Here is a 115,358-nt window from a genome sequence, read left to right on the forward strand (position 1 = left end):
TGCATGCAAGTATGGGGGAGAAGTGGCTATCTCTAGGATTGGTGTTGCAAGCTTTGAGCAAATCTCACTTCTTTCTCCAAACTAGACATTTTAAATGTAGGTAAGATTACAATAATTGTAAATTTAGTCTTGAAATTTTAATTTAGTGCTAAAATTGTAATTTTAAGTCTTGAAAGAGAAAATTAATCAGAAGAGGACAATAAGGCAGATATTTTAGTGGAGAAAGGGTGTATTCATGAGTGTCGTATCTAAATGAATGAGTTTGGGGCTGTGTTAGGCTGGTTGTTTTCTACAGGAGCCTTCTGTGAGTTTGCAGCCCTAGCTGGCTGACCAGAGCAACCTCCTTGTCCACTTCTCAGCCTCATTGAGTTTGATGAATTGTTGTCTCCCAGTGAGTCCCTATAGGTTGGGTGAAGGAGAGAAGGTTATTACTTAGGGGTACTTTATTCATTTAGAGGGCTTAGGAAATGGGGATAGAGTTTAATTAGCTTCAGTCCAATTGTATCTCATTTGTCAATTCTTAGAAGAAAGGGTTATGGTTGCCTAAAGAAAATTTTGCTTTTTCTTTTCAGTTCTGTCCCTGCGTGCCAAAAGACAGCATCCCTCAATCCGTAGATTACTTTCTGGATGAATTGAAAAGAGTAGCTGCAATATCCGCTTCATCTAAATCTGTTTTTTAGAAAATGGGATTGCAACCCTGAGCTCCGCGTTGAGATGTCAGGAATACTTACAGATTACAGGACAGTCTTAGCAGCACTGGACTGAGCGCCAGTGGTTTCACCCTTACGCCTCTGTATTCTGGAGCTTATACGAACCTTTTCCCAAATATCTGGAGTTCATTAGACGATACGATTCTTCAGCAAATTTTTTTGCCAAGCACGTTCGAGGCGTCACTCTTTTCCAACCAAAACATTCTGAAAGTTCCAGTATTTCTGAGGAGCTTTTTGGTGTGTTTAGCCCGGAGCTGAGCTGTGTGCACTCGGCTGCAGTTTTTGCAGCCCTATCCTACTGAAGCTCGCAGGCTATCTCCTAGACACAAGTGATGCCCCTGAAACAAGTACAAAATGGTACAAGACAGCATATGATCAAGTGTTAAAATGTGCTCAAGGAACATCTCGCCTGACCCAAAGCAGTAATGTGAAAAGACTAAAGGAAGGACACAGCGGTCCCTGTGCCACTCATCCTCTGGGCGCCGAGGCGTGGTCAGGACTGCGCGGCTGGGTCCAAGGCCGCCGGGCGCGGACGCGGGCGGGCGGGGCGGGGCAGGGAAGGGCCGGCGTGATCTCTCCCCGGGCTGCGCCCTCGCCGGGTAGCTGCCTCTTTAAGAATCCCAGCCGCAGACCCGACCGGCTGGCGCTCACGTGACTCTGCTCCGCGCAATCGCTCGCGGAAGCGGTCCAGCTTCTGAGAGCGGTGTGGGGTCTCCGAGAGCCCCGCCGGGCGGGCAGGCCGGAGCGGGCCCAGTGGGCGGCCCGCAGCCAGTTGCGGGGATGGTGCGGTTGTACAACCTGCACCCGTTCGGGTCGCAGCAGGTGGTGCCCTGCAAGCTGGAGCCCGAGCGGTTCTGCGGTGGAGGACGCGATGCGCTGTTCGTGGCGGCGGGCTGCAAGGTGGAGGCGTTCGCCGTCTCGGGCCAGGAGCTGTGCCAGCAGAGGTGCGCCTTTTCCACGCTGGGCAGGGTGCTGCGCCTGGCCTACAGTGAGGCCGGTGAGTAGCAGCGGTGTCAGGGGGCGCGTGGGCCCGGGTTTGGGGCCTCCTTCCTAGAGCGAGCGACGCCGACACCTCTGGGTGGGAAAGGGACTTCGTGCTTGCCCTATGGTCTCTCCCGGTCAGGCGGCTGACGGAAGGTAAGGTGAGCTGAGCTGTGCGGTTGTGGTGGCAACCACAGGTGGGAGCCTGCTTCTGGTGGGCGGGGGACGCTGATTGTTCCCCCTCTTCTGGAGCACTTGCCGGAAAGGCCCTTGATTGGGGGGGGGGGGGGCTGGATTCCACTCAACCCAGACACTTAACCAGACCAAATAAACGTTTTTTTAGTATAGAAAACGACACACACAAAAGTAGAGAATAGTCTCCTGAATCTCCCAGGTTCCCATCTTCAACAATTACGACAACTCATAGTCCCTTTAAATCTATACTTTTATCCATTTCCTACAGATTTTTGACCCACATTATATGCTGATTTTTAAATCTCTATGAAGTAGAACTCGGGTCTTAGACCCCTTTCCCCCTAAACAGAGTAACAGCATCCACTAGTCTTTTTTTTTTTCACCAGAAATGTGAAACAGTACCTAGGGATACTGTGTGGGTGTATCCTTATTTTAGAAAAACCCAACATTTAAAAATAGGTACGTCTTCAGGTTACAGAAGGATTCACCATAGGAGTCTCTTAACTAATAATACACGTGAAATTTGAGTCCAGCTTTTCAAGAGGGGTGTAAAGGTGTAAATTGCAGCATTTAAGGTGGAAAAGCCTGTAGCTGAGTACTTACTAATAAAAGTGGAGAGCGTGAACCTGGGGGATTTGAGATCTCTGTCTAATCTTTACTCTGTTTGCAACTGGTCGGGTGTGAGTTTATGGAAATGTTTGGGTCTCAGTTTCAGTTTGTTGTTGTTGTTGTTGTTGTTGTTTTAAAGTAAACTGAATACTAGATCAGTGATTTCCAGACATTGGAATTCTGTGGATCAGCACAAAAAAATAGGGCTGTCATACACAGTATCTGTTCATTTTACCAAGTAAAACTATATATTAAAAAAAATGAAAAGCCATACTATTCACTGACACCATTATTTATAAAAAGAAAAACAGCCCCAAACATTGGATGTTGTTGCTTTATGAACAACTTACTGTGCTGTTATTATTTTATCTTTTTGACTAGTGAAGACATCAACAGGGGCCAGCAGGTCCACAGACCTGTGTGAAAGCCACTTACTAGATCTGTAAGTTCTCCTTCAGCATGAGATTCTGATTTTGGTATTTATTATGGTATCATTCTCCTAATCATTTCACAATATTGGTAGTTCTCCCCACTGACTTTTTAGACCTAAGAGTCCTGTTCTTCAAGAGCTGTATTGAGTGGTAAACTCACCAGTTGCAACATTAGTATGTTTACATGATTTGCCGCATTCTTCCTAACAGACATTTAATCTAGAATTAGAAGTGGCAGGCTTTATGTAAACCTCTAGCTTTCTTGCCTGTTGGTAGTGGTGATTCCGGGGAATCCTTGAATGCCACTACTTGTGTATAAGAATCGCCTGGGGAGCTTTTAAAAGTACTGATTCCTGGGCCTGACAGCCTCAGAGAGTGTCAGTTTTCCCCGGGGTGTGGCCCAGCATTGTCTCCTGTTTGGTCGAGATTGAGAATCACTGACCTAGAGCCATACTGGCTGCTGTACGCAGCCCAGTAGCGTGGTACTGAAGCCTTGAAAAACAAAGATGGTTTTGTAATTCAGTTGGCTGTCTTAGAGTTCAGGAGTCATGTGGGTATGGCATTAGTCATATAGCTCAAGGGTAACTTTCAGTCCTGGAGACAGCTTCTATCAAGCCACTGGTAGCAACTCTTAACTATGCTGATACCCAGATAACACATCTTCCACTTCTCAGTTTTTTTCCTTTGGGTCTCTTTCCACCCGCTCACAGTCACATGGACATGGAGATTCCTGCTGTGAGCCCAGTGTCTCCCCTACCTTTTGCACCTCATTAAAAAAAAAAGAAAAATTTTATATCAGCAATTTATATTTACTGTAAATGCTTTGCAGTTCTCTTACCGAAGCAGAAAACATTTTCAGTTTTTTTTCTTTTAAATCTTTAATTAGCAGGGTATCAGTCTCCTTTTATAAAATTTGGGGGAGTTAGGGAGAAAGTGGTAGAAATTTTGAAGGATTGGGGTTTCTAACATCCTCATCAATAATGGAAACTTAATTTAGGTTTTGTGTGTGAAGGGAGGAAGGGGAGACATGGGAACTCCTTGCTCTGGAGGGAGAGAGACCTGGTGGCCAGGGCTGAGTGCTTTGTGGGGAACTCTGGTGTTGGACACTTGTTTATAAAGGGGTGTCTGCAGGTGGTGGGGCAGGGAGGACGAGACCACGTGGCCCCCATCACCAGTCGTTTAGAACAAGTGTATTAAAAAGCCCATCTTTCTGTTTTCTCCCTCCAAGCCCTACCCTCCCTAAACTTTTCTAAAGTTACAAAGCAGTTTGCTGCATCATATGCTATTTCTGCCTTCTAATATCAATTTTGTCATAGGAGTGCAGCCTTTTCCGAAGTCTGCTATTAGTGTTAACCAGGTTTATGATCTTTCTATATAAAAGGAAAAGTTTACTTATTTTTTTTTAAATCAATGACTCACAGCTTAAGGGTAAATATAAGAATAATTTTATAATATATAATATTAATTTTAATTAATATAATAATAATTTTCAGGTTTACTTAATGAAGACAGAAGCTGTTATAAAATAAGTAAAATAAAGCCCTGGGCACATAATGTTTTAAAAAGGTTGATTCCTTTCTTTTATAAAGGGTTATAAGCTCCACAGAATCCTCTAGACTTATACCTCCTTTCTAACATTTTTTGTTTTCCTTTCTAACATTTTGAGAGACAGCATTATTGGGGAGTGAGCATTGACCTTTGAGCTAACCACATCCAGGTTTAAGTCCCAGCTCCATCATTTATTGGCTGTGTTGCCTTATGCAAATTACTTCGCTTATCTGAGCCTCAGATTTGTGATCTGTAAAATGGAGAAGGGAATAATGTCCTGAAGGGCTGTTGTGAGGATTAACTGAAAAAAATGCTAATCTAAAGCTCTTCTTGGTCATTTGGCTTGTTAGGTGGACATACTTAGCAAGTTCTAGTTCATCCTTTGTAAAGTTATTAATTTGAAAACATATAGGACAGCATAGTTCCTACAGTTTGCAAATTATATATAAACAGTTGATGTATAGAGTTTACCAGTGAAATAGGCATGTATTTATAGATGCATGAATAAAAAGCTTTTATTATAACTAAAGAAATATTCTTAGTTTTTTAAATTTTTTAATGGAGGCACTGGGGATTGAACCCAGGACCTTGTATGTGCTAAGCACACACTTTACCACTGGGCTATTCCCTACCCCAAATATTCTTAGTTTCAAAATTCACTTAGTAAATTGAATATGATACTGAAGTACTGACATCAAAAGAAAAAAATTAGAAAAAGTGGATATCATCAAAATTAAAAACTTTTCTTCATCAAAGGACACTATCAACAGATTGAAAAGGCAACCCATAGAATGGGAGAAAATATTTGCAAAGCACATACCTGGTAAGGGTTTAAAATCTAGAATATATAAAGAGCTCCTTTAACTCAACAACAAAAAAACCCAATTCAAAAATGGGCAAAGGACTTGAATAGACATTTCTCTAAATGGCCAACAAGCACATGAAAAGATGATCAACATCACTAATCATCATGGAAGTGCAAGTCAAAACCACAATGAGGTACAACTTCATGACCTGTTAAGATGGCTATTATCAAAACAAATAGAAAATAACAAGTGTTGGTGAGGATGTAGAGAAATTGGAACCCTTGTACATTTGCTGGTGGGAGTGTAAAATAATAGAGCTGCTATAGAAAACAATATGGAGGTGCCTCAAAAAATTAAACATAGAATTGCCATATGATCCAGCAATTTCAATTCTGGGCATATACACAATAACTGAAAGCAGGGACTTGTGTAGATGTTTATACACTAATGTTCTTAGCATTTTTCACTAGAGTCAAGAGGTGGAAGCAACCCAAGTGTTCATCAACAGATGAACAGATAAACAAAATGTGTTTTATACATACAATAGAATAATATTCAGCCTTAAAAAGGAATGCAATTCTGACACATGCTACGACAAAATGAACCTTGAAGACATTATGCTAAGTGAAATAAACGTGACACAAAAGGGCAAATATTGAATGATTCATTTTATATGAGGGTACCTGAATAGTCAAATTCATAGAGATAGAAAGGTAGTTGCCAAAGTCTATTTTCATGAGACACTACTATAATTTATGGCAGTGTTCAGTCCTAGTTTCTACTTTCATTCTTAAAGCATTCAGTTTTGCTTTCAATTTTGTGTACCTTAGTTCTGAGTTGGATCTGCAGATGTGTACAGATAGTTCATATTTATGTATTGTACATAATCATGCAGCATTGATGCTATGTTGTATTATGTAAATAATGAAAGCCATGTAGAGAGGGTGGGGATGGTTGCACAACAGTGTGAATGTACTTCATGCCATTGAATTGTACACTTAAAAATGGTAAAAATGGTAAATTTTATATTATATGTATTTTACCACAACTAAAAAACTTTTTCTAAATGTATTTACTGAGGGAATTCAAGGAAGATGGAGGCCACATAGCATCTTTTGCCCCCAACCCCATGAAACTGCTTCTCTGGAAGTTTCTGCTTCCACCTCTTGACTAGTGAAAAATGCTATGAACATTAGAGTGAACAAGTGTATGGAACCTGCAGGATATACCTTGGCATTCCACCAGGATCTCCGTGGACAGGACAGATGCAGGCTCTGCCTCTGTGGCATCAAAGGAACCAGCAACAGGAGAAGTTTTGCCTCTCCTGAGGGCTGGCTCCTTCTGGAGGAGGAGGAAGGAGACACTCAGGAGGCTGGCAGAAAGGGGCTGCCCCCGCTTGCATGCTGCCTCTGTAAAAGGGAAGTTAGCGTGCTAACAGCAGCACTTCAATTTCAGTTCACTGGAAAAGGGCTTGTTTACCTAATAATGTTTAAGCATATAGTAGGCTCTCTGTTTGGAAGAACCTCGACTTATACCTCCCTCACCCACAAAATTCTGGAGAGTAAGAATTTTAATTAAAAAACACTAAAATAGAATGTGTAAGGGTGTGTTTATGTCATTTGGAGGACAGAAGAAACAGTTTTAAGCATGTTAGGAAACTCAGAAGCCAAGAAGGAAAAGATACATATATGGCTACATGAAAATTGTATGGTAAGAGACATCATGTAAAGTCAGACAATAGCCAAGTCAAAAGTCAAACGTTAGACTACCAAAAATGATTTGCTATTCATGGCCAACAGAGGATTAATATCGCTCTTACCCAGAGAGCTGCTATTTCTTTATAAGAAAAACAAATCAGTGTAATAGAGTGGATAACTTGCAGAACAGAAATTATACGTGGCTGAATAAACACAGGATAAGATGGCCAGCTTTATAAGTGGTCTGAAGAACATAAATTATAATAACCATGAGAGTGCCTGTTTCTTCCATCACATCGAGTCAGTGCTACTGAGGATGTGGGGAAGCAGTCCCATTCAAGCAGTGCTGGTGACGACCTGTGATAGTAATCTGGAAATATCTATTACAATTCAGAATATGCCTGCCGTTTGGCCCGGTACTCTCACTTTGGGGAATCTATGTCATTGAAACTAACCTCCAGTAAATAAATATATAGGTATAGGCCTGTTTATTACTGCATGAAGTATAGTGGCCAAAAAACTGGAAATGCTTGAATGTAGTATATCAACAGGGGAATTGTTGACTTAATTATGACATACATATACATACAGGATTATTTTGTGGATATTGAAAAGGATGTTAGATATCCATGTATCTAACCTGAAGGGAAAGCTATATTGGTAATCTTTTGGTAGTACACTGGTAATTTTTAAAAGCTGCAGATTGTTAAATATATTTAGTATGCTTCCATTTTGGTAAAAACAAAAACAAAATGACAAGCTGCCACTCTTTGATCTATGTTTATCTGAAAGAAAGGTTTAGAAGGACACAGAGCGGGCTGTATGTGTTAACACTGTCTCCTTATGGGTCGGACTCCTCATGCTTTTCATTTTGTATATCTATCACTTTGACTTCTCACAACAGAAAGTAATTACAGAATTACTTAGTAATTTTTAAAAAATTAATGAAATCAACAACTAAGGGAAAATTAGCTTGGATTTAAATTTTATTTAATATGTACAGCTTTATCCTATTTCTCAGAATTGACGTGAAGATATGACTTTTGTGGGAAGCAGAGGTGTTGTAGTGTAAGTTCTGCTAACCTCTTCAGAGCTTCTTAATTTATACTTAATTTTAACATCATGCCAATACTAAAGTCTGTATGTCAGGAGAGCTTTGTTGGAGCTGTACATTCAGAGCTATAGTAACACTTAGAGTTACTATAAGGAATAAAATATAAAATTTCTCTGTAAGCTGCGTGAATCGTTAATGGGTTAGCTTAAGACATTAAAATGAGGAGAGATTATATTTCAGATCCTAAATGCCTAATGTCAGTTAAAAATACACACAAGATCTTGTTACTTAGAGTTTTGTTCTAGTCGATCTTTAGTTTAACCATTCACATTAAGATTCATTAATAGTTCCTTTTCATGGTGCAGGGTAAGTGGTTGTTTCTAATTACAGATTCTAAGTATAATCTTATTTCCTTCTCAGGAGACTATTTGGTAGCAATTGAAGAGAAAAACAAAGCTACGTTTCTACGTGCTTATGTGAACTGGAGAAGTAAAAGGACTGAAAACTCCCGAGTGTGTATCCGAATGGTTGGACATAACGTGGAGGCACCCTTCAGTGAAACCTTCAGGGACCAGATGTCTATTTTGGAGATGCCGCTTTCTGAGACCCCCTTGTGCATTTCCTGTTGCCCTGTGAAAGGAGACCTTCTTGTTGGCTGCACAAATAAGTTAGTCTTATTTAGTTTGAAGTATCAGGTGATTAATGAAGAATTCTCAGTATTGGACTTCGAACGTTCCTTAATTATACACATTGACAGTATCACTCCTGTTGAAATTTCTTTTTGTGTTGGATATGTTGCTGTCATGTCAGACTTAGAAGTCTTAATCCTAAAACTGGAATCAGACCCCAAAAATGGAGAGAGTGTTACCCACCACCCACGGAAGACCAACAATCCAATGAAACAGGCAGAAGGTAAATAATGAATTTAGCTTACTTCCTTGTTTTAGGTGAAAACTCTACTCTGAAAGGCTCTAGTTTGTGTATTGCCCAGCCACATTATTTATAGATTTAGTTATTCCTAATACATGGGATTTGGATTTATGATCTTGTTGCCCAGATCTTATTCTGTAGCACGTAAATGTATTTCAGCATCTACTTATCATTAGAAATAGTGAACCAGCTGCTGCTAGATGAGGAATTTCTAGTCCCAGTCCTCATCTTTACTAGCTGAATGACCTTAGGTTAGGAATACCAACTCTGAGTTTATTTCCTCGTGTAAAACGGGGATGATGATAATACCCTGTTGTACTTTATCGATTGTGAGGAATAAATGAGTAACTGCTAAGGCTTTTCAGAACCATAGTGCCTTATAAATATGTGAGATGTATGTGTGTATAAATATGTGAGATGTATGTGTGTATAAATAAATAAAATTTCTATATGTCTATTTAATTGGTGGGAGGATGTGAAATCTAATTTGTGCTCAAGTAGTACTTAGAGTTAATTAAATAATTTCCTTCAATTTTATTTTTTAAGGCATCAGTGATGAAACTTTGCAGCTTGAGCCGGATGATTTTGTTATCTGCCAGAAGCCCATGGAACTTCTTGGTGAAAAAAGTGAACAGTCTGGAGTATCTGTTACATTGGAATTGACAGGATTAGCTGATGAAAAAATAAAATATTTCCACGTTCAGCACCTGCTTTATAGGTATTAGAAAGCTTTTTATTCACTAGGATTTAATATGTATTAATTAATGTGCTTATAAGTACATGAAAATTAGATTTCTCCCTCCCTCTCTTTTTAAACTCACAGACGTTTTGCTCCTGATATTTCGTCCTATGTCTTGTCCGATGACATCAAGTTGCATTCACTTCAGCTGCTGCCCATTTACCAAACAGGTCAGTGTGACAGTGCTGCAGTGCAGTGGGGTGAAAGGCTCCGGCCTGGGAGGGCAGACCCATGTGAGTAGTAGGTTAGGTTCTTCTCCTGAGTTTCCCTGTGGTCTTGGGTAGGTTCTTAGCGAATAACTGAGCACTAGAAAGGGAAGTCGTGACTGCTCGGAGAAGCCATGCCGAGGACCTGACTGACAAAACCCATTTCCCTTTTTGCAATAGTCACTGGGCCCCAAAAGGGGAATTGGAGCTGTATTATAGCTGAGGTTCGGTTGGGTTCCAGCTGGGCTTTTGGCAGAGCTTCTTACGATGATCTTGTGAGCAACGTGGGAAAATGTGTACTGAATGGAAATCCATTTAGAGCAGTGGTTTTCAACCTTGCTGCACATTGGCCTTACTTGGATGCTTTAAAAATACCGATGCCCCGTCTCTTCATGCTGGAGGTTCTGACTTAATTGGTCAATATGATCGGCCACCAAGATTAAGAATCACTATTGAGTTTTGTTCTTAACATCTTAAGGTGATGCCTAGGGAGAGATATAAATATTACTCTGATTAAATGTGTGTATAACCTTCATTTATTTTTTTCTTTCTTTTAGTCAACATGTATCACGTACCTGCTCTGTTGGGTATTGTGCTGACCACTAGGGAACCAATGATGAGCAAAAGTAGGCCAAGTCCTTGCACACATGGCGCTTACTGTCTCTCAGGGGGAGGCAGACGTGAATGGAATAATCCCAAAAAGGAGTGTATATTTACACACTGACAGGGGTGGTCTGTGAGAAAAGACCCTGGCCTTGAGAGCCTGAAAGGAAGGATCCTGACCTCGCTAAGAGGTCGGGGCAGGCTTCCTGAGAAAGAGGATCTGCAGAGTGAATGGGGGCTGATCTGGGGATACGGCTGGTGCAGAGGAAGCAGCAAAGATGCCGAGGAGGCAGCTTGTTTGAGGAACTGAGAGAAGCAAGGGAGAGGAGTTGTAACGAGGCTGGAGACCAGACAGGGCCCACAACCACATTAGAGGGTTAATGCTTTATCCAGTGGCTTCCCACAGCACCCAGAATCCCAAATCTTTTCCATGGCCAGCATGACCCTGACTCTGGGCTTATTTTGTCCCACTTGCCCTGCTTACGATTCTCCATCCATGTGGCTTTTCTTTGTTCCTCAGATATGCCAAGTGCACTTGTCTAAGACCTGTTATTAACTCTTCTCATGCCAAGAACGTACCTCCCTCCGATCTTGCACAACTGGTGCCTTCAGTCATTCAACTCATGGCTCAAATACCACCTCACCACTGAGGACTTCTCAGTTTAAACTATTCCCTCTCCACATACTGCAGTTTGTTTAGTCTCTGTCCTAATCCCCTTCACTAGAATGAATGCTGTTACTTTGTCTCATGCTCTGTTGTATCCCCAGAACCTGGAGGAGTGACACTTAGTAGGCGCCTGATGGATGTTTTAAGGATATTAGGGACAAATGAGGGCATAGGTAGTGCAATGTGAGCTGAGCCCTGATGGATGAGTAAAACTTTTAGAAGATGGAGATTTTGGTCCAGCACTTGGAACGTGTAAAGTCATCACGTGTGTTTGGCGATGAGCGAGCACTTCTGTCTGACAAGCGCAAAGATGTGTGTGGAAAGAAGAGGCAGTAAAAACTGGACCAGTTGCTTTGGGCCAATTGTGGAAAGTGCAGAATGGGACCTTCTTCTGTGGGTGTCCTTGAAGAGTATCAGTCAGAGCTGTATGTTATTAAAAAAACTTTGCTTATGAAAAATTTCAAACACACAGACGTAGAAAATATAGTACAGTGTCCCCCATGTTCCTACCACACAGCATCAGCAGTGTTGCCTCATGACCACCCCTGCCCCATGCCAGATTATTTTGATGCAAATCCCAGAGTTATTATTGCCATTTTACCCATTAATGTTTCAACATGTGTTTCTAAAAGAAAATAATTATTTTATTTAAACCCAGAATACCATGTCACATTTTTTTAAATGTCTTGATATCATCAAATATCCAGTCAGTTCAGATTTCTCCAATTATCTGCAAGTTTTTTTCTCTAATCTGTTTTGTTTGAATCAGATTCCTAGTAAGGTTTATACATTGCAATTGGTTCCTGTGTCTTTTATGTCTCTTTTAATAGGTAGGATCTGCCTTCCTCTCTCTTTCTCTTTTCTTTGCAATTTAGTTAGCAAGAAACTGGACTATTAATGTGGAATTTGCCACAGTCTGAATTTTGCTGCCTGACTCCCTGCAGTGTCATTTAACATGTTCCTGTATCTGCTGTATTTCCCTGTCATCTAAAGCTGCACTGTTCAGGATGGTAGTCATTTGTCACAAGTTGCTGCTGAGCACTTTGAGATGTGACTAGTCTAAATGGAGATATACTATAAATATAAAATTCACACTAGACCTTAAAGATTTAGTACGGCAAAAAAAAAAAGTCTCGTTAATTTTTTTTATTGCTGGTTGAAATGATAACATTTTGGATATGTTAGATTAATACAACATATTTTTTAAATTTTGCCTGCTTTTTACTTTATAAAAAGTGGTTACTAGAAAACTCTGTATTACGTATGTGGCTCACATATTTCTATTGACAGTGCTGATCTAGATAGGTTTTATCAGATAATGAGATGATGATGGTCATGTTTTTGTTTTTTTTTGGTAACACAAGTAGTGTTGAGTTCTTTCAGAACGTTGGCTCTTTTTGTGATGTTAAGAAACATTGATAATTGTTACTTACATCTGTTAACGTATTAGAAGTTTCAAAATGTTCTACTTATATCACTCCATTTTCATTTCTTACTGGCATTCTTCTATAAAGAGCAGCTTCCCCTAAGCAGCTCTTCAGTTACCCGTTTATAGACTTTTTTTTTGCATAGAAGTCAAAACACTGATGCCCTTTATTTACTGATTTCATGGCTTTTTTTTTTTTTTCCACGTTTTTCTCATGCAGGTTCTCTTACTTCCGATAGGAAAAAGTCATCTCAGGAAAAAGAGTTGCTGAGTCTCTTTTGTTTCTTCTCATTACCTCATGTGGGCTATCTGTACATGATTGTCAAATCTGTTGAATTAATGTCAGTCTACCAATATCCTGAGAGGTCTCAGCAGGCGGTGCTCACACCACAGTTTTTACATGTCATCACAAGGTATGTTCCAGTCACTTGCTAGTCTTTGAGTCACTTATTTTTCTGTAAATTCTTGAGGTACCTTCTAAATCTTTAAATGAGAATTATGTGAATCAGTGTGTAGTGCTGTAAATTAATGATATGCATCTTTTTTTTTTTTTTAATGGCCCATACCTGCTTTTTCAATGTCAGAGATTCAGATTCTGGTTTTGCCTTTGTTTTATTTTCTTAGACTGGATGGAAATCTTTCTAAGGAAGTATAAGATTCTTCTGAGGGAAAATTTTCATAGGAAATTCTAATGAAAGTCAGTGAGGCCAGTTGGGGCATCTCTTTAGATTTCTTTTTAGATTTCCTAATTTTTTTTTCCCACTGCTATCATATCCTGTATGCATTGAGTTACTTCATGATGGGTTAGAACTGTGAAGAGGTTAGAAAGACCACTGATTCCCCCCTCTGAGTAGCGCAGATGGGGAAGGAGTCCAGAGGCTGGGATTGGTCAAGGTCATGTGGCTAATTGGTAGCCGATGTCTTCCAAGTTGCCTTACCCTAGTAAGTTGGCATGTGAACTGGGTTCCTAAGTGGGACTCTAATCTCATTTCCTTTTATCTCAGCAGTAAATGATGCTTGTGGTTTTATTTCCTGTTTTTTGAGTTTCAAGTACGTGCAAGGCGCTGCATTGAGCCCTCTAGCCAGCCAACCATGAATAAGGCACAACATCTGCTTTCTGAAGCAACAACACAAGAGAGGGCTGGAGACACATACAAGGGCCACAGACACTGGGAGATTTGTGAAAAATGTCTTAAGACTTTGTGAAAGTGGCGTAGGCTATGGGAGGAGGGAAATTACTTCTGGCTGAGTCACAGAGGAAAGTTTTTTGTGTTTGAACTGAGGCCTGAAAGCTAGTTAGAATTTGACAGATTGGAAGAGAAGGGCATTACAGCTAGAGGGAAAACTAAACAAAGCTATGTCCAGGTTTGCAGGAGCATCCAGTATAAATTGCATAGGACAGTGATTTTTTTTCTTCAACTGAGTGGTAGTATCAGAATCTCCAGCAGGTGCTGAAGTATACTTCACAGAGCACAGGACCCACCTGGAGATTCTGACGCCCACTCCCAGTCGGGGTGCTCCCCTCTCTTCCCGCTCTTTGGTGTAGGGAAAAATGCTATTGTGTGTTTCTTAACCGAACAGTGTGGAGGTAACTAGTCTTTTCAATTTCCAAAGTGTTGTATAGTGATGTTCTTTATTACATATAAAGGAGCTATGTTTCAACATAGAGAAGTGCGGCAAATAATGCTTGAGAGAGAGCTCAGGGCTTTGGAAATTAAACTAAAGATTTGTTTAAGGTTTTAACCAAAGAAAGTGATGTGATGAGAGCCCTGCTTTAGGAAAACGAATGTTGGCCAATATGGAGGATGGTTTGAACATAGATTATAAGTTATTGGGATGGTTCAGTAAGAGTAGTGAGTGGGCAGGGCAGTAGCAGTGACGAGAGAAGGAAGCGGGGATGGGAGAGGCTTCAACAAGAGAATTATAAAACTTGGCGTCTGATGGGATAACAGGAATGATATAGGGTCCTGAAAATATAGTATTATGAGGACTTAAAGGGACTTAAAATATGTGGGTTTTGCCTGTTTCCCGGTAGGAAATTATTGAAGCTTTTCTTAACATCAGCACCGAGAGATACTTTGGTATCATTAACCTAACTATAGAAGCATTAGACATTAGAAGAGTAGTTGTTATATATGAATTCAGATTCTTAATAAGAATCCCACCCCTCTATTTTAAACTCTATATTGTTGAATGCATTTTAACATATTTTTTATTTTACCCAATAGATACATATTTTAGAAATATCTTGATCCATAAATTTGTCTTGAAAATTTTCTTAAAGAGTGGCGTATTTATAGACCCTAAAAAAAAAGGCAATAGAGTTTTTTTTTAAAGAACTTCCTAACTAGAAGAGTAGCTCAGACCCCCTTGGAGCAGTTTTTCACGTACATAACTGGTTCCCACCTCACCCCTACCAAATCATAATCTCCAGAGTTCATATAAAATCATGAGAAATGTTATCCTTATAAATACTCAAAAATGAGAAAGCATCCCACAGTCTTCCTTCTCAGAGTGCATCGTGTCACAAATTGGTCTATATTCATCCAACTATTTTTTTTTAAAGAATACATGTACTACTATGATTTGTTTTTCACAGAAGTGGATCATATGATGTCCACTGTTCAGTACCTTGCTGCTTCACTTAGCAGCAGATCCTGGACGTCTTTCCAGGCCAATGCACTTCAGTTTACTCCATTCTTTGCTTATACTGCTGCTTAGTATTCCAGCAGTAGCCAACAGCTGGATTATTGTTGGTGGAGCTGAGTCAGAGGACCCAGCCTTTTTATCTCTAGAACCTAAAGGTCATTCATTCATCTTTGTGGTCATAGCTACTCTGACCTGTCATTCTGGACCCTGCAGGTGCTTTTTATGGTCCCCACTATCACAGAGTCCCTTCTGTTTATTTTACTTCCTGAGGGTCCTAACTCTCTACTCTAGATTTGTAAGCAATGGTGCTACCATCCCAGCTGTTGTCATGACTCCAGAGGTCATGTCCTAGAACAATGCGGACATGGACAGAGACCCCCGTGGGCTGAGGCTGAAGTTGAAGCCCTAATAAACAGATGGATAGTCCTGTGCAGGGTCTTGCAACATTGAAAATGTCAGAATGCCTCTCTTGTTAAAGAAGTATTTTTTTCTATTTGAAGATCATTGTTAGGTTTGCTTTAGTCCTTCATTTGTTTTTTAATGTCAATGGAGTTCATTTTTACTTCTCTCCCTGTCTAATTTGTTTTAAAAATCATTCCTGGGAACCCATGACGAGATAGGTTTTGTAGCTAAGTTAACCATTGACGGTTTTTAATGTCAATCTTGGAGTGCTGACTTATCTACTAGTCTCCAGGTGTCTATTGGAGCACTTACTGTGGGGTCCCCAGGTTGTTTTACTGTGCAGAAGCAGCCTGGGCTTGTGGAAAAAGCTAGAGGAGGGTGAGGAGTGAGGAGACCTGGGGTCTAATTTGGCTCCACTCTGCAGAGAGGATTTGGACCAGTCATGTACCTTGCAGGCCCTAATCTTTACAGCAAGCTGCTGGACTAGGTAATTCTAAGGATTCCTTCAGACAGTCTCTGATTTCCCCTTCTACCATTGGATTTGGGTTTGTGTAATCTAAGCGTGTTGCCAGCATAATCCAGGCTCCATTTCATCCTAAAATGAGTGGGATAGAGATAATAATAATCAGGAAACTTGGGTTCTAATCTTGGCTTTGATTGTCACCTGTCTGTACTTTGGGATCCTGGGGGAATCGTTTTGTCTATAAAATGAGGGTGTTGACCCAGATTCATGGTTCTTAACTAGGAGTGTACCTCACAGCCACACATGAAGCTTTGTGGAATATACTTATCTAGATTCAGCCCCTGGAGATTATGATTTGGTAGGGGTGAGGTGGGGACCAGTTATGTATGTGAAAAACTGCTCCAAGGGGGTCTGAGCTGCTCTTCTAGTTAAGCAGTATGACTTGTCAGCATTTGATAAGTACTTGGGTCGTCCCCCAGCCCCGCCGTCGCTCTGTTCTCCTGTGAAATCCCCCCAGCTATGGGCACGTTGGTTACTGGCCTCCGCTTTGCTCAGTGGCCTCTCTCCTCTTCCTCAGTAACAACCTGCAGTGTTTCACGGTGCGGTGCAGCGCGGCAGCCGCTCGCGAGGAGGACCCCTATGTGGACACCACCCTGAAGGTTAGAACTGGCTTAGGGCAGCGCAGCCTTAAGTCGAAACAGAACCTGTGAATGCTTGCAAATTTCCTCATTGGATCTAAGCTTGGCAATCATTAAAGTCTTGTTTGTTCAGTTAGAATCTTTGGATGTAAAATAGTAAGCATTTTGTGATTCATGGTTTAGATAACAGTTTTTAAGATTCCTGGGAAAACATTTCACCCACAATTTAGGTATAGTGCATAGTTTTACAGTTTGGTGAAGAAAATGTATAGTGTTTAACTTCAGAGCACTTCACAACTATAGTATACTACAATTTTATTCTCTTTTAATGGAAATATTGGTGGCAAGTGTATAGAGCTGTTAACAAAACAGTACAGAAATCAGTTTATTCAAGAGCACAAAATTGAATAGAGTGTATTAAAATGATTTATTTACACTATTGTCAGATACGCCTATAATTCTTTTGTCATTTTAAAGACTTCAACAACTTTCTGTATTTCCGTAGTTTTGATCTAGTGTTAATGGATCTGCTGGATCTGTAACCCTCATTTTTAATGAGAAGTAATATGCTTAGTTTCTGAAAAGCTCTTGACCACAAAAATAGACTGAGGCAATTTTATGCTGAAATTCTCTGTTATGACCTTGAATTTCTCAGAAATACACTGATGATTTGCATCCTGTTCATCATGTGCAATTTTACCTCTGAAGCATAGGCTATTTGAGTGGATGTTTGTTATGAACATACATGCTTCAGGGAACCCCCAAATTATGATGGCCTATATTTCACAAGTTAGTTTATGTCCATCTGGCAGCTGGAATGCCTTTTTCTGGAAAAACATGTGTTCAGTGATGATGGTTACATTAACAAGCCAGACCCTGTTTAGTGCTCACTGTGTCTGATCACTGTTGCCCAAATCGTGATATGTAATAGCGTTTTATCGTGATCTGAGTTCTCTCTCTTGCTGTGGCCTGCCTGTAACTTTCTGCTGCTGACCAGGCTTACAGCCCACCACTTACCTTCAGCCGCTTAAGAGAAGAGACCAGAATCACAGCCCTCTCGTGCCTTTCTGTCTGTGTTTAACACACATACACACATAGCCTTTTCAAGAGATTATTTTAAAAATAAGGATGACGTCCCTAGTTAAAATGGAAAGGTGGCAGATTCCTTGTCTCTCGCTTCTTCCCCTCCACCCCGTCTTGCCTTGTTTTTTGTTTTAAACCTCAGGGAGACATAGGCTTGTCAAGGTAGTGATGGTGGAGTGAGGGGTGCAGAACAGATTGAGGTAGGATCAGTCTGCATTTGAAAATAAATCATAATTCCAGGTCTTCTCAGAGACTCATAAAAACAGAAGGAAGGAAGAGAAGAAGGGAGACAAGAGGAGAGAGAAGAGCTGGTGAGGGACGCTGCTTTTGTGGCCTGTCCTCCTGAAGGCAGCAGAGCGGAGGACAGGGGTGGTTACACCTCCTGGCCCCCCCTTCCCTGAGGCGCCACTGTTCTGAAGTCCTAGATGCCCCTGAATGAGCAGGCTGTCATTTTACTCCCTTGCTGACTCAGGCTTGGGAGCTGTGGTGTCTGAGAAAGATTTCACAACCTCAGAGACAGGTTCAAAGGGCATGTGGTCTTTATTTCCCTTTCCTCTGAGATTCTGCCTCAGCGTACCCAAGGCCACATTAACCATTCTCTTAGGAATGAAAAAATAAACAGGTGTTTCCCCCAAGCACTTAGTATAAAGGGGACGATGAAAATGACCTCAGAATCCAAAAGGCATTAATGGAGGAGGTGGGGAGGCCTCGCCACATCATTTTGTGAGTCCCAGAAAGAGCTCCTCCATGATCTTTCTTATCCATTCTACTTGAATGAATGGTTCCTGATAAGGACAGGAGCCTGGCTCCTGGTCCAGGGTTTCCTCCGGGTTACCTGACACACCCCAGCCTGTCAGCCATTCTAGGTAGTGTTCATACCTACAGAGCTAATAAGGGCCATCTGAACACGCAAGCATTTCTATCGTACACACCCATCCACTAGGAAACATTTTATATGCAGTGGAATATCCTTTTATAGTGTCTGATTTTGCCTAGAAGCCCCATTTGGACGTACCCTGAGCCAGTCTGCTGTTGGTGGGGAATCCTCTGGGTGGCAGGTAACCAGCGCCCGGCTGGGCTCCTGGAGCTGCTCTGGAGGGCACATGCGGGAGTTCCCACGGCTGTGAGGGGCCTCCGGAGCACCGGCTGTCTGCATTTATCAAGTCAGCAAGTGCTGAGTAGCTTTGTCAGACACACATGAAATAGTTAGTTATATGTTTAGATAGGGTAACCTCCTTGCTCTGATGAGAATAGAAATTTGGATTGCTTTTGGCAGGGGAGTGGGGGGAGGAGGTTGGGGGGAAAGGAGAAATTGTATCAAATACATTAGCTTTTGGAGATCAGAGTTCATGTACTTTATTTCTTGGCTTAATTTGTGTTTGTTTGTTTTTTCACTAGACTTGCCCACCTGTCAGTCTGGATGTCTGTGCTTTAAGAATACAGCTTTTCATAGGCTTGAAAGCCATCTGTCACTTTAAAAACCACGTCATACTTTTGACCAAGGCAGACCCTGAAAGCATTCCAGAGAGAAGAGAGTCACCCAAGAGGCTTCTGTAAGCATCCCCTCACCCCCTCAGACATTCCCGCCAGAGCTTCTGGAATGAATTATTTACTGGTATATTTTGCATACATCTTAGCTTATCTTCTTCTAAATCAAAACTTGGAGTGATCAGATGGCTTTTCTATGGTGTTCTTTTTACAGAGTAAGAAAAGGTTCTAATGATCTCTATCATGTCTTTTATAGTTGACTTTGAACTTTTAGAAAGAAATGAATTGTAAAGTAGTTTCAATAAAAATCTGTGGTATTTTAGATAAGAAGTTGAAGGACGTGTTTTTTTGTGTAATTAATGAGTAAGGCAGAGCCTTTTATTCTAATCCAAACTACAAGACTCTTTATTATTTTTCTTCTTTGATCTTCCAGTGGTTACATTTTTATCCAAAAATTATTTTCTGGTATTTCAATTCAAAAGAAATTAGGAATGCATTTCTTACCTTAAAGCACCTTCATAGTGTATAGATATGTGTTAATCTACCTTAAAATTGCATTTTAGTAATGCTAATTTCCGGTTGACTCTTTGGTTTTCTGCTTTCATATTGTTTGGAATAGAATGCTTAATTCCAGCTATGCTAATTACACTTCTGTTTGATGTTTTCTGTACTGTGAATTTAGTGGTAGGGAATGCAATCTAATATGAACATCCTCTGTGAAAAATTTTATCAGGAAAGAAATCTGTTTTAGGGGAAGAGTATATTTCAAGTCGAACATCGGTTTTAATTTTTAACATAAGTTTCTTCTTTTTCAAATTATTTGTGCCTGTGCTTTGTTCCACCAACAGGAATAACCAGGTTGACTTGGGTAACTGGTCATTTAGAGTGTGCACTAAGTGGTCTGAGACTGACTGATCCTGAAAGCTCTCTGGCGAGAGGAAAAACAACTTGTAATCTTGCACATTTGACATCTTAAAAAGTATTGTATTTTTCTAAATGATTAAAAAAATTCTAATTTATTTGAAACTTCATTTGGTCAAAGGTCTACATTTTTAGAAGATTGTATACTACAGAAAATGCATCACATAGTGAAAGCAAGAGATGAGATGATGCTTTAAGCAGACTTAGAGTTCTGTCTTCTGCATTTTGCCAGCAGCCATGAGTCTTTTGCTTGTTGCTCTGTTGGGCTTCTGGTTTGATCTGTAGTATAGGGCATGCTGGACTCAGGAAGGCCCCATGCTGGACAGAGCTTGGGCACAGGGACTTTCACAGCCAAGTTTCTCTTCCTTCTGAGAAGTCTTGCCTGTTCTGTGAGCTTACTGCCCATTTAAGAATACTTACAGAATGTATTGGAAGTGATTGATTGATCAGTCCATGACAGTATAGTATATTAAATGCTATAAGCCTACAGGGTATTGTGAACTGATGTTCTGTAAAAAATCTACTGTGTAGCCATCAAAGAAAATATTAAATGAAAATGATATCATAGTTATAATATTTTAGGTAACTGATACTTACCATTTAAAATTGCCATTTATTGATAATATGTCTTACCTACAATTCCTGTGCTCTGTTTTGTTTTTAGTTCTAGAAAAGGGACCAGTGTTAACCTCAAAGCACCTCCTGTAGCTGAGGCTGGGTGGAATTTGTATATTGTGAATACGATCTCACCAGTGCAACTGTACAAAGAAATGGTACTCCTTTCAGACTTCTAATTCTTATTTGTAGAAGTTTAGAGTCTAATTGATGACTGGAAATTGATTCTAATAATCGTACATTCAGAATGCCACAGCCAGCCGGCTTCCAGGCTCTGTCTGACAGAGGTGTGCGTATCTTCACCTTCTTATTTTCACAGCTTCTGACCTTTGAGGAGCCAGGAGAAATTCCCTTCACTAAAATAAAACTCCCTTATTCATACCTACTCTCCTATGAGAATTGATTAGCCAGTCTAAATATAAATAGCCTTTGACTGTTACTTTGAATTCTAGCAAAGAGAACCATGAAATGGAGCTGAAAGAAATCTTAGATCATATGTCCCCGTCTCACTCTTCTTTGAAGTATCAGCAGATGGTCCTGGGGCACTGCAGCATTGTCCCATGGGCATCCTTACTCCTTTTCCCAGAGTGACAACTGCCTGCTTAACCCTGACAATTTTTATAAACTATTTTGAAATAATTTCAAACCTACAGAAAAATTGCAAAAATCAGAATAGTAAAAATAAAACCTATATATTCCCCACACAGATTGACCCATAGTCAACATTATACCCCTTTTGCTTCTCTCACTCTCTTTTTTTTAAAATTTTAATTTAATTTTTTTATTTAATGGAGGTACTCGGGATTGAACCCAGGACCTTGTGCATGCTAAGTACACACTACCACTGAGCTACACCCTCCCCCCACCTCTTTTTTCACTCTTGCACTTTCCAAATGTGCGCACACAAACACGTTTTTTTCCCTGACCTGTTGGAAGGTAAATTGCATAATTGCCTAATGCCTCTAAATACTTCAGTACATGTTTCCCAAGAATTAGGATATTTGCTTACAGAACCACAGTGCAGTCATATGCTTCAGAGAATTTAACGTTGACATAATACTTCATCTAGTCCATGGTTCATATTTCAGTTTTGTCAGTTACCCAGTAATGGCCTAGCAGCATTTCCCCATCTCTGGTCCGGGGTCCAGTCTAGCATCAGGTAGTGTATTTAACTGTCATGTCTCTTTAGCCTCTTTTAATCCAGAGCCTTTCTTTATTTCATTTAAAAAATTTTTTTCTTTTCTCTTTTTTTAAATTGAGACAGTTGATGTACAATATTATGTAAGTTATAGGTATACAATATAGTGATGCACAATTTTTAAATGCTATACTCCATTTATAGTTATTGTAAAATATTGTCTGTGTTTCCTGTGTTGTACAATATATCCTTGCAGCTTATTTATTTTATACATAATAGTTTGTTCTCTGCATCTGTCTGTTTCTTTTTTGTTATAGTCACTAGTTTTATTTTTTAGATTCTGCTTTGTTTTATAGCATGCATAGACTTTTTTGAAAAATATTTGTCCCCCTCCACCTTTAAAAAATTTATTTTTTTAATTTTATTTTTCATGATCAGATTCAGTTTATGTATTCTTTTTCTTGGCCAGAACATTGTGTAGGTGACGTTGTGTCTCTTTTGAGGTATCACACTGGGATGTGCATAATATTCATGTGCCCCTCCCTGGTGATGTTAATCTTGGTCATCAGGTCAAGGTTTGCCTGATTTGTCCCTTGCATTTTAATGCTGATAATTATATCAGCTTCATCCTGTCCTTTTAGTCTTGCTTAACTGAAAGTCCTAGGCTTCATCTTGATGATTTGCCTACTGGAGGCTAAAAATACTGATCAACTCACATTAGCTGGTGATAATATTTATAAGCCCACTGTGAGTTATAAAAATAGATGTAGTAGAACCTAAATTCACCAGATGAAACTAAGATAAAGGAAGGATACTCGGTCTGAATTTGAGAAAGATTTAAACAGAACTTTAAACAAAATTAACTGTTTCAGATATGTTCACTCACCTGATCAAACTGTGATTTAATTATTGCTAAGTTAACAGTTTTATTAGTATTACAGTGTTACTTGTACCTTCTCTAATGTGCTGTTGAACAAGAGAATATTTACAATCATGTATGTATTAAACTGGCTCATACATTGTGGGGAAAAGAAAACCGCTTCAGCTAGGCCTTATCAGAATGATAAAATTTAATTTTTTTAAGATTTAATCTGTTTAAGGATTAACTTCACTCACAAAATATATAGGTATTCTTAAGAATTCGGAAACTTTGGGGAGCCTTTCTGCAGCAACATTAGCTGCTTGCCTTTTTTGTGTTAGATAGACTACAGTAATATCTACAAGACTGCGAAAACCCAGAGCTGCATCCACCTTCTCAGCGAGGCTCACCTGTTAGTGAGAGCAGCCCTGATGGATACCAGTCAGCTGGAACCGGGAGAGAAAGCGGAGCTTTTAGAAGCATTTAGGGAAAGCTGTGGGCACCTTGGAGACTGCTACAGCAGGTTGGTGATGCTGCTTGGAAACTTGTTAGAGAAGCCATCCTGAGCTTCAGGTGTACTTACTGACTTTTCCATCTCTGGTAGTTACCTGATAAGGGTGGTGGTTCATTTATTCATTTATTTCACAAGCATTTGTTGAGCACATTCTGTGTGCCAGGTACTGTGTGTGCTAAGCTTAAAGATACAAAGATGACTGTGACCTGTTCCCTGCCTTCAAGGACTTAGAGTTCACTGGATGAGCAGTGAGTCTCAGCCTCATTAGTCTCCCACCAGTTAATTTAGCTTCTTTTCAGGCCTTTGGGTGGGGGTGGGGCATGACCAGTTAAAAATCCCTGAGACAACCTTATTCCTAATTAGCCTGTTAGCTTTAAGGAAGAGGTACCATTTGGACAGTCTGTGATTTTAATCTTAGTAGTCAATGCTTTTATGATGTCAGAAAAGGACACTAGGTTGAATAGTGGTTTTTATTCTTGAGAATGATCTTTATAATTTTTTGGTATATGATTGTTTCAAAGGCTTAACTTGACCCATAGGAATCATTATAAATTAAAAGACTTTTCCTACTTATAAACATCATTATTTAAGAGCCATGTTATGAATATTAAAATCATCTTATGAGTTGTTTTTCTGTTTTTATTATGAGCAGCCAAAAGAAACTACATTAATTAGAATGATTTTGTAAAATAAAACTCAGGAGCTTGTTCCAACTCCTAATTGCAGTGGAAAAGTATTTTGAGATTAATGTCTTTTGGAAAGCATGATCTGTTTTATTATCAAGTGTGTTAGACATCCAAGCTTAAAAATGTCAAATTTGAGGTTTCTTTACTTCCTTCCCTTTAGGCTTGACACCCAACATTCCCACCTTGCCTTGCCATACTACAAGATGTCTGGTTTGTCTATGGCTGAAGTTTTGGCCCGCGTGGACTGGACAGTAGAGAATGGATCGCAGAAATATGAGAGGGGATTAATCTTTTACATTAATCATTCACTTTATGAAAACCTGGATGAAGAATTAAGTGAGGTGAATACAGTTTTTTCTATTTAGTTATATCTAATATTTAAAATTTTTGTTTTAGCAATTTATTTTATGTAATTCTGCTTACAAATCAAGTTCCAAGTATTTTCCTTTGGTATTCTTCTTTTTCTAAAAAAGGTAACTATTGTGCCCTTTTCTTCATTAATAACAGTCATAGAATTATAGCCTAGAAAAGAACTTGTAGTATCTTCTCATACTTTTTCATCATATAGACAAGGGGATGTGGTCCATTGTGGTTGAGTGACCTGCCCAGTGTGACAGTGGCCTGTCTTCAGGAGAATGACACAGAACCTGGGCCTTGCCCGCCTTCTTCTCATCCACAGCCCTTTTCACAACCCTAGTTGCCCCAGTCTCCAGGTGTCCAAAGCTTCCCTTATGAAATCATGGCCTAGAGACCTTCAGACATGATTAAGGAGTATTTTTTTGCCCCTCATGCATTTTTAAAGAGTTGAATGCAAATATGCAAAGTTGGGTGTTGTGATACCAAATGTTTTAAGCTATTGGGAGAAATGAAATTTTCTCTTCTAAATTACCTCATTGAGTATATTTTGTACTAAGCTGTAATTTTTTATAATGGCCTATTAAGTGTACTTTAATCTAGTTATCTTTTTTCCTTCTTCAGAACTCTTGTTAAGATTAGAAATGCTGACCATGACTTGGTACACACTTTCCCTGCTTTTCCTTCAACATAACTCAGTAAAGAGTTCATTTTGAGTCATCTCAGATCTCCCACTTTATCACCATCAACTCTCCTTTTAAATCAGGACATAATATTATACTATACTGTTACCTTAATTGGAATGTTTGTATGTTGATTTTTATCTTTTTTTTTTTTTTTTGCTGATTGATTTTGTTGCTTTCTATTGGCTGACTGACCTTCAGTTTCTCATTTGTGTTCATAAAGGAATTAGCAGCAAAAGTGGTTCAGATGTTTCACGTGGCTGAGCCAAAGCAACTGCCCCATATTCTCTGTAGTCCTTCTATGAAGAATATTGATCCTTTAACTGCCATCAGCTATTTAAGGAAGCTGGATACTTCTGGGTTTTCACTGATCTTAGTGACATTGACCAAAGCAGCAATGGCTTTGAAAATGGGAGATCTTGACATGTACAGAAATGAAATGAAAAGCCACCCAGAGGTACGGTGCCCTCCCTGGTATTGACAGCAGGCTTAAATAGGACCCAGTGGTCCTGGGGTGTTTAGCTTTCTCCTGGCTTCTGTGCAGCTCATTTTTTCTTAGTTGTAGAGGAAAACAGACTTAATATTAGAGAGGAAGTGACCCAAAGTGATAGTGCTTGGGCTTTGGATTTGGCAAATGGAAAAGAAATATGAATGGTAAATGGCAGTGGTGGGTATACAGCGACCTTTCAGCTTGGTGTCAGGCATGTTCACAGCACGGTGCTTGGTACCGAAGACTATGCAGGCCCTGCCCTGAGCCGACAGTCTGACTGGTGTGAGGGGACGGTGTGGTGTATCCACTGGAAACAGAACAGTGGTGTGTATTTGAGTACAGCGAGTAGGATATTAACCTTGAGCCTCCAGAGTCAGGTAGTTGCAGAAATAGCCAGCACTTGGGAAAAGTCACAAGTGACTGTGTGGGGGACTGGACATTTGAGTGGCGTTTTGAAGAAAAGGCAGCTTCCCCATGGAGGAGAGGCCATTCAGGGACATGAGCCAAAGACGCTAATCACTCGGGCAGGAAATTAAGAGGAGACATTAATTGAGCACTTACTATGTCTCAAGCCTATTCAAGAAGAGCAGGAGTGCTTTATTGCTATCCAATGGCACGTTTTGTTATGAGGATAGCAAGTCAACTCTGAGATGTCCTCTGCTGTGAAGAGTAGTATTCTAGAAAGATGAATTTGCTCTTCATAATTTTGAAAAAACTTACATAGACCTAAATATAAAGGTGTCTACAAAATAGGACACCTTGATGCTTAATTAAGTAATAGTAACTTCTAGAAAGACTGTTATCCATGATGTCCTTAGAACTTATGGTTAAGGAAAAAATTGAAATTAAATTATTAATGGCTTAACTGTGATTCTTTTTTCTTTTTTTTAATTTTGTTTTTTATTGAAGTGTAGTTGGTTTGTAATGTCAGTTTCAGGTGTACAGCAAAATGAATCAGTTATACAAATACATACATATCATACATGTATATTTTTTTCAGATTCTTTTCCATTATATGTTATTACAGGAAATTGAGTATAGTTCCCTGTGCTACACAGTAGGTCCTTCACCATGACTTTTGAATGCACTAGCATGTGTTTGGAAGATGAATGCAATGTATATTTCTGTTCCTAAATTTCTTTTTCTCTCTGAAGATGAAGTTGGTATGTGGCTTCATCCTGGAACCTCGGCTCCTGATTCAGCAGAGGAAGGGACAGATTGTTCCAACTGAGTTTGCAGTTCACTTGAAGGAGACACAGCCTGGGTTGCTAGTGGCTTCAGTCCTAGGCTTACAGAAGAACAACAAAATTGGAATTGAAGAAGCAGATTCCTTCTTTAAGGTGTGTTGCTTTGAAAAGGTAATTGTTCTGGATGGTCTGGTGAAGTTGGTGTGGGGTGGGGAACAGAATAAGAGAAGTGAGTTTTCCTTTGTTTATTGAGAAAACAGACACAGAACCATTTACAAAAGTACAGATTAGAAGAATGTATCTGGAAAAATTCTGTTAATGTGACCTGGAGTGTGTTTCCCATTACAATGTCTAAATTCACTTTTGCCATGACGCTGATGCTAATGATAAATTATTGACTATATGGCCCACGTGATGGAGTGCTACTCAGACCAGCTGTAACTTGATCAGTACTGTATTTATCTGAGATATGGTGGCTTGTCTCACTGTTGTCAAGGTGCTTTGTGGTAAGGATGGAGATACAATTCCTCAGCTCTTAGTAGACCTCTGGGAAGCTCAGCTGGTAGCATGCCTCCCCGATGTGGTGCTACAGGAACTCTTTTTCAAGCTTACATCACAGTACATCTGGAGATTATCCAAGAGGCAGCCTCCTGACACTGTACCGTTGAGAACATCAGAGGATCTGGTAAGATAATGGAATAGTGCAGTGAATTCAACTTTATGTATATTACCCATTATGATAATGACCCTTCTTATTTTTAATGGTATAAAATCAAACATAATTCTTATTACCAGATTTTTTTAAAGCAGGAGTTAAAAACACACTTAAAACTTGTGTGTGAGTGAAGTTGTCCACATTTTGAATGCTGTATTCTAAAGAGCGCCCCCCACTGCTCTGTCTTACTCACTTGCAGTGGTGCCTCAGCAGCCCTTTGCGGGGGAAGGGGCTTTTCCCCAGGCCCGTCTGTGCTCCATCAGGAGAGGGCCATGAAGTGGAACACAAGAGAAGAGGGAGCTGCAGACCTCCCTGAGGGGAGAGGGGCTGCAGAAGGCCTGTGGGAGAGACTCTTCCTTCCTAGACTCCCCCTTCCTTCGGCTGCACACACAAGAGCTGTTCTGCAGTCCCCACTGCCCTCTCAGTTCTGTTCTTACCCTTCCTGCTCCCGCAGTCCCAGCTGCCCCTTCACCCGTCATGGATGCCATGGCTAATGTGGGTTTTCTTGAATAAGGGAGTCTTTATGGGAATTGTCTTGAGAACTTAATGGAAGAGATTTTGCCTCCGAAGGAGAGTGGTAGAAATAAAAATTATTTTCAGTATTACTGTTAGCTTTCTTTGAGTATAATTAGCTTAAAGGCCATAATACCCTTTTTGCTAGAAAGTGCCTCTTCGAAATCGTCTTAAAGGTAAAACATTAGGAGATATCCGGTACAGATTTATTCAGTGCGAAGCAGCAAGGCTGAAACTTTTTCCAGGGGAATATATTCTAAGGCTTTCTTCCCACTCTGAGGAAAACGTATACCTAATTTTGCAACATGGCAGAAGGTTAGGGATTGCTTGCTGTTTGTGGGATAGATGAAGAAAATCTTGTTTTGCTGTATTTTACTTACGATAAGTTTCTTTTATATTTTAGATAAACAGTTGCAGTCATTATGGCTTAATCTCTCCATGGGTTAATGTCTTAATATCATCTGATTCCTTAGCTGATAAAAATTGTATGGAAGAGCTTTCAAAATTACAGGTAAATAAAAATGCCCCTTTGAAAAAAAATGACTATGCATATTACAATATAGTATAAGATTTAAATTTGGTAAGACCCCTGGTGTCCTGTTAACTAGAGTATATAATTTTGGGGACGAAATCTACTGTTAGACCTCCTCAGGAGCTCTTGTGGGAATTCCTGTCTCTGCCCGAAACTGCAGACGGGAAGGCTGGGGTTGCTGCCGGTGGATGAGTGAGCTTCACCAAGTCCTGTGACCTTCTAGCCTCATTTTCAGGATGTACTTGAAATCACTTTGGGAAACTGAAAGTATGGCAAATGTGCTGTGTTTTCACTGATGTCAGTCACTTTTATTTTAGTGTTCACTCACATAGTCTAGTCCTCTAGCCTAAGGCAGGCACTACTCTCTGTCTTATAGGAAGTAAATCAAAGTAGCCAGCTTTATAAGCTCCTGAAAGGCTTGTTTTAAAAATAACAAATACGATCAAGAGAATGTAGACCATCCGGCAAGAATTCTGACTCTGACAGTGTTTTGACTGGCAATGAGAAATAAAGTCCACATTTGACTTGGTGAATCGGACCAGGCTAGATGTGTATGTGATTTATTTAATGTAGTCAGTGGCCCAAGGACAGAATATAATCCTCCTATCTGTTTTGTTTGGTCTGCCTAGTGTAGCTCAACAGTAGCTGCCAAATTGAGATTTCAAATCAAGAATTTTGAGTTTCAAGTTTGTTTTGAAAAATTCAGCAGAACTTCCATTCAGCGGTAACCCTGGTCCCTGAGACCGCGGGTTGGAGCTGCCTGGGGGCTGCCCTCCTTGGACCGTGCTGGCGCCGTCCGGTCTGCCAGTCTCATCTCCATGTCTCCCGGTCCACGTGCTGAGTGTCTGGCATCCATGTTCCTTACACCCAGCTGCCGTGGTGCATTTTCATCATCTGTGTGACCTCATTAGGCTTTTGAGTTTGCAACCCCAATTTACACTGGGAACTGGTGTCAGTGTGATTTTTGCTTATAGAAACAAAATTGTCAAATTGGGGATGGAGGTCAGGACAGGAAGCTCAAGAGACCACATTGTGTAGTCTTAGCCTCTAGACAGCCTGCGATGTCTTCAGAAATAGTGTTGCTTACATTTGAAAAAAATTGCCAGAGAGGATTCTTGGTTCCTAGCTCTAGTACCCTAAAAGGGTACTACAATACAGAGGCTGCTGAGGGCTTAGTCTCAGACTCGTTCATTCCCCAAATATTCTTTGATCATGTGCCGTAACTGTCATTGATGTACAGCACTGGACGAGGCAGACGGGACTTGCCCTCCTACAACATATATACTAATTACAGATTTTAAATTATAATTGTAGTAAGTGGTATTAAATCTCACCTGATAAAGCTTCAAAGCCTGTTTATAATCTCTGCTTTAAAAGTGTAATTCAGTGATCTTTTAAAATCCATTTGAAAGTTTAGAAAGGGTATCTTCTTTCTGGGAATCTTTGCTGTTAAAGGATAGAAAGTTTAGTCAGCCTAAACTTTTCTAAATCCTTTTCCTAATTACAACTCTTTCTAAATTATCTGAGTCAACTAGTCCTGGTCATTAAGAATAAAAATAACCATCAAGAAACAAAAAGATCTCATCTGTTCTCCCCTAGAGGAATGAGGAGCTTCAGAATCACCTAGAAAGCTTTTCCACAATTGTATGACTCGCCTCTACCCACCGGCTCACCACCACCAAGCAGATTTGATGTAAATCTCAGTCTCTTGTCCTCAATCACTCTAATAGTATAGTTGTCAAAAATTAAAACAATCTGTAAATCATCTACATTTCCAAAAGCCGCTATTTTAGAATGATGCAGTAACTAGTAAACGCCTTGCCTTTCATCAGAATTTTCCTGGTTCCCTCCCCACCTTCTTGCCAGCCACCTCTCTTAGAGCCACAGGTGTGATTGTGTAGGTGGAGAAGACAGAATTCTATGGATTCCAGCCCCACGGAGTCAGCTGAGGGTGAGGGATCTAGATCAGAAATGGGAATAAATAGTGAATGTCTTGGGGGTGGAGAGTTCATTTTCAATATTAAAAAAAAAAAATGGAGCACTCTGCTTGGAAGCAGACAACAATGAGAGTGTTTTAAATAGTAGCAGTAATACTTGGACCATTTTTTATCCAGTGACATGTGTTGTCCAGTGTTTCTAATTTTTAAACTTCTTGGTGATACGGATACAACCACTTAAAAGTTCATGGGTAGTCCATTTTGTACCAAGCTTTGACTGGTTTCATTTTAACCGCAGTTTGGGTTACCCATGCCTTGTTTCTTTCCTACCCCATCACTATCCTGATACATCAAGAGTTGAATATAGAAATAATCTGTGTTTTCTTTCATTTGGGGGGAGGCTGTGAGTGGTAGATTATCACCTTATTTCATATTTGCTACCTTATTGTCAGGAAATTATTCAGACAAAGGTGATTATTAAACTTTCAGGAAGGAAAAGGACCAACCTTATTCTCCGAGCCATTCCTTGGTAGATATGTGCAATAAAATAATGACGCTGACTGTAAATAGATAGTTCATGTTCCATATCCTCCTGTGAGTCTGAGAAGATGCTGTAGCAAAAAGGATACAGGAAGAAGAAAATCAGGCTATGACCATCTCATCTTTATCCAGAAGAACGGGAAAGCAGAGATTATTTTGGTGGCAGTATCAAAAGTAGTATTTATAGTTTAAATGCTTAAAAGTAAAATATTGGTTAAGTTGTAAGAACTAAAATAATACTTGCTTGATGTCATTCAGCTTGTGGCGAATGGTATTGATAGAGATGATTAGGTTCTTAATGATTGCTTTAGTTTTCTTAAATGTTAAATTTTATTTTTAGTTCTATATGTAGTGAATGCTTATTATAGAAACCTTGGAAAATACAGGGAAGTGTGAAAAAGAAAATAAAAAATGGGCTTTGTCCTCCCAGCCAACAAGCTGGTCTCTGTGTCAAATCTTGATGCTCTTCCAAAGGCATTTCTAGATGTGCGTGGACCTTATGTAGGTTTTGCAAAACTGATCATGCTCTGAATATAATTTTGTACTGAGATTTTTCACTAATTTTATCATGAGCATTTTGTCATTAGCTAGCCTTTGAAAACAATTTTGAGAACTATAAAATATTCCATTATTTGAATATACTCATAATTTATTTACTCATTTACTTCTTGTTTAACATTCAGGTTTCTTCTAGTTTTTCAATATTATAAATATTCTTGAGGTGAACATCACTGGACATAAGTCTTGACCACCATGTGGATTAGTTTCTTAGGGTAGAGGCTTAAAGCATTCCCATGAGTGTTAATTTGCAGTCTAGCCAAAGCAAATAAAATCGTGCTATTTTAAAAATGCTTTCCATTAAGCAGATTTTTATTCTTTAAACTGGAAGTGGTTTCAGGATGATTTAATTCTTCGGTCTACTTAGACTTAGTAAATACCATATAGCATGTGCTCTAAAATTGCATTCTTCTTTTGTTGGCAAGTGAGGTTTAGTCTTTTTTAAAAAACTGTATTCTGTATGTTGTGCATTAGTTTTTCGGGTACCTCATTCCATAACATTTCACTTTTCTGTTCATAGTCTCTTATATGTGGTCCTTCATTTGACATAGCTTCCATCGTTCCATTCTTGGAGCCACTCTCAGAAGACACTATTGCCGGCCTCAGTGTCCATGTTCTGTGTCGTACACGTTTGAAAGAGTATGAACAGTGCATAGACAGGCTATTAGAGAGATGCCCAGAGGCAGTCATCCCATATGCTAATCACGAACTGAAAGAAGAGAATCGGGTATGCTTTTCAGATTATGTTTTTTAGGCTTTATCAATGATAATCAGATGATAATCTTGTTGCCTTCTCTGCGAAATGTGGACAGATTGTGCCAGTCCAACCTTGTGGGGCTGTATGGGTCAGAAGAACATGTATGTTTAACGTGTTATGTATTTTGAGTACTATTAGAGAATATTAAAATGTATGGTGCTGGTATGTTATCGTCATCAAAAATCTCTTGTTTGGCGATAAAGTAGGCTACTACTTGAAAATTTGGGAAATATAATGCATGCTGGGAAAATTCTTTTAGGGCTGTCTGGTCTTTAGAAATTAGAAGAGTTTTTGACTTTAGTACTTTTTCTTTTGTTCCTTCCTTCTTTCTTGCCACCTAAGAGTTGATAACAGGACATGTCTGTGTTTATTCTTGAAAATAGCCATGTATGTATGTACAATACACATCTGGTTACAAATCTGAATTCTATGTTATAGTTTAAGCAGATGACTGTTCTAACAAAGTCTGATGCCCTTAACCAAGATGATGTGTTTTGCCCTGCGCTTCCCTGCACAACCTTCTTGTTCTCGTTGGCAATCTGAATATAAAATGCATCGAACTTAAAAAGTATTCATTTTTCCCTAAGATAGACTTTGTGGTGGAAAAAACTGCTACCTGAACTTTGTCAAAGAATAAAATGTGGTGGAGAGAAATATCAACTTTACCTGTCATCACTAAAAGGTAAAATAATCTTTTTGGCTTGATTATTAAGTTTAACTGAGGGTCTAAGTTTTAGTTTCCTTAATCTGCTGAAGCCTTGCTTTCTCTAGTTTTTCATGTGATTCTCAAGTGTAGGGAAGATGGTCTTAGCAGAACCATCTGGAGAACTTATTTTCAGCATTCATATGTTCCCCTCTACCACACTTGGTATTCATTTATCTCTTTTAGCTCCAGAGCTGATGCTTTTAAGTTAATGTTTTCTACCAACAAATTATCACCATCAGAGAAACTTACAACCTCAGCATTTAACAAATCTGAATAGCCATTAGGATGAGTACATTTTTTATTAATGGTCTGGGTGCTTAATTTATTTCATGTAGGAAATTAAGTTACTATGATTATTAATCATAATTATAAACAAGTACTGAGGACTGACAAATTTCTCAAAGATTTCAAAGTTCAGTGTCTCTAAATTATGCAGTATTTTACAGCATAGGTAGTTGTTTGAATTTTTATAATTCATAGTCATTTATAAATCTGGGTAGATATATGGGAATCAGTTTCTCTACTTTTGTGTGTTAATATCACTAGTTAATGGTTGGCCTGATGACAAAGGCATGGTTATATTGATATCAGTGTACATAAAATGTTAGAAGTGAATAGTGTTGGAACTGTATTTTCCAGCTGAGGTAATTGACTTTTAAAGTGGTAGGCACTGAGCAGCGTTTTTCTGGAGATCTCCCTTTAAGTAAAGTTGTATATTTATGATTGGAGTGACAAGGAGGGGACTTTATACTAACTTTTTGTCCTACCCCTCTCCCTGCGTGATTTTTTGGTCTTCAGAAGGTGGAGGTGTCATGTGTTTGATTGTCCAGCTCAAATTTATCTCATAATTTTGAACTTATGGTGGGTCACTTTCCAACGCAGATATCCCACGTCTTCACCCAGCCACGTCACTCTCTTAGTCAAAAGACTCTCTTCATCCTTTTCTGATCCACATCCGCAAACTCTCTACGCATAACTTACCCATAATCATTCCTCCAAATGTTCCATTTTTCTATATCTTTACAATATCTGTGTGCGCACACCTGTGCATGTGTATATTGTGTGTACACACATTCGTGCACATATATATGTGTGTATATGCACACACGTGTATGTGTGTATATATGTGTCTGGCTCATGGGACTAGGTGCTGTGTGTGATTTACCTTTATTGAACTGTAATACCTCCAAAGCTGGCATAGTGTGTTACTCATTTTTCATGTTGCACTGTCCTTGCCAGCAACATGCTCTCCATAGGAAATATTCTATAACTATTTACTGATTTGAAGAGGAGACACCTGAAAAACCTTAGATTCATTTTCAAGGGGGGGGGGGTCTCTCTCTGTTGGCAGCTGTGGTATACAGAGAAGAGACCAGGACTGGAGCTAGGAGAATTGAAACTGAATTCCAAGTCTACTCCTTAGTCAGTAACCAGAAGCAAGCTGATTTTTTAATTGCCTGGGACTGATGAGAAGTTCGGGGTTGACTCTAGAGTAAAAGTAGGCAAATTTTAAAATTTACTCTAGGTAAAGTTAGGCAGAATTGCAAGATGAAGGTCGGGGCGTATATAATATGTGTAGGAGCTTGGATTTCTTACTCTCTAGTGCAGCATTTCTCAACCATGTCACGACTAACGTCTCGGACCAGATATTTGTGTCCCCTGTGCATTTTAGGATGTTACCAGCATCCCTGACCTCCACCCACTAAATACCAGTAGCACTTGCACAGTTAAAACAAAAATGTCTCCAGATATTACCAGATGTCCCCTGGAGGCAAAATTGTACTAGCTGAGAACCGTTGCACTAATGCAGAGCCGTTGAAACTGGGGTTAGTGGTTGGCTTGTTAGTTTAAAGGAAATAGTTATTACTGTTTTTGTGATAATGAACTGTGCTTATTAGTAAAAATTCTAGTACTGTAGTAAATTAGAAACCTAAAGTTTAAAAAGTCATTTACAGTCCCATTAGCCAGAAATAACTATTTTTTAACATTTGACAGATATTTTCTGTACAGACTGGAGGATTTAAAGTACTCTGCAGATTTAAGATGTTGACGTTGTTCTTGGAGTAATAACCTGTTTTAGCCCCTCATGAGATGGCAGAAGAGAACAGAGCAGTGGCAAGATTTTTGTTGGTTCTATAACTGCTTTACACTCACTCAGTTTTTTGTATCTAGGATACTACTTAACAGGTTCCACGTTTAGGCCAAGTAAACTAGTTTGCTAGGAAAGCATTGATAATTCATGGGCTTTGCAAATTAATTAGTAGTTGTTATTTATTAAAAGATTCTATTTTTTGTCAGATATGTCTCGTATTTTAATTTAATTCTCAAAGGACTCTGGAAGCTAACAGGTGGTACCCCTACATTAGAGATGAGGAAACTAGGACTCAGGAGGTTAAGTGATTTTCTTAAAGTCACCCAGAGCGCAGGTAGACGAGTGTGATCGCTGCCCAAATATGACTGCAGAGATGGGGGTCTTTCCCATTCCTCACTGTTGCACCACTCAGTAACTTTGTAGGAACAAGAGCATGTTATTCCTTTGTGTAATGGATGATGTAGGTTGCTGAATACTGGACAGATAACTTTGGATGAAGGTACACACACCTGAGCAGGAGATTTGATATTTGGGTCACTCTGCAAATAGAGTAAGTGGTGGGCATGCGAGGATCACACAGGAGATTGGCACCAAAGAATGTTTACTGACAACATTGTTCTTAAGTGTCACCCCTTCTCTTCCCAGCAGAGGGCAGCATGTATGTATCAAGAAGCAATAGAATAAAAATTACATAGTTATCTTTACAAAAATGTTTACTGAATTTCTTAATATTTAAAATGTTCATTAGAACACATTACTTTGCAGTTTGAAAAAAAGTAAATGGTTTTGAAAACAGATTTGTGCTTATTAATAACATGAAAATCTTATAACAGAGAGGAACTGATTGAGGAGAATGTCATCCAACAATTAATAGTATTTCCTATCCTAGCGAAGTCTTTATAAATTAGCTGCAAGTATACTCCTAACAGTAAAAACAGTAGTCAATTGATTGTTTTTCTTTAGAGGGTAATAGGAATCTATTGATAAATAATGTAATAAATACTCCAGCAAAGAAATCGTAAGTAAAAATTGCATGGGGCTAGTATAAAATAAACTTCAACGGATTCTAGAAAGAAAAAATAAGTTGTTAGGACTATAAAGCAGTCTGTGGATTTAAGACACTGTTTTTTTTCTCCCTTTCTCTTATAACATTTTGTCACCTGAATCAGCCTCTAATTGGTTGAGTGATTAAGAGAATCAGATGAAAGACAGAAAATCAGTTCTAACTCAGATATTCTTTCCTACAAACAGAAACATTGTCCATTGTTGCTGTGGAACTAGAACTAAGGGATTTCTTAAACGTCCTCCCAGAAGATGGCACGGCAGCATTTTTCCTGCCATATCTTCTCTACTGCAGTCGAAAGAAATCATTGACTTGAAGGTATCATTTGAAAAATACCACAATGGCTTATGAGACTGAATTTTTGAAAATTGAATGCTAGATAAAAAACACAAATCAAGCATTTTTATATTGAATATGGACATATATGGCAAGTGCTTTCAGGCTGCATACCATAGTGGTATTATTAGCTTCATAATTTATGACCTGAATCCATTTCATTGTCCAGAATGTAAAAAAGCTACAAGACATAAGAATTTCCTCAAAGAAGGCGTGTATTTTTAAAGGTAGAGACTGACTTTTATACCAGGGAACATCAATTCACTGTTGCTGGAGACACGACAATCTTTATCATCCCGGGGACACAAACATTTTGTAAGTATGCTCGAAAGAATGTCACTCCAAGTGGCCTAGAATTTAACTGTCTTGATTTTTTCCAGATTTCTCGGGTCACTTTTTTAAAAACTAATATTCTTTGAGAAAGATGTTAATGTGTCCCCACAGTAGAAGATTTCAAACTTTATTTTCATGTTACTTTTAAAGGTAACTGCTGTGTTACTCTCTGTATCAAATGAGATAGACGTTTACAAAGCTAACTTTCTTCTTGTCTGGCTATTAACGTGATTTGTTGAATGCATGTTTTTCAGCCAAAGCCCTGTTGCCATTTTTTGTTGATGTGTACTCTTGCTCTTAGCTAGAGTTTATGTGAAAATAAAGAAGTATAAAGAACTATGTTTTCTTTTTTAGCCTCTTATTAAACGATTTTGAGTCCAAGTTCAGCTCACTGATGGTGTGCTTAGACTTTGGTTAAGGCTGGGCAAAAATGCTACTCACCTGGTGTTTTCACAACCATATTTTGAAAACTTATCTCCTAATGGCAACTCTCATCTTTACCAGGATTTAATTTATAGATTTGTTTCGTAACTCTGCCTCTCTCCAGTTTCAGATTAACATCCTTTTGACCATGTCTTCAAGGGTTCACAAAACTCAGATTGACATCATTTTATTTTATTTTATTTTATTTTATTTTATTTTATTTTATTTTATTTTATTTTTCATTTAAAGATTTTTTCAATTTAAACTTTTATTTTTGAAATTTTATTATTAATATTTTATCTTATTTTAGTGCTATTTTTTATTTTACTTCCTCTACACCTGTGCCCCCAGGTCCATTGGTTCTTTAGGAATAATGTCAGCAGCATGTTAGAGGGACTGACGGGAAGTCAAAGTTGGGAAACACTTCATTGAATCTCAGTAGTGATCCTTTGAGGACTGTCCAGGGCAACATCTGGTCATAGATTTTTTTCTTAAATACAGTTTTGTAAGGCCATAACAGTGGTGATATGAACGGCCTATGCTGATCAATTGTATTACCAAGTGTACTAGAGTCAGTCATGTGCCACAATACAGCCTGTTGATCCTTTCATATGAAACAGTATAACACAGTTTTCCCCACAAATGCACAAAAGTGTATATTTCAGTCTTTTTTTTAATGCTTATCACCATTCCAAAGTAAGCATTCTGTTAAACACTTTCACATATATTGTTATGAATCATTGTTTTTTCTTTTTTTTCACTTATCACCAATTTATTTCTTTCAGCCAGACTTGGTCTCTATAGAAAAGAAATTTTAAGACCATTATTAAAAATAGTATATATCGTATGGTTAAAAACATTGGTACATGATGCTTAGATTAGAAATGTATTCTAATTTTTTGCAGTTATTTTGTTTATTCTTGGTTCATTTATATTCTGCTCTTTATATGTTAAAAGACATCTCTCATTCTAGTACTGATTTACTTAAAGAAAAATTAACTTTGCTCCCCACAAGATCCTTATGAATTATAAGGGGAAAAATAGTAACTTCACAGTGGAAAAACCTGGCAGACACCTCCTTAACCAGGTGCTCAAAATGAACATGACCAGGAAGGGAACAAATCAACATCTTGTGCCTCTTGACAGGTATGCTGAGAAAAACACAACATCCCTTCTGTGAGAATCTCGCCCAGAAATGCATAACCTAAATCTGATCGTGAGGAAACCCAGTTTGGGTCTGTTTGATCATTAGACAAAGCCAAATTGTAGGACATTCTGCAAAGTGACTGCCAACTGCCCTATATTCTTTAAAAACGTCGAAGTTGTAAAAGACAAAGACCAAGGAACTGCTCCAGACTAAGGAGACTTAAGAAGACATGCCAGCTGAACACAGTATATGAGCTGGATTTTCTATTTTTATAAAGAACATGATTAGAATAGTTGGTGAAATGTGAACAGGATCTGTGGTATTGAATCATTTTTAATTTCCTAATTTTGATATATTATGTTTATTATAAGAATATTCTTGTTTTTAGGAAATATGAGTATACATATATTTATAACACCTGTAGTCTGTGTGTGTAGAGAGAGAGGGAGATAGAAAAGATGAGAAAGCAAATGATGCTGTGCAGAATGTTCACATTTGAGGAATCTGGGTAAAAGGTATACAGGAATTTTTTTGTACTGATCTTGCAACTTTTCAATGAGTCTGACGTTGTATCCAAATTTTTTTTTAAATTCCTTTTCATTGAATTAATATGTGGTTAGATATTTACCAAGCAAGTATTGGATTGGATTTGGGCACCTACTGGAAATACAGAATATACACTCCCTGCCTATGAGGAACTTAAGAGCTAAGCAGGCTGTCGTCCTGCAGACGGCTCCCAAAGGTTATCTGACTGTTGTGGAAGGGTCAGTCTAAAAAAAGTACCTTTTATATTTGTCAGAGGAGGCCTTCCTTATGCTTCCTCTGCTAGAGGAAGTGAGGCATACCATTAAGTATGACAGGATATCCACAATTCTTTTCTAATAATTTTTTTTTTCTTTGTGGAGGAAATTGTCTGTCTCCTGGTGCATAATATTGAAAGATTTCACCATAACTTGATTTTCTCTCTTGTCCATATCTTGGTAGGTGGAAATTTTTCTAAGATTTAGAATTAAAGTAGACTTGGCCAAAGATTTATCAAACTTTCATTCCAGGGTAATTCAGACTGGTACATGTGGCTCCCCGATTTTTCTGTGAAATGTTCAAACTATCTTTTTGGCTCATTACTGCCTCTTTCAGTCCCATACAGTACCTTTTCCCTTTGTAAAAGCCAAGTTTGTCTTTAACCTTTTTCCAACGTGTGTTGTCCCTTCACATTTGCTATTTGTTCTGCAGTTTTTAGTACGGCTTTTAGAACAGTCTCCCCTTTTTTTTTAGCCAAGCAAGTGATCATCTCCCTCTTCTCCTTCCAGGCTTATCATACAAAGGGGATCTCTTCACTGCCTCTGTGTGTGGGCTCAGCCTGTAGCAGCATCCTCGGAATGCCAGGCATTTGTACACACAGATCTCCAGAAGGCCTTCCTCAGAGTTCCCTCACTCTGGGTTATTTCTCTGAGCAGGACCATCGTTTGTGTGGTCTCCATGTGTGCTAAAGTTCTTTGAATTCTGCTTAAAGTTTTCTTTCTCACCTTTGGCTCTTCACCTTGTTTAGCACCTCCTGGCTTTAGAGCCAGAGGTTTATCTGTCTGAGTCTTTGGCATTCTGGTGCTCTCAGTACCACTCTGTGTAATAAAGGGTCTCAATGGAAATCGTTTTTCATGTTAGGAGGCCTTTGTGTAAGACTGAGGAGCAGAAATTAAACTTTTCGTTGGCAGCCATGGTTGCTCTTCAGTGATTTTTAATTTTTGAAATATGTTGACTTCTATATTTTCTTCCATTTATATGTCCCCTTTTATGCCAGTTTTGAGGAGGAAACATAAGGAGTTTCCCCTCATTGGATTTGCCATTGCCAATTCCAACAGTTCTGAACTCAGAAGACCCAGGAAACACCGAAGCTTGCAGCTGTTATAGCAGGAATTTTACTCTTCATACAACACGTTTTGTCAGTGTTCAGTGTGCACCCATACAGGGGCTGTTTGTTTTTTTGTGTTTTCACTGTGTGCGTGCAGATGCATGTGCCTGTGGAGGAGGGAGTGTTCTTGTGGGGGTGGGCAGAGCAGGGAGTTTAGGGTCTATATTTTCCCTGGATCTTTGCTATGGTCTAAACGTTTGTGTGCCCCCAGATTTCTTGTGTTGAAAACCTGATGCCCAAAGTGATAGAGTTAGGTGGTGGGGCCTTTGGGAAATGATTTGGTCAGGAGGGTGGAGCCCTCATGAATGGGATTAGTGTCCTTATAAAGGAGGCCCAAGAGCTAGCCTGTCCTTCTGCCATGTTTAGATGTAATAAGTCTGCAACATGGAGAAGGACCCTCAGCCTACCATATTAGCACCCTGACCTCAGGTTAACAGTCTCCGGAGCTGTGAAAATAAGTCTTTTTCTTCATAAGCTACCCAGTCTGGTATTTTGTTACAGCAGCCCAAATGGACTGAGACAATCATTGGCAAATAATCAGTAATGCTTCCCCTCCCCCTAGAAGCACAGAAACACACTGTTTTGCCTGATTGACTATTTGAAATTATATTGGGTTATTTAGGGTTTGGGGAGCCTTTCTCCTGTACTAAATACTACCTAGAAAAAACCAGTAATACTTTCTATTAAGAAAGAGTAAATTTTAAAAGTGACTTGTTAAGTCACAACTACTCTCTTACACGGATCAGTTTTAAGGATGTTAATTAACAATGCATCAGATTGGTGTCAGTTTGCACTATTGGTGCTGCGTCAGTACCAGCTGTCAGAACAGAAGCAGAGTCCCGCACCATTTAGCAGTGAAAGAAAATTCCTGCTTGGAGGTAAAGAAGGAAGAAATCAGAACAGTAAGTTCACAAATGGGAGAAGTCTATAGGCCAAGTAGCGCACCTTAATTATGTTCGTGATACACGCCTTCTGGAATTACTAACTGGATATTTACCTGCATTTGGTAGAACGGTGTAAGTAGTTTCCATTCCAGCGTGAATGTGGTCAGTCACATGGCAGTGGAGTAACCAGGTTCCAGGTGTTCTTGGAGACATTTCTAAGGTTTGGTATGTCCCAGGGAAAACGTCAAAGACGTCAGAACTATAGATGCCCCTGTGCTTAATTAGAAAAACGACAAATAGTATATAATGTTTATTATGTGTGAGAGTTCATTCAAATAATCTTTCATTGGCCAGCTCAGGGATATTAGAAAAATGAATAAACCCATTAAGAAAGAGAGCAGGGTAGAGAGAGACCCTCCACACTTCTACATCTAATACAATGAGATGTGTGGTCTTTGCTAAATCTTGGCACTATGGGCCATTAAGGATGCATGAGGGAAAGATGGGATGAAAATGAATTCATCAATCAGGAACACCTGTTATCTCTTTCAATTTGACTCTGGTTTTCCTTTTTATCAGAGCACTTGGGTCACACAAGGGAATTTAGCTGTGGCCCCATTTCTTGCTGAGCCCATCCTAGATAAGCTGGTCTGTGAACTTGAGGGCAGGTAGGCAATGAAGAGAGCAGAAAAAGAGGCTGATGGAGAAGCCAAAGCCAGGGGCAATTCAGGTAGAGTCCCAACTAGACGGAGCACTCGGGAGATTTTTCTGCAGGGATGGCGTTGAAAGTCTGCTAAGAGGTAAACCAAAACACAGGTCATAAAATAGTCTTTTCTGCAGTGTGCTTCGTGGTAGCTTCTGAATTTTCTACATTAACTCAAAGGATAAGAAAAAAGCATTTCCAAGAGGGCTACTGATTCCTGCTGAAATCAGCACTGCGTGAGCAGTTGAAGTATGATTGAAATCCAGGGACCAATCAGTTGCTTGACACCAAACTGATGATCTTGCTCTCTTCAGGCCATTTAACATTCAGAACTTAGAACTGGCAAAGGTTATAATAAAGTCTAGTCTCTGTACTCTGACCCCTCATTACATGAACATTCCTGCTCTCTTTGCTGACGATTCCATTCCAATACTTTGCCCAAGAATATGTGGGCAGAACTCCCGGAAAGCCCAGTAAAAACTATAAATCCAAGGAAGAGCCCAGCGTGTAGCAAAGGATAGTGACAGCAGTTGGAGTTGCTGTGTGCCACACTCTTTGGAAATAGTTCTCTTGAAACCTTAAGCGTTTCCTAAGTCTCTCTGAGGAAATGTTCTCTTCATTTGTGTTAAAACATTTTCAAATAGAGCAGGGATAACAACGGTGGGTGGCCCTTACCTGATATTGGAAGCTGTGGCCATGGAAATGTACTGAGTGCAAGTCTATTTCGTTGCCCATTCCCATCAGATACCAGTTGACTTCATCTCCCACGTGCATTGTGAGGCCTTGCAGGTTCCCAAACATTCTTCCATTAATAGCTGGGGGAAAACATGATATTTTTTTATTACCTCTGGGATATTTTAAACCAACAGCTATTTCACAGGAAATACGATGATTAGGTTAGTGAATGGGATCTTTTTGAGATAATAGAACTTATTTCACTACAGATATGGGAAATGGACACTTTAAGGTCAATAATATTACACTGCTTGTCTAGTCACTTAGCACCAAAAATCTTATTCCCAATTTTGAGTTTATTTAAAAGGGAATGAGACTTTGGCATTGGGAGAGAAGTTAATAGATGGTTTTAAACATAGTCCCCTTTTTGCTTTGAATAGAATTCTACCTCACATGCAAAGTCTGGCAGGATTGGTTTATTATAAAATGAAACAAAGGGGTAGTCTCCAAAGTGACTGTATTTGAAAGAAGAAAAGAGAAAAAATAGGTTTTAGAATAATGTATCATACCATGCATTTTATTGCTTTCTATGAATTCATCATTGGCTTTGTCTACTTTCTCAGGGTGGTCAGAGTATGTTTTGATGTTGTCATCTAAGTACCAAGATTCATTCTCATCAAAAACAAGAAACAGAAGGGAAAATTCCGGTTTCTTTATGGGATTGAATACTTTCAAGTAAGATTTCCGACAAACAATCAGTGGACCAATTAATCCACTGTAGAGATCCTGAAAACAAGCAAAAACTTAGTCATCATTGTGATACGGGTCAGGATTTCAGAGAACTGGGACCTAACCATCCATGACCTCAGGAATTTTGGAGGGACTGGTTTAGGTAGCAGACTTTACTCAGTGTGGTTCTGTCAAGCCAGTAACTTTCCACTTGAAGTAGTTAAATTGGAACAATGGTGAGTAGTAGGTAAGTTGTTTGGTGATGCTGAAGTAACAAATGTGTGCAGAAGCCAAATATTGGCTCAGCTAATGAGCAGCAGTTGAGAAGAACTGCAAACAAACAGTGCTGGTTTGCCTATTCCATAAGCCGGGTGCTGTGCCTGTCACTAAAAATCCAGAGATGAATGAAACAAAGCCCTTGCCCTCCAGGAACTCAGTCTAGTAGGACAGAGGATTAGAAGAAATGAACCGCTTGCAACAATGGCGGTACGTCAAGTGCTAATGAACACAAGGGGAAGACCACAATGGACTTAAATCTACGAGGAGTTTGATTTGGCTTGGCATCAGTAATGGCAGATTAGACCTTGAAGGGCCTTTGAGCTGTATTGTATTTAGGAATTTTTAGATTTTGTCTTGTGAGTCTTAAGTAGCCATTGAAAAACTGAACATGGAATGGAAGCCTTTCAGACCAGTGATCCTGGTGGTGGAGTGAAGGAAGGCTTGTATGGGGAAGAGACTAGAGACTAGGAGGCCGGGCAGTAGTTAAGGGAAATTACTAGCATCTGATCTGTGGAGATAAAAGGAATGGACTGAGCTCTGTGTAGATGGGTGAATCACCTGGGTGAGCCAGGGGTAAGAATTAGGTATTTTATATCCAGGGTTCTAGCTTGAACAAATGAATAGGTTTGGTACTTGTGCTATTTACTGCAATTGGGAATACAGGAGGAAGTGGAGGAAGATCTCAGTTTCTGTTATAGAGTTGCTGGGTTTCCATGCCTGTGGGACAAGCTGGTAAGAGATGTTCTTCAGTAGGTGGATATATAGACAGGTCTGGAACTCAGAAGGGAGAATTGGACTAGAGACTGAATTCTACAAGAGTCTTGGTACATGTTCTGATTTATAGTCGTTGAGTGCTTTTTGACACTGAAACATTTTAATCAACCAGCAGGCTTTGCTGTGCTGTGATTGACTGCTGAGGTCACCATTTTTATTAGCATTTAATAATAGAGATCTGAAATCATGTACCTCAGTTCTTCGATATCAAAAAGGAAATTAAATACTGTATTGATTAATATTTAATTCTGTGGCACCCATAATCAGCAGTCATAGAGTTGATACATTTAAAACTGTCTCTTTAAACAACCCCCCACACCAAAAAAAAAAAAAAAAAAAGAAAAAGAAAAAGAAAAGAAACCAAAGTGAATTGCAGAGCATCTTACTTTCCTGTGATTTTAACATAGAATTGGACCACAGGAAAACTCTAACCTCACCTTCCTTCAATTGTGTGTCTATTTTGGGAATTTGCACCAAACAAATTATTTAAAGTTTACCTTAACCCGATCCACAGTTGAATAGTAAGCCCATGGAATACAAGCAGAATCACCTATTCCAGCTCCAGATCTTTCTGGGATTTTCCATATGTAAGTGCGAATTTCACCTAAATTAATCAAGTGTTAATAGATCTGGTTATATTTGGTATGATTTGATATATGTATATCAAATTGGTGTCAAAGCCTTGATAACCAATGACTCAGAAACTTAAAATGTCAAAGCAATTAGTTTTAAAAAGCAGTGGTACTCAAGGTCATTTTCAAGAATTTAGTTTTAAGATCAACAATAAGACACACTTTTGTATCTTCTTTGTCAATTATGAATTAACTAGCTATGCCACACAGGTCACATCACAAAGCCAGAAGGTGGCAATTCCAGTATCACAATTCCAAGAAATTTTGCAACAGATCTTTTCTGAGTTTGAAGTCTGTTTCTCTAATAAACTTTTTTTCTTTTCAGGTCTCAAGTGATTTTCCCCCAGTGCCAACCATCTTCTCCATATCTGTGTATCTGGACTATCCTGCGTAATTCCTTAAACTTCCCTGTGGTCTTCCTTTTCTCCTTTTTCACCATTACCCTCTGTGATTTCACGGTTCCTGGCAAGGAGCCATTAGACGTCTTAATCACTGACCTGTCACAGTGACCTCTCTTGCCTGTCCCATTCTGTCATACCATATACTGTTCCGTCATAACTCTGTCACATTTAGGACACGACCACATCCTGGACCTCACACTTGGAAGGTGAACAGTTGCTCCGCCCTCCTCTCTTGCCAAGGTCTTTACCTCCTTCCATTTGCTCTGAGTTCCTCTCCAGCCTGATCTTTGCTGCCAGTCACCTCAGGGCTCGCTGTACAACTGCTCACAAGAACCACGGTCACTCTCCAATCCCGTTATGCAGACCTCACCATTACATATTCATGCTATCAGAGTTTCATTAGCTGGAATATGACAAATGTTTACTAGGGAATCAAGCAGGACATGAGGGATCATCTCAGAGGACATGCTAGACTTTTTCCTTTGTCCTCAAGTCCTCTATCTTACCTGCCCCTATGTCCTCAACCTTTTTCGTAAGCAGAACATTTCAATGGGAATGTAAAGCATAGATTCATCATCTGAACTTACTGCCTCTTCGTCTAGACTCTTAGTTTCCGAAGCCAAAAAAATAGCATTTTATTCTTTTTTCCATTCCCTGCCCTAAACTACTCTGCTATCAGTGGTCGATGCCCAGAACCTTGGGCTTGTCCTTGACTCCTCCTTCCCTAACATTCTCTAATGCCCAATCTCTCAGCAGATCCTTTAAGCACCACCTTTAAAATAGAACCAGAGTATGACAACTCCCCACTTCAGCTGCTTCCACCCCGGTCCAAGTCTTACTAGTTTTTTACCCAGAGTATCGGGGTAGTCCCCTAACTGATCCTTGATTCTGCCCTTGTCCCCTACAGTCATTCACACACCAGACAGTACAGTCCTTTAAAAAGTGTTCATTGGATCATCACTCTCCAGCTCAGACGCTCATACGGGATTTTAGAATAAAAGATAAGGTTGTCACCATGGCCTCTAAGGTCCCCCAACTCCTGTAGCTTCTGGCTCCCTGCGCTCCCTGGATCTCATCTTCTCACACCCTGCCCCTGTTTGCTCTGCTCTGGCCTCTGGCCTCTGGCCTCCATGCCATTCCTCAGACACACCAAGTCCACTTCCATCTCGAGACCTAGAATGCTCTCTCCCTCTATAACCCCCTGTGGCTCATTACTTATCATTTAGGTGTCTTCACCCATGGCACCTCCTCAGAGAAGCCCTCCAGACTAGCCCCCACTACCTAAAATAACACCCTTGTTACTTACTCTCGCTCATCTGCCTTAATCTTTTTCATTGCACTTTTACAACTTGATACTATCTCTCTATTTATTTACTATTTATCTCAGACGAATATGAAAGTCATGTGGGCAGGGCTTTTTATTTCTATTCCCCTAAATTGACAAGACCAACTCTATAGAGCAATGTATTTTTTTTTTCACTTGATACTTTTGGGAACTGCTAAATTACTGAGAAATTAGTCCTTTACTAGAAGCCAACTTTCCAACTAATTGGAGAAAAATACAGTTTTTATTAAAGAAAATACACACCTGTGTATTTAATCTATTTCAGTTTTTACTCTATTAATTAAAGAAACATTTATGGAGCGCTTAGTACATGCCAGATACTGGACTAGATTCAGGGGCCTTAGAATTCTGAGTGGCAGCCTCTGCCCTTAGGGTGCTGTCTTTGGATACAGTCATGGAAACGTTTAGCCACACGGTAAATTTATCTGGGATGTGTTCTAGCTGAGCCTGGGGTGATCATCTTTGCTGACTCAACCTTAAGTATGTAGAGGTGTCCAGGACCATGAGATATTTTCCTTACAGTTCTATGGATTGTTTTTTTTTTTGGTACGTGCATGTAGGCATACATCACACAGACACAACTCCCTGTGGGCCCTCTTAACCACCTCCTTCTTCACTTCCTCAAGGTGCACTCATTTGGATAACAGTTGTTTGTAAAAAGGCTGTAGACTCTATTAGGACGTATCCCTCCCGCCGCCGTGCATACCTGGTGAGGTTGGAGTAACTGTAGAACTCTCCGTTTTCACCCCATGGGCATGTATTGAGTAGGGCCTTGTGGCCATGTTTTTAAAGATAATATTGACTTTGTCTCCAACATCTGCGTGAAGCTGAGGACCTGGCAAAAATGAAAAGGAAGACTGACTTATCTACCTGTCGGATTGGAAACTCTAACTCAGTAATAAAAGCAAAGATCAGGTGATTTTTTTTTATTGTTAAGGGGGTTGTCCCCCACCCCCAGGCTTCATGCTGTAAATCATTCTCGGATTAATACCTGGTCCCAAAGGATTCAGGATAAAAACACTAGTTATAGCTGTCTCTAAAGATGGAGACCATGGGTTCGTTTCTTATCAAGAGTCCTAGTGGAGGATTTGGCCTGAACGCTCCCTGCAGGACAGTGGCCTCATCATAGTACATCAGCTGTGCCCCTACGCTGGCCAGGACTCATTTCTCAACATCTGGACTTCCAGAGCTTCCTGTGAATTAAGGACAGTTTGAAAGGATGGGTGAGGCTACCCTTCCCATTTCTACCCTCTAGCCAATCTTAGCTTGTCTCCTGCCTGTGGGAGTTTCTAGGACCCAGCCCCAAGAATTTGGTTAGTGTAGAAACACAGTGGGGTTGGGAGTGGCTTCCTTGGCACTTGACTGCGTTCAAGGAAACTCCCAAGACCGCTGTTGGTGGAATTCTTAGACATTCTGTCTTAAAGTGATCCCTGAAAAATCGAAGGCAACTTTTCCCCAAAACTGTTCACTGTGACACTTTTCCCTTTTCCTTATTTCCTTATTTACATGTACATTTCTTAGAGTTAATCATGTACATCTTAGCTTTAAAAGTAAATAGCTATGATTTTGTTTTTTGAAGTTGGGAATAACAATTTGGTTAAGAATTTCAATAGAAAGTAATTTCTAGCACTTTCATCAAAACTACAGGCATCAATTTGATAAGTACCAAATATATACAACTTCATTAGTGTATGGTGTAGAATATATTGTTACTGACAGAAATAAGTAATATTTGATGATGCCGTATTTTTAATAAATATGGCTTCTCATTTGATTGAATGACTGGTATTTTTATTTGAGAATAACTTTAATCTATGAACCACGAAAATTAAACCCGTAGACTACACGTACGTCACTAACCCACATCTGAGGAACCGGAGCTGTGAGAGTACCTAGAATTCCCAGATGTTCCTCTTCTGCTTTCCTCTCCACTGGAACGCTGAACGTGCTGTCAGTGTACTGCCGATACACGACTTTCTTGTACTTGGAGCCTATGTAGTATTCTTCCTTATCTAAAAATGCATTCGGAACACTTGGAAACACACACACACAATTAAGGTTACTATTTGTCTTAAGGAGAGTGGACGTTAAGTTTTAAATTTTGAATAAAAATGTAGTTTTTATTTCATGATGCTAGGTTTTGATATCACTGTCCTATTCCAGCAGGAAAGAATAAGATTTTAACGATAGACAGGGGTGGTAGAGAGCGCACCCAGGTAGGAGCAGAGCCATTGAAGTCCTGGCCCTGACTCTGTTGCCAGCTAAAAAGACCCCCAGCTGGTCATTGCCTGTCAGAGCCTCAGTTTCTTCACCCCTAAAATGGGTTTTTTATGGCTCTAAAATGTTTTGATTCCATATTTCACCCATGAAGTGTTCTCTGGGTACTGCAGTATTTCTGATCTATACGAACCCTTTTATCCAACCGCTCCTTTCACTGAAAGTTTTCATTGACTCCCAATGGCTCCGTATACTTTGGACAATTCTACCTGAATCACTGAAATAACTTTTTACTCCCATTCATCACAAATCATACTCACCATCACAGTCAAACTAACCAGATAATCATCAGCTTAGCTAGAGGTTATCAGTCATGTTATGCACCCCAGATCTGAACACATGCCCACCCCGATCTCTCAAATCATATCCATGAAAGTTTAGGGCAAGACATGAGATGATGGAGCGGGGAGTATCTGGCAAAGTATAAAAGGGCTGGAAGTGTCAGGTGAGCTGCTCTGCATGGAATGTTTCTGAAGCTGCAATAACCATCCTTTCCTTACATTTATTCTCACTGAAACCACACTTACATTTCCATGGTGTATACGTCATTGGTGGTTTTGAGCCGTATTTTCCTCTAAGTTCTTAGAGGGCAGAGACCATATCCGCTCTCGGGCCCTCAAGAATTTAAAATATTCTTCCGTACATAATAAGTAGTTTTAAGAACCTAAAATAACCTCTAGACTAATAATGAAATCTTTGGAAGAAAGATAAGCAATAAATGGTTGGTAAAGAAAATTATTGTTTCAGAACTGAATGTAGCCATTCATTTTGCTATAAGTTTGAAAATCAATGACAAGATAAGGGCACACAAGTCAAAAAGAGTCCAATAAAAAAGAAAGTAAGATGAGTGACTGCAGAGAATCAATGAGATAAATGAAGCCTTTCCTGTGAGACAGTCCAGAGAGGCAGAAGTTAATGAGGAAGGGTTCCTAGGAGGCGTTTTGTTACTGTTTTTGTAGCCGTTCATTGGAATTTAATGTAGCTTAATTCTTACTTCTCTGAAAAAGAAAGCTAGAAAAAATTGGGAATCTGAGTCTAGAGCATTACTTCAGTTCTTGTAAATGGTGCAGCTCCTTTTCCCATTCCCTGCTTGGGGAATAATCCCACTCCACCTCCACCGCTGCAATGTAGTAGGTCCTCTTCCCCAGGTAGAGGTATGAACTCTTAGACGGCCGTCGGCACTGGTTCACCATGTATTTTTGCTTCATGCCGCCTGTGTAGTGATCAGTCGTGAGGCACTCAATATCAAAAGTCCCTGGAATGGTAAATAAGACAGGTTACCTCTTCAGAGTATTTTTCCCCATCTTCCCCCATCAGTCATCAGCCCTTTCTTCTGCTCTATTTTCATAGTACTTATAATCAACTGATATATATGTGTTAATATACTTGCTTGTTGTCTGTCTCCCTGCATTTGAATTTCAGCTCCATGGTAGGGAAGGCATAGCTCAGTGTACAGCGTGTAGCTTAGCATGCACAAGGTCCTGGGTTCATTCTCCAGTCGCTCCATTAAAATAAATATATAAACAAACAAATCTGATACTTCCTCCCAAATATTAAAAAAAAATAGAATTTCACCTCCACAAAAGCAGACACTTCATCTCTTTTGTTCACTTTTCTGTATTTACATTTGTCTAATGAATAAGGGAAAAAGGGACACTGGACCTGTCTTGCGTTTCAGTGGCACATAATGAACCAAATAAAGCCTGAAGAAAGCATATTTTCATGTTTTGGTTAAAATCCTTTTTGGTTTTAGTTTGTTTTACTCATTCAGAACCAGTCCTGCAGGGGTCTCTGAACTGGCCTGGCTATAGTTCTAGTACAGAATATTCAATAGTAAGCAACCAATAAGTCCACACTACATCTAGGCTGCAGAGACATGACAAAAAGTTCAGACGCAGAGCCTTTACGGGAATCGTTCCCTTTCTAATCTGATTTGCCAGCTGTGTGTAAAGGATCCTAATTTAAAAGGAGACCGTTTTGAGGGTCTTGCTATGTGGAAATGGGAAAAACGTCAGTCCACTCTTGTCACTCCGTCCCCTCCTCCCAACAGACAGGAACTGGACGCGTCCAGCATGTACATAGCTGACAGCAAGGAAGGAAGGATACTGAGAGGCTTGGGGAAGGATGATCTTATCATCCAACGCAGAATTTTAAGCCAAAACCACACAAATCGATCCAACAGAGACGTGTCTTGATTTTAAAGGAATACACCTTCAGTGTCAGGCTGCATGAGGAGTGTAAGGCTCGTTTGAGGGAAGAGGTTGGCTGTGTCTCTCATCCCGTCTCTTGACAGGTAAGTGTTTCCTGAAAAGTAGATCCCGTGTACATCGGCCTCATTTCCAGCACTGAATAAATACCACACGACTGAATCTCCTTGGCACATATTGAGACCAGGCTGATTCCCGTACATGAATCCATTCATGGCTGTAAAAGTTGGGAAATTATATTTTTAAAGTGGTTTATCTTACGTTCTACTTCATGACGGCCTCCCCTACTCTCCAGAGCCAGCTAGATTTATTTAATTTTTAAAAGATCCATTCAGGCCTGCCCACCCCTTTATGTATCAAGAGTGTCTCTGCAACTCCTTGCTGTCCCCAGCCCTTCCAGAGCCGGCCCTGGCTGAAGGGCATGGAGCTGTATGCAGGCTCCTTGTTCTGTGCCCTGCACAACAAGCCACTTCTCAGTTCTCTCAAAGGTCCTATTTGTGAGCATCCAAATGGATGAATAATAACAGCTCTTCCTGGGCACTGCAGACTGGGAATGTGTTCATTGCCCTAGATGGAAAATTCTCTGATTCATCTTGAATCACAAAGCAGAGTATATGTAGGAAGCTTTCTTTCTCTCACTGCTATTTCTAATAGATGATATTCATGACTCCTCCAAAATGCAAAAATGTAAAATCAAAAGGAATATTTAAAAAATTGTGGGTAATGTGACCAGTATGGATCCAATTAAAAAACATCAGTTTGTAGGGGAGGATATAGCTCAGTGGTAGAGTGTGCGCTTAGCATGCACGAGGTCCTGGGTTCCCTCCATTAAAATAAATAAATAATAAAACAAACCTAATTACTGCTGCTCCCCCCAAATCAGTTTGTAGTACAACTTTACTTTTTTTTCCCTTCTGGCCACAAAGATCTTCCCATGCTGTTCATTAGTGGTGTAAGCATTTTGAACAATTAGCTCACTGTCTCTGAATTCTAACTGCATTTTAGAATTACACTGGGAGCTCAAAAGCAAATCCAATGCTAAGTTTGAATTAAATATAAAAATCTCCAGAGGTTGTCCTGAACACTTAAAAAACAGTTTAAATAGTTTTTAAAAACTCCCAGGGGGTTCTTATATGTAGTCAAGGGAGAGGCTCATTGAAGTTCATTGAGAGCAGAGGCCATAAAAGGAGCCTGTCATTATTAAGCCGCAGATGAAAAAAGCATCTAAACCAGTAGCTCTCAAAATTTAAACATAAATCAGAATAACCTGGAGGATTTGCTACACAAAGATTTCTAGCCCCACACCCAAAGTTTCTGATTCAGTAGGTCAGAGCTGGGGGCCCAAGAACATGCATTTCTAACAAGTCCCTGGTGATGCTGGGTGTGCTGATCCAGGGACCACATTTTAAAGACCATGTATCTAACTGTATTTTTTATTTTGAATTAAGTGAAGTGAGGATTTAATTGACTGATGCATTAAGCAGTCAACAATATTACCCTCAGACCACTGTTATATTTAATCATTTATTGAAAATTAACCAATCAGCAAAGCTATTAGTATTTTGGTTTAATTAAAAGCATTCCAGGCACAGTATGGAAATTACTTGATACAGGTGGACGATGCAATACTTACAGTGCATCTTATTTGACTCCTGAAAGTCTTCATTTTCCTTATCCACCTTATCAGGTTCTGTTGTAAACATTCTAATATTCTCATCCAGGAGTAAACTCTCATTCTCATCAAACACTGTGGGAAACAAATAGAACTCCTTGTCTACATCTTTCTGTAAATCAAAACAAGAAAAACGAGGTGAAGACAGAATAAGTAAAGCATAAAGACTTCCATCTACACAATACTAGTTATGCACCAACATGCTAAAGGAAGGATAAGAGCTGAAGTTCCCATTCCTCTTTGTAAATGAAGCTCACGACACACTCCCATCCACCACCAGAATTTTGATTGATATCTATGTAGTGCATTTCTGGTTCAACAGGATAATTGAAGCCTCTCTCTGCATATAAAAGTTCTGATTCTCCTCTCCCTACCTCTCTGCCAGCTCTGCCCATACAACTTGAACTCACCAAAAAAAAATTTGTTAAAATTGGGGGTTGGGGATATATGTGCTTGTGATAGAAATCAGGAAGGTGCCATCCACAGTTATAACAGCTGAGAACTCGTATAAGGGAGAACAGGAAGAAACAGACACATCTTAAATGAAGAAATAGCCTGCAAGTAAGTTGGAACAAGAATTCACACACTCCCCAGACATCTGGACATTCTCACTTCCTCTCCCCCATCCCAGGTGAAAAATAAGGAAGCAGAAATGCTATCTGGTCTATGGAATAATTGAGTAGTTCACAAGAAGGCAGTTGGTCTAAGAAATCAAAGCATATGAGTCCCTGAGAGCAAATTGCTCCCTCAAAGAAAAGAAAACTTGAATGATTACTGCATGTCTTTTTCCTGAGATCATTTTTTTCAGATGAAAAGCATGATTAATCAAATTTTAAAAATCCAACCAAAGCAGAAACCTGAAGGTTAGATCCTGCAGAAAACTGAATCAGCGATGGAGATGGTCTTAAGAAAGCTCCCATAAGTCAGAAGAAAAGATTCAAAGATGAAAAATATACACATAGTAATAATTTTAGAGAGAAGTTATAAAAGGGGGAGACATAATGATGATAGTGGAAGTGTTCACTGCCATAAAGGGAAAAGACTATTCAGAATCAAAAGCTTCACTGAAAATGAGGCAAAATTAGTAATATAGACCTATACCTAAAAATGTTCTGGGAAAAATTTTGGATTTCAGAGATAGACAAATTTCTACAATAATCCTTTTTAAAAGTTATCATGAACATTGGACTCCTCTGGTACAGTAAGTGTCAGAGGAAGATAGAATTAAGTGCCAATTACATTTCTGAGGGGAAAAGATTATGATAGAAAAATTTTATACCAGGCAAAGCACAACAAAGTCACATTTTCAGATGTTTAAGGATTCCAGCAGGGAACTGCTACCATCACTTATATACTGACCTATAGAAATGGTCAATGAAAAGATTACAGGTCACATTTCCTGATATCATGCAATAAAACTAAAAATTACTAATAAAAAGTTAAACAAATAAAAAGATCATATTTGGTCCAAATAACTCTTATATCAAAGAAGAAATAAAAATGAATTTCTAAGCATTGAGTAAATAATGTTCAGGAGAATACTACATGTCATGTACAACATAAATTAAACAAATTAAACATAAAAATTCAGACTCTGAACTGTTTAGTTTAAGCAAAGCTGAATAAAAAGAGATGTAAATATCTGAAAATTTTAGAAAACTAAAATGAAGAAAGAAGGAGTTAATAAAGACAAAAGCAGAAATAAATAAATTAGAACACTGAAAAGCTAAACCTAAAAATGTATTCTTTGAAAAGACCAATGAAATATGCAAAACTCTGGCAAATCTAATAAAAAAAAATTGAGACCCTGAGTTAGGAATGAGAAAGGACTACAACTGCATAAGTGGGGGAGGAAAAAATTAAGACCATTATGGACAATAATTGTGGTCAGTTGACTTAGGAGGCAACTGAATAGACCAATTCATGGGTGAAATAAAGAGAGTGATTAAAACATAAACAACAAAACTACTTCTTTTTAAAAGTCACAAGCTCAGAGTAGTTTATAGGCAAGTTCTTTTAAATCTCTAAGGAGCAGATGGTTCCTATCCATTTAAACTGTTTCAAAGTATTAAAACCATGGAAAGCTTTCCAATTTATTTAATGAAGACAGTACAACTATGATATAATACCCGAAAAAGCACACAGAATCTAAATTAATCACAGCTTAGATGAAAAATTCTAAGTAAAACATCAAATTCAACACAGAAAGATATCAAAAAAACCCCACCGTGCTCAAAGTAATGTTTCTCCCCTAGAAACCCAAGGATGGTTCAACCCTAGGGAATGCTTAATGTAGTTGGTCACACTTATCGGTTGAAGGAGAAAAGATATGTAATAATTTCAAGGAAATCTAAAAATGACTTTTTAGAAAATTTGGCATTCTGGCACTAGCTGTTCCTTTTGCTTTTCCCTCAGATCTTTGCAAGGATATCTCTTTAATAGCTAGATCTCACCTCAAATAATACTTCCACCTTACCTAAACTATAATTTTAGTTCACTATCACATTACCCTATTTTGTTTTTGTAAAGCACTTGTCACTTTCTAAGGTTATCTATTTTTATTTTTTGTGTTTGCTTTTCTCCTCTCCTTTCTACACCGTCACTCCCATTACCCTTTCCTCTCTGCTACACCACACCCTAGAATAGAAATTCTATTACAGCAGGTCTTACCAATGAATTCTATGCCTAGCACAGTATTTTTTCTGGAGCAGCTCAGTGATTTTAAACCGAAAAACAGTCTCTGTAAACCGGAAATAGAATTAAAAATAAGAACTAATAACCAATGTCATACTTAGTGGTAAATTAATAGATATTTTCATTAAGATCAGACACTAATCAGACTATTCTAGCCAATCTGAAGCCGCATGGCTAGTAAGTGAAAAAGCCAGGATGAGGACTTTTGTTTTTCCAAGATGAGGACTTTTAATGCATCCCATAGACCTTCCTGTGTTGTGACTCCTTCATTTGCAAAATGAAGGTAATAAAATATGTGGAAGATAAAACTCACATTTTAAATCTCAACTCACTGGGTATCAGTTCCTCTTCTGTAAAAACAGAGCTAACAATACTTAGCCCCTTGGGTTGCTGTGAAGGTTAAATGAAGTAAAATGTATGAAATGCCTAAAAATTCAATAAACCTTAGTCTCTTATTCCTTTCCCAGGTAAGCACAAAAATCAAAGAATGGAATCCAAAGGTAGAAAATCATTTTTTTTCAGTTACGTATTTACAGGTTTTAAATGATGGCATTACCATTTACAATAGTTAAATAAAAATAAAATACCTAGGCATAAACTTAACAAAAAAAAAAATCAAAAACCTATAAAAGGAACTATAAAATACTCCTGAACAAGTGGAAAGACATTTTTTTTTTAAGGATTTGATCTGTTTCTCTCCTGCTTTATTAAGACCTTGCTTTGTTTTAGAGAGCCTATGACCAGTTGCCAATTTGTTTCTAAGACACAGAGTTTGCTTATATTTTCTCGGGTCAGGAGTCTCTCTACTTAATTAGCCTGGAAAAACATATGTTCTTGTGTAGTGTCACTCAACTTTATAATAATGTCTGTTTTTCCTAAGTTAATTTGTATATTTGAGACAATCTCAATAAAACACTATCAAGATTTTTTTTCTGGAGCCAGGTAAGTTTTCACAAGGTTCATTAGAAAGAATAAGTAAATGAAAATGGCCATTAAAATGATGAAAAATAAGTGCATTGAGGTATGGCTACAAGTCATTTAAACACAATATAAAGGCTCTATAATTATAATAGTATAGTATTGGTGCATGAATAGATACAAACCAATGGAACAGAATAGAAAATCAAGAATTGGACTTAATTGGAAATGGAAAAATATCCTATGCTCTTGAATTGGAAGGATTAATATTGTTAAAATGGTCATACTACCCAAAGCAATCTACAGATTTAATGCAATCCCTATCAAATTATCCAGGACATTTATTCACAGAACTAAAATAGATAATCCTAAAATTTATATGGAATCACAAAAGACCTAGAATTGCCAAAGCAATACTGCAGAAAAAGAAGGAAGCTGGAGGCATACCCCTCCCAGACTTCAGACAATACTACAAAGCTGCAGCAATTCAAACAGTGTGATACTGGCACAAAAACATACATATGGATCAATGGAACAAAATAGAGTGCCCAGAAATAAACCTACACACCTACAGTCTATTAATCTTCGACAAGAATGTCAAGAATATACAATAGAGAAAAGACAGTTTCTTCGGCAAATGGTGTTGGGAAAGCTGGACAGCTGCATGTAAATCAGTGAAGTTAGAGCACTCCCTCACACCATACACAAAAATAAGCTAAAAATGGCTTAAAGACTTAAACATAAGAAAGGACATCACAAATCTCCTAGAAGAGAACATAGGCAAAGTATTCTCTGACATAAACTGTAGGAATGTTTTCCTAGGTCAGTCTACCAAGACATTGGAAATAAAAGCAAAAATGAACAAATGGGACCTAATTAAACTTACAAGCTTTTGCACAGCAAAGGAAACCAAAAACAAAACATAAAGACAACCTACTGACTAGGTGAAACTATTTGCAAACAATGAGACCAACAAGGACTTAACTTCTAGAATATACAAAATATACAACTCATACAACCCAACAACAACAACAAAAAAAACCAAATAACCTAATCCAAAAATGGGCAGAAGACCTAAACAGATATTTCTCCAATGAAGACATACAGATGGACAGGTGAAAAGATGCTCAATATGGCTAATTATTAGAGAAATGCAAATCAGAACTACCGTGGAGTATCACCTCACACCAGTCAGAATGGCCATCATTAAAAAGTCCACAAACAACAAATTCTGGAGAGGGTGTGGAGAAAAGGGAACACTCTTACACTGTTGGTGGGAATATAAAATGGAAAACAATGTGGAAATTCCTTAAAAAACTAAAAATAGAGTCACCATATGATCCAGTAATCCCTCTCCTGGGCATATATCTGGAGAAAACTCTGATTTGAAAAGATAAATGCACCCCAATATTCATACCAGCACTATTTACGATTGACATTGAAGCAACCTAAATGCCCATTGACAGATAAATGGATAAAGCAGTTGTGGTATATATAGACAATGGAATACTACTCAGCCATAAAAAAGAATGAAATAGTGCCATTTGAAGCAACATGGATGGACCTAGAGATTATTATATTAAGGAAAGTAAGTCAGACAGATAAAGGACAAGTATCATATGATATCACTTACATGTGGCATCTAAAAAAATGATACAAATGAACTTACTTACAAAACAGAAACAGACTCACAGACATAGGAAACAAACTTACGGTTATGAAAGAGGAAAGGGCAGGGAAGGGATAAATTAGGAGCTTGGGATTAACGTATACACACTACTATATATAAAATTGATAAACAACAGGGACCTACTGCATAGCACAGAGAACTATATTCAATATTTTGTAATAACCTATAATAGAACCTCTAATGGAAATACATATATATGGATAGATAGATAGATAGATAGATAGATAGATAGATAGATAGATAACTGAATCACTTTGCTGTACACATGAAACTAACACAACATTGTACATCAACTATACTTGAATAAAAAAAGATAATTGGGGAATGTGAACATTGATTGGACATTTGATGATATTAAGGAATTAAGATGATGCTTTTAAGGTGTGATGATTGTATTGAATGCATTTTTAAAGGAATCCTTTTCTTTTGAAATTCACATTAAAATATTTATTTTAGAGATAAAAACAATGATAGGGTAGATATTTCTATTTCTAGATCATAGGGTCATTTTCTTATTTCTAAAAAATATTTTAAGCAATATTTTTTTCCTCAGTGAATGTTGAATTACATCATTAATAGATGGTTTTTTAAAATGTGTGTGTTGAGGTCTAATAGTATCATGAGAGACTTTGGATTTCAAGGAAAATCTTGTTTCCAACTCATCTTGGAATAATCATGTTATCCAGAGAATCTCTGCATGATACAGATAAAAGTTTAAGAAAAAATTATAGTAAACATTATGTAAGGAACTCTTACTGCCTCAAAATCTAGAATTTACCTTATAATAATGATATTCAAAGGGATTGGAAAATTATTTTAATTTTCCTGATTGGACTTACCTGTTTCCCATTTGGAAGTAAACTTCCTTTCCTGCATATTTTCATTGGCCCGATCAGCCCAGTAAATATATCTTTGGTGGGATCCACAGCAGAATAGTACATCTTAGCTAGACAGACAGGATCTTTGTAAGTGGGTCCCACTTCTTCGGGGACAGTCCATTCATAGATGAATGTTTCTTTGGGTGCCACATAGGACGCTGAAGAAGAAGGCACACCTGTAGGAAAGGTCACATTGGAGAGGTGAAGTATGCTTTCTAATGTGGTCATTTGAGCCACGAAGTAGGATTTATTCTAGGATAACCCTCTTCTGTGTTCCTTACTATGAGTTAGAATGGAATCCTACTTGTGCTCCAATACCAGGTTACATATGGGTACGATTTCCTCCAGGAAGTCTCCTCTAAACCACTGTCTGAGATGGGTGCCTGCTACAATCTGAATGTTATGTTTCCTCCAAATTCACATATTGGAATCCTAATGCCCAATATGATGGTGTTGGAGGTGGAAACTTTGGGAGGTGATTAGGTCATGAGAGTGGAGCCCTTCTGAATGGGATTAGTGCCCTGACAAAATGACCCCATAGAACTCCCAGCCCCTTCCTCCATGTGAGGATACTAGAAGTCTGAGACCCAGAAGAGGGTCTTTATTGGTCAGCTTTGACATACATAAATATCTAAATACTTCTATATAATGGAATATTTTGTATCATTAAAATTACATTTATAAAATGTTTATGATGCAAAGAAACCAAACTGGGTACAAAACTATAGTAACTATATTTATATATTATGATCTCAAACACATGTAAAATATATATTACTATGTACACAGATGAAAGATTGGAGGAATTATATAGAAATAAAATAGTGGTTGTTTATGGAACTATGGATAATATTTTTGGCTCTACCTTTTAATATTTTTCAAATATTCTAAAATGTGCATCTAATCTTATAATTGCAAGAAGGAACAATCACCCAAATAGAAGTCCAGGAATGAATCACTGATACAATCCAAGTAAGTTACTGCCAGCATTGTCAATAGTCATCCAATTAAGGCAAGACAAAATTCCATAAGCCAATTGGCAATGGTAGGAGAAGAGTTTTATGTGCTTCCTGGCATGATGCCTGAGAATGAGACACGAGCAGTTTCCTCGGGAGTTCCTGCCTTCGGTTTCCGCAGGACTGTTTTCCTGGGGTGACCGGCGCAGTGGGTTATTACACGTGATCGTTTGGTTGCAGTGCTGTACTCACTTCCACTGGAGGAGCTGTAATGTGTGCCCTCGTTGCTCTTGCTGACTCTCACACCAATCGGCTCAATACTGAGGGGATGGGCTCCTTTGTTATGGAAGGTGACTCTGATGGTGTCTTCCACCTCTGCCCAAATGACAGGACCTAGGGATGAAGGAAGAATTACTATCCACTCTGGTAGATAACAGAACACGTAAACCAATTGTTTTCTTTGGCTTGTCCTCTGGCAAGAACCACTGGAAGCAACATGCTTGTTGTGGCAAGTGGAAAGCTTGGTTTTTAAAAAGCCCATTATCAATTTGACATGGGGAGGCTGGAAGGAGGTGAGAAGGGCTTTTGGATTCAACTTCAGGTTAATGAAATGTGTTATCATTTTTATCCAAGTCAGTTCACAAGCTTTATACATCTATAAAAAATGACCCAGAGTATCTATAATCCCCTAGTTTTCTGTTGGCTAGGTGTGTGTTATTCGTCCCAAGAGTCAAGGCGTTGCTATAAACTTTGACCACCCAAATAGGGTAAGTCAAATTGTCTGGGATGTGAAAAGTAACACTCGTGTGGATTTTCCATCACCAAAATTAATATTATTACTAAATATAGAATAAAACCACAGATATATCATCTATAAGTATTTTACATACTATATAAAATTGTATTTATTGAGAGTGTTCTATGTGCTCTTCTGAGTGTTCATGTGTATTAACCCATTTAATCCTTACAATAACTTTATGAGGTAGGTATTTTTATTATTATCATTGTTCCCCTTTTACAGAAAGGGGACAGGCGCAGAAGGTTGAGTACTTTCAAAGGTCACACAGCTAACAGGTGCAGCGCAAGGACAGTCTGAATCCACCCACTCTCTATTCCACCCAAGTGCCTGAGCAAGAACAGGTCTCTGGGCTCTGCCTGACAGCAGCCTGCAGAAGGTTCTAAAACAAACCCAGTCTGTCTCATTAGCAGTCTGGATTTTAGTTCTAAGGGAATGTACCTTTAGCTAAGAGCTGAGGCTAATAGCTTCCTTGTCTATTTAAACATATTCACATAAATACACAATTCCCCTTACCTCTTTAAAGAAAAAAAATCATCATTTGAAGTCAGCATGGCTTTTAATGATGACGATTATATACTGGTAACTTATGTTTGGAAAAGTAATCAGCTGCTGTATTTTACTGATGATTGCTCCTCCATGTCCACAGTTTATGTGGAAATCATGCTGCAGGTTCTGAAGTTTTGCTCTTTCTGAGGCTAGCTGTCACTCAGGGATTGAGTGCATTAGTCATAAAGATTCTGCACAGACTCACCCAGAATGCCAAGATGTTCCTCCTCAGGGCCTCTCTCCTTTTGATTTGTGAAGGAGGCATCTGTATACTCACGATAAACAAGCTTTTTATATGAGCCTCCAATTCTTGTAGAACCACGTTCAAAAAATACTTCTGAAGCACTGCCAAAAGAAAAAGGGTTTAACGCTGGACTTGAAAGCAGAACAGAGGCAGAATGCGAATTGAAGAGAAAAATTCTAACCAGTGCTTAGAGATAATTATTAGCCATGATTTACCAAATACTCAAAGAGAAGCAGAGAGTACTAGGCATTTCATAGAAGGATATTCAGTTGAGGAGTAGAGACTCATGGCATGGAGATTTTACTTTTTCAAGTGAAATGAAAAAATTTCAAGAAGGTCCATGTCAACCCCTGACAGTTAATAAATTGTCCTACAGTAGAATCTTTTAAACAAATTACAAAATGTCCAAAAATACAATAGCTGTTTATTGCATATTAGCACTCAGACGTTTCCATTTATTATCTGAAACTCTAATGACAATGCAACAAAGTTGGTTTTATTCTCCTCATTTTTCAAATGAAGAAATTAAATCTCAGAAAGGCATTTGACTTGCCAAAGCCACCTCATTCATCTCTTTCTCATTTGACAAACGTACTGCAGATCTGCTCTTTTAAAAATTTTTTTTTGGGGGGGGAAAGGGTAACTAGTGTTTGTTTTATTGTTTTATTTATTTAGTTAGTTAGTTATCTATTTATTTATTGAAGTGGAGTTACTGGGAATTGAACCCAGGACCTCATGCCTGCTAAGCACACACTCTACCAGTGAACTGTACCCTCCCCTTGAACACCTGCTCTTTGCCAGGAACCATGCTATGTGCTGATGGCATAACCATAAACAAGCTGGACCTGTCCCTGTCCACAAGGACTAAAGTCCCATCTGTCCCAGAAGACAGAGTACAGACCAATCAATATAATAACATGTAATAAGCACAGGGTGTTAGGGAACATTTCTCCTGGGGTTGGAGGAAGTGGTGGGGAGAAGCCCCACAGGTTTTCCAGAGGAAGTAAGTCTTTAAAACCATCTAGAGGAGAAGTGGAGTTTAAAAGATGGAGTACGTGTGGTGGGGAGAATGGGGCAGGTGTTTACAAAGAGGGAACAGCCTGTGGGAAGGCTTAGAGGACAGAGTGAACATGGCATGTTTTACAGAACATGACAGGAGCATAGCATGCAGGGCAGGGCAGAGGGGTGGAGAATAAGACTTGGAGGGAAGAAGGGGGTGGGCAGGAGGACATGGGTAAAGTTTCAGTTCTCCATCTCAGGGCAGTGGGAAAGTGTTGAAACATTTACACATTCAGGATTAGTGTTTTGGGAGGATCCCTCAGGAGGCTGCCTGGAAAGTGTGTTGGAATACATAAGACCATGATAGGGAGACCCATCAGCAGACTGTCTTTAAAATCTCAGTGAGAGGCAGTGATGACTTCAGAGGCATTGGCAAAGAGGATGGAGAGAAGCAAACAACTTTTGGAGATACGTAGGATATAATGGGGCACTATTTGATGAGAAGAGGAGGAGGGAGAGAGTCAAGGGTGGTAGTCAGGTTTGGGGCTTGATCAACGGATGAAAGGTGATACCATTCACGGAAACTCAGATTTGTGGGGAAGGCAATGGGTTCAGATTTGGATATATTGATTTGGAGGGACCTCATCCAAGTGGTGTGTCCATTAAAGCAGTTCAAAATCTAAATCTGAAATTTATAAGAGCCTTCTGGACTGGTGATACAGTTCTGGGAGTCATCACATCTGGATGTCAGTGTCACCTGGGACTTAAATCTCTGCTTCAGGAGATACAAACTTGGGCAGAGCCAGATCCAACTACTGACCTGTCATTTGTCATTGAGTAAATTACTTAATTTCTCCAAGTAGATTTGTGGTAAACAAGGCTTCTCTAAAGAGGTGATGTTTGAGCAGAGTCTTGGAACAGGGGTGTGGCATAGTCTCACTGATATTTTTGAAAGCTCACTTTGGCTGTTTTATGAGGAATGCACAGTAAGAAAGGGAGACAGGAAGGAAGAACAACTGGGAGGTTACAGAAGTCATCAGACACATACAAAAGTTACCTTGTATACATCAAAGGACACTATTAAGAGAGTGAAAAGAAAATCTACAAAATAAAGGGAAATATTTGTAAAGTGTATATATCCGATAAGAGATTAATATCCAGAATATAAAAAGAACTCTTATACCTTAACAACAACAACAAAACCCAAACAATCTAATTTTTTAAATGGGCAAAGGACTTGAACTGACATTTCTCCAAATTGCCAACAAACATCTGAAAAAAATGCTCAATATCACTAATCAACGGGGAAATGCAAATCAAAACCACAATGTGATACCACTTTGTACCCATTAAAATGGCTATTATCAAAAAAAGGGAAAATGAATGTTGATAAGGATGTTTGGAATCCTTGCACATTGCTTGTGGGAACATAAAATGGTGTAGCCACTATGGAAAACCACATAGTGGCTCCTCAAAAAATTAAAAACAGAATTATATGATCAAGCAACTCCACTCCTAGTTGTATACCCGGAAGAACTGAAAGCAGAGATCTAAACAGATACTTGTACTCCACTGTTCACAGCAGCATTATTCACAACAGCCAAATGGTAGAAACCACTCAAGTGTCCATTAACAGATAGAGGAATAAATAAAATGTGGTATATGAATACAATGGAATATTATTCAGCCTTAAAGAGGAATGGAATTCTGATACCTGCCACAGCATGGAGGAATCTTGGAAACATTATGCAAAATGAAATAAGCCAGACAAAAAAGGATAAATATTGCATGACTCCACCTGTTTTAGGTCCCTAGAATAGGCACATACATAGAGATAGAAAGTTGAATATCAGGGAAGGGGAGTTTTTGTTTAACAGACAAATAATTTCTGCTTGGAATGATGAAAAGCTCTGGAGATGGATAGTGTTGATGATTATATAATCTTGTGAATGTACTTAATGCTGCTGGGTTTTACAACGCTATGTTTTCAGAAATGGAAAGCAAATGAATTGATCTGTCTAATTGTATTCAGTGTTTTCTAGGGATTTTGTTGAGCATTTGATAACTTTTAAATCCATTCTTTTTCATGGACTCAGAAATCCTGTTTCTCAAACTTGGACTCACTACCAAACACCTTAATACATATTTAGCAGTCTAGTTAACTCAATTTCAGGTACCAATTACAATTTTAATTTTTTAAGACTTTAATTGCTGAATCAGCCTTTTATACTTTTTTTTTTTTTTTTTAGGGGGAGGCACATTTTGAAATAATAATCTTTTTTTTTCCCCTGAATTACCTTTCAGGTGCTGTTAGGCTTTCTTTGGTGAAGTTGTCTATGCCGGAGGGTGCGTAGTTCCAGATGATTTCCTCCGCAGCAATGTAGTAGTGTCTGACATGTTTGCCACGGATGTCATCCTCAGATGAGGGCCTCTTACAGTCTTGTACTGAGAAAAAGGCCTGCAAACCAGCTGAAAATCACACAGAAGGAGACACTGGTTAATGGAGCCAATATTTCTCTCTCTTACTGCCTTGTAAACACTGCTGGTGAAATGACACATAGAAATGGTAGAAACAGAGCTGGAAACCATACTACACACTAGAGTAAACAGCTGTAAATAAATTACTCATGGAAAGTTCAAGCAGTGAGGAGGCTGGAGTATAGCGCAGTGATAGAGCGAGTGCTTAGCATGCACGAGGTCCTGGGTTCAGTCTCCAGTACCTCCATTAAAAAATAAATAAATAAAGCCCAAATTACCTCCCTCCAAAAAAATTTAAAAAAAAATTCTCTATGTGGCACAGAGAAGATACTACTTGTGTTTTTAAAAACGTGAAACCAGTTTCTGTGGCATTCCACTTAGGAGGTCTTTGGGATGAGGGAAAAAAAAAAGGTAAGGGATGTGGAGAGAAATGAATTTTCGCTGTATTTTATTGCACCTACGCAGTGAGTTCAGCATTAAAATAAATAAGGCTTTAATGAGAAAAAATAGATAAGTGATCAAGAGAGGTTTTGCCATAGTTTGAGGGATAGGGCAGAGTAGGAGAGGGGGAATAGAGTAGGCATGTGTTATTATTGTTCTCTCCAAGAAAATGGTTATGTGCCCGCAGTGCTGGGCCCTCTGCAGCCAAGGTCACATTTGATGAATGAAATTATGTTTGAAGGTCAAAGTAACATACTCAAAGACCCATATTAAACCTAATTTCTTCAGGAGACCAATATTACAAACTAGTATTTTTCAAGGACTGGGAATATTTTATTGCCTCACATTAAAGAGATGGAGGAGGGATTTAGCATGTTAAACCAAGGAATAGCTGGACTCAAAGAACAAAGTTGGTTATATTTAAGAGAATCAAGTCAAAAAGCTGCTTTTCAGCACAATATGCAAATCTTCTGGTGTTTATAATATTGTATATTTTACAAAGCTGAGAAACTGTATATAGTGTTATACTTTAAGGGTAGGACTATATATACATTCAGGACCAATTTTTCTTTTCCAAAAATTAACATATTTTCAGTTTTAATTACTTTATAAGTGCTCCTGTCTTTTTTTTTTTAGAATTACATTATGATTCATACTGTCATAGGAATAAAATTAAGTTACCAGTTCAAAGCTCAGATCATTCCAAAGATACTTAGCTTTTAGATTCTGATTTCTAATAATCCCTCATTAATACTGGAAATGAGACACGGCTCCCTTTTCAACTGACAGCTAATTACAGGCAAAGATGCCTTACCTTTCAGATGGTTTAGATTCTGACAGCTAAGCATCCATTCTCCAGGGTTCTGGGCCACCATTAAAGCATCAAAGAGGGTAGCAGGAAAGAGATTGACTGTGTCAATACGGAAGTTCTTATTCGTCAACACTTGCCCGTGGAAGAAAGCTGCATGCACATCAATTTCATTACCCATACCAAAAAGGTACCATTTTACTCTGTCCCCAGCACACATGGAGAGTCCTGGGAGACTTCCAAAAGCGTAACCATTCACAGCTGTAAATCAAGAGCAGAGATGATGACTAGCAGACATTGGTGTCCGGGTTATTGACAGTTACCCCTACAGATATAAAATTAACTTGGGGTGGGACGTACCTGGCACACATCCTCCCTCCTGCACCCCCATCAGACATTGTTAATCAATCACAGCACTCTCATTTGGACCTGAATTCAGCCTCAGAATTTTTGTCAGCACAATATTAGCACATGAACACAACAATGAAGATAAAACCTATTTGCTCCTTTTGTTATAAACTGTACACCTTGAAATGTTCATGTGTGTATTAGTAAATACAAATGATTGCACACATATATATATGTACAAAATGTACACACATATAGCAAATAGAAAAGAAAAGACTGAAGGTTATTTAGTTATCAATTATGTATCGTGTCAGTGGTGGTAACGTGGATGATTTCAATGTTTTCTTTTTTGTTTATCAGAACTTTTCAAATTTTCTACAGTGACTGTGAATTGCTTTTGTAATAAGAACACAAAGAAATTTTTTTTTTTTAGATTGGAAGACAAAATTTGAAGACATATGGAGGAAAGAAGAAACACATGAAGACATTAGGGACCAGTTACCAGAGCCACAAAGACCTAAAAGTTCAAAAGCAGGATGGCCTGAGATTCTTTGAAGAAACTAAGGGTCACCGTTCAAACTAGGAGGTCTTAGAGTTAAGGTGGAAATTGGTTCTGGGAAGCACAGTGAATGAACCAAATGCAACAAAGATACCAAACCAGGTCTAGCCAGACTAGAAGTTTGAGTATCTAGCACCTGTTTTGGTTAGCACATAACAGATGCTGGATTAAAGCATGGGAAGAGGAACTTCAAGCTGAAAAAAGCAAAAGTTGGAAACAAAAATCTGTACTTTGTTAACTGTTTTTTTTTTTTTTTTGATAGTACAGTTATTTTCGTGTTCTCAGTTTCTGAGTAAGGGTTATTTTGAAAAAGCTAAACACAAATAAACAAAAAATCTATACTTATTTGTCTAGCTGGTGTTAAAGGATTTGATTTTTTATGCAAATTCTGAGTGATACACTGTCTTTATTGACACATTTGGTGACTAATTATCTTGTGTCTGAGAATTAAGAAGCAGTGCCTAGGTAGTAAAGAAAGAATTTCTAGAAGAAATAAAGTGAACTAAAATAAAGAAAAAAATTAGGCGAAGTTTGGGGGGAGGGTAGTGAGGGACAATATATATGTAAAAGAAATACCTTTTAGACCTAGTGGTCTGAACTAGTTTCGTCAATATAGTTCAATGTTTTACAATATAATTTAATAATTTTAGACTATCTTGAATAGTTCTTAGAATGACTTGGGAGGATAAAAAATATATAAATATAACACACATATGCATTTAACCATAACTGATGATTTTTTATCTTTATCAGTTTGGGGAAAAAAATAGGACCTATCTGGCTTTCCCTGGCTTGAAGCTTAGATTGACCCATTAAGTCAAATATCATGTTACACATCCAATAGGCTTTTTTACCATGGTCATAGATTAGAAACACACTACTGATCACGTGAGGGAATAAGTTTAGCAGAATTAATGGATTGGGGAAAATAAGATAAAGTTAACAAGTCTTGTGTAATCTTACAATACATTCTGTTACTCTCCTGGAAGTCTTCATTGTCTTTGTCAACTTTTTCTGGTTCAGAGCAGTAGGTTTTAATGTTGTCTTCTAGGTACCAGCTGAAATTTTCATCCGCCACAGAAAACATCACCACAAACTCTTGATCAATATTTTTTTCTTTTTCTTGATCCAGAGAATCTGACATGAAAATTACTATTTCAGTAAGACTTAATTTTTAGAATTTTAGCATGTGATTTGTAGTTTTTAAAAATTTTAGTATTTATTTTCCTAATAAACCACAAGTCTAGACCAGTCACTCCTGTTTTATAGACTTCGACACCCTGAGGGAATTTTACATGCAGTAACCTGAGTTTGTGAGATCCTCATATATCTGGATGTACACAGACCACGTAACTATTCAATACTTTTTGGCAAATGAGAGGGTTGGAATTCAAAGTTGTGTGTACATCTTTGACTGTATATAGTCACAAACTGAGACAGCAAGACTTTGTAGGTAACTAAGCTATGCAGTTTTTTTCATGATGTCAGAGATGGATCCTATGATAATACATTTACCATCACAAAGCAGATAACTACAGATCTATCACCATGGCATGTCATTAAGGGAGTCATGTTTGGTAAAATCATACATCTCTTCAGTACCACTGTTGGAAGTGAGATACAGCAAACCTACCCCCAGGGAGAGCGTATTTATTGCAGCTGGGCAATGTGCGTGCATACTTGCTCCACGTATCCCTTCTCCCCCTTCTCCTTCCCTGCTTTCCCCTTTCCTTTTTCTAGACTCACCACCTCTCTACTTTACATACTCCGTCATAACATGGAAGACTAAACATTTATTTAAAAAAACAAGACCTCCCTGTCTACTGCCTTTGGTCATTTATTGTGAGTGGTAACGAGAACATGTACCTTTTTTACAGTGTATTAAAGGTCCAATGAGTCCTGAGGCGATATCTCTTGGAGCATCAATGTGGGAATGATAAATCCTGGTCACACAATTGCTGTCTTCCTCTCCGGGACCTTGTTCTGGGTCGGCATGCAGTATGTACGTATGCTGCTCACCTGGCTGCACTTTGTTGCCTGCTTTTTGAAAATCTGTGGTGTTATCAGGGTAGACGGCCCCTGGGAAACAACATGCAATAAAATTACAAACTGAGTACGTTTGAATTGAAGTGAGAAAATAGATGGTCCATTAATTTGTTCAGCAAACATTTATTCAACATCTAGTATGTGCCCCCTTGGGGATGCAGTGATATCCTATTTGAACACAGAAGAATAAGAGGCAAATGGCTACAGGGTCTGGACATTTCACAGAAAATGACACTTTTTATACCTGGCTGAGTCTTCAAGGAGTGTAATAGATATGTCAGGACCATAGTGACTTTGGGTTTGCAATTTAGAGAACCACTTTTGCCCTGGGGTTATGGTATGGAAGTAAGAGCAAAACGTTTACCTTCTACAATCTGAAGCTTCCTGTATGGTATTAGGTTTTTTGCCTGTGCTTTAACCATGGAATTGTTTTATTTTTACTTTAATTTTGTAAATTTCCAAACATATGTGAAAGTTGAGAAAATAATATGATGAACCTCCTTGTGCCCATCAACTTAGCCTTAACAATGACTGATTCAAGGCCAATCTTATTTCATCTATACTCTCATCCACTCTTATCCCATCATCACTGAATTATTCTAAAGCAAATCTCAGACATCATATCATTTCATTCATAAATACTTGAGTATGTATCTCTAAAAGTCAAGAATTCTTTTTTCTAACATAGCCACAATACAATTATCATACCTTAAAAATGATTAATACCCTAATATGCCATGAAGTTATAAAAAATAAATAAGATGGCAATCAGCTTCTATGCTATGAATGTAATTGTTTGGTCTAGGAAAACAAAGAAAAAATATAGATGGTCAAAACATTCACCTTGTAAAGCAATACTTCTTTTAAAAAGATAATAATTAATCAAAACGAATTTGATCTTAATTTCCAACTCGATCCTTATCATTTCAATGACTGTAGCATGGCCTCAGCATTTCTGCTTATATAATAGCTGACATTTATTGAGCTATTATTATGTTATTATATATTATATTATCACTGTCCCTATTTTATACATGGGAAAACTGAAGCACAGGGAATGTGACTTGTCCAAGATTATTCAGCCAGTAAAAGGCAAGGCTGCACTCGAACATCGGTCTATTAATTTTGAAACCCTCGCTCTTAACCATAACAAAACACCATCTCTTTTCATCATCAAGGACTAAGAATGAGATCATAAGCACCAAACCTAATCTTTGCTCTTCCTGTACTGTCTGTAAGGCCCCCCAGTCCTACATTCATGTGACCTTTTGGTTACTGTGTCTCAGATGTGACTCTGGGATCATCCAGCCACATGCACCATTTGGAGGACGTAGGAGACCACTCGTGCTGCCTTAGCCGGGACAGAGTTTACCCAAAGTAGGACGGGAGGTGACAACGGCTACAGTGTGTTCACAGGTAGAAACTTCAGAGATAAGACAATCCTCAGCTTGAGTCCTGTTTCTTCCCTCTGGACTTTTGCCTTTTCTAGGCTTTGATGCACACTACTTATTTCTCTTATTTTGACTCTTGGTCTGGAAAGGAGTTGGGCATTGGGAAGGAAGGCCCAGCTCTCACTGACTCTCACTATATGAGTCCACCCGGAAACCCTATCACATTTCACACCTACAAGCACAACCAAGAGAAACATGGCATTATTAGGAAGAACCAAGATGCTTATTCATAAAATAGTTTAGAGCTGAACAACATAGCTATAGGTCTTATCCAGGATGGGAGTCCATAATTTCAGAAGTTAAAAAGTGCTCCCCCCAAAGTATGGAGATTTCTTTAAAAAAAACACTAAAAATAGAATTACTATCTGATTCAGCAATCCCACTCCTGGGTATATATCTGGAGAAAACTCTAATTTGAAAAGATACATGCACCATAATGTTCATAGCAGCACTATTTACAACAGCCAAGACATGGAAGCAACCTAAATGTCCATCAACAGATGATTTGGTAAAGAAGTTGCAGTGTGTGTGTGTGTTTGTGTGTATAAATACTACTCAGCCATAAAAAAAAAAAAGAATGAAATAATACCATTTGCCGCAACATGGATGGACCTGGAGATCAGAGATCATCATACTAAGTGAGATAAGTCAGATAGAGAAAGACAAATATTACATGATATCACTTATATGTGGCACCTAAAAAAAATGATACAAATGAACTTATTTATAAAACAGAAACAGACTCACAGATTTAGAAAACAGAATTGTGGTTACCAAAGAGAAAAAAAGGTAAGGGTTAAATTAGGAGTTTGGGATTAGCAGATATAAACTACTATATATAAAATAAACAACAAGATCTTACTGTATAGCACAGGGAGCTATATTCAATATCTTGTAATAACCTATAATGAAAAAGAATATGAAAAGGAATATGTGTGTGTGTGTGTGTGTGTGTATAACTGAGTCACTCTGCTGTACACCAGAAAGTAACACAATATTGTGAATCAACTCTACTTTAATAAAAAATAAAAAGTGCTCCCACTGAAAAGGAAGAGGAAATTCCAGCTAGCATATGAGCTGAACTTACCCTCATGTTCCTTATAGTAAGTCATTCCATGTGCATGAAATGTATAGGGCCTAGAGGCGAAGTTTTTAAAATGTACATAAACTTTATCTCCAGTTTCAGCTTTGATAATAGGACCTAAAAACCCCAGCCAGATAGGTTTTTCTATAATCGTTTTAAAGGTTTCATCTGTGTACTGAAGATAAAGGGCCTTCTTGTAGACTCTTCCAATTCTGTTGGGGCCATTTTGAAGATAGATGTCGGAATGTTCCCTGCAAAGGAAGAGAAGATAACTCTATGAGAAGCCATCATTTCTGGGGAAAACATTATAATTAAAGAGAAATAAATGACCACATCACATTAAACGTTTGCCTGTAGTTGTAGGGAAGCCTCCAAAAAACGGAGAGGAGAGCTGTCACTTAGCCCTGTTATTTCAATTATGTGAGGTGTCCCATAACAGCCACATGGCAGACAACCATGTGTAAATGCACCATAAAAAAATAATGCATCTTACCAGAGTATTTCCTACGAGATTTTCATATTAAAACACAGAGGCATTATGGAATGGAATATAAAATATTAAAGTGAAATATTAAAGCAGTTAAGATATTTCTCACATATGGTGTACATATTTCAGCCACTGGAAAAATTTGAGTTTCTAAGCAATCAATCTGGATATGTGAGGTGTCAAAGTGTATATATAGAGGGGAGAGAAATAGCTCAGTGGTAGAGTGCATGCCTAGTATGCTTAAGGTCTTGGGTTCAATTCCCAGTACCTCCATTAAAAAAAGAAAAGAAAAGAAAATATTTTTAAAAAGTGTTTACATTTCAAAAAAAAAGTGTGTTTATATATTTCTTTCCTAAAGTAAAACTAATAATACTGAAGTAATTCTATAATTTTTATTTCTTTTAGCAAACCTAAATCAAAGTTAGAATTGATGCATGCAATGTGTGTGGGTTTTTAAATTACTTTTGCATTCGAATTACCCCGGTATTTTTTTAATCCCTTGCTACCAAAAATACTTAAACATTGAATGTTTATACTCTGGTTAGTGGCTGATTAATAGTTGCTTAAAACGTTCCTAAAAATATCTGCAAAGTAAATAGTAGCCAGGAAAAAAAAAAAAAGAAAGTGAGTTTGGCATTGAAACTTTTGAACTGGCTCAAGTTACTGTCCTTAACAGAAGCCTGTATAGCTTCTGGGGAGCTACTTGTGAGCAATGCCATCTAGCCGTTCAGGAGAACCCATTTAAAACTCGGACTTGGGCAAGCCCCTCCACAACCGAGGTCTCCTCCACTAGAATAAAAACTGCTAACACCCTGGCTGATGATCTGGTTTTGTGTGTGTTTGTATATGTGTGTGTGTGTGTGTGTGTATCTCAGAGACCTTTGGTGCCTTTCCATTTTCCACTCAAACCATGTGGGGCTGGATGACCTGACTGAGAAATAAACTTTGTCTTGTTTTCTCAGCGGTAAGCTCATTGGAAAGAATGAGGGATGTTTTTCCTTTCTCTCTTCAAGATGAGAGCAGGGCTTGTCTGGGAGCTCTGGGTTTTCACTGTTGCAGAGTTTAATGGCCTAGTTTTTTAAAATCTAGGGCTTTAGCCTAATGTTTCTTAAGTTTTAATGTGCATAGGAATCTACTGAGGACCTTGATAAAATGCAAGTTCTTGGGCCCCAGCCCAACTGATACTGTGTGTGTGCGGCTGGCGTGGGGTTCAGGCATCTGCATGTACTGACAGGTACCCCTGCGTGTTCTGATGCTGCTCTGGGCTCCTGGGCAACTTGAGGTGGGGAGGCTCCAGGGTGAAGGGGAAGAAAGCTGCCCAATCCCAGAGGTAGTGGGATTCCCGGAGGCCGTGAGACAGAAAGGAGGCAGGTTCTGTTTCCAGGTCATTCCCTGGTAGTAACCAGCTCCCTGCGGGCATGGCTGCTTGAGGGCATCAGATTAAGCCTGAGTGCTGGGAGCACTTGGCAGTGGTCCTGGGGGCTGAGTTTAGGCAGTGGGAATGGGTGTTGGAAACAGCAGAGCCACGAGGCTCTGCATTGACCAGGGGGCTTCGACAATGAGTATCTCGTAGTTGTCACCCTGGGGACCCCAACTTTCCTGGATTGTTTAAACCCCAGGATTCTCAGATTGTTCACTGAAAAATGAATGAGGTGGGGTTCCTTTCTCCTATCACGGTGGGAGAAGAGCCAGGCTGGAGTTTAGAAAAATAAAGAAGTGACATCTTTTGTACCCACTATGGCGAATCCCACGCTTATGCCTTTATTTCTCGTATTCATTTTCATTTTCTAATTTCTTGTTGCAGTTTCCACTTTATCAAATGAAACAGAAAAAAAATTTAGAAGGGCTCTGAAGAGACTTCAAGGACATGAAAATGCATGGAAAAACGGCAGGATGGGGTATGAATTCTTCCCCTCAAACTGCAGCATTTGTATGGACAGGAGTTGTCTTAATAAATAGATGTTTTAACAACAGCAAAATTCCAAGGCACTGAAGATCACTGAGACGAAAGGCAGATTCATCCAGTCCACACAGCTGAGAGGAGGTCAGGAAGAGGACAGTGTCAGTCAGGCACACAGGTCCAGATGCAAAGATGGAATTCCTCTCTGGTCGCACCAGAACCTGGACCACTCAGTATCACACAGGCCCATCTAAACCTCAGGTAAATTCTCTCCAGTGTCTGTCTCCTACTGTTAGGAGAGCAGCTCCGATAATATTTAAGTAGAGATTCTCATCTGTGTTCTGCCATGCCCTGTTGATACACATTAAATAAGGCCAATGTTTAAAAATAGCCCTCAAATTCCGAAGGCTTCATTTAAGTACAGTGTGTATTTATATTTCCTGTCTGTGACTCTAAAGCATTAAGGAATACATCACATCCCATTTCAATAAATTGCAGTAGGTTTTGTCAAAATGTTTTGATTTCATTGAAATTCTCCTGTATTAATCATTTCCATTGGGAGGAGCATTGCCCAAGCTTTGGGATTCGTTTTTTGCATAAAAAGATTTTTTTTTAGCTGGGGGGTGGGGGTGAAAATTACTTTAAAAATAATTGATCTGAAGTTACAATCTATTCAGGGCTCTTAACATTTGGAATGCCTTTTATACACATAGCAATATGCAAAATGTGTTTCCCATCTTGTCTTTTTTCTGAAACAAAATTAAGCCTTAACCAAACTGGGAAATATTTCACATCATGTGATACTTTGGGGGAGGTTTGTTTGCTTATGTTCTGTCCCCAAAGGAACATAAAAGTGTCATTAGGGGACATCTATTTAATTTCAAGAGCACAGCCTAGGGACAAAGGGTCAGTTACTGGAAGCTTGCAGGAAGTTTGCCAGTCAGATATCCAGTCAAAAAAATCTATTATGGTTGTTCTTTATCCAAACAAATAATTCACATTAATTGTAGATCTTCTGGTTGACAATTATAACATGCATTTTTCTACTCATTACAACAGGTAAGTCCCCGTCTCAACAATCACATCCCTCCCTTTTAGCCCTTCAATTCCTATAATCCTATAGAAATTCCTATACTTTCTGGTAGATTCAGACATAGAAGTGGCTTTTTAACTGTAGGGGAATTAAAAAAATGTTTAAACTGCCTTAGTAAGATAATAATAATGCTACTCCTTCCTATAAATTCAAAATACACTCAAGTGGTCTTGGTTTATGTCTAGATGTGGTTACTAAAATGTGGGTAATATACGTGAAAAGTTTCTGGATTCTTGGCTTTATTAATTGAGACATAGTATATTAGTTTTCTATTGCAGTGTAACAGATTATTACAAAGCAGCTTAAAACAACACCCATTTATTATTCCACAGTTCCATGGATCAGAAGTCTGGCATGGCATGACTGGTTGTCTGTCTGGGCTATTACAAGGCTGGCATCAAGGTGTTGGCTGGGCTGAGTACTTGTCTGGAGGATCTGTGGAGAAATCCACAGCCCTGCTCACTCAGGTTATGGGCAGAATTCAGTTCACTGTGGTTGTAGGACTGAAATCCCTGTTTCCCTGCTGGCTGTCAGCTGAGGACCTCTCCCAATTCCTTAAGGCCACTGGTATTTCTTCCCAGGTGGTCCCTTCTCGCTTCAAGTCAGCAAAAGTTTGTTGAATCCCCCCTCAAATCTCTTGAAATCTCTCCAATTTCCTCTTCTTCCACTAGAGAATTCTCTGCCTTAGACTAGGCCCACCCAGAGCGTGTCCCTGCTTTAAGGTCAACTGTGCCATGGGCTAACATAAATCGTGGGAGTGATATCTCATCATATTCACCAGTTCTGGAGATTTAGGGTAGGATAGTTTGGGGGGCGGGGGGGAGGGCATTAAAAAATTCTCCGTACTACACACAGGAATCACAAGGACAACAGTCAAAAATTAACTACTAGGCAAAGACTCAACCTAGTTTACACAGCACAAAAATCGCACAAACTCAAATGACTTATGGGTTCTAACTAGCCTGGCTTTACTACCACAGCATGAGAGCGGTATTGAGGTGTCAGCCCTCTTAGATCTGTTTTTAGGGGAAAATAGCAGCGGTGATAATAAATTGTAGAGCTTGACAAGTCTGAAATGGTGTCTTCGCTTCACTAGCTCCCGCACGCAGGCGGTCCTATGTGAGGCGTTTGTAGCACACTGGCTTTCGCTTTACTATTTTTTATTTGGCAGCCTTGAAGTACATATGAGTCATGGTAGTGACTCTTCCAGATAATTTTAGCTTATAATTATACCTCCTTAAGAATCATTAAAAAAATTTAAGATCATTTTGAAGGGGTAAAATGAATACCTTCTGCGCAAGTTTTTTTTCTTTAGAAGCGTTTTGTTTACTTTCCTGTTTTCCTAAACAGGGAGTACTAGGGAAAAAATTCAATTTTTTCGTGATAGTAATGGTAAATACTAACATTTATTAAGCACTTACAGTATCCTGATCACTCAATATTACAATACTTATGATAATACCATAATGTGGACTATTCTTAGTTTGTCCTCTGTTTCTTTGGCCAAAATTTGAACTTCTTCTTGGTCATTGGTTTTGATGATGAAGACATCTTTACTATAACATTTCTGATTTATTTCTCAAACCTACAGAGGGCTGTAAAACTAGGTAACAAAGTCTGTAAAACCTGTATGTTACGTATGTTAACATCATCAAGCCTGACGGAGAGCGTACAGTGTCCGTGTAGAAGGGCTTTGTGCTGGCTCTTCTTGTGTTTAAAGAATTTTTCACTTACTTCTAGCTTCCTCTAGGTCACCAGAAAAAAAAAAGTAACCTGAAGAAAACAGGAGGATTGTCACTTACTGCTATTATGGACCCAGCAAAGTCAACATATATTCATATATTTAATTAGGGCCTACTATGGGCCCAGAACACAGTATTGTATTTGCTAATTGTTTTTTTATATATGTCTTTTATTGTTATTTAAATACAAATAATTTAGGAGCAGGAACTATATTTTATAGATCTTTAATTATTTATTGATTTGTTGAAGTTGCAGATAAGGCACTGACCAGGTAAATGGCAATGCTGAGCATAAAGAAATTACTTTCTACCTCGCGCCATTAGACGTAAATGCTACTGGTACAAAAAAAAAAAAAAAAAAAAAAGAAAGAAATAAACTCTATTTCCCTAGTAAGAAATCCATACATTTTTCTCTTTTATATCTGACAAAGTTTTCAGTCCTACTAACCCTATGTAGAACTCCATAAATCGACTTTTCCTATTTCATTCTATCTTTTGATTTGTTCTACAGTGTAAATCTGTCCACACTAGGATCAAGGGAAAGTTTTTGTAACACAGCCTATCATTTCTTCTAGCTTCTATATACCTTTTATTCATTCACTTTCATTTATTCAAAGATGTTTATTTGGTGTCTCCTACGTTCTAGGCACTAACAAATGATCACCAGTGAATGTAACAGATGGAATTTCTGCCGTCTCAGTACAGACTTTCCTCTCCATTGTTCCAGATCTTCAAGGTCAACATCAGCTTAAACCTAATTGTCTGCCTAACAACCATATTGCCCTCTTTCAACCTATTTCTCAGCCTGTTTATCTCCACTTAACCTTCTTAACCTTCACACAGCAAGGATGTCAATCTTGTCTGGTGATAAGGCATCATCCTTTGCCAACTGGGTGGGTGCTATGATCTGAATATTTGTGCCCCCCCAATTCATATGTTAAAATTCTATCCCCTAATGTGATGGTATTAGGAGGTGAGGCCTTTGGGAGGGGTTTAGGTCATGAGGGTGGAGCCCTAATGAATGGGGGTCGTGCCTTATAAAAGAGTCTCCAAAGAGACCCTTAGCCCCTTTCACCAAATGAGGACACAGAGAAAAGACTATGAACCAGAAAGAGAGCTCTTACTAGAACATGACCATGCTGGCACCCTGATCTTCGACGTCCGAGCCTCCTGAACTGCGAGAAACAAATTTCTGTTGTCAACCCAGACTGGGGCGTTTTGTTACAGAACAGTGAATGGATTAAGCAGCTGGATATTCTGCAAATCTGAGACACAGGGAACAAAAAGTTGCTACCTCAACTCATCTGTACAGAAAGGTTAGCAAAGTATTGGCAAAATTGCTGCAGCTCTATTCAACATTCGCTGTTCAGATGTATAGAAAAATTGCACAGGCAGAGTGAGCAGTGCCATCTGGAGTTTGCACAACGCTAGGCAGTTACTGAAGCAAAAGGAGATGATCAAGCCCATGACGTATAACCTCCCTAGCACAGGTAGGACACTAGAGTGTTTAAAAATAAAGGAATTCTCTTCCTTCCCTGCAAAAAAACAATTCCTTAACAAAGCGCTTTTCTCTTCTAAATGTCTAGAATTATTAACTCATGCTCAGGGCAATGTCCTGGACTTAGATAATGCCAAATAAAGCAGATTTGATTTTTGATCACGAGTATTGGCAGAAGAATGGTGGGTGAGGCCACAAAGTAGGACAGTACTTTTTTTTTCTAAGGTGTCTGACTTTTGAAAAAAATCTGTCTGGTTTTCCTATTAAAAACGTATACAATTTACATTATATTTAACGGGGAAATGCTGAATCCATACAAAATAATAGTCACTCTGGAGCCATAAAAATCTGTCATATTCCTAAGAAGAGAATACTACTTCAAAACCAAGCTTTAAAAAAATTAATTGCAAGATTTAGTAGTTTTATTTGAAATCAATTCTCTTCAGGTCAGAAACTTTCCTTACTGTATATTATTAACCAAAAAAAAAAAAAACTTAAAAAGTTGATATTATTATCAGCTATGCATTTATTCTTTTACTTTGAAAAGTTTCAAACACACATACAGTTAATGAAAGTAATGTCTACTCGTCAGCAATTATGAAATTTGGATACTTGTGGGCTTTTTTTGAAGATACAGTCTTAGCAGCGGATGGTCATTGGGCTCATTTGTCACCATTAACATACATTAAGTGTTACTATTAAAATACATTCATCAGATTAAAACTCCCTTTTCACTATTAAAATACATTTTTAACTGTAATGAACACTGGTTTTGAATAACAAATTTCAATTCGGTATTAACAGTATTCAAAATGATGACTTTGGTATAGAGAAACTTCCATTACAAAAAACTTCAAGGAGAACTGCACTCTTGTTTTTCTGTGAGGTGAGTGTTGCTTGCAATAAGAGAGCTTTCAATGGACACATGAAAACCTTTAAGTTACATGGAGTTTTTTGAAGGGGCGTTATAATAAATATCTGACATTTCTTTGGTGCATGTGTGATGCGTCAGGCACAGTGCTAAGAGCTTTGCATGCCCACTCTTCAAACAACCCAGTGGAGTACTCTTATTATCTTCGTTTTACAGATTAGGATGCTAAGTCTGAGAAAGATGAGTGTAATTATGTGTCCAGAGTCATCCAACAAGTATTAGGCAGAGTTATATTTATTAAAATTGTATTTGATTTCTATAAATCATTCTTTGAAGGATTAAAAAACGTTTATTCTCACCACTAGTAGTCAGTAAATGGTAGGGTTAACATAACATGTTATACAGTCCTTCTTTAGATTATATAACTTCTGCAGAAACAGACAAAAAGACAGAATCCTGATGGAAGATGCAGTAACAACCAGAGGAGGTAATAACAAGCCCACACAGTTCCCCAGGACCAAGTGAAAAGGAGTGAGGCAGCCTCTCAAAAAATAAACAAACAAAATCCCAGGAATTAGAGGAGATTTTTTAAAGTGTCTTGGGTTTCAAGCCCATATTTTGCAGCTTGTTTTACATAACATATCAAAGAAATACTTCATCTTATTGGCTCTATTTTTTTTAATCAACAATTTATAAGTTTGATCTATAAACAAGAAAAAATAGTAACTTACTTGTCAACTGAAATAAGCTTCTTTTCTCCATTGTCAGAGGCGTAGTTCCAAGTTGTCTCAATAATTCCAATGTAATAATGCTTATCTTTGGCTCGGGCTGAGGTACTATAAAAAATTAGAAAAATACCAAGCAAGAAAATCTTCATTCTTTTTTCCTCCTGAAGCCTGAGACGCAGTGAAATGAAATCGGAAGCAGGCAATTTTATAAATAAGGCTTTCTTCCTTTATTTGCTTGACTGACAGAATTTTATGTTGCACAAGACTAAATTATTTCGTTAAAGCAAATAACATTTTCCACTTCAGTTCAGTTCTCGTAAACCCAGAAAAAACCCTAGATTTCCATTGCCAGGATTCTCTGATTACAAATTAAAAGTCAACAGTTATTGTTGGAGGCACTGGAGTGTGGATAACTCTGCTTCTACCATTTGTTGTGTAAATTCCAGGAGGGCAGAGATCATGTCTAAATGCTCCCTTTGTTCCTCCAACAATACGCCACAGTACAGTGCCCCGCACTCAGCGAACTTTCAATAAACTGGGACTAAAATTATGCACAATGAATCAAAATACATAGCTCTTTACTTTCGAAAAGCCAAACAATGCCCCGCACTCAGCGAACTTTCAATAAACTGGGATTAAAATTATCACAATGAATCAAAATACATAGCTCTTTGCTTTCGAAAAGCCAAACAATAGTAAATTACCACTTTAGTTATGAAATGTGATATTTAGCATGCCAAATTTAAGTACCCCAAAATAAGAATTTATTTTGAAGGATTTATTTATTTTGTAAGCTCTGAACACATCTGCATAGAAAGTTTATCAGGTTAGTCTGTATTGCTAAATACAAATAAATAGCAGAGTGTAACAGGGGTTGATGATGCTGTTTCAATCATTGAAGAAATCAGACCTAGATAAACCCATCTTCAAAGGCAAATTTGATCTTACTTAAATGGAAGGAGCTCTACTTTACTAACCTGAGATTTCTCTCTTTGATGAGGACATGAATTTGGGGGAAATTCATTTTATTTTTGTTTTTTAGTTGAGGAAAACCCTGATGATATCAGTGCACATTTTGTGTTGACGTAAACTTTTTCTCTAGAATACCTCAGCGTGTTATGTGAGTGTTTGCCAAAAGGTGTTTTACAGAAATAGATTGGTATAGGAGAAAGCACCCTGATGTTGAAACAATTTATTCATTTAGTAAGTATTACTGGGTGAACCCCTGTGTGCCAGACACTATTCTAAGCATTGTGGGGATACAGCCGTAATGAAACAGACACAAATCTCTACCCTTGTCAACTTACCTTGTACTGGAGAGAGACCAACAACATACAAATGAAGAGCGAAATACCTGGTATTAGCTGCAAGTGCTGTGGAGAAAAACAGAACAGGGAAGGAGACTCGTGAGTGCCAGGGCCAACAGTAGGATGAAGGTCAAAATCTGATGGCACCACATGACCCCAGGCAAGATACAAAGTTGACCCCAGTCTCAGTTTCCTCATCTGTAAAATATCTCCGTCTCAGAGGGCTGCTGTCCACATTAATTGAAATGTTAGGTCACACAGATGCTTCTTTCACCAGCTAGCAATAATCTTGACTAATTGTCCTGATACAGAAAATTGAGTCACAAAGCCCAGGCTATCCCAAGACCTCTTTCTAGAGCCACCTTCAACCATTGTGCCCTCGACCTGGGTGGGGCTATAATCTTGCCCAAACTCCATTGACCAAGCCCCGTGCCTTGCAAGATGCTGTTCCTTTAAAAAAGCTGGTGCCCAGAAGGACTCCATTGTTTCCAAATGGTCCACACAGGGGGAGCATCTTCTAGTAATTCATTCTCCCACAGGGTGCACTTTTTTTCTAATTGGCATCTAATTAGAAGTCTCTGTATGAGCCAGTGCATGGCTGTTGGTGTAAATAATGCCAATCTTGGGACTGCACAGTTTCTCCTGTCCTTCTACTGACCCTTCCCAGGACTGTGCTGTGTGGGAAATCACTTCTCTGTTATCAAGGGCTTTGTAGTTAACAGATATTATTTAATGATCCTTAGGTCTTCAGGTGGGCTCTATGCTGTTAGCCTCCGAATAATGATGAAGACCTTCACTGATCTATTCCTAGTGCCCATGAGTCCAGTTACCTATTTGTAAGTCTTGATTTAGGAATGCACTTCCTGTTTCCAAGGACGTACCCCTATACCCTAGATTCATATAAAATTGTCCCATTGTCCCCTGGGTGGTGCGGATAGCTGTGAATGCTTCTGGATCTCTCTATCATGTCTGCTGCTCCTACTGCTACTGGGAAACAGAAAATAAGAATCACCTCAGTTCTTTGTCACCTGAAAAAAAAATTTTTGATGAGAGACAGAAAGCATGATATAAGCAAGATTTTTATTAGTGAAGTAAAAGAAATAGTGAAAGATAGTACCCTCCCGAGAACTGGGGGCAGGCTAACCCAAGACAGGAAAAATGGCGCTGCTCCCTCCTTCCTCCTGTTTTTATATCCTGGCTTCATAATTGATTAATTACTTGATTGATTAACTGATTGCTTCCCCGCACTCTGGTTAATTGACAGCTCAGGTTCCCTGTGCTCTGGTTGATTGACAGCGCAGGTTCCTTGTGTTCTGGATTGTTCCTTTCCCCTTCCTCTCCCCCTGCCCAGTACTCATTTCTATCTAAACTACCTAAAACTACCCTGTAAGTTACCCTGTTATAAACTGATCCATTGATTATAAGCAGCTGCCTGTTTCATTTTTTGATGTCAAGGTATCTTCTCAGTTTGTGGGCACTTTTCGTCTCCTCCATCCTCCAACAATTAGTGAGCCAGCCAGGAGCCTGAAGGCAACACAGGAATGGGTAAAACGGTCATGCTGGGGGAAATCCCAGGCTGGCCAGCCCGTTCCAGTTGGGGTGACCTGGCTAGGTTCATGGAATGCTTGGGGCCACTGTGTGAATACAGAACACCCCAAAAACACCAAAGGACTTCCTAGATATATTAACTGAAGTGATGGATAAAGCAAAAGTGGAAAAAAGGAAGAGAATAAGCTATCTCGGTCATTGCACAGCCTTTGTTATGTGCTTTAAGGATTAGCAAGAAAAGCAATCACAGCTCAGCAGGAAACTAGAGAAGACTAAAGAGACTCTGGCATTAGAGAGGGATGTCTGGAGGGTATGATCTGCCACTTCTGACCTTTTGTTAAGGAAAACACAGCAGGAGGGGTACATTGAGGTGAAGACATGTAAGATGGCCAAAATGCAGGGCGGCAGGCTGCCCCTTTCCAAGGTGAGGACTAGTATTTCATAGCAGAACTGCGACCCCCAGAGGTGGGATCCTTGGGATAATGACTCTGCGGAAGATGAGGACATAATTATAGAGGAGGGAAAGAACCTGTGAGAATGGCCTCTGACCCAAACTAAAACACAAGCCACAGGGGAACAAGGAGATAATTGAGAGGAGATCCCTACAAGCCCCAAAACAACAGGGTGAGGCTCTACCTCCCCTGAGTCAATAGAATTAACCGGCAGGTTTAACCAAAAGAAGAGGGAAGGAGTGGCAGCCTGCGTGCTCCGTGTATGGGACACTAGGGCATTGCGTTAAATGGGTCAGAAATGTCTTAAATGGCCTGGTTACAGGGCAGCCTGGCCTCTGGCAACGTTTGTGTGCAGCTGGGATGGGAGAAAACTGAGGACACCTAGCCAACTTGATTGAATGGGTACTTGCAGGTATACACCTGGCTTGGTCAAATGAGGGAGAGGTGCCCCTCCCACCCTTAAGGTGGCATCTATGGAAGTGCTATGAGAAATGGAGAGGGAATTAGGAAGGAAGCATGTGGTCTCTTCTCCTAATTTCCAAGGAATGAGAATGAGGAGTTATTCACAGCAGGCATGAAAGATGGTATCCTACAGTCCCGCTCCAGGAGCCTGGTACCTGACCTTACTTTCAGTTTTAGCTCCAATGGTTAATCAACCCACTCAAGTGATGGTGACTGTAATAGCTGGTTTAAGTGAAACTGAAAAGATCTGACACAAGGGAAATAGAAGTGTAGATAAAACCAAAAAGGAAAAAAAAAAAGTGAGGAAATTAAAGAAAGGGGACCAACTAGAATTTTCTGCAAGCAATTTTAGCCAGACCTTGTATTAGCTGGGACCCCTAACAACCTTATTTGGTCCTTTCAAACTTATGGAAAGCATTACCCAAAGGAAAAGTTTACTCCCCTGATAGCAAGGGAAAAAGAGGACCAGGCACAAGCCTGTGCTCCATTGCTGGGGGAAGATGAGGAACAAGGGTGGATCCCCCCACTTCTAGGAATTAGGGGTGGGGTCAAGGTTACTCCTTGGTACCGGCCATAGGGGGCCCTGGAGGCCGCATGTTAAACTGACTGTTCATTGGTCCTGCACCAATAAACAGAATGTTCTGACTTCAGTAGATAGTGATGCTCAGTGCACCCTGATTTATGGGAATGTTTCCTGGTTCTAAGGGGAAATATGAGCCATTGATGGATATGGAGGCCAAACCGTATGGGTGAAACAAGCAAGCTTGTATTTACAGATTGGAAGATTGCCTCCCTGTCCCTTTCTGGTTTCTATTTTGCCCACAATAGAGTACATTTTAAGTATGAATGTCCTACAGGACCTGGACCTCTCAACCACCACGGGTGAGTTCTGCTTATGAATCCAAGCAGTCAAGCCTGTAATGGTGGGTCATGCTAAGAGGGACCTTGTAAATTTGCCCATCCCTCGGAGACTGGCGGCAATAAAACAGTATCACCTAGTGGGGGACAGAGAAGGATAGCAGCTACCATCAAGGGAGTAGAGGAGGTAAGGCCTATACTATCAGCACAGCGCTCATTCAGCAGCCCGGTGTGGCTGGTAAAGACACCCCAATAAGCAGGACCTGGTGTGTGACGGTCGCCTACAGAGAATCAGACACGGTAACACCATCTATTTATGCAGCAGTTTCAAACACAGCCCTGCTCTTGGATACGATCCTCTCTTCTCTCAAGACATATCACTGTGTCTTAGATTTGTCTAATGCCTTTTCTAGCAGACCTTTGGATAACAGGTACCAGGACCAGCTTGCCATGTCACGTTGGAAGGAAGGCGATGGATTTTTACCGTCTTGCCCCATGGCTGTCTGCATAGCCCTACCATATGTCATTGGATGGTGACCCAGGACTTAGAGAAATGGGCTTCCCCTCCTTCTTCAGCTATCACTGCATTGATGATATCATGCTAATCTATGGCGACTTGCTCTCCCTTTCCCAAGCCCTGGCATCTCTTCAGGAAGATTTAAAAGCTCAGGGATGGGAGATAAATACTGACAAGGTGCAAGGACCAGGCCAGTCAGTGCAGTTCCTGGGAGTCATGTGGTCTGGTAAGACTGAAGTGATGCCCGAGGCTGTTACTGATGATATTCAGGTGTATCCTGTGCCCTGAAATGTAGAAGAACCACGAGCCTTTATAGTTCTGCTCTGGTACTTGTCTGCCTTCCCTCCAGCCCCCACCTTGCCCAGATATTAAGACCCCTATATGCTCCAGTGAAAAAGGGAACACTCTGGGGCTGGAACACTCCACAACAAGAGGCTTTTGAAAAGGCCAAGCTGGTTGTCAAACAAGTTCAAGGACTGGGGGTGTTAATGTCAGATGCAAGTTGTGAATTGACTGCAAGTATATATCCAGAAGGCTTTGGGTTGTGACTGGGACGGCAACAAAACAGGAAAGGAGTCCCACCAAGATTTTGGTCTCAGTGATGGAAAGGGGCAGAGAACTGCTATGCCTATAGAAAAACTATTGTTAGCAGTTTACCTAGCCTTACAACAAATTGGGGATCTGACCACTGACTTAATCCGCCAGTTACGGACTTCCCTGCCTGTGGGTGGATGGATTAGGGACAAAAAGGAGGCCTTAGGTTTATCAGGAGGTGAAGGTCTCCTCTTCCATAGGACCTCCAGCCTATGGAGGACCTTCCATAGGTCCTCCTACTGTAATTCATTGCTTGGTATCTTAATCCTTTGGGGGACCTTGATTATCACCTTCAGTTCTGCCTTTGTAGAGTAACGCACCCCGCACAGACCCAAATCACCCCCCTGAATCATTAGCACAAGGAGCTGAAGTGAGTTTGCACATGTGGGTTCCCACTGAGGCCCCTGTGAGACAAAATGTATGGTGTCACCCGCTGGGATAAATACCAAAACAGGGTAGGGGGTGGCAGTTGTGTCCAGTGGTGATCACGACTACAATATTACTTATAAATGAGGATTTATCTTATCTTTTACCCCTAAAACATTTGTCTAATTGCCCGTAGTGTTTGCTTCATGGACGCCCAGGCTGCAGTTACCAGAAATGTCTCCCTCTCCTGGCGTCAGCGTACATGGAGGTTCACAGTGGTTCCGACTGCTGGGTCTGCAGGCTTGCTGCCTGTTTCCAGTGCCGAGAGGATGCCACTGACAGTTCACCTGTTCAACCGCACAGAATGGGAATAACGGCTTGGACTGGTGGCCAAAACTCCCCCTAGTGACCTGACTCCTACCGATGAAAGTTGTATGTTTGATGATAGTGATCTAAAACAACATGCGTTCTCCCTAGTGTGAAACCGGTTAAATGATTGCTGGATTCCCACAGCTTATATTTGGGATGGCTTGGCGTGGTTGGGAGCTGAACAGGGAGTCTTGATGTCAGTAGTCCCCATCTGCTAAGAAAGGACTAACTATTCCTGAGGGGAAATGAGATCAGGCAAGGGAGAAAGACTTTTCAAGAAAGTCACCCATTGAAGTTCTGTGTAATCAAACCTTGTGAATAAGTTATTCTTTAATCTTTTGTAAAAATAATTCTAGTACTGTGGTTCTCTTTCATTGTTAATAAATCATATGTGTTGATTGCTACATCATTCAAGGGAGTGAGAGGACTCCAGGATGTTCACTGATAGCACCCCGTCATATTGGCATATTGGTAGTGAAATGAAATGGTTAAACAGTAACATCGCTGACCCACTCAAGTCAGCATGCTATGGTGTAATGCAGAAAGGGTCATGAAGTCATATTTCTGTCCTGTTTTGAGACAGTTGCCCTTCCCATTAGAAGGCACATAGCTGCTGGGTGTCAGGAAGTAGGGAGGGCTCAGTACTGTCCGAATAAGAGGGAGAGGCCACTGGGGGCCAATAAGCAACCGGCCATGGACAGATTTGTTTAACACTCAAACTTCCTTGCAGTGACTCCAGAGTTGGTTCTTAAATGCAAACTTGGAATAATGTTGCAGTTAAGAGTTTCTGCACTCAGCATAGACTGGGATGAGGCAAGAAGACAAAGGGGCTACCAGGAGAGGCTCAGTCAACTAACTTAGAGCATTCTGAGAAAGAGAGGAAGGGAGGAATCTTGACTGAACCAAACGGCCTGTCCTATTAACTGTGTCTGTCTGAAAGTTTTTACCTCAAAACCCCAGGGTGTAACTTTGGACTTTGTTATAAATAATTACTGTTTCACTTGAGTTGACTCTTTAGTAACTCAAGCAGGGTTACATATCACAAGTTTTAATCATTTCCCACAATTTCTTATTGACCTAACGATTTCTGGACTGGGTGGGTCTTATCTGTATTTAGTAACCAAGATTCTGGGACTGATTATAGCTAAAATCAAGGAAGCAATCATTTTTTTTTTCTTTTTTACAGAATATCGCTTCAGTTTTATTTCTGTCTGTCAAGATTCAGTCTCTCGTTACCTCCACTATTCCTGTTTATATTCTCTAGTTTGTTTCTTGTTGATCCATGAGAATTGGCTCTAAACCTCTACTCCATAACATCAGAATTATTAACATATAAACCACTGAGGACAGTGCTTCACTTTGTGACAGCAGGAGACACTGAGTACAAAATAGCAGGTCATTCTGGCCATGACCGGTCAGACCACCACGGTGCTCTTTTTTGCAGGAAGTTGTGTAACTTTGGAATTTCATCAGTGAGTGTAGTCACGTACAGAACTTTGATAATGAGTCCCTGACATGACCTAGCCCAGGGTGAGCATGTCTGATCCTCTACCGTTCGGGACTATTTAGAGGATGATCATGCAGACAAGTCTTTGGCTGCTCCATCCCCTTTGGCTGCCCATTAGTGGGTCAAGGCCCTGCTCGTCACCTTCTGGCAGGTAGAGAGGTCATGGGCAGGGGGAGAGAGAAAGCCAGAACTCTAATCTAGCAAAAGCTTTGATGGTATTGATGTCTACAGTACTATAGGAAAGGGGATTTCTTTTTTTAATGGCAAAGGATTTCAGTTATTCCTTCATTCTTATTCCCCTCACTCCCTTGAATGATATATAAATCTAGATATATGATTTATTAACACTAAAAGAGAACCACAATACTAGAATTATTTTTACAAAAGATTAAAGAATAACTTATTCACAAGGTTTGTTACATAGAACTTCCATGGGTGGCTTTCTTGAAAAGTCTCCCTCCCTTGCCTGATCTCATTCCCTCTTGCTTCTCTTCCATGCTGGGGTGATGCACTCTGCATAGTGCTTAACGCTTTGATTTGTGTCCAGGTCTTAATTTACAAAAGGTGACTGAGTGATGACAGGAAGAAGCCAATGCCATTGAAAGAAAAGTGTATTGTGACTCAAAGATCCCCCGGAAATGAGAGGCAGACCTGTCACAGAGAGTCACATGGAGAGGCACCAGAGTGGCTCAGTAGCAGGAGCCAGGGGGAAGCATAAGCCACAGGCTTTATTGGGGTTTCTGTGAAAAAGACAAGGCAGGGCACAATAAACAGTTCAGGACTGGCTAGTCTGAATACTTCCAGCAGGCTTTAGGGCATGGGGACTGCCTCTGGTCATCTGGTACTTGGCTCAGGTTGATTTAGGGCAAGGAAGTATTGGCTTGGTGTGGAGAGTTAGGTGATAGATGTTGCTGGGGATATGGACTTGCGATTGTTTGGTTTGTATGTAAAAGTCTGGCTCATTGACAGGTTGTTTACTATCTCTAGGAATTAACTAGCTCTGGGAATGGCAGTCTCTCCCCAGCTAGCAAGGTCCTCTGAAGATGTCAAAGCATCATAAAATATTGAAAATTAAAAACACAATTAATACATGTTTCATATCTGAATAATCTCTTTGTGTGACTGTTGCCTCAGGTAGACTGGGACTCCTTGGGGAAAATGATTATGCCTGGTTTTATATCGAATTCCAAGCCCTTAGCATAGGGCTTGACACAGAGCTTAATAAATATTAAAAGAACGAATAACTGTTAACTACAATAGCAGTTATTCACAATTGTTAGCTGATGACCATGTGCCAGCACAGTGCAACAGTCTTATAAATTTTATTTCATTTAATTCTCACAACAACCAATCAGACAGATGTATTCATTTTTCATTGCTGCTGTAAAAAACTGCCACAAATTTAGTGGCTTAAAACAACATACATTTGTTATCTTACAGTTCTGTATGCCGGAAATCTGACATGTGTGTCACTGGACTAAGATCAAGGTGTCAGTTGGGGCTGTGTTTCTTTTTGGAGGCTCTAGAGGAGAAGCCGTTTTCTGCCTGTTCCAGTTTCCAGGGGCTGCCCACATTCCTTGGTTCATGGCCCCCTCCCATCTTCAAAGTTAACAGTGGCAGGTGGAGTTCTTCTTCCATTGCATCACTGTGACCTCTTTTGCCTCCTCTTCTATTAAGGACCCACCATGACAATCCTGGATAATCTCCTTATCTCAAGGTTAGCTGATTAGCAACCTTAGTTCTTCTTTGCAATATAAGCTAACATACTCACAGGTTACAGGGATTAAGATGTGGACATCTTGGGAGGGGTCATTATTTTGCCTACAGAACACCACTATTAAAAAACAAAATTCAACTGAATAAAATTTGGCTTTATTCATTGACTCACGAGTAGGGCAGTATCCTGTCTAGCAAGCAGAAGGGAGCTCCGAGGAGTGGTACACAATGAGAATTTTACAGGCAAAAGAGAGCAGGACAAGGAAGTTGCACTAGCAAAGAGAGGACTGGTGATGGCAAGGCCGTCTTCCTTTAGGGGGCGGCAGGGGTCTGCCAGGCAGATCATCTCACTAGCACTGACCAAGTAATTCCAGCCTAACTGGTCTAAAATCCCATTCCTGGAAGAAGGCAAAACTGTCATTTTAAGTATTAAATCTCAGTTTTGTGACACCAGAGTTAGCATAAGTGATTCCATTTTGGTCTATTGTCCTTTTTACAGATGAAGAAACCATGCATGGGAGAGATTTTATACCTTGCCCAGGACTCCACAGCTAGTGAGTAGAGTAGCTGGAGTTCTATTACAGGCTTGAGTGACCCAGATAGGCACTGTGCTCCAGAGGTCCTGCGAGCATGGCTCCAGGTCGTGTTAGGCTGGACCTCCGTGGCTCCCTGCACTTTGGAAGGGGTCTGTCCAGGATTTGGTTGTCAGTTGACAAATTCAGAACTTCATTTGCTCTATTTGCATAAAGATGATTGGGTTGTCAGTTGACAGATTCAGAACTTCATTTTCTCTATTTGCATAAAGACAATCAGGTTTAGAGGGCTGATGATTGATTGCAGCCAGACCTGGAGAATAAATCAATATGACAATTTATCATTGGAAAGTAAAGGGAGATGGGCATATATTATTGGTCTTTTGAAAAGTTTTGTTTATAGATCTACTCACAATATCGTATTTTGAAATACAGTTTTCTTGGGAAGTATAAAATTTGAGCAAAAGAGTGTGTATCCATAAAGCATATTCCTTTACTTTTTTTTCTTCGATTTCTTTGCACTAACAATATTTCTGTTTAAAAACAGTAGTCATCATTAGGATAAGAGCACCTTCCTGTAGTTGTACAGGAGACACATCCAACTGACGCATTCTTAGTCTTTAACTCTTCCCTGTTAAGGATGCATACAAAGGGCAGCCCTTCCATTCCACTCCACTCACCAAATCACACTTCACATACCAGTTAAATCAGGGTCTATTTTAATAGTCTGTGACTCCTGTCCATCTCCGAATTCTAAAGCCTACGATTGTGCTCTTAAATAAATGAAGGAGTGGATGAATTAGGCATTATTCTTGGTGAGATTTGGGCAACATCTTTTTCAGTTTACTGAAGAATATTCAATTTTATCAGCACTACCTTTACGCTTCTTGTATGCTTCCTGGGGAGGGGGTGACGCTAGTTGCATCCATATTTTACAGGTTCTGGTTAGTTTCAATATCAAAAAGTGAAGTAGTATTGTTAATTTTGTTTCATGTTACAATAGCATGATTAGTTTATTAATTTTTTAAAGTCTTCTGAAGACACATGTTGGAGTATTTTGGGTGAAATGATATGATGTCAGGGATTTGCTTTCATGTATTATTTATGAAATTAAGATGTAAAAAAGGGAAAAGTCTGACTTTGGTTTCAGTTCTCATGCTGAACCCTTTTGTTTAGCCAATTCCTGATTTCAAACACTCTTACTTATTGTCTAAGTTAGAGGCTTATTAGCCAAACCACAAGACATTTTAAATTCCTTCTCCTTGTTATTTTCGTTGCAGAGGCCACAAAAGCTCGTTTCCAGTCTTCTTTGCAGTTAGAATTAGCCAGACAGTGAGGTAATGAAAACCAGTGAGACACAGGCAGAAGTTGGCTGGGGCTCCTTCCAAGAGTTCTGCTTCCCTGGTGAAACGAAAAGGTGTGGTTGGTGCCACTCCTTTTCCCTTCTTCTCCGCTTTCAACCTGGAAGTAATATTTGGAGCTGCAGTAAACATCTTGCAACCATGAGGCAACAGTCACGAGGGAAAGGCCAGAGGCATTAAAGACACTGGCTCTCACATCATCAAGTTGCTGAACAAACGCTAGTATCCACCTGTCTCCTAACTTAAAGAAAAAAACAATCTGAGACAAACACCACTGGTAATCCCCTCCTAGCTCGGTTTTCTGTTACGTGTAGCAGAAGGCACCCTGGCTGTTACTATTGCTAGCTGAAAGTTCAGAGCATGAGTCGTTATTTTTGGTTCCGGAAAACTAGAGCTTATATGTTCTGAAGCCTGTGATCTTCCAAGCCTACGGGGCAGTACAGTATATGGATTTGCATTTTAAAGACTGATTGCAATGTTTACCAGGATATGAGAATTTCATTTTTTTAAAAAAATGTCTGCAAATGTCACGGTTTAGGGTAAAGTCTTGGATGGTATTTTTTTAAACTGAGCTAGACTTCTGTCTGCACCTGCTCTTTTTGGCCCTCTTGCTGACCCCCGCCCCACTGCTGTTTGTTAAAAGCCTTGTTACACCCCTGCAGACTCGACTCTAGGGACAACAGTTTACAGAAAGAGAAAGCAGCTTATACACAAAGTTTTCCAAGAAAGCTCTTATTTCAAGCTAATTTTCCTGGCACATTCTCCATGAAAGTCTTTAGACGGCCCCCTGTACACTCCTTCATCCCTGAAGTTTTTCTTCTTTCTGCAACTTTAGCTCTGCCCCTGGACTTGTCAACATTCATGTCAGGCAGACATGCAGTAGGAAAGAAAGTCGTGGAGTTTTAGGTTGGAATATTAAACTGAAATGATTACATACCTTTAAGGAAAAAAACACAAAGTTCACATATGTCTTAAGAACATCCTTAAAATGACTGCCATTGCTTTGGCAAGAAAAAAATCTACTTCCTACTTCGATAGCAACATCAGTGTCATTCTGCCACGTGGACAGAAGACCTGTAAATCCAATCAAGTTTATATTATATTATTTTATATTATATTATTTGTAATGCAAAATTAAGTTTCCCAAAAAAACCATGTTATAAATCGGGGATTTGTTTCTTGGACAGCACCCCCAAATCTCTTCTACTAAGAATGAATACGAATGATTATATGAATAAGGGTCATAATGACTATACCTGGATTATGAATAATATTAGTGTTGGTAGTAATATGATGTAGTAGGTAAAAATTATATTTTGGGCTAAGTTTTTGTTTTTGTGAAAAAGGTAGCCCTTATATTCAGAGAGGATTCTGAGGAACAGTCCACACTGACCCTCTGCCCCCAGCTTCAGCTGCCCCTTCAGCCCCTCGAAGGCCCCCTAAGGACAAAATACCCACAGAGATGCAGGGCAGCACAGAATATTTTAAACAGCATGTGATATACGTGCCCAATGGTTTTCCTGATTTTAAAAATAATTTAAACATTACTGTAACCTCGGCAGAAACAGAAAAGCACAAGAATGAAATAAACCTCACTCATAATTTTACCACCTAGACAGAGTCACCATTAACATTTCAGTACATTTCTGTTTAGTCTATATATATTTTTATATATATGGATTATATTTCAAATACTATTTTGTAAACTCCTTTTGTATCACTTAGTATTATATTATAAGCATTTTCACATTAACAGTTTAAGGCATGAATTTTAAAGTTGGATAATATTTCAACTGATAAATTTCCTAGTTTTCAAGTTTTCCACTAGCACAAAATAACACAGCGATAAATATTTTTCAGCATTGTTGATAATTTTCTGAGATCAACTGGCAGGTAAAATTACGGAGTCAAAATATTAGAATGATTCTGTTGAAAGACCAAAGGACAATGACTTCGTGAATGGTCTAAGGAACTAAGGAACTAAGGAACTGATGGAAATCTCAGTAACAAAGATACGTTTTCATATTGAAGGTGCTAATAAAATGTGTTGGAGAAAGGGGAGTTGGGAATGAGAGGAAATAAAGTGTCACTTGAATGTGAAAATAAAATTAATTAGAATTGTTACTTTGTTTCTTTTCAGAGTTGTGGAAACAGTTTATACTTCCACCAAAGTCTGTGCACCATCTCACTACACTGTTATTGACATTATAGTTGAAAAAAGAAATCTTTGCCAAGTTGATAGCTTCTTCATTCAAAAATTGCCATACTGTTGTTTAAATGCAATTTTTAAGTAATTTGATTATGAGCAAGTTTAGATATCTTTATAGGTTCAATTGTCATTTGTATTTCATCTTCTATGAATTTTCTGTTCAAATCCTTATGCATATATTATATAAATCTAGAAATTACATTTAACTCTAAGATCTTTTATCAGCTCAGACACAGTTACCTAAGTTTGATAAAGAAAATAAAACTAGGGTACCTTGGTCATATCAAAGCAGCAATCTTTGAATGAATGAGTGGTGTATCACATCATGTAAACGTCCAGTGGATCTGATATTCTTATATAAACACTGAGTTTAAATACCATCACTTCTAATGAATTTGGCTTCCCTGTTCACTCGATTACAGGGTAAGTGCTTTCCATTCCAGCACCAAGGTGAACACTGCCATGGCAGTGAAATAACCAGGTTCCAACATCTCTTGGATACATTTTCACAGTTTAATAGGCCCCAGGAGGGTCATAAACATCAGAGTGATACAGTCCCAAATCCTCAACAAAAAGACAAAACACCATTAAATAGCATATTAGAGGTATCAGTCATTTACACACCTTACCATTTGCTGTAACTCCTCATTTCTGTATATTTTGTTAGGTGATGGTCAGAAAGCTTTAGGTACCACTGCGCTTCTCCTCTGAGTGCAGCTGAGAGTTTGGAGGAGGAGCAAGTCCCAGGACATTCAGTGACAAGCCACAGGGCAAACATCTCACTCTAAAAGGATGCCTGTGTTGTTGTCAGTGTTAGCTACCTTTTCAGCATCTCATACAGAACACTCTAGTGCAGAGAACACCAGTTTCACAAATCCCAAAGTGTGTGTGTGTGGTTTTTTTTTTTTTTTTTTGGTCATCATCATCAGTATTGTTATTGCTATTTTACTTAAAAAAATGGAAATAATCTCAAAGTTACAAAAAAGTTCAAAGTATAGTGAAAATAGCTTGGTTTTCCTCAGCAACTTCAGAATAAGTTGCTGACATGTTTTCTCATTACTTCCCAAAACTGTGGTATGTATATTTTTTATAAACAAGGACCTTCTCCTATATATCCATGACACAATCATCAAAATCAGAAAATTAACACAAATACATTTCACCATCTAATCTGCCACCTCGTCCCCATATCCCTTGCAGCTTTTGCCAATTGTCCCGACAATGTCATCGTAGGATCCAGTGGGAAACCACTTGTTTCATTTAGCTGTCTTAGCTCCTTAGACTCCTTCAGTTAGAAATGATTCTTCAGTTTTTTCTTGACTTTCAAAACCTTGTTGCTTGTGAAAAATACAAACCAGTTATTTTGTAGATGTCTCCCTTTTTTGGTTTGTCTGATGTTTCCTCATGATTAGATTTTTTAAATTGAAGTATAGTCAGTTAACAATATGTCAATTTCTGGTGTACAGTATAGTGTTTCAATCATACACATACATACACATATTTGTTTTCATATTCTTTTTCATTATAGGTTACTACAAGATATTGAATATAGTTCCTTGTGCTATACAGTAGAAACTTGCTGTTTATCCAAGGGTTTTAACTGAAATATTTCTAACTAGGAATGTTGGTGATGTGAAGATGATCGTTTCTCCGGATGCAGCTAATCAGGAAAACTCAGGATGACAGGACAGGAGCTATGCCTGCTGTCTGGGGTTGGGCCTGAGGGCTGAGGGCTTCATGGCTATTTTCTCTCCGAAGCAGAGAACCTGATGTTTGGGAGACTACCTTGTCCATAGGCTATTTTAATTTTTTTGCATATATGTACATATATTCATTTTCATTAAAGGTTATTACAAGATACTGAAATACCATATGATAATATTCGTATGTGGAAACTAAGCTAAAGTAAACTAAACTAAACTGAAATAAAGAGGACACTAATGAACTCATCTACAAAACAGAAACAGACTCACAGACATAGTAAACAATCTTATGACTACTGGGGAAAGAGGGTGGGAAGGGATAAATTTGGGAGTTTGAGATTTGCAGATGTTAACCACTATATTTAAAAATAGATTTAAAAAAAAAAAACAAAATTCCTTCTGTATAGTACAGGGCTATTTTGATTTTGATAAATGGAGCCGGGGGACTGGCTCGGATGGGTTAGGAAGAGAATACAAATTTCATGAAGTTCTCTGCATGACAGATAGGAGGTTTTTGGAGGATGGGGGATGTGTTGGAGAGTGCAGCTCAAGGTCAGGAGAGAAGTCAGGTCTGGAAAGGAAGAACACTGAGAAAGAAGTCTTGAGGGCGAAAGTAAAAAGCAGGAGAGTCAGAGGTTCCCAGCGTGCACAGTGGAGGGATAACTGAAGTCAGGGGAGGTTAATGTCAAATGGCGGCAACAAATAGTACTGCTTTCACTGTGTAATACAGAAAAAAACCCAAAACCCTCTCACTTACCCTCAAACCCTCACTTGAAGTCTATGACCCACAATGGCCTTGATTTTGTGCTTGCTTAGGTGAATCACAGGAAAGGGGGGTGCGCTCCAATTTGGAACTCCACCGAGACATGGGAAAATACCAGCCACAGGAGGGGAGAAGCAAGGAAGCTGAGCAGAAGCAGGAAATGAGAGCTGGCAGTGGCTAGAAGAAATGCAGGCTCTCCAGACTCCCTGGTGACACTGGGAGATCAGGAGGGGGAAGGCTGCAGTCTCCCGCTGGAGGCAGAGTAGGGGCTTGAGCCATTGCTATTTAGAGAAAATAATTTTGCACTGAAGGTGACAATAACATGGATGACACAGGTACACTTCTAAGATGTCATAAAATTTAGAGAACAATATGTAACAATGTTAACTAAGAACTGACAAGGTCCAAGGTACCAGTAAATGTCCCATGTGTACCTGGAGCCCTGGCAGCAAGGGAAACCACAGCCTTAGAAAATAGGAGGTGATTGGCTGGCTGGTCCCAAGATCCAGCTAGTAACCCCAGAGGGCTGCTCTGCTGTCCGTAGATGTTCCCGGGAATAAAGCCCAGCAGCTGCATCATTGCTGGAGTAATTAAATCCCTCCTCAAGGGAAGGGGGAAGACTGCTTGTGACCATCTGTGATGGGGGTAGAGTGAGTGACTAGAGTCTATAGCGGGTGATACCAGGCTCCATGGTATAAATAAGGATCATTCTGAAGGGATGCAGCTTTGTGAAGAGGTTAAGAGTGAAGGGCTCTGCACTATTTACAATAGCCAACCTAGATGTCCATCGATAGGTGATTGGATAAAGAAGACATGGTATATAGACACAATGGAATACTACTCATCCACAAAAAGAATGAAATAATGCCATTTGCAGCAACATGGATGGACCTAGAGATTGTCATACTAACTGAAGTAAGTCAGACAGAGAAAGACAAATATTATATGGTGTCACTTACATGTGGAATCTTAAAAAAATGATACAAATGAACTTATTTACAAAACAGAAAGAGTTTCACAAACATAGAAAACAAACTTATGGTTACCAAAGTGGAAAGGAAAGGGGAAGAGATAAATTAGGAGTTTGGATTTAGCAGATACAAACTACTATATACAAATAGGTAAATAACAAGGTCCTACTGTATAGCATAGGGAACTATATTTAATATCTTATAATAACCTATGATGAAAAAGAAGATGAAAAAGAATATATATATATATATATATGTATAACTGAATTACTATGCTGTACACCAGAAATTACCACAACATTGTAAATCTACTAAACTTTAATACAAAAAAAGAGTGAGGGGCTTTGGAGTGAGACCCAAGGGTTCAAGTCCTACATTTAACACTTCCTGCTTCCAGGCAAGTTCTTTGTCTTGTTAACCCTTCATTTCATTTCCCTACAGAATGGTGATAAAATAGTCCCTATTTCATAGGAAAGTTGTAGGGGTTTAATGAGAAATCCACGCCAAGCACTCAGCACAGCATCTGCACATACAGACTGAATAAAGGCCAGCCGTAACTATCATTATAGAAATGCTACCATGCATTCCACTTAACTGGACACCTTATAATACGGTCATTTATGTAGATGTAACCCCTGAAAGATAACTGATTTCTTCTCATCTCCTCTCATTAATAGCAACCTTAAAATCTAGGCTTGTCCTTAAAAACATAGAAAGAAGCATGGAAAGGTCATGATTGTTGGACCTGGGCAGTGGGTGAAGGGGTTCATTATATTATTCTGTCTACTTTATTATATGAAATTCCCTGTACTAAAAACAGTTTTTAAGCAACAAAAAGAAAGGCTTAAGAGGGATACATTTGTTTATTAAAGGAAAGAAAGAAACACGCCTGTAAAGCTTTGTGTAAAGTAAGTCATGCACACTTATTTATTTCTATGATAGGCCCAGAGCATTAAAGAAACTATGAACTGAATAGAATACACCTAGAATTCAGGCAAGCTTTATGTGAAGCTTCTATCTATGTGTAAAAGACAGACTGTGTCATGCCAAGTGGTTGGGTTAAAAGTTTGAGGTGTCATGGCATAAAATACAATTAGTCTTCCATTGCACATTCACGTCTATATAAGGGATTAGGATGAGGAAATAAAGAGAATTCTCTTTAAGCAAATAAATGAAACTAACTTAAAAAGAGAAAGAGAAAAGATAAAATTGAAAATACTTATAATAAATTAGAGAAACCCCCATAGAAAGTGGTCAGTTAAAAAAAACTGTCAAGTTATGACTGGTAGGGTGATGGAAAGCAATTTAGACAGAAGATACAAAGAGACTAAGAACCCATAAAATAAAAAAAGACAGCGATAATATGATAATAATAAAGCTACCATAAAACCAGTTGACACCTAGCTCCACATTTTAATTTTATATCAAATGTTAAAGGAATGATGGATTTAGAAAGCCACAATTTGTAACCCCCATTATAAAAATTGAGTCAGACAAGGATCCTCAATGGATTCTTTTTAAAACTACAAGATGAAAAATTGTTGTAGAATAAAATATATAAAAGTCACTTTACAGACTACTTATTAATTGCAACAGGAAGATGACACTTTTAAAATGGGGAGAATGGTACACATCACCTTAATAAAGTCATCAAACTTAGCCTTAACAGTATTAGGACCCGCTGCTGTCATGCACCTCTTTTTTTAAATTTTATTTTTTATTGAAGTGTAGTTGGTTTACAATGTTGGTTTCAGGGGTACCACACAGCAATTCAGTTATACACATACAAATACATATCATTTCAGATTCTTTTCCATTATACCTTGTTACATGGAATTGAGTATAGTTCCCATGCTATACAGTAGGTCCTTGTTTATTTTTTCTTTTCATTTTTCAGTTTTATTAGGTAGAATTGTTACCATTTGACTAAACATATACAGTATATTGCATTGCCATCATGTACCTCTTGATGTGATGTGTGGGAAGTACACGGTATTACCTATGCAGTGTTCTTCCTAAAGATGTTTGATGTGGATCCAGTCACGGAGAAACAATTAGAACAATTCAGAATGTGGAACATTCTAGAAAACTGGCCTGGACTCTTCAAACGTGAAATGTCATGAAAGATTAAGAGAAAAAAGGCAGAAGTCTCCTATTTTAGGAAAGATATGGCAATGACAACCAAATGCTAAGTATAAATTATTAGATCTTGAATTAAAAAAAATTACAAAGAGTGTTTGGGGGACAACTGGTGGTATTTGAATGGACTGTATGTTAGGTTACGTTATTGAATTAATGTTAACTTTGAGGGGTGTGATACTGTTATTGTGGTTGAGGCAGAGATTGTCTTTACTCTTAGGATGCATGTGCATTAGAATTGAGGGGAGAAGAGACATGATGTTTGCAGTTTACTTTCAACTGGATTCAGAAAAATTCACAGAGAGAGAGAAAGCAAACGTGGCAAAATGTATATGTTTATTCAAGGTATTTTTCTTTTATGTTACTGAGTGTTTGAAAACTAAAAGAATAAGGATAGAAGGGGTGAAACTAAAGATAGTTATAGATAGATGTCTTTTCACTTCTTCAGTAACGTCAGACTACAGTAAGAAATGCCACTCGTGTGTTCACAAGCACTTCTCGATGTCTGTGGGATATAAAGTGCTAAATGTATAATTATTCACTGGCATCAGCTATATTGTAGATTGTATGTATTGAACCTCGGTTTTGGCTTGGTCGTTTCCTTTCCCGTCCTGTTAACTTGCCATGCTGCCCCACCCTTGGATTACAAGTTACCACAGTAATTAAGTGGAGCTGCCCAGGGCTCTTACTGTGTACGCAAAGCTGTGGCCGTGGAAGTGAACCATGTGCAGGTCAGACTGGCTCCCCGTGCTGATCAGATACCAGTTCACTTCATCCTGAAATGTCAGGCCTTGGTTATTTCCGGACCCTCTTCCATTAATTGCTGTGGGGGGTCACAGTGTATTATATTCAACAAAGATTTGAAATAATATTTAAAAACAAAACATGTACAGAAAGTATCATGGATATTCTCAGAGGCCCTGAGAACTTTAAAGCCAGCTACGGAGCTGTTTAACATGACCAACCCCTCTATCCATGGGTGTGTCTAATGCTAGAGAGATTTCCTTGCCTGAGGAAATGAGGCACTGACTTTAACACAATTGGGTTGTTCTAGACTATTTCACAACTAAGGATGCTTAAAGTGGTGGATACTTAAATATGTCTATACATTTAAAGTATCACAAAAGGCTTTGACTATTAAGAGTGTGTGTTCCCATTTAACTGCCTTGGGTCAGACCTTCACGATCTGTCACCTGTGTGACTGGAAGGCCAGTTGCCTGATGTCCAGGCCTCTGGTTTCTCCCCTTCTCTAATCCTCTCCAGGTGTGGTTTTCAAAAACTAATAGGAAGAAAATATTAAAATAAAAAAAGACTCTCTCTCCTCCCTTTTACTTTTATATTTTGTGTGCATCTTTGGAAACGCATAAAATACATGAATACAGTGGCACAAATATCTAATTAATAACCATATATCTATGAAGGTTGGACTGTAACACACTTTTAGTTGAAGGATGTAATAGAAAAAAACTAGGAGACTCTGCTTTAGATCAGTGCTTCTCAAACCTGAATGTGCCCATGGCTGGGAATCTTGTTTAAAATGCAGATTATGATTCACTAGGTCTGTAAGGACTGAAACTCCGCGTTTCTAACAAGCTCCCAAGTGATGCTTCTGCTGCTGGTCCAAGGACCACCCTGGGAGCACAAGTGCCAGAGCTGTTCCTAAGACACACGTCTATTCCTCCTGTTCCTGAGCTCAGTGCTGTTGGTGCCTTTAGCACACTGCTTCTCTACAGGACTTTGTCCCCCAGGAGACAGTTGGCAGTGCCTGGAGACATTTTTTCGTTGTCACAACTTGGGGGAAGGTGCTACTGGCATCGGGGTTGATGTCAGTAAACATCCTATAACACCCAGGGCAGCCCCCATTGCAAATTGCTATCCGACTCAAAACGTCAACAGTGATAAGCTTGAGAAACCCTGGTTCAGATCAGATCTCCGTTGTTAACGAGTTCCTCAAGCTTCCACATACTGATGGTTTTTTCTTTCCAGGTGCTGTGTGACTTGGCTCACATTCTGCCCTCTACCTGGAATGTCATTCCCTCCTTTTCTACTAGAGAAAATCCTATGCATCCTTAAATCCTCAACTCAAAGGTCTCCCCCCTTCATAAAAACTTTCTTGATCTCCCACGTAAGAATTTAGAGCACAGCACTGTGTTTATATTTGTGACAGCGTCCCCTCAAGCCAGCCTTGTATTGTAGCCACACACTGTGAACAACCTGAGGGAAGATGTCCCATCTTTTGGACCCTTGTGTCCTCTTAGGGCCTAATATGGTGCTTTGTGGCCTCTGTGATGCTTATTAAAAGACTACGGATAGCATGGATGCAGCCCTCGAATTAATTTTCAATTTACATATATTTCTTGCATAAGGAAAAAAATCTAACAAGTTAAAAGTGATCAATCACATTTGGATTTGCCTTACATAGGCAAAGGATCCCTGGCCCAGTCCTACCCTTGAACTTCCTCAGGGGCAAGGACTGGGGCCAGAAAGATTGTGATTAAGCACGGTTGCTTATATGCTTTTATTTGAATAGTTGCCTTATTACTAGGATTCTACATGGAGGTGGGTCATAAACAGGGCAAACCTAGTCACAGTGAACCTATAAAGGAGTTCTGGGTGATGAGTGTGGGGTTTTTAAAAGTTCTGCCTGCAAAGGTCCTTTGGTAAGGAAGTGAGGAGGAGTGGGTGGGGTATGCGCTTTCTAGTTTGTCTTAAACCCCACATCTCCCTGGGTCCATCCAGGTAAAATACTTAGAGTGTAGTCAGGCCCCTCAGAAACCATGGCCGATTTCTTTGGTTTTACACTGCCTGCAGGGCTCCAGAGGCATGAGAATTCACCTCGCTGCAAGGACAGGGGTCTCCAGCCCGCACGCCAGCTCCAGCCCACTCACTGCCCGTTTTGTTTCTCTGCGGCTCATGAGCAAAGAATGGTTTTTAAATTTCTAAAGGGTTGGAAAAAAAATAAGCGAGTAATATTTCCTGACACGTGAAAATTGTATAAAACGCAAGTTCCGGCCATAAATGAAGTTTTACTGACTCGTGGCCACTTCCATTTGTTGACATGTCATCTGTAAGTGCTTTTGTGCCACAAAGGTGGAGAAGACAGCTTATGGCAAAGACTGTGTGGTCTACAAGCCCAAACTCTTTACAATCAGGCTCTTGATGGAAAAAGTTTGTGACCCCTGATCCACATGATCTGTACCCCACCTGTGTGTGATCATGTCCTTGAAACTGTGCTGAGAGTGAGAGATGCAAACCTTTACCTGTTGCCTTTGGGCACAGCAACCTGTAGGCTACAGGGGGTGAGTCGGGGAGTGGACACTACTGTGCATTTGCTTGCTGAGGTCAAACTCATTGTCATTCCTGTCAACTTGGTTTGTTCTTGAGAACAGTATTGATGTTTTCTTCAAAAAACCAGGACTCATTCTCATTAAAAATCATGAAGTGGAGAACACCGTGAACTATGCTGGCTTTGGTGTCTTTGCAACATATGATCAAAGGCCCTTTCAGTCCACTGTTAAGATCTGGAGAGGAAAAGCAAGATTATGGAGAGGAATAGCCCACAAACTGACACAACATTGTAAACTGACTATACTTCAATAAAAAAAAATTATATATATACTAAAAAAAGAACTAATACATTAAAAAAAGAATATGAAAATGAATATATATATGTTCATGTATGACTGAAGCATTGTGCTGTACACCAGAAATTTGTACAACATTGTAAACTGACTAGACTTCAATAAAAATATATATATACAAATAAAAAACACTAAAAAAACTGTTTTAAATTTTTTAATAAAAATTAATATTTTAGATGTTTAAAAAACATTCTCCCAGTCAAGGAAAAGGATGGAAACAAGTTTTAGTTTGAGTAAGATCAGAGCTTGAGTTTTTAATGATTAAGATTCTAAGTTTGAGCATAAGAAACCAAATGTTTGACATGCTATATCCCTGACTGAAGAAAAATGGTCATCTCCTTTATCACCGTTGAGGTCTAAAGAGAACAACAAAATCTTGAAAGGGATTTTAGACACATTCTCCAGTGGATTTAGTTCTATTTTTGAAATTTTAATTTCAAAAACAGAACTTTGATTTTGATTAGAATTCCTGGGCATTGGAACCAGTCGGCAGACATGTCTCAAGGTCTCAGATCCTTCCCGCCGGGAAGCCTCTGCCCTCGTGGCCACTTTCAGCTGGGAGCCTTGGTTTATTTATATTCGTTTTGTTTTGGGGTTGACTGTCTGTGTCTCTTCTTGTTTTTGGCAGAGTGTAGGCCAAAAATAACTGAAAGGCCAAAGAGGGAACTCTTTTTTTTTTTTTTGGAATGCAAGTAAACTGGAACTCCAGAGATGAGAATTTTTAAAAGATATATAATACATATATATTTATTTCTCATTAAGCATAGCATTTTAAAACCCCCTACTTTTAGTTTTCTGGAACCCAAATCCTTTTCAGTGAAACAAAGAAGAGGATATTATCATGTCACTATATATATATATATATATATATATATATGTATCTCCCAATCCACAGTGGCAACCACAGTAACACTTGGGTAGATGTCATAAACCTAAGTGATCATAATGTAATAATTTATTTTGCTCTTGAAAAGTGCAAAACCATGTAGGTTAAAAGCTGAGCGATATTGAGAAAGTTTACATAAAACTAAGATTTTTTTTTTAAAGAAAAAGAAATTCCTTTCTTTCATTATAATTTCTAAGAGGAGATAAGATAAAAATTGTGATTTAAAGTTTACCTTAAACACCTCCACAGTAGTAAAACCAAGGTATACACTCAAAGTCCTCTGGGGAAGGACCAGTTCTTTCCGGAATCTGCCAAATGTGTGTTTGGATCTCTCCTAAAATAGGCAAATACAGTGTGTTTAAATAGAATCTTTTAAATCACACTTCTTTATGGAGGAACAGATAATAAGCCAACGCTAAAGCTATATAAATATTAGTCCTCGTTTTCACTTCGGGCTCTGCTGCTCCTTGCTTTCCGGCCTTAGTCCATGTGTCTGTGTGTTTACATTTTCTGGGCTTCTGTTTCGTCATGCAAATAAAATGGGGATTTAGGGATTAGACACGATGGTGCAAAGGAGGCCCTTGGTGCTGCGTCACCTGACCTACAGGGCAAGTCACTGTCAATGTCACTATTATATCCTCAGTGTTACTGAATCAAAACTTTATAGAGATTCTACTATTGAAAATGTCAATCAGTAAATATCTCATTTATTCATTCAACAAATCTTTATTGTAGTGAAGATGACTCAGGCTTTGAAATGGGACAGGACTGCTTTGAATCACAGCTCTGAACCTTCCAATTTGTGGATCACATGTGTCTCCTCCCCAGTCCCAAGGCTGTTTGCATTAACCCTACTTAATTTGAATCCTCTTGACTCTTGCAGGAAAATTCTTTTGGCCCCTCACTGTCTCCCCTCACTGTATAATCTGAAGTCTCCCCCTTCCAGAGGCTTAAGTTAATTTTCCCAAGCACGTGTGACCCAGTGCTCTCCACTAACCAACCCCATCTTCAGCCTCCCCACTTCAATCTTTAACCATCTATTTAGTACTACCCCCTACCTTCCTCACATACCACACAGTGCCAGGGGCACAGCAGGGTACTCAGAAGTGTTTGTGAAATGCACGAAATGTGATCCTTTTCTGACTAATCAAAACAGAGCGCTGACTTGCAAACTCCCTTGATAGGACATTCATGTCGGTCCCACCATAGGACTGCCTGTTTTTAAAATCAAAGGGAATATTTCACCCACCATCAAGGTCTATCTTGAGTCCCTCTGCCCCACAGATCTTTCCTTTCTAAATTTGGGTCTTTCCTGGATACCCTGAATTCCCAGAACTTCATATTTTGGTGGGCAATGATGGAGGACATTTTGGGTGTCCACTTCAGATCCCCCTTGAAAAATGCTCCACCAGGTATCAACCCTCTTCACTGACAACCTCAGCTGAAGAGAGCCACCACCCTCAAGACTGCATCCAATGACTGAGGCACGTAAAGGCCCGGCCCTCTCACCCCAACTCAGGATGGCTGAGGGCCACCCAGTCTTCTGAATTTCTCACATGCTTGGCTGTGACTGCTATTCAGGCTGCATCTCTGTTGACCCTTTCCCCCTGCCCAAGTCTGCCTCTTTCTTTTTCATTCCATAGTTGTTGATCCCAAGATCACTACCTGCATGTGAATCTTCATTTCAGAGTCTACCCTTTGAGTGTAGAATGCTGAGTGGCCTGTCGTGTAGCGGTGATGCCGTAGACATATTAGCACGTGAGGTTCATTGCTTCCTCTTGGCGGCCCAACTCTCTCCCTTGTTCCCTCCCTCACACACGGCATCTTATGCTTGACTCCTACTTTGGTACTTGAGTTGGAGAGATTGAACAGAATACCTGACAGCTGGACAGGTGGAAAGGTGGGAGAGGGGGCGGCCCTAGAGGAGAAATTGTATACACTGGGGAGTTGTATACAGATTGTGTACACACGGTGCCCCATCCTGGAAGCCAACTCTACTTGCAAAAGGAACTTCTCTCCCAAACTCACTCTTCAGACCCTTCTTACTAGTCCACTGGCCTCTCTCATCAGGAACTACACCTGTATTTAAGACCAAATTATTAGGGGGTGGGTATAGCTCAGTGGTAGAGCACATGCTTAGCATGCAGGATGTCCTGCCTGGTTTCAATCCCAGTTACCTCCATTAAAAAAAAAAATCCTTGTGCGTTAAAAATTGAAAGAGAGAAAAACAAACAAACAAACAAACAAACAAAATAAGTTTGAAAAAGAATGAACATTAACCCCACAGTCCTACATAAAAGCTTTGGGGCTTTTCTTTCTCCCAAAGCAGTTACCTGGCTGTGTTGGAACAACAGTGGTATACTTTGTTTTCACTCCATAGCATGAATAGAATATGGTCTTGAGGCCTTATTTTTCAAGACAATATGGAACGTCTGACCAGGGCTGAGAAATATTATAGGACCTAAGATATAGAAAAAGGAAATTTGTGGATAGTTGCTATTTATTTTCAATTATGAGTCATCTGTCCCCTTAAATATTTAGAGAGTGACGTGTTCTTATTCGTTTCCTTAACACTCAGCCAAGGGAAACACAAACACATTTAACAAATGGATCACTGCTGACTAATGAAACATGGTTTTTCCCCAGAAAATGTAGATCATCTAGAATTTTTATAAGCCCCAGCTCTAGAAAACTTATTCAATGAGCATCAGTTAATGCCTATGGAAACACACAATTTAGAAATGGAACACTTTATTTTCTTTCTCGATCAGCCTCATCATTTATGCCTTTTATTCTTTCCCCCTTCCCCAAGTGGGTGATTAGGAGGAGCTGCAAGGCCATTTTATTGACCCCAGTGATCATCTTTCCCACAGACTAGAGATCCTTCATTCTACTCTCTCTCCCTTCCATCCCAGGCAAAGAACTGGAGGGATATGATTTGTTATAAATCTTCTTTCTCTTTGGAAATAGACTGAATCTGTGGCTCTAAAAATTCTGAAGCAGATGGTTTGGAGATGAACTCAGCAGTAAGAAGTCTTCTTAAACTTATGCTGTCATTACTCAAATCGGATGCTAGATGCTAGCAAAGCACAGCACCTCTTTGTCTCCCATGGTAATTCTACTACCTCACACACTATGCTTGTTTTTCCTTTTCTATAGAAAGTCGGGGTGGGAGGAGTAGGTTTAAATAATAATAGACTCTATAGAGTTATGTTATTTATCTTAGTACTTTCTGCCAGAATCCTAGTGAAAACAAATACTTTGCTGTTACTAAAAATAAGGGCTCACCCCAAAACACTGGGAGCTGGATAGCACGGACCTCCCTCCAGGGGTTGCAAAGCTCTAAAGGCTAATGAGGAGCCAAGAAGAGTAAGAGTTCCTCCTCATGACCATGTAAATCCACCTTCTCAGGGTCCCACGCCAGAAAATGGCCTCTGAGAGACACACAGGTATCAGGACCCAAACAAGATCTGGGCGTATGGAAATGCCATGTGACTTCTGGAGACACTATGCAACATGTGGAAATGCCATTTGATGTATGAAGACATCAAGTGACTTATGGAAATGTTATGTGGGGGTGCTTGGGGGTGACTTGCAGGTTTCCTAGATGATCTGGCAAGGGTGGAGATAAGGGCTGTAACTTTTCTCACTCCTGGACAGAAGATGCCATTAAACCTTGACGCTTAAGTGGTTAAACCAAACACTTCTATTGAAACACAAAAAGCCCTCTCCTCACTGTACTGGGGTTTTGGGGCTTTGTTTTAATTTCAATGAAATTATCTCTAAATGCTACTTCTGAGATCCCTCCCGCATCCAGAAGTTTTGGATTCTGAGTGCAAGAAGCCGGGTAATCTGAAACTGACCATACTAATTGTCTATGGCCTCTTTATTTTCTACTGAATAATCCTTGAATCACTTTTCTTTTCCCAGTAAAAGTGCCTATCTGCAAACAAATTAATGTTAGAATTATAGACACCTCCCTCTGTCAAGGTGGAAGTTGACAATATCCTTAATGTATGCGACCCTCTGTCGAGGCTGAGAACAAGATGACAAACCCCAGAGCCAATCTTAACAGTATAGCAATACCTAGTATGTCCAGATGTTTCTCATTTCATTTCTTGCTGTTTGATTCGTGAATGTGATGTCATCATATTGATGGTATATGACTTTCCTGTTTTTGGACCCAACATACGTCCCAATATTGTCCAAATATATGTTTGTTTCACTTTGAGAAAATAAAAACAAAGCCAAAAAACCCATAAAATTAATTTAGCCATTAAATTAGACAAATTCTCATATGGAAGAACTTCTTATTGAAATAATACAATTTATTAATATCTAGAGGCTATTTTACCTTGAAGAGTAATTCCTTTTTTTAAAATATATATTCTTTCTAGTAAGATTGTTGGATATTAATTGTGTACTTTAAAACCTGTTTTCAGGATGAAATTTTAGTTTTGATAAATGAATAAATAGTAGGAAGATAAATCAGAGACAGAAATCAAATTTCACACAGAAAAGAAAAATCACTGTCCTCAATTTGAGGTTCTCAGAAGAATAATGAGAGAAACAAATGAAGACCAAAAAAACCAAACAAAAAAAACCCTGAATGATTCCAAATGTTAAATGTAGCTGAAATTATATTTACTCTACCTCAGAAGTGCTGCTATCGGATGGTAAAACACACTTGGAAGATCAGATGCAAGAAGTGAGAAGAGAGATGGGGAAAAACAGCACAGAAGTAAGTTATGGAGGTACACGGGAAAATTTGAAGTCATTTATAATTGAAGACATCGCACACACGTTTTGAAGTTGTTTGTAATTGAATGTATCCTAAATACACGTCACACACATTCCATGCACACACGCCCATCACACACATGTGTACCACACACAAACACACACCACACACACATACACATACACATGGGAGAGAGAGAGACTGGAAGGAAAGGGTGGGGGACTATAGAATAAACCCTGCCCAAGTAGAGACCGAAGTCGCCGCCATGCTTCTTTCCTGGAAGACGTCGCAGTTCCCTCTCCCACGTCCTGTTAGAACAATCCCACACAATTTCCTCAGCCTCGATATAAACAGTCTTCTCCTCCTGGTACTCTGTTGGATCCGGGTTTGGCCCTGAACACTGCCTCACTTGGTATTTCTGTTTCATACCTCCTTGATAGTGCTCTGTGGTCGTACAAACCACATGAAAAATTCCTAGAGGCGAATAAGAAAAGAATGCTTAAGGTTTTGCACTCAGACTTCTTTTCTCCACGAAGTCATTTATAAGATATGAATCCTCAGAAGGAATACAGTAAGATAGTTCACTCATTCTTTCACTAATTTGACAAATAGTTACTGACAAACAGGCTGTAAGTCAGACATATTTCTAGGCACTTGGGAAACCTCCATGAACAAAGCAGTTAAAAATTCTTGCCCTTGGAGTTTATATTGCAGAATATTGTAGAGACAAATAAACATAGTAACTTTTATGTATGTTGGAAGTACACTTATCACCTGGATTAAGGAAAAAAGTAGAGTAGTGTAAGGAGGATTGAGAATTCTGGATGAATGTGTTGGGGGAGGGGAGCAGTGAACAACAGTTTATAGGATGATCAGGGTGAGTCTTGATGGGTGGGTGACATTTGGGTAAAGATTCAGAAGAGGTAAATGGTGGACGTAGAGGAAGAGCAACCCAGGCAGAGGAAATAGGTAGCAAAGCCCCCAAGCTGAGGGTCTGCCTGGTGTATCTAAGGAGCATGGAAGAGGCCAGAGTGTCTGCAGGGGAGTGAGCAAGGGAGAGAGTACAAGGAGACCAGACCGGTGGGGAATGGAGGACAAAGTCACCTGGGCCCCTGTGGGCCACTGAAAAATCAGTACTTTCACGCAGTGAAATGGGGAGCCGTTGTGTGATTTTGAGTCCATGAGTGACATAAAGACATTGTGGCTGCTGTACTGAGATTAAATTAGAGTGGGCAAAGGTGAGAGGAAGGAGAACTGTTAGGAGGCTATTAAAATAGTCCATGAGAGGTGAGGAGAGGTATAGCTCAGGGGTAGAGCACATTCCCAGCATGTGGGAGGTCCTGGGTTCAATCCCCAGTATCTCTGTTAAAAATACATGAATAAACCTAATTACCTCCCCTCAAAAATAAACTTAAAAAAATTTTAAAAAGGAAACTGTTAAAAGAAAAAAAACTGTTAAAAATAAAATAGTCCATGAGAGATGACGGCGGGTCAGAGAGTTAGCAAGTGAAGTAGTGAAAGGAAGTTGAAGGCAATCAGCAATACGTCAAAACCCCCCGAACAATAACCACAACAAAAACAAACCACCGCAACAAAGAAACTCCAGCCTGGTTCAGACCAGTGAATTCCAGCCGTCCTTTATTTTGGTAATTTTATGCCCATCATGTTCTGACTTTGCTTCTTAAGATTCCCTTCATCAACACTAATATTCTCTTCCAACTCTGTATCCATTTCTGTTGTTGCTGTTCCTTATTGTGGAAGGTAAGTGTGAAGACTGATAAGAAAGAAAAACCTCCAGACTCAGAGGGTTTGAGAACGAGAATTTGTTTAGAATGAAATGATTCTCATCTGGCACAGTGCTTATTGCCTACTAGGTGCCTCCATGAGTTGACTGCTGGGGATACTGTTTAAGAAAAAGAGTGAAGAGCGGGAAACTTTTTTTTTTTTTTTTTTTTTTTTTTAAGTCCCGGAAAACATCTACAGCGGACAGGAGAGGAAGAAGTGGGTTGGGGATGAGTGACAACTTGCCACTGAGTGAGTGCGTACAGCAGGGAAAGAAAGAGCAGTGGAGAAAGATCTTTCCTTTTTTCTTCCGATTGTTTGTAACCACAGGCTTTGTTTGCTTGCAAAGTGAAATTTAAAAAAATTGAAATGTGAAAAGTGTAGTCACGTGGATCTGTAACATCACAGAGTTAAGATACCAATCCATGGTTTCTACAGGGTAATTGGTTTATTGTGTAGCTGGTATTGGATTGGTGCCAGAAGTATTTGACCAAGAAGGATTTTGTTTTCTTGTTTGTTTGTCTTTGTTTGTTTGTTTGTTTTGTGAAGGTAGAGCTGCAGAATAAAAGAAGAAACTAACATTTTACTGATAGTCTAACATATGTCAGGCACTTCATTGCACCACATCTATCTCATCTGATTGTGTCTATTCCTTTATATGGATTGTAAATTATTACCCTTATTTTACAAATGAGGGTATTAGGTTCAGAGGGGACGGGAGGCTCTTCTGATCCCCATAACAATTCCCTGAAACATGGTGCCTTTAAAAAAAATTGCCAGCAACAATCAATCCCACTGAAGTCAAAACATTTCCCTAGAGAGCAAAGCTAGCAAGAGGAGGAGTCAAGAGGGGAAGGTAAACACAGGAGGAAGGACTGGGAAACAAACAGACAGAGCTTAAGAAATGCAGCAAGTAACAGAGTGAAAACAAGTTCAAATGCTTCAAAGCATCTTCATTGCTTTCAAAAAGTATGGTTGATTTAGAGCCTGGAGCACGTGAAGAGAAAACCAGGAAGGGCTGAGAGGATTTTTGTATACAGCAAAATAATAGATTAATGCTCCTAGAAGTTAAATAAATCAGGGTAAAGATTTACTAAATGCTATATGGATAATCTCCTTGTTTTTCCTCCTGTACAAACAGAATATTCAGTGCATATGAAGACATTACTTCTTTATGCTTTGGATGTATTTCAGGCTGATGCAGAAGATCCACAACGTACCTGTGGAATCAGGTGTCATAAGAAGTGTTTGGGAGATGTGGGGAAACAGAGTTATAGTGTCGTCCCTTGCTCCTAAGATAGTGAAACTATTTCCTGAAAAATACATCCCATGAAAGTCAACTGATCCCATACTAAGAACGTGTCATGAAGCGTTGTCTCCAAAGCACATATCCAGTCCAGGCAGATTTCCATACCTGAATCCATTTATGGCTGCAAGACGTTTGTAACACAGAAGAGTATTTAATTTATTGGTACTTTGACATCTCTTGAAATTCAACAAAGGACTTATCATAAAGCAATTCATTTATGCAAGATCTCAAGGCTATTCAAGTCAAACCCTTCCTTTCAGATTTGAAGAAACAAAGGCCAGGGAGACTTATTAAGTGTCATTAAGCTAATGAATGGAACTGTTAAGACAGAGTCCAAGTCTCCAGATTCTAGACCAATCCTTTTCCCATCACATGGTACAGTCTTCAAAAACCAACCAATCAACAAACTAACTCAACAAACACCCACCCATCCACTCCACTACTTTGGCAATAGAGAAATACATGATTTTTATGTATCACATTTAGCAATAGTTAACACAGTGTATTGCACCAGAAAGGCATTGGTAAATCTTTGGTAAATTGAATATAACATAATCACCCTACTAGGCAATATTTTGGGGAGCAAATTATATTTAAAGAAAACATGAAACATATTAGCCAACCATTGAGGGGAAAATGTAAGTCTCTCTTAAACAACCTGTAATTCTTTAGGCCTAGTGAAATTAAACAACTGCCTAATGCATTTATCTTATAAATTAAATGTTCCTCACAGTACGTGCTGTTAGACTCTTGGAAGTCTGGATCTTCTCTGTCCACTTTTTTCAGGATCTGTGGTAAATGTCCTGTTATTTCTGTCTAAAAGATAACTTTCATTTTCATCAAATATTGTGGCAAGCGGGTAGCATTGTTTATCTATTCCCTTTTGTGGATGAGAATAGAAAAAGAAATAGACAGGAAGTGTATATGGTCTATATTCAAAGTCTAGTCAAATGACTGATCTGCATACAGGATTTCCCCTACAAGGCGATTTGTATAGTCCCAGAAAATCTGATCAATTGACTTCCCCACTTAAGAACATTTTATATAAAGGCATGAATCCCAGTGAACGGATTTACCCCAGAATTAAGATGCTGGGAGAAATCTCTACGACTGTTTTCATGTAAAGCTCTTACTATAGGGACCCCCTACATCTTAATTCTGTAAAATGAAACTATATAATCACAGATATTTGTAATGCTTTTCATAGGATGCTTTGTAAAAAGTAAGTTAAACACAATGTTTTCAATTCTAGAAAGTCTGTATTTTCAGGGTTTATGAAGAAATCAAATATGTATATTTTTGGATAAAATATAAAAGTTATATTTATTGTAAGAATAATGAGGCTATATGACTTTCATTGTATAGATGAATATAAATAGCCATATTTTAAAATAAAATATACATTCAATTACATATTAGTATTGGGGGATTTGTAAGGTTTTATTATATATGAATTACAAATGCAGAAAAGAACTTGGATATTAGGTTACTTGTGAGGGAGGAACAAGGGAAATTCACTCATTAAGCATTTAGGGGGAGGGCATAGCTCAAGTGATAGAGCGCATGCTCAATACCCAAGAGGTCCTGGGTTCAATCCCCAGTACCTCCTCCAAGCAGAAATCAATGAATAAACCAAATTGCCTCCCCCTCATAAAACATACAATACAAGCATTTATTGAGTACCTATCACATGTCAGAGAGGCGCTGCAATTGTTACCAAAAAGTTAGTAAAATCTTATGCATGGTTTCAAGTTACTTATAGTCTAGTGGGAGAAACAGGCCAGTAAAAATAATTGCATGGCTAAGTGTTCTGACAGAAACACTCACAAGGAACTACGGTAACCCACAGGAATTTCAATTAACTTTAGTTAGGGAATATTGTTTGAAGAGAAGGAAGGGATCCCTGGTCTGAGTTTTTATTAAAAAGTCTCCCCTTTTTGCATATAAAATGGTGAGGAAAGGCCCTTCCAGACAGAGAGAAGAAAGACACAATCAAAGAAATGTGAATTAGCCATCCTTACTCCGGGACTGACAAGCTAACTCTGCAGTTTAAGACCAGAATGGCCGGTGTAGGGTGGCCAGGGGCGGGCTGTGCGTCTGGAGGGGTCAGCAGGGTCCGATGTATTGCCTCCCGAGCCAACAAATTGTGGGATGATTCTAGGGTGGGAAGCACTGTGATCAGGTTTGAAATGGAGGGGTGTGGCGCTATATGAAGCAGGATGAAAATGGGGACGAGACTTAGGAGGTCCCAGGAATTCAGAAAGAGATGCTGCGGCCTAAAGGCAGCGCTATCGGAGAGTTGTTCCCCAGTGTTGGAGTTCACTAATGTTGGAGGTGAGAGAAAAGGAGTTGCTGATGGAGTTCTAGGCTCGGTATGTCATTAACTAAGAGAGAACAGAGGGAAAGGGGCTGACGTAGAGAAGGGTGGGACGGGCGGTGGCTGTCCAGGGGGAGATGAAGAATCAAAACAGTCAAGTGGAATTGGTGTCTGTGGAATCTGCCAGGGTGGGTGTTCACTGGGCAGAGGAAGACATAGGTCTGGATGAGGAGAGAGTAGAACCAGGAGACTTCAGCACACAGAAGGCGAAGCTGCCCGTTGTCGCCTTGCCTGTCCCCCGAAGTCCTGTCTCAGGCAACCTCTCTCCAAGGCACACCTGGACACAGGTCCCATGACTCACCTGTTCGCCATCCTCTCCTAGACTTCCGTTCCTGCCCACGAGGTGAGGCCCCACAAGGCCTCTCTTGGTGTCGCCCCCACGATTTATGGAGGAATAGAAGAACCGGGTCAGGCAGTCAGGATCCGTGGAGGTGGGACCTACATCTCTTGGAACTTCCCACGTGTAGATGAATGTTGTGCCAGGATTTACACGTGAGGAGGGTGAAGGGGTACCTAGGGAGAGCTAAGCATTTGTAAAAGAGGACCCAGGACCAGAAGTACCCGAGTCTAGACTGTGAGATCTCTGAGAGCAGGGACTGTGTCTTCTTCATCTTACCGCCCTTTGGGTGACAGTGGACAGGGGCTGGAGGACTCACTCTGCCACAGTAAGTACACAGAGCTGTTCCAATGTGAAAAGCAGGCTGCGCGGTGACTTTAGGAGGAGTTTTACTTTCCTGCGGACTTTAAGTTGCAGGATGGCTTGCCTGGGCCTGCCGTGAGTCCGAGGACTTACTGTCTCCCCGTGTTTTGTAGAAGGAGCCCTCAGCGCTCTGGTTGTAATGCAGTCCGTGGGGCTGAATGCTGAGCGGCTGGGAAGCGTTGTTGTAGAAAGTGACCTGGAGGGTCCGTCCCACCTCTGCCTTAATGACGGGGCCTGGAAACCAACAGTCAGGAACTGCCCTTGGTTTTCATACAAGTCGTCATCAGACTTGTGTTACCTGCCTAAGTCTCTTCTAGGAACAAGTTAAAGGGATGTTGCCATGAACCAGAAACATGTCCAGCCTCAAGAGGTCTAGGT

General features: G+C 39.3%; 2 protein-coding genes and 1 pseudogene across 12 annotated transcripts; 1 reads left to right on the top strand and 2 right to left on the bottom strand.

The window, feature by feature from the left end:
• Positions 1-1,383: 1,383 nt before the first annotated feature.
• On the top strand, positions 1,384-37,190 carry HPS3 (HPS3 biogenesis of lysosomal organelles complex 2 subunit 1). Of its 7 annotated transcripts, none has more exons than XR_010383258.1 (17): positions 1,384-1,707; positions 8,452-8,943; positions 9,508-9,679; positions 9,785-9,870; positions 12,823-13,015; positions 16,694-16,775; positions 19,236-19,390; positions 20,911-21,019; positions 23,200-23,381; positions 24,219-24,399; positions 25,319-25,552; positions 26,740-26,925; positions 27,269-27,457; positions 28,404-28,511; positions 32,088-32,294; positions 32,912-33,006; positions 36,374-36,512. XR_010383258.1 is itself a non-coding variant. In XM_010980560.3 (17 exons), exons 1-17 carry the CDS (start codon positions 1,491-1,493, stop codon positions 36,499-36,501), a joined length of 3,012 nt encoding a protein of 1,003 aa, XP_010978862.3. In that variant the 5' UTR covers positions 1,384-1,490; the 3' UTR covers positions 36,502-37,190. The 7 variants fall into 7 exon arrangements, 3 of the variants coding, with proteins under 3 accessions (XP_010978862.3, XP_064347950.1, XP_064347951.1); XM_010980560.3 differs by having other exon boundaries at positions 32,916-33,006; positions 36,374-37,190; XM_064491880.1 differs by having other exon boundaries at positions 1,384-1,654; positions 32,916-33,006; positions 36,374-37,190.
• Positions 27,003-80,557, bottom strand: CP (ceruloplasmin). Of its 5 annotated transcripts, none has more exons than XR_004135858.2 (22): positions 80,173-80,557; positions 71,854-72,101; positions 69,136-69,348; positions 68,233-68,406; positions 66,369-66,623; positions 64,933-65,104; positions 61,598-61,737; positions 60,300-60,440; positions 59,053-59,267; positions 52,873-53,023; positions 51,244-51,456; positions 50,080-50,287; positions 48,648-48,787; positions 47,462-47,590; positions 44,875-44,981; positions 43,165-43,381; positions 42,596-42,735; positions 41,331-41,493; positions 30,976-31,080; positions 30,388-30,492; positions 29,867-29,978; positions 27,003-27,454 (listed from the first exon to the last, which is right to left on the bottom strand). XR_004135858.2 is itself a non-coding variant. In XM_010980561.3 (20 exons), exons 1-19 carry the CDS (start codon positions 80,316-80,318, stop codon positions 30,977-30,979), a joined length of 3,276 nt encoding a protein of 1,091 aa, XP_010978863.3. In that variant the 5' UTR covers positions 80,319-80,555; the 3' UTR covers positions 27,003-27,454; position 30,976. The 5 variants fall into 5 exon arrangements, 2 of the variants coding, with proteins under 2 accessions (XP_010978863.3, XP_010978865.3); XR_010383248.1 differs by having other exon boundaries at positions 30,355-30,492; XR_004135857.2 differs by lacking the exon at positions 30,388-30,492.
• Positions 80,558-94,376: 13,819 nt separating this feature from the next.
• Positions 94,377-115,358, bottom strand: part of LOC105089502 (ceruloplasmin-like) — a 26,049-nt pseudogene continuing 5,067 nt past the window's right edge.

The sequence above is a fragment of the Camelus dromedarius genome, chromosome 2 (assembly GCF_036321535.1).
Source record: "Camelus dromedarius isolate mCamDro1 chromosome 2, mCamDro1.pat, whole genome shotgun sequence".
Classification (NCBI taxonomy): Eukaryota; Metazoa; Chordata; class Mammalia; order Artiodactyla; family Camelidae; genus Camelus; species Camelus dromedarius.

What these genes read in the sequence shown, in the direction of transcription:
- CP (XM_010980561.3), bottom strand. Translation starts at nt 80,318, where the DNA reads ATGAAGATTTTCTTGCTTGGTATTTTTCTAATTTTTTATAGTACCTCA. An exon ending in GGAGAGTAACAGAATGTATT is followed by an intron (nt 66,624 to 68,232) that starts GTAAGATTACAC and finishes CTTGATTTACAG; the next exon opens with CTGTGAATGGTTACGCTTTT. An exon ending in CATGCAGCCTGACACTGAAG is followed by an intron (nt 50,288 to 51,243) that starts GTGTATTCCTTT and finishes TTACCATTCCAG; the next exon opens with GGACTTTTGATATTGAGTGC.
- HPS3 (XM_010980560.3), top strand. Translation starts at nt 1,491, where the DNA reads ATGGTGCGGTTGTACAACCTGCACCCGTTCGGGTCGCAGCAGGTGGTG. An exon ending in ATGTGGACACCACCCTGAAG is followed by an intron (nt 16,776 to 19,235) that starts GTTAGAACTGGC and finishes TTTTTTCACTAG; the next exon opens with ACTTGCCCACCTGTCAGTCT. An exon ending in GAGTCACCCAAGAGGCTTCT is followed by an intron (nt 19,391 to 20,910) that starts GTAAGCATCCCC and finishes TTTTGTTTTTAG; the next exon opens with TTCTAGAAAAGGGACCAGTG.